This window comes from Dendrobates tinctorius, unplaced genomic scaffold, assembly GCF_039654945.1.
Source record: "Dendrobates tinctorius isolate UK_male_01 unplaced genomic scaffold, ASM3965494v1 ptg000160l, whole genome shotgun sequence".
Classification (NCBI taxonomy): domain Eukaryota; kingdom Metazoa; phylum Chordata; class Amphibia; order Anura; family Dendrobatidae; genus Dendrobates; species Dendrobates tinctorius.
The window spans coordinates 24,192,929-24,337,107 of NW_027361827.1; positions in this window are offsets into that span (position 1 = coordinate 24,192,929).

Here is a 144,179-nt window from a genome sequence, read left to right on the forward strand (position 1 = left end):
GTCTTTCCTATCCTGACTATGACCAACCATTTATAATTTACACTGATGCCAGCAACGTGGGATTAGGAGCTGTGCTGTCACAGTGATTGCCTATGCCAGCAAGAAGCTTCGTCCCACTGAAAGGAACCCCGACAACTACAGTTACTTTAAACTGGAGTTCCTCGCCATAGTCTGGGTGGTAACTGAACGCTTCAAGCACCACCTGGCTTCAGCGGTTTACCATCCACACGACAATAATCCGCTAACCCACCTTGAAACAGCAAAGTTGGGTGTACTGGATCAGCGATGGATGGCCCGGCTGTCCAATTACGAGTTTACCATCAAATACCAAGTGGGACAAAAGAATGCTAATGCTGATGCGCTGTCCAGGATGCCCAATTCACCAGACCGGGGAGAAGATCCAGAAAAACTCGAAGAAATAAAGTTACCAGCCTTCCACCATCCAGTTGCGGCGCAGCGCTCCCAAGGGGTGAAGAACAAATGCTACATCGTGCAAGAGGCCACGTTAAACCCATTGCCCCACCATGAGTGGGCAGAGATGCAAGATAGTGACCCAATCGTCCGCTTAGTAAAGGAGTTGCTGACACAAGCTGATTCACACCCTGGTCCAGGTGCTCCACATGCAGCACAGCAGTTGTGGAAGGAGAAAGACAAGCTGTTCATCTATGAGGGTAAGCTGTGTCAGAAGAATATCAACTTACGCACCCACAAACTGGTCTGGCAGGTGGTAGTCCCAAAGCGGGATGCGCCAATGGTCCTGGAGGCATACCATGATGGAGCAGGACATTTTCAGATGGAAGAAGTTGGAGGTCCTACTTCGTGAAAGATTTCACTAGGTTGGCATGAGGAGAGCCATTGAGAAATGGTGCCGAGAATGTGGTCCATGCAACCTGCGCAGGAAAGACCGCAACAGCCAAGGAGCCCCATTACAGCACATAGTCACCAAACAGCCGCCTGAACTGGTAACTTTGGATCATGTAAAGTTGACTCTGAGCAGGACTGACTATACCTACGCTCTGACCATCATTGACCATTACTTGAGGTTCTTGTTAGTCGTGCCTGTCAAAGACCAAACAGCGAAGACGGCAGCCAAAGGATTTCAAGAATACTTTTGTCAACTGCACAGTTACCCTGAACAAGTGCCCACTGACCAAGGCCTAGCCTTTGAGGCAGAGGTGTTCCAGGAGTTCTGTAACCTGTACGACTGCAAGAAGATCAGTATGACGCCGTACCATCCACAGAGAAATGGCATGTGCGAGAAGATGACCCAGGTGGTAATTGACCTATTGAAGAACTTACCCCTTGAAGAGTGAAATCTATGGCCAGAGAAGTTGCCAGGTCTGGTAGATCTATACAACTATATCCCAGTAAACTCCACCAACTGCACCCCAGCCTTCCTTATGAGAGCAAGACCTAGCAAGTTACCTATTGATTTGGAAATGGGAGTTTTAACACCTGAGACGACATCACAAGATGCAGACTGGAATACAGAGCGACAGCAGCAATACCGCAAAGTACAAGAGTGAGTGGAATGAAGTTTGTCCCAGGCAAGGCAGAGGCAGGAGAGAAATTACAACCAGCATACTCCTTCAGTTTCCTTGTCACCTGGAGAACAGGTCCTCAAAAGAAAGAAGAGGATGCACAAACTGGATGATCAGTGGGAGGCTGAACCATACACCGTCATGCATTCAGACTTTGATAATACCAAAGTATGCCTCCTCAGTGAGGATGGAGGAGAAACCTCAAGGGATCATCTAAAACCTGCCTTGACCCACTAAAGGAAAGGATTGAAGACCAAGACACTCCTCAGCCCGTGGAAGAGAAGATCCATACCTTTCTTGGAGACTTTCTCCGGTCTTGGACACAGGTAAATCAAGTCATCATTGTACCTGTCCTGGTCTTTCCCCAGCCTACTGCACCTGAAGCAGCAGAGATTCTAGACCCGTCGGCTCAAGCAGCAGATGTCACACCAGCGGCGGAGCAAGAAGGTTTAACCCCTGCCAATGATGAATCTGTCAGACCCATGGTGAGTCTAAGAAGTCACAGATGGCTGCCCAGTTTACCAGTAATATGCAGGCTTACTCACAGCACAGAGACTGGAGGGTCCCCAACATCAACAACAGACACACAAGGCCAAGTTAGATCATTAGAGATACCAATACTGCGCATATCCACCCGTAGTACGAGAAGTCAGATCACAGCCCGGTATTGAGACTAAAATGTAAATAAGTTAATAATATGTATGTTTGCAACCAACCGTTAAGCATGAGAGCCTACAGAAACTTACTGTATGAACTTTTAAGTATTCTTAATCACCTGTTGAAGGACAATTGGGCCACAGGACTATGTCATGGGCCATGCATGATATATCAGAATCTGGGCTATCATTTACAGCTTGAAATTTGGAAGAAATTAACAGGTGGTTAAAGGACAGGTGTAGGCCTGCTGTGCTGGGAGCCCTGCCAAATTCAGACCCAACTTGGAGTACAAACATTTAACAAAATTATTGCCACATACCACAAAAGTGTCATCAATTTCCCCAGAGTAGAAAAAGTATAATTGTGCATTTTTTTGGAAACTTCTGTTACAGTACAGCCTACTCAACTCCCATTCTTTGGCAGCCGCACAGCTGTATTATTATTATCGTTTATTGCTATAGTGCCATTTATTCCATGGCGCTTTACATGTGAAAAGGGGTATGCATAATGAAAACAAGGACAATAATCTTAAACAAAGCAAGTCACCGACTGATACTGAAGTAGAGAGGACCCTGCCCGTGAGGGCTCACAGTCTACAAGGGATGGGGGATAGGATATAGGAGGCTATGTACGGGCATTTACTGTATATACGAGGCTATATGGGGGCTCATATTGTATATAGAAGGCTATGTACAGGCCTATACTGTATATAGGAGGCTATATGGGAGCTCATACTGTATATAGGAGGCTATATGGGGGGCTCATACTGTATATAGGAGGCTATATGAGGGCTCATACTGTATATAGAAGGTTATATGGGGGCTTATACTGTATATACGAGGCTATATGGGGGCTCATATTGTATATAGAAGGCTATGTACAAGCCTATACTGTATATAGGAGGCTATATGGGAGCTCATACTGTATATAGGAGGCTATATGGAGGCTCATACTATGTATAGGAGGCTATATGGGGGGCTCATACTGTATATAGGAGGCTATATGGGGGGCTCATACTGTATATAGGAGGCTATATGGGGGGCTCATACTGTATATAGAGGGTTATATGGGGGCTTATACTGTATATATGAGGCTATGTGGGGGCTCATACTGCATATAGGCGGCTTTATGAGGGCCTGTACTGTTTATAAGAGGCTATTTTGGGGTTCAAACTGTATCTAGGGAGCTATGTGCGGTCTCATACTGTATATATCGAGCTATGTACTGGTTCATACTGTATATAGGAGGCTATATGGGGCTCATACTGTATATAGGAGGCTATATGGGAGCTCATACTGTATATAGGAGGCTATATGGGGGCTCATACTGTGTATAGGAGGCTATATGGGGGCTCATACTGTATATAGGAGGCTATATGGGGGCTCATACTATGTATAGGAGGCTATATGGGAGCTCATACTGTTTATAGGAGTCTATATGGGGGCTCATACTATGTATAGGAGGCTATATGGGGGGCTCATACTGTATATAGGAGGCTATATGGGGGCTCATACTGTATATAGATGGTTATATGGAGGCTTATACTGTATATAGGAGGCTATGTGCGGTCTCATACTGCATATAGTAGGCTATATGGGGGCTCATACGTATATAGAAGGTTATGTGGGGGCTTATACTGTATATAGAAGGTTATACGGAGGCTCATACTGTGTATAGGAGGCTATATGGAGGGCTCATACTGCATATAGGAGGCTATATGGGGGCTCATACTGAATATAGGAGGCAATATGGGGGCTCATACTGTATATAGAAGGTTATATGGGGGCTTATACTGTATATAGGAGGCTATGTGGGGGCTCATACTGCATATAGGAGGCTTTATGAGGGCCTGTACTGTTTATAAGAGGCTATTTTGGGGTTCAAACTGTATCTAGGGAGCTATGTGCGGTCTCATACTGTATATATCGAGCTATGTGCTGGTTCATACTGTATATAGGAGGCTATAAGGCTATATACTGTATTTAGGGGACTGTGTGCAGACTCACTGTTTGTACAGGTTTGTGTGTAGGCTCATACTGTATATAGGAGGCTATGTGGGTGCTCATACTGTAGGTAGGGGCAGATTGCGAGATGTTATCCTCATTGCAATATGGCTTATAGCCTCCTTTTCTTGTTCTAACTAAAGGAAATCGCTGATAAAACCCTGAATGACTAAAAGAGTGGGGAAACGACTCAGAAAAAGATGCCATTAAGCTATGTACACAACTGTTCAGGCCATGTAGGGTCTATATATATGTAGCTTATGTTCATAGAAACGCGACTGGAGGTATATGGGTTTTTAAATTAACTAAATAAAGAGAGAATTTTGTAAGTGTGTTTTTGTTATGGTTTATACAGTTGTGGCCAAAAGTATTGACACCCCTGCAATTCTGTCAGATAATACTCCGTTTCTTCGTGAAAATGATTGCAAACACAAATTCTTTGGTATTATTATCATTTAATTTGTCTTAAATGAAAAAACACAAAAGAAAATGAAGCAAAAAGCAAAACATTGATCATTTCACACAAAACTCCAAAAATGGGCCAGACAAAAGTATTGGCACCCTCAGCCTTATACTTGGTTGCACAACCTTTAGCCAAAATAACTGCGACCAACCACTTCCGGTAACCATCAATGAGTTTCTTACAATGCTCTGCTGGAATTTTAGACCATTCTTCTTTGGCAAACTGCTCCAGGTCCCTGATATTTGAAGGGTGCCTTCTCCAAACTGCCATTTTTAGATCTCTCCACAGGTGTTCTATGGGATTCAGGTCTGGACTCATTGCTGGCCACCTTAGAAGTTTCCAGTGCTTTCTCTCAAACCATTTTCTAGTGCTTTTTGAAGTGTGTTTTGGGTCATTGTCCTGCTGGAAGACCCATGACCTCTGAGGGAGACCCAGGTTTCTCACACTGGGCTCTACATTATGCTGCAAAATTTGTTGGTAGTCTTCAGACTTCATAATGCCATGCACACGGTCAAGCAGTCCAGTGCTAGAGGCAGCAAAGCAACCCCAAAACATCAGGGAACCTCCGCCATGTTTGACTGTGGGGACCGTGTTCTTTTCTTTGAATGCCTCTTTTTTTCTCCTGTAAACTCTATGTTGATGCCTTTGCCCAAAAAGCTCTACTTTTGTCTCATCTGACCAGTGAACATTCTTCCAAGACGTTTTAGGCTTTTTCAGGTAAGTTTTGGCAAACTCCAGCCTGGCTTTTTTATGTCTCGGGGTAAGAAGTGGGGTCTTCCTGGGTCTCCTACCATACAGTCCCTTTGCATTCAGACGCCAACAGATAGTACGGGTTGACAATGTTGTACCCTCGGACTGAAGGGCAGCTTGAACTTATTTGGATGTTAGTCGAGGTTCTTTATCCAACATCCGCACAATCTTGCGTTGAAATCTCTTGTCAATTTTTCTTTTCCGTCCACATCTAGGGAGGTTAGCCACAGTGCCATGGGCTTTAAACTTCTTGATGACACTGCGCACGGTAGACACAAGAACATTCTGGTCTTTGGAGATGGACTTGTAGCCTTGAGATTGCTCATGCTTCCTCACAATTTGGTTTCTCAAGTCCTCAGACAGTTCTTTGGTCTTCTTTCTTTTCTCCATGCTCAATGTGGTACACACAAGGACACAGGACAGAGGTTGAGTCAACTTTAATCCATGTCACCTGGCTGCAAGTGTGATTTAGTTATTGCCAACACCTGTTAGGTGCCACAGGTAAGTTACAGGTGCTGTTAATTACACAAATTAGAGAAGCATCACATGATTTTTCGAACAGTGCCAATACTTTTGTCCACCCTCTTTTTTATGTTTGGTGTGGAATTATATCCAATTTGGCTTTAGGACAATTCTTTTTGTGTTTTTTAATTTGAGACAAATTAAATGAAGATAATAATACCAAAGAATTTGTGTTTGCAATCATTTTCAGGAAGAAACTGAGTATTATCTGACAGAATTGCAGGGGTGTCAATACTTTTGGCCACAACTGTAAGCATAAGGGCCACATAGGTTGATCTCTTTGGTTGTTGATTGAGGGGGCTGTGTGGGGGCTAATAATGTATGTAGGGGGCTATGTGGGCATGCATACTGTATATAGATTGATGTTGGCATACTTAATTCTGTCTAGTATTAAATCATACAATTATTGTAAAAATAATTATAATTAAGATGTAAAAATTGAGCAAAATTAATTTCAGCCTATTGGTGCAGCGTACACAACAGTTATGGTCTCTCATTTGGCCCCTTGGGAAAAGTATTCTCCCACCCCTGCTCTCTATTATGTGTAGCGCTATGTTATGCATAATGCGGTACATAAGGAAAAACATTTGCATGGCAGATGTGCACCAGAGCACCTGTGTGTTACGCACATGACCCATCAATGGGGATCATGTGACATGATGCATATCGGGTACATGGGGGCGTCCTACACCTTCTAAACTGCCCAGGGCCCAGGCTATCCTAATCCGCCCCTGTCTACAATGGCTGGTTCACATACGTGTTACGGAATTCCATTTGGCTTTCCATGTTTAGGAAAAGACAAGTGAAATCACGTCTTCTTGCAACGTGACACAACTATGTCACATTGAAACACCCTTCACATGCCCGTGTTTCTAGTACGTGTTGTATCAGTTTTTCATCACGGATTCCACATGCACTCATTATAACCTATGGGGCTGCTCACATGTCCGTCTGTTTACAGAGACCGTGTGTCCGTGTGAACCACATGGAGACGTAAGTTTTTTCTGGCAGCACAGATGACAAAGGACAATACAAGTCTATGGTTTTATGAAAAAATATGTGTTTAAATGGAACCTGTCACCAGAAAAAACACTGTTAACATGCAGATATGGGGTTAATCTGCAGGAGAATAGCGTTACTAACCTGCCCAGCGCCTGCATTTAGTCGAACGCTGCGGGGTGAAAATAAACGTTATTCTCCCCGCAGCATTGGGTTTTTCTTCACGGGGGCGGGAGCAGCGCTGGTTCAGTCACCACCCTGAGTAACCACGCCTCTGGCCCTTACTGACATCCGGCCCCAATGCCGAGCCAGTGTCAGTCAGGGCAGGGCGCATGGCTACACAATACAGAGCAGTGAACGGACCTGCGCCAGCGCCACTTCCCTGACTGAAACACAAGGCTGCCAAGGGGAATAAAGTTAATTTTCTCCCTGCAGCGTTCGGGTACGTGCCGGCATCGGGCAGGTTAGTAACGCTATTAGCATGCTGATTATCCCCATATCTGCAGGTTAATAGCATTTTTTCGGGTGACAGCTTCCCTTTAACATTGGAAGTATAGGAGAAGCTTTGTAATGTCATTTTCTGTATCTGTACTGGAGAAACACAGATGACACACGTTTTTAAAAAAGTACACACAAATGGGTGATAGAAAATAAAAACGGATGGTCAAAATGGACTCTGGCCCACATATATGTTATTATATGGATTTGTGAAGGGGCCTAAGTGTGCACTTTCATGTAGCGGGTTCAGGAGGAGATATTGGCTGTTATACATTGAATCACAGAATGTTAGATTTGTGTGAATAGAACTTGGGAAAGAGAAGAGGACGAGAAAGGGAAGAGAGCGTTATCTAAGCATCGTGTAAGTAATGTCTTGTCAAGGTGATAGAAAATGTTTTTTCTCACCTGGTATGGCTGTGTAATTAGTCACAACACTTAACAGAGTTTGCAAACAAGGGCAATCTCTTCGCCGGTGTGCGGCCCATCTGACGAGCCATGGACGTGACATTTCCTTTCCCCAAAAAAATCCTCCACGTGGATGTAGTATAGATGAAAAGATTTTTCAAAGGCGCTTATAACAATAAAAACTGTTAAAACACAATGTGTTTCAGCTCTATTTACCTTCGTCGGGTGTCTAATAAAGTGAGTGTTTTGGACACTATTTCTATTCTATCCCATTAATAGTGGTTTAGTGGGTTCGGCTACACTGGCTAGGGAACCAATCACTGTAAGAGTTGTCGTTTCACAAATTTAAATGCATACACTGTTATCTTTATCATAACAAACTATGTATATACATTATTATTATTATGCATTTATATAGCGCCATTAATTCCATGGCGCTTTACATGTGAAAAGGGGAAATATAGACAAGTGTAATATATACAAGAGTAATAAACAAGTGTAAGACAAGGGTCTACAGGGATGGGTGAGGATACAGTAGGAAGGGGTAGAGCAGGTCGTGCGATGGTTCAGTAGACCGAGGATCATTGCAGGCTGTAGGCTTGTCGGAACAGGTGGGTCTTCAGGTTCTTCTTCAAGGTTTCCATTGATGGTGAGAGTCTGAAGTGTTGCGGTAGGGAATTCCAGAGTATGAGGGAATCACGGGAGAAGTCTTGTATGCGGTTGTGGGAAGAAGAGATAAGGGGGGAGTAGAGAAGGAGATCTTGGGACGATCGAAGGTTGCGTGCGTGTAGGTACCTAGAGACCATGTCACAGATGTATGGAGGAGACAGGTTGTGGATGGCTTTGTAGGTCATGGTTAGGGTTTTGAATTGGATCCTCTGGACAATAGGAAGCCAGTGAAGGGCCTGGCATAGGGAGGAGGCTGGGGAATAGCAAGGAGAAAGGTGGATTAGTCGGGCAGCAGAGTGTAGGATGGACTGGAGCGGTGCTAGAGTGCTAGAGGGGAGGCCAGAGAGTAGGAGGTTGCAGTAGTCGAGGCGGGAGATGATAAGAGCGTGCACTAGTGTTTTTGTGGTTTTGTGGTTGAGGAATGAGTGGATCCGGGAAATATTTTTGAGTTTGAGGCGGCAGGAGGAGGCGAGGGCTTGGATATGTGGTTTGAAAGAGAGCGCAGAGTCGAGGATCACCCCAAGGCACCGGGCATGCAGGACTGGGGAAAGAGAGCAGCCGTTGACATTGATGGATAGGTCTGGTGGAGGGGTAGAGTGAGATGGGGGAAATATGATGAATTCTGTTTTGTCCATGTTCAGTTTGAGAAAGCGAGCAGAGAAGAAGGCTGAGATAGCAGACAGACATTGTGGGATGTCAGTCAGTAAGGAGGCGAGGTCGGGTCCAGATAGGTAGATCTGCGTGTCATCGGCATAGAGGTGATACTGCAAACCATGGGATTCTATGAGCTATCCCAAGCCGAAGGTATAGATGGAGAATAGTAGGGGTCCTAGGACAGAGCCTTGGGGAACACCGACAGACAGGGGGCGAGGTGAGGAGGTGGTGTGTGAGAGGGAGACAGTGAATGTACAGTCCATTAGGTATGATGAGATCCAGGATAGGGCCAAGTCTGTGATGCCAAGAGATGAAAGAATCTGTAGCAGGAGGGAATGGTCTACAGTGTCGAAGGCAGAGGACAGGTCCAGGAGAAGGAGGACAGAGTAGTGTCGCTTGCTCTTGGCGGTTAGTAAATCGTTAGTGACTTTAGTTAGGGCAGTTTCAGTTGAGTGATAAAATATATATATATATATATCTTTCTACTCCCCTTGACACAAATAGTAGATTAATGTATCTATGAGATCCAAAATATATACAGTATATTGTCTCAATTTTGTTATAATAAATGGACATAGGGGAGAAAAGAAAAAGTTCATATCTGCTTTTCTGAGTTAGGTGTCCACAAGCTGAAGTACATGTATGCTCACACATAAATCACACATGAATCTACGGTAAAATGGATATAGAAATTCACTTATTCCCCCTGTGCTTTAAACTGCTTGAAATACTTACCTCTCCCTGTTTCTATGCAGCTCCAGTCTCCACGACTCTCTGACGTCTCAGGGCAGAGGGCGCAATGACGTCCGTAAAGCGTGCCCTCTGCTGAACACTTCAGAGAGTCATAAGACACTGAGGACAGAGGCATATCCAGGGGGGGCAGCCGGGGCTTGTGACCCGGACGCAGCCGGCAGGGGGGCGCAGTCGGGCCGCCTAATGCGGCGGTCTGCACTGTCTCCCCCCAACAGCTGCATTCTGCCGCCCCCTGGCCTGGGAGTCGGCGGTTCTGTGTCAGCTGTCAAGCTGACAGCTGGCGCAGAGAAGCTGTGTGCGCCAGCTCCCAGGGAGCAATAGTACTGGCGTCTATACAAACGCCAGTACAATTGAAGCTCTGACTGCCGGGTCAGAGCGACGTCAACAGCATGATCAGCTGATGTCACTCGCCGGCACCCAGGACACTGGTGGTAAGTGTGCTCCACTCTCTCTGGACCCGAAGAACCACCGAAGGGGGGGGCACTTTATGTGTGAGGGGAATTGGCATAGGGATGGGGGGGTTATTTCATGCATGGGGGGCACTTTATGTGTGTGGGGGATTTAGAGTGGGGATGGGGGGGCTATTTAATGTGTGAGGGGAATTGGTGTGGGGATGGGGGGTTACTTAATGGATGGGGCACTTAATGTGTGTGGGGGATTTAGAGTGGGGTGGGGGGTAACTTAATGTATGAGGGGAATTGATGTGGGGATGGGGGGTTATTTAATGTGTGGGAGCATTTAGGTTGGGGATGGGAGTTATTTAATGTATGGGGGGATTTAGAGTGGGGATGGGGGTACTTAATGTGTGGGGGGAATAGGCATGGGGATGGGGGTACTTAATGTGTGGGGAGAATTGGCATGGGGATGGGGTACTTAATGTGTATGGGGGGATTTAGAGTGGAGATGGGGCTACTTAGTGTGTGAGGGGAATTGGCATGGGGATTGGGGTACTTAATATGTGGGGAGATTTGGAGTGGGGATATGGGGATTTAATGTGTGGGGGGATTTAATGTGTGAGGGGATTTGGAGTGGGGATGCGAAGATTTAATGTGTGGGGGGGGATTTGGAGTGTGGGATGGGGAGATTTAATGTGTGTGGCAAGATTTGAGGACACAAAATGAAGAGTATGTATGAGGAAACAGTGTGGGGGTGAGTGGGGGGGATGGGTGCAGACAGTATGGGGAGCGAACGGGTAAATGTATGTGGACACACTATGAGTAGCGATGGGAAAAATGTATGTGGACACAGTATGGGGAGTGAGGGTGATGGGATGTGTGCAAACAGTATGGGGAGTCGGGTATGTGTGAGCAGACAGTATAGAGAGTGAGGGGGTAAATATATGATGAGATGTATGGTGAACAGGTGGGATGTTAGAGGAGACAGTATGAGGAGGGAGGGGAACAGTGTGAGGCAACAGTATATTGCAGATATTTTTTATTTAGGAGCATTATAATGACACTTCTATCTTTAAGGGGATCGTGTGGAGATTTGCTGCAGAAGACTGGAGAAGATGGAAGTCTGCAGAGACGAGATGTGGATGAGAAAACTCATCATGGGGTCTGGACAAGAAGAAGAAAAGTAGGACAATGACTCCAGAGACTACGTCATCTATAAGGTACCTGGATGTAAATACTATTTGGGATACTGACTACAGTGCCTTGCGAAAGTATTCGGCCCCCTGGAACTTTTCAACCTTTTCCCACATATCATGCTTCAAACATAAAGATACCAAATGTAATTTTTTGGTGAAGAATCAACAACAAGTGGAAGACAATTGTCAAGTTGAACGAAATGTATTGGTTATTTTAAATTTTTTTGGAAAATCAAAAACTGAAAAGTGGGGCGTGCAATATTATTCGGCCCCTTTAACTTAATACTTTGTTGCACCACCTTTTGCAGATGGCAAGGGAGATCAGGTTGTCAAAGGTAGTTAGTAGGTCTCGACTGGCTAGATCAATCCTTAATACCTCTGGAAAGCCCCTTTCAGAATGTTGCCAACAAAGCTTCATTATTACATCCAAATTCGGACGTCAAAGTGCGAAAGTGTACCAAATATTGCCCCACAAAAGAATTGGACTGACATAAATGGAAAAGAGCGGACACTTTGCGAAGTGCTTCTGTCACGTGCCCCGTCCTGTGTGACATGGCCAGCAAGCCGGTAACTAATACAACAGGACACGGCACGTGTAATTGTCAAGTGTGACGCGGCCCGCAATAATACAACCAGACAAAGGGGATAGGGAAAACCTGGGTAACAATAACAATGGTGGCCCTGCGATAGGGAACGGGAAAATGGAGACCTCATGCACTCCCCTGAGTCAGTGTCTCTACACTCCTAACGTTCCCTGGGCCGGTTCAGCACCGGGCGCCGATCAGGAACCTAAAAACCCTGACTCGCCCTGCACCTAAAGCCTCACTAGGGAAATGGTCGGTGCGGAAACTAATCCCACCACTGCACTAAACACACATAAGGAAAAGTGACAAAACAGGGGAACACCACTTAGCTTTGCTCTGTTTGCTCCCAGTAACAGAGCCCACCACCTGCGTGCATCTTTTCCTCCGACCAGATCCAACACCATAGTGCAGCCATGGAGCAAACAGAGTCCACCACCTGCGTGCAGCTGTCCAGAAACAGAGTCCAGCAAATGAGTCCAGCTTTTCTGCCAAAGAGTACAACATTTTGAGTCCAGCTTTCCAGCAACCGAGTCCAGTATCCTGAGTGCAGCTCTACACCATAGCCGCCACTCCACCAAGCAATGCCAGCCCTCCTTGCAGACACCATAGTGTTATGAATGAGTCACCGTAGGAGGCAAAAACAGAAATACTAGCTAAGTCCAGAAAACCAGAGAAGTTGGCAGCTATTGGATTGCAGACCCCTGAACCTAACAACAACAACTAGCAGTAGCCGTGGGGGGTTCCTACGGTGCCCTAGACCCCTCGATCACAGCTGGAGAACTACATAGCCTAAAGACAGAAAGGGAAATTTAAACTGCCCCAGAGCAGACCCCAAAGCAATAGGCAGCCCCCAACATATAATGACGGTGAAGCAAGATGAAAAAACACTAACACAGATAGAAAGATAGGCTGAGCAAATGATGGGGCCCAAGCTAACTAAATAGGACAGGACAGAAAAAGCTGCTTCTGCAATCCGCCAAAACCCTATAGAAACAAGAGCCAACCGACTGATAGGGAAAAAAGCCCTGAAGACGCTAGGCTCCAAAAAGACTATATCAGTACCCAGGTATTTTCTGAAGACAGAGCAAAAAGGAATTCATCTCACCCCAGCAGGGAATGGCAGAAATCCAGCAAAACAAGGCAAAACAAAGCCAAAACAAAAATGCAAGAAGCAGAGCAGAAAACTTAGCTTTTGAGGAGCAGGAATCAGACTGGTCTCCAAGAATCCCTCAGAGAAATCACGCGCAAGGCAGAAGGGCGTCGGCTGCCTTATATCCAGTCAGCAATTCCAATCACCCAGTCATCATCATTCTTCTCAGCTGTTTGGTAATCAGCCTCACTACCTTCCTTCACCAGAAGAGGGACTTCATCAGACCTCAATGGTGAAGGGGAAAATGAACTCACAACACCATAGCTGACACTCCATCAAGCCATGCCAGCCCTCATTGTAGACACCATAGCTGCTACTCCAGGACTCTCACTGAGCTGCCCGTGACTCTCATTCAGCTCCATTCTTCACCAAGGCTTGCTTGCAAATGAGGAACTATCACCAACAGTGATTGACACACCTGACACTTTTTTGTAGAGCAACCACACCTGTTACATAATGACGTGCACAAACTAAGGTAACCAGAGTGCAATGACCCTAATGGCCACCGGGGGGGAAAACTACAACTGAAACCACCACAGAACAATGACCCTAATGGCCACCGGGGGCAAAACCACCTTTGGCACATAGCCAAAGGAAAAAAAAAGGTTACTTTGTGCATTTAATCTGTCAGATCCAACCTGGATCATAACAGCTTCTAAGTGTCAGAGACACCGCACTGCACTTGCTCATAGAGCCAGTGCACGTGTCCTGAGTACAGAAGCAGTGCTAAAAGATACCTGTAGAGACGGGCAGCAGAGGTGACCATGCGTGCTTCAGGCTAATAGTGTCAGGGTCCAGTCAGCGCTGGAAAGTAAAGAGGCATAGGACCTGCGGACACTGAAACTGAATAGTCTGCACGGGACCTATGGTCATGTGACTGCAAGGGGGCGGGGCTTAGCGTCCTGTATTCAGATAGGACAGGACACCATACAACAACTCAGAGTCAGGCAAAACGGAGGTCACACACAGTACGGGCAAACGAGGTACAGGAGGGACAAACAGACGGGTAGTCAGACAAAGCCAAAGGTCATACACAAGAGGGTAACGCGGTACCAAGGGGACGAGCAGAGAGAAGTCGGGTCACAAGCAGAGAGTCATACACGAGAGGTAGCGCAGTACAAGAGGGGCAGGCAGAACTCGTAACAGGGACAGAACCAGATCACAACCGAACAAGCAAGCAAGATATCAGGCACAAGGCACACGTATACAAGAGGTCACTTAACTCAGCCGAGGGCAGGAGTATAACTGACACCGGACCCAGGTCCAGTGAGCACTAAATAGCCTCCTGCTGCCAGAGAGAGGCAGCACAATTAACCCATAGTCTAACCAGGACGGGTCAAAGCGAAATCCCGTCCTGGATCATGACACCAAGAATGCCGTCAATTTGGAGATGATCGGATCCTCTCTCTCTCATAATGGATTCACCATACCAGGGCCTCGCCTCCAAGGTGCGAAATAAGGAACGTCACTTTTGCTCGATCCAACGGGAAGTGGTGCGAGAGAAGTTCAAAATGTAGCCGACACTGATTAATGAACCAGAGGCAGAGCTTCGGATTGCCGTAGAAACAAAGTGTAGCTGTGAGTCCGGGACCTGGATCTCAAACTAATCAAACTGTCTAGGAAGTCTCTGGAGAAGACAAGGCTGCATCAACATGCCAACATGCTGGAACTCTGGAGGGTTGTTTAAGGCCTCCAACTTAGTGGTTAAAGACTGCAACTGTATGGACAGCTCTTCCTGTGCATCTTTCTGTCAGCAAAGCTCCTGGTACATGGTCCGAACGGGCATGATCCGGGGTCCAGTGGGAACCATGGCCTGAGCAAACTGTCACGGTCGTGGTTTGTGGAACCACTGGACGACGGACCGTGGAGAGCCTGCAGGAGCGTCACAAAGCGAACACCTGACTGTTTACTAAAGCCTCTGATGGTGAGGTTAGACTTGGCTCCCGATGAACGTCAGGTGCTACTCCAAGCCAGACCAAAGGATGTGCAGCAGCTGGACCCAGAGGACAGACTGGAGGGAGCAGCTGGCAGAGTTTGTATTAGAATGCAGCAACCAGAATTTGCATCAGAGTGCAGCAGACAGAGTTCGCACCAGAGTGCAGAAGACAGAGTTTGTATCAGAGTGCAGCAGGCAGTGTTTGCATAAGAGTGAAGAAGGCAGGATTTGTATCATATAGTGCAGCAGGCAGGATTTGTATCAGAGTGCAGCAGGCAAGGTCTGCATCAAAGTGCGGCAGGCAGGTTCTGCATCAGAGTGCAGCAGGCAGGATTTGTATCAGAGTGCAGCAGGGAGTGTTTGTATCAGAATGCAGCAGGCAGGATTTGTACCAGAGTGCAGCAGGCAGGATTTGCACCAGAGTGCAGCAGGCAGGATCTGCACCAGAGTGCAGCAGGCAGGATCTGCACCCGAGTACAGCAGGCAGGAGTTGCACCAGAGTGCAGCAGGCAGGAGTTGCACCAAAGTGCAGCAGGGACATGTATGTGACCTTACACAACATAGACTGCAAAGAGGAAGGTTGCTCAGGCAGCAGAGTGGGGAGGAAGCAATATATACATAATGTCCCACAGTCAACATTGGTGGGGAAGAAGTAGCAAGTGCATGCTCTGACCCTTTAAGAGGGCAGGAGTACATGTGCACATGCCCTAAAGACATGGCTAGAGGACCGGCTGGAAGCATGCAGAGCATGGGAAAGGGAAGAACTGTCCGCAGCATGGGTGAGTGAAGTGACACGCCGGAGACCCTGCTTGTCACAGCAGGGATCCGGCGTGGTGCTAACAATGGGGTCCAATCTGTATGGAGCAGTAGATGATGTTCATTCTGTTTCGAGCCTTATATGGGGCCCATTATTCTGTATAGAGCATTATATGAGGCCCATTATTCTGTATGGAGCCTTATATGAGTCCCATTATTCTGTAAGGAGCATTATATGGTGTCAATTATTCTGTATGGAGCACTATATGGGCCATTATATGGGGTCCATTATTCTTTATGGAGCAATATATTAAGCTCATTATACTGTATGGATCATTATATGGGTCTCATTATACTGTATTGGGCATTATATGGAGCTCATTATACTGTATGGAGCAAAATAGGGGGCTCATTATTCTGTATGGAACACTATATGGGGCTCATTATACTGTATGGAGGATTATATAGAGCCCATTATTCTGTATGGAGCATTAAATGGGGCAATTATACTGTATGGAGCACTATATGGGGCTCATTACACTGTATGGCTATCATTCCACTGTATGTAGCACTATAACGGGTTCAATATACTGTATTTAGCTCTATATGGGTCTCATTATACTGCATGGAGCAGTATATGAGGTCATTATACTGTATGAAGCACTATAAGGGGTTCATTATACTGTATCAAGCACTATATGGGGCTCATTATAGAGTATGGAGCATTATATGGACCTTTATACTGTATGGAGCACTATATGGGGCTCGATATACTGTATAGAGCAATATATGAGGCTCATTCTACTGAATGGAACAATATATTGGGTCAATTATATTGTATGGAAGAATATGTGATGCCCATAATAATATATGGAGGACTATGTGGTGCCTATAATACTGTATGGTGCACTATGTGGTGCCCATATTACTGTATGGAGCACTATGTGGTGCCCATAATACTGAATAGAGCATTATGTGATGCCCATAGTACTGTATGGAGCACTATGTGGCACCCATAATACTGTATGGAGCACTATGTGGTGCCCATAATACTGTATGGAGCACTATGTGGTGCCCATAATACTGCGTGTGGCACTATGTGGTACCCATAATACTGCATGGAGCACTATGTGGTGCCCATAATACTGTATGGAGCACTATGTGGTGCCCATAATACTGCGTGTGGCACTATGTGGTACCCATAATACTGCATGGAGCATTATGTGGTGCCCATAATACTGTATGGAGCACTATATGGTGCCCATATAACTGTATGGAGCACTTTGTGGTACCTATAATACTGTATGGAGCACTATGTGGTGCCCATAATACTATATGGAGCACTTTGTGGTACCCAAAATACTGTGTGGAGCACTTTGTGGTACCCATAATACTGTATGGTGCACTATGTGGTGGCCATAATACTGTGTGGAGCACTATGTGGTGCCCATAATACTATTTGGAGGACTATGGGGTGCCCATAATACTGTATGGAGCACTATGTGGTACCTATAATACTGTATGGAGCACTTTGTGGTACCCATAATACTGTATGGTGCACTATGTGGTGCCAATAACAATACTGTGTGAAGCACTATGTGGTGCCCATAATACTGAATGGAGCACTATGTGGTGCCCATAATATTGCATGGAGCATTATGTGGTGCCCATAATACTGTATGGAGCACTATGTGGTATCTATAATACTGTATGGATCACTATGTGGTACCTATAATACTGTATGGAGCACTTTGTGGTACCCATAATACTGTATGGTGCACTATGTGGTGCCCATAAAAATACTCTGTCGAGCACTATGTGGTGCCCAAAATACTATTTGGAGGACTATGGGGTGCCCATATTACTGTATGGAGCACTATGTGGTGCCCATAATACTGTATGGAGCACTATGTGGTGCCCATAATACTGTATGGAGCACTATGTGGTGCCAATAATACTGTATGGAACACTATGTGGTGCCCATAATACTGTATTGAGCACTATGTGGTGCCAATAATACTGTATGGAACCCTATGTGGTGCCCATAATACTGTATGGAGCACTATGTGGTGCCAATAATACTGTAAGGAACACTATGTGGTGCCCATAATACTGTATTGAGCACTATGTGTTGCCTATAATACTGTATAGAGCAGTGGTCCCCAACCTTTTTTGCACCAGGGACCGGCTTGAACCAAGACCATTCTTCCATGGCCCGGCAGGGCGGGGATGGAGGTGTGACAGGGGCGGGGCTTTGGTCATAAGGGGGCGGGGCTATGGACGCGGTTGTAGTTTAGCAGTGCATATTTATCATTTAATTATAACATTTTTAATGTGACTCAACTCACCATAGGTTTTGAATGAGTGGGAGCACCTGGCTTGTTTCTCTGTTTCAGTGGGAGCACTGGGCTACTTCTACTGATGACCGTCACTGCTAATGATGATTGGAACCTACAAGGAAATGGAGCATTGAGCACTTAAGAACAATTGTACTGGAGTACTGTACATGCTGATCATTTTCTAATCATCAGAAAATGTATGTGTGGTCCCCCCCGTCCAGCTCTGTGTGGCTCCCCCTGTTGTATGCATGGCTCCCCTGTCCCATCCTGTATACATGGCTCTGCTCCCACTCTCCCATCCTGTATACATGGCTCCGCTCCCATCCTCCCATCCTGTATGCATGGCTCTGCTCCCACTCTTCTATCCTGTATACATGGCTCCCCTGTCCCATCCTGTATGCATGGCTCCGCTCCCACTCTCCCGGCCTCCCTTGTATATATGGCTCCACTCCCACTCTCCCTCCCTTGTATATATGGCTCTGCTCACACTCTCCCTCCCTTGTATATATGGCTCCGTTCCCACTCTCCCTCCCTTGTATATATGGCTCGGCTTCCACTCTCCCTCCCTTGTATATATGGCTCCGCTCCCACTCTCCCTCCCTTGTATATATGGCTCCGCTCCCACTCTCCCTCCCTTGTATTTATGGCTCCGCTCCCACTCTCCCTCCCCTGTATATATGGCTCCGCTCCCACTCTCCCTCCCTTGTATATATGGCTCCGCTCCCACTCTCCCTCCCCTGTATATATGGCTCCGCTCCCACTCTCCCTCCCTTGTATTTATGGCTCCGCTTCCACTCTCCCTCCCCTGTATATAAGGCTCCGCTCCCACTCTCCCTCCCCTGTATATATGGCTCCGCTCCCATTCTCCCTCCCCTGTATATATGGCTCCGCTCCCACTCTCCCTCCCCTGTGTATATGGCTCCGCTCCCACTCTCCCTCCCCTGTGTATATGGCTCCGCTCCCACTCTCCCTCCCCTGTGTATATGGCTCCGCTTCCACTCTCCCTCCCCTGTGTATATGGCTCCGCTCCCACTCTCCCTCCCCTGTATATATGGCTCCGCTCCCACTCTCCCTCCCTTGTATATATGGCTCCGCTCCCACTCTCCCTCCCCTGTGTATATGGCTCCGCTCCCATTCTCCCTCCCTTATGGCTCTGCTCGGCTCCCCCATCCTCCCCATCATACTTACCCTCACGTCGCTGAACTTCGTTCCCGTCGCTGCACGTCCCTGCATCTCGCGGCGCTTCAGCTTCTTCCTGTGCGGAGCGGTCACGTGATACCGCTCATTAAGGTCCATGAATATGGACGCCACGCCTATGGGAGATGAGTGGCGTCCATATTCATGACCTTAAATGAGCGGTAGCACGTGACCGCTCAGCGCTGGATGAAGCCGCCGCGGGATGAAGCCGCCGCGGGATGCAGGGTGAGTATCAGCTGCTGCACCGCCCCCCGGCTCCCCTTGTGTCCGCGGACCGGCAAGGGCACTGCAACGGCCCGGTGCTGGGCCGCGGACCGGCGGTTGGGGACCCCTGGTATAGAGCACTATGTGGTACCAATTATACTGTATGGAGCATTATGTGGTGCCCATAATACTGTATGGAGTACTATGTGGTACCTATAATACTGTATGGATCACTATGTGGTGCCGATAATACTGTATAGAGCACTATGTGGTGCCCATAATACTGTATAGAGCACTATGTGGTGCCCATAATACTGTATGGAGCACTATATGGTGCCCATAATACTGTATAGAGGACTATACAGGAGGAAATTGAATATTGTGTATGGTACACTGCTGAGGACAGTTTCAACTGGTACCCTACATTTATCAATATACCACTTACCTCTAATACTACAGTTACTGAAACCTGTGGACCGTTGATTACCTGAATCCCCTTTGCTGTATGGTATTGTAGAAATTACAATAGATATCACTTAAGTAAAGTAAGTGAAATCTTTGGCATTGTACTATTCCTATATTTCTCTGTCGTATCTGTGCATCATGAATTGTTGTGCGTGTTAAAAGGGCCCACTGAGACTCTTTCGCCCAAGGCCTACGAAAACCTGTAGCCATCTCTTTTTGGTCTGTCTGTGCATGTGTGTATGCATGTGTGTGTGTGTATGTAAGTGTTTATGAATGTGTGTGTATAAGTGTGTGTATGTATAAGTGTGTGTTTATGCATGTGTATGTATGTATGTACATGTGTACAGTATGTGTGTAACTGTGTATATGAGTGTGTGTGTGTATGTGTGCGTGAGTGTGTGAACATACTTGTGTTTGGTTCATGGTACTGTAATTGTAAAGAATAGGATAATCAACCAGGCTCTTTAAAGGATTATTCACCAAATAATCAAGCAATCTCTGATCCATAGGATCCAACCACTGCCACCCTCCTCCCCCACGGAGATTCTGAGAACAGGGCTCTGCAGATTCCTCATTGATGGAGCAGAGTTGTACATACTTGGCCTCTGCTCTATTCATTATCTATAGAGCTCCTGAGCGCTGCGCTCGGCTGTTTCCATCAGCTCCATAGACAATGAGTAGAGCAGAAGACAAGCATGTGCCCCTCCAAGCCATTCATGACTCAGCTGCAGAGTCCTGTTCTCAGGATTGCTGGGGCTCCCATTGGTCAGTCCCCCAAAAGGTAGTATGCTATCCCTTTCCATGGGGATTGGGGATAACTTGATTTATATGGAGAATAATCCTTTGTCAGATACAAGATAGTATAGATATCAGACATATAAATTAATATAATATACATATGGTGTATACGTCCAAAGAGAAAGGTCGCACTCAACGAGCTGATGAAATAATAGCAGATTTATTGGCACATGAATAACATGCCGGCCGGGAAAGTGATATCGGGAGTGGAGAAAGAGCTGACACTGACCTATCACTAGGTTGGTTTTGTTTTTTGTAATATACTATTAGTTTATGTCGTCTTTGTAGCCCTCTATTGCAATAGGACTACTTTTATATATTTTTGTCAAATAAAAATATTCTTTTTATTGGTATTCAAGAGAGCTTATATCTGATATTCCCCTCGTTTCTCAGATTATCTGTATCGTTTTTTTCAAAACCTCCCTTGTTCTAGGTGCTGTCCGTTATATTTCTCTACATATACACTCACTGGCCACTTTATTAGGTACACCTGTCCAACTGTGTGTTAAGACTTAATTTCTAATCAGCCAATCACATGGCGGCAACTCAGTGCATTTAGGCATGTAGACATGGTCAAGACAATCTCCTGCAGTTCAAACCGAGCATCAGTATGGGGAAGAAAGGTGATTTGAGTGCCTTTGAACGTGGCATGATTGTTGGTGCCAGAAGGGCTGGTCTGAGAATTTCAGAAACTGCTGATCTACTGGGATTTTCACGCACAACCATCTCTAGGGTTTACAGAGAATGGTCCGAAAAAGAAAAAAAATCCAGTGAGCGGCAGTTCTGTGGCCGGAAATGCCATGTTGATGCCAGAGGTCAGAGGAGAATGGGCAGACTGGTTCGAGCTGATAGAAAGGCAACAGTGACTCAAATTGCCACCCGTTACAACCAAGGTAGGCAGAAGAGCATCTCTGAACGCACAGTGCGTCGAACTTTGAGGCAGATGGGCTACAGCAGCAGAAGACCACACTGGGTACCACTCCTCTCAGCTAAGAACAGGAAACTGAGGCTACAATTTGCACAAGCTCATCGAAATTGGACAGTAGAAGATTGGAAAAACGTTGCCTGGTCTGATGAGTCTCGATTTCTGCTGCGACATTCGGATGGTAGGGTCAGAATTTGGCGTAAACAACATGAAAGCATGGATCCATCCTGCCTTGTATCAACGGTTCAGGCTGGTGGTGGTGGTGTCATGGTGTGGGGAATTTTTTCTGGGCACTCTTTGGGCCCCTTGGTACCAATTGAGCATTGTTGCAACGCCACAGCCTACCTGAGTATTGTTGCTGACCATGTCCATCCCTTTATGACCACAATGTACCCAACATCTGATGGCTACTTTCAGCAGGATAATGCGCCATGTCATAAAGCTCGAATCATCTCAGATTGGTTTCTTGAACATGACAATGAGTTCACTGTACTCAAATGGCCTCCTCAGTCACCAGATCTCAATCCAATAGAGCATCTTTGGGATGTGGTGGAACGGGAGATTCGCATCAGGGATGTGCAGCCGACAAATCTGCGCCAACTGTGTGATGCCATCATGTCAATATGGTCCAAAATCTCTGAGGAATGCTTCCAGCACCTTGTTGAATCTCTGCCACGAAGAATTGAGGCAGTTCTGAAGGCAAAAGGGGGTCCAACCCCTTACTAGCATGGTGTACCTAATAAAGTGGCCAGTGAGTGTATTTACTCTATTGTATCAAAAAAAAAAAAATTTTTAAAAAAGGCCTTGGGTTTTCTTTATGGTGGTTCACCTGAGTATACCCATATATTAGCAAATGCTTTAGGTGTTCGAGCTGTAATACAGAGCTGCGAAACACTGACTCTACTTGGAAAAATCTCCCCTTTTTTTACTACCCAATGTACCATAGTTAGGCATAATTACCCTTTGGAAGCTCTTGATATCTGGGTATTTTGCACAAAATTTGATCACAAGTACATTTTCTTAGACCTTCCGCAGTAGAATTATGTGTTTTTAGTAAAATTAGCAGAAATATTTTTTTACTTATGTTCACTATATTTTCCTTTAAATTTTACACAAAAGAACTAGAACATGTATATAATCACTGCCCTATGCAAAATAACCTAACAGATAATAAACTAAAACAAATATAAAACTGCTGTAACTTATTCCTGGTGTCATTTATTCCACTGATTTCCAGCTTCAGGTCATTAAATATTACCCACTCAACAGACTCCATTATAGTCAATGGTGACTAAGCCCCGCCCCTTCCCGACACGTTCAGCAGTGATAGAACACCTGCCTACATCTGCTGATATCACAGTATTCTGCTGACATTACATTAAGTGTGATGTCACCTGCATAGGGAGTTATGGAAAGGTTATGCTGGCTACAGATAAGATACGGAAAGAAAGGGTGGCCCTGAAAATCATACAGAAGGAAAGTCTAATCTCCAACCCTGAAAGCCTCGTAGAACACCATGTCCTGAGGATTTCCCACAGCAGCAGATTCCTTACTCATTGCCATGCAGCATTCCATACTGAGCACCATGCCTATTTTGTCTCCGAGCTGGCCAGTGGAGGGGATCTGTATAACTATATATATAGCACCATTCCCCTGAAGGAGCCTGTAACATTTATTGCAGCGGAAATCATTTGTGGCCTACAATTCCTGCACACCAATGGCATCATTCACCGCGACCTGAAGCCAAATAACATCCTGCTGACTGGCGACGGACACACGAAAATTACAGATTTTGGATTATCTCTATATGAGTATGATGAGAGATTTAATGGCAGAAATTTTGGTGGAACACCTGGTTATGGCGCCCCAGAAATGATCATGGGAGACTTTTATGATGCAGGTGTAGACTGGTTCGCCTTCGGAGTTATATTATACAACATGATTCTCCAGGACTCACCATTTCCAGGAGGCACCACGGCAGAGATTGAGAGTAATGTACTGTACTCTGACCCATCATATGAAGCCATCACTGACCACGATGCTGTAGACATTATGTCCAGACTCCTCTGCAGAGACCAATCTGTCCGGCTAGGGGTAAATGGGAACATTCAAAAACACCCCTTCTTTTCAAATCTAAACTGGTCAGACCTAAAAACAGGAAAAGCACCATCTCCAGTAAGAATAAGAAAGAACATGGATGTCAGCCTGAGAAAGTGGATCCGAGCTCCGTGCAGTGAACACCTGAACGAGCCAATTCCTGCTGAAGAACAGGGGATATTTACTGGCTTTCCATTTGTGTCTCCAGCATGGAGCACAACTTACCATTAAGTGGTGAAATAGCAAAATACATCATACCATCTAATCCTCCTGTTCAATTTAAGGAGGACCTGTCGCCTTTACACATACTATGGTATATTAGAGTAAGGAGACTATTGGAATAAATAAGCATGAAATAAATTACTTTTGAATGAATAATGACTCATTATGTGAATTATGTTATTAGAAAATCAGTTTATGGGAGCCGAGAGAGAAAGAGAGATATATACACACACACAGATACATACACACACATATACACACACATACTGTATATAGACTGAAACAGTAATCAAAAAACACAATATATGTGATATGGCCAAGAGAATATTCGTATTAAGCTCTCCCAAACTATAATCAAAATCTTAATAAATAGGTGGAGTACTCCAAATATGATCTACAACAACAAAAAGAATATCAACAAACCACATAAAATAAATATACACATAATATTTATAAAACAAATCACCATAAAATCAGATTAGACATAATATGTATAGAGATTATATATGAAAATGGAGGAGACATGAAGGTAGGCAAGGAATAGCTTCGGAGTCAAAATTATAACCTGAGAAAGCTGGGTTAGTGAGTGTCACAAGTACATGCATTAAGTGAAGCCCTAAGCAGCTATATGACAAAATATACCTATTTGTAAGTGTCATCACAAGTCATAATACACATCCAGCTGCTTACTCATTATAGGTCCTGACCACTTCAGCCACCCATGCGGTCCCTATACACACTCATACACATATACTATATAAACACACACAAACGTATACATACATATATGGAGCACCCGCCATGGCTGTGGGGTACTCGGTACGGGCCGTTTCTTAAAGGGACAGTGACCCGGTCCGTGGCTTTGGGTGTCCAATAGAAGGGGAATATTTACAAGGGATGAGAAATAAAAGAGTTTTTTGTATAAAGTGTTCGTGACGCCACCTGTGGTATCCAGTCAGAGGCGACCAGCGCTGCAGTGCAGATCCTCTGGGACAGATAGTGTGATGCAGCAGAGATGGAATAGCTCTCCACAGGCAGAGCTGAGTCCCAGGGCAGATGAGAGATGTTGAGAGATGGTGATGTAGTGTGAAGCAAGAGATGTAGCAGTGCTGAGTAGGTGACGCAAGAAGAAGGCAGAAGACACAGCTGAATGCAGTTCCAAAGCTTTACTCACAGTTCTCAAAAGCCGGCGATGCCCACTTGGTGCTGCGTCCTCCAGGTCAGGGATCCAGCCAACCTCCAGGCAGATAGAGAACGCATTTCCAGAACTCCCTGTCAGTATATGCCTTCCCTGCCCATCTCACTGTACTGATATCCACTCCTTTTCCTTCCCAGCACCTCACAGTCAGTGTCCCAGGCCAGCAGCTTCGGATGCTGGCGGATAATGTGCCCATTGCGTTTCCTTGTTCCTTTCTGGCTGCCTTTCCGGAGAAGATAACTGTGCTTGTTGGATGTGGCCCCTAAAGTTGCCACAGCTGTTGGCTTGCTAGCTGAGCCTTGTTGTACACTGCACTAGGCTAAGGGGCCGAGACCCTTCTGCCACCAGGATTTCCCTCAACTGACATCTGTCAGTGTGGAACGAGCCCCACGGGTAGGACTTGCTCATCCCGTGCCTCTGGGAATCCGTTTCCCCTTCAGGGAGCTTCCTTTAGTCCTTCTGTCCATACCAGTACTTCTTCCAGGAGCCCCTGTTGACAGGGAGATGCTGCACACATCCACTCACTTCCGCCCCTAAGGGGAGACTGTCCTAACTTCCCTCTTTTCTCCTGCTCTGAACCCAAGCTCCACCCACCTTCTAACACTTTTTCCTAGCCAGCAGGAATAAAGGAGCACCTGCTGCTATAGTGTGTGGTGGATGCAGTGTTGTGTAAGAGCCAGGTTAGGTGTCTCCATCTAACCTGCAAGGTGGGATACCACACCTGTGGTTGAGGTGCAGTACTTCTGTGGCGACTGGACCTGCAGGGGTGCCACATATACATACACACAAATATATACGCACACATACATATTTATATACACACAGGGGCGGATATATTGCTGGTGCAGCCACTGCAGCTGCATCGGGGCCATAATGTGCAGTGGGACTCTTGCATAGTGGCTAATACTGCGGGCAATCTGGCATGTTTCTCGGATCCCGAGTCTCCGGAAGGCCTGTGGTCAAATTCCTCTCATGTGCATTGGGCAGGGAGCGATCCTTTGATCCGTTGCATATAGAGATGAGAGACTTTGCCTTTTTTCGGGTCAAGTCGGATTATCGTGAAAAGTAGAAGGCCGACTGAAACACGAAACCCAATGCAAGTCAATGGGGAAGAAAAGTCGGCAGTGAGTGGAGGACAGGAAACACACCTACAGTGCCCATTTTAATGCCAAAAACATCAATTCTTATTACTTAAGCTTGTCAACCTTAATTTACTTTATAATAATAGTTAGGCATTGAAAACTGGGGTTTATTTGGCTAAAGTTGTGGGGGGGTAGGGCTGGCTCCAGATTTTCGTGGGCCCAGGGCAAAGAGTGTTAATGGGTTCCTTTAACACATGCCACAATTCATGATCCTCTCATACGGCAGAGAAATAGCGGTATAGTACAATGAAAAATACTTCACTTCTTACATCACATGACTGATGTACATTTTAAAATCTCCAATAGCTCCAAAAACGGACAGTATATTACTCCATACAGTATTATGGCCACCGCATAGTGCGCTATACAGAGTAATGAGGCCCATATATTTCTCCATACAGAATCATTGGTCCCATATAATGATCGACACAGTGTATGATGGGCCCCATTTCTAATGCTCCAGTGTATAATGGACCCTGTAAATGCTGCTTCAGTGTCTGATGTCCACCTTTGGAATGCTCCAGTGTATGGTGGGCCCCATATATCATTCTCCAGAGTATAGTGCTCCCCAAAAATTGCACCCAACCTTTAAAACAATTAAATTAGTCTCCTCGCTAGGGAATCCCTGTACTAGTCTGGACTCCTCGTCGTCCCCATCTTCCATATCTCTGCACTTGGACTGTTTAGTCAGAGGGCGTACAGACGTGATATCATTGCGCTCTCTGACCAGAATGTCACAGTCAGGAAACGCGGAAGACATCATGGCGGTGGAGCAGGGAGAGGTAAGTATTTCAGCTTTGCAAGTGCTGTGATCCTGAGCAAGCAGGGGGGGCCCACTCGTTGGCGACGGCACTGGCATAGGGCCCCTCATAGTACGGCGGTGTGTCTGACGGCGGGTACTATGCGTACTATGAGGGGCCCTCTGCCAGTGCCATTGCCCATGAGTATGCCCCCACACCTGCTCAAGGAACCTGCACTTTCATCTGCACCTTCCTCTTTGTCACCGTGTAAGTGCCATTACCTTCCTCCTAGGGAGTGTGATGTCATGCTTGGGAGCAACGAAGGAACTCTCTAGCAGTTAAACCAACACACAACACGGTTCTCACTCCAGGCCAGCAGGGAGAGCTCTGAACCTGACTGCTGAGGAGTTGCTCTCTGTGGTCGGGAGAAGGGAAGTTAGGGCAGTCTGTGAAGGGAAGGGGAAGTGTGTGAACATGAGAAGGGGAGCTGGAGGATGAGCAGAGTTAAGGCTCACTCCTAGCTGGAGTGTATGGTCGGGATTCCGGTCTCCAAGTTTGTAGGGACACTGACAGTCCTGCAGCAGAAACTGGAGGAAGTAGTAGCTGTAAATGCTCTGTTCCAAACTAAGGCTCGGAGGCCCCAGCAGTGACTGGTGAGAGCCAGAAGGAAAAGGCTACGGCTGCCTGCCATACGAGAAAGTTTCAAAAGAGAGTCAACAGGGGGAACTTCAGTGAACTCAGTACTGCGAGTACCTCAGATAAGCGCTAGAACGGAAGCCACACTACCTATCTGCAGAGAGAGAATTCCTAATATGCTTCCAGGCTGACCAACTCCTTCTCCATCTGTACTCTGGGTCCTGGACGGCACTTACCAAGTACAGGTAAAGGAACTGCACGACTGTGCCTGTCATCTTTCTCCTGCGCCTGGCGCATGGCTCTGCTACATCCTGCACTGCACACCATCAACCAACTCTTTCATCTGCCCTGCGACTACGGCCCTACCTGTGCAGGGCTTCTACATCTTAGCTGCACCACAACATCTGTCCCAGAGAAGCGACACTGCAGCGCTGGTCAATCTGATCAGAAACCACAGGTAGTGTCACGTATCATTCACCTATAAATGTTATTCACCCCTTTGCATGGACGCCCAGGCCCACGGACCGAGTCACCACCACCGTGACACATCCCTCTGAGACACCGGTCCGGTACCGATTAACCCCACTGCCCTGGCTGGCCACCCACACTTCATGTCAGATTCATCTTGGACTGGGGAATTCACAATTTGACTTAATAACCCAGGCATGGTATGTAAGAAAGAGCTACATGGACTAATGTGAAGTGTGGCCTGCTGCATCATTCACTTTTGGTGGGGGTAAAGGACACAAGGAAAGGGGTTCTTCCTGACCAGGAGCCAGCACTTAACGACTCAATGCTTGCATTTTTTCAAACTTCAGAAGAGGAGGGCATATTTGCTGGAGTCTGTTTCGGCAATGTAAGCCAAAACCAGTTCCTGATGCTCTGGCTTTAAAAGCGGTTAACCTACTCCCAGAAAATGTTGCCTTCCAGGCGTTCCGGAGTCAGACCATGACGAAGGCTCAACACCTTCTGCCTTAGCTGCTATTGTGCTTTTGCTACTACCAGCAGATGCACCAACAGCATCAGTACCAGCTGCCCCCCCCACGTCCGTGGCCTCTTCAACCATACTTCCAAATTTTGGAGAAAATGTACCCAAAATAACATCAGATATATGGTACTGTATCAGAAGCGTACAGCTTTATACAGTCAAAGGATAATTGTCAATCTCCCTATATATTTCATGAGTCACACAGAGACGCTCACAGGCTCAGTATGGATTAGACAAGAATATAAAAAGTAGAAAAAGGGTACAGTATCATCAGATACCAGGTATATATAGTATAGTTTAAACATTCTAAATCTCCGTATATATTTCAGGAGGAAGACACAGACGCTCTCAGGCTCAGTATGGATTACAACACAATATAAAAAGCTGTAAAATGGTAATGGATCTGAAGCGTACAGCTGTACACGGTGTAGGGGTCATTGTCAATCTCAGTATTTATTTCCACAGTCAGAAACAGACTCTCACTTGGTCAGTTTGGATTAGACCAGAATATAAAAAGCAGTAAATGGGTAATGTATCACAAGCGTAGAGCTGTATACAGTGTTGGGGTCATTTTTAAATCTACATATAAATTGCAGGAGTAACCCACAGACTCTCACATGCTCAGGATGGATCACACCACAATATAAAAAGAAGATCCGCAAGAAATAATCACACATGTGGGCCAATGTTCCAGGTGTCAATGATACACTTAGAGTGGTGGGTGGAGGAGGACTTCCTGGCAGCAAGGGTACAGTATCACCAGATACCAGGTATATATAGCATAGTTTAAACATTAAAAATGTATGTCTATATATCAGGAGTAGTGTTAAGCCACCCCGCTAGTGTTTGAGTTCGGTTCGGTTCGTCGAACAGAAGGCAAGTTCGTCGAACGTTCGACGAACACCGTCGAACCCCATTGAAAACAATAGCAGGCAAACACAAACACATACAAACACATAGAAAACAATTACAAAACACCTTAAAAGGTGTCCCAAAGCAGACAAAATGCTCAGAAGACAAAAATAACATATGGAAAAGGGCAACTACATATAGAAAAGAGGTGGAGGAGTAAAAGGAGGAGGAGGAGACACAGATATAGGCATGTCATGCCCTTATAAAGTCAAGAAAGGCTGGAATAAAAATCTAAAATAAAAAAAAACTAAAATTCTAAAATCGAAGAAGATCAAGTGCCGTCGGACTTCCCACCATAAATTATGCCAACTGCCGATCGATCGGCGTTATTCCCATGACCCTCCGAACAGCGTCCATGAAGGCAAGGTGTTTGGTTTCCGGGGGCAGTATGGTTGCAAAGCTGAACCTTAAAGGAATGTCCAGAATGGCACCACCAGGAGTGGAGCCTGCGGCTTAATTGGACTCCACACGGGCAACCTCAACCATGCCAGCCACGGAAAAGATGGACAGATTGCAAGCTTTGTCGATTCTGTGGGTGGTGGTGCATGGCCGTTTCTAGTTGTGCTAGCGATTTGTCAGCTTTATTCCGTTAACGATCAAGACTCCGGCATGCCCCCGCGGTCCGCGTCCAGCTTACTAGAGGGACACGCGAGGCTCTGGGACGCGAGATCGAGCAATAACAGGTCTGTCATGCCCTTACATGTCCAGGGCTGCATGCGCGCTACACTGAAAGGACCAGCGTGTGTCGCTTACAGGTGCGGATAACACGCTGAACCCCGTTAGTGATGGGGATCTGGGATTCCAATTCTTCCCCGCGAACGAGGATTTCCCAGTAAGTGCAGGTCAACCGGAATTCCGGAATCAGGCCTAACTGGCATTCCAGAAAGAATGTGAAAAAATTAAGTGTCCAAACCACAGGTGCTGTAGCTTGCTTAGCAGCTGGGCTCCTCTGCTGAGTAGCACGCAGTTCTTACATAAACAGGCGGCATAGCTTGGCTCACGGGTGGCCAACTCTGCTGAGTAACAGGCAGTGCTTACATAAACAGGCGGCATAGCTAGGTTCACAGGTGGGCTCCTCTGATGAGTAGCAGACACAGTTACTAGGCCCAAAAGGATTTTCTGGACAAGATGCGGTAAAAAATTATTAGAAACACACACGGTGTAGCTCCTTGACAGGTGTACTACACCGCTGGCTACCAGACACCGCTACTATGCCATGAAGCTGTCTATTAACATTGAAAGCCATTTTTAATGTGAAAATAAAGTTACGCTTTTGGTGAACGAACCGTTCTCGAACGGAACCTCGAACAGCTGAATTTTAAGCAAAATGTTCGAGTTCTACGAACGTCTCGAACACCGCCCAAAACAGCTCGAATTTGAACGTGGCGAACAGGTCGACTCGAACACCACTCGTCTCTAATCAGGAGGCAGACTCAGACTGTCTCAGGCCCAGTATGGATTCGACAAGATTGTAGAAAGTTGAGAAAGGGTACAGTATCACCGGATACCAGGTATATATGCAGCATAGTTTACACATTAAAAATCTATGTCTATATATCAGAAGGCAGACTCAGATGGTCTCAGGCCCAGTATGGATTCGACAAGATTGTAGAAAGTTGAGAAAGGGTACAGTATCACCGGACACCAGGTATATATGTAGCTGAGTTTGCACATTAAATATCTATGCCTACATATCAGGAGGCAGACTCAGACGGTCTCAGGCCCAGTATGGATTCAACAAGACTGAAGAAAGTTGAGAAAGGGTACAGTATCACCGGATACCAGGTATATACTGTATGCAGCATAGGTTACACATTAAAAATCTATGTCTATATATCAGGAGGCAGACTCAGACGGTCTCAGGCCCAGTATGGATTCGACAAGATTGAAGAAAGTTGAGAAAGGGTACAGTATCACCGGGTAACAGGTATATATGTAGCATAGTTTACACATTAAAAATCTATGTCTATATATCAGGAGGCAGACTCAGATGGTCTCAGGCCCAGTATGGATTCAACAAGATTGTAGAAAGTTGAGAAAGGGTACAGTATCACCGGATGCCAGGTATATATGTAGCATAGTTTACACATTAAAAATCTATGCCTATATATCAGGAGGCAGACTCAGACGGTCTCAGGCCCAGTACGGATTCGACAAGATTGTAGAAAGTTGAGAAAGGGTACAGTATTACCGGATACCAGGTATATATGTAGCATAGTTTACACATTAAAAATCTATGTCTATATATCAGGAGGCAGACTCAGACAGTCTCAGGCCCAGTATGGATTCGACAAGATTGTGGAAAGTTGAGAAATAGTATAGTATCACTGGATATCAGGTATATATATAGCATAGTTTAAACATTAAAAATCTCCTTGTATATTTGCGGAGTCCGACTAAGACACTCACAGCCTCCGTATGGATTAGACAAGAATCTAAAAAGTAGAAAAATGGTAATGTATTCGAAGCGTACTGTTATGCGAGGCTTAGGTCGAAGGAGGCTGACAAAACCCGGGCCCCTGCGGAGTCCCTCAAACTAGGGAAAACCCTGTCTGACCCTCAACCCAGGGTTTTTGCTAAAGGTGCAAATGCCTGAGCCTTCAGCCTCTCCTTATCTCCTGCTCAGCCCTAAGCTGAACCCTCCACCCTCCACCCAGTGAGTTGTCAAACCACCAAAACCCACACAGTAATGACAGACAGGGAGAACTCAAACCACACCGCGCCGCAACCACACAGGACTATACTATAATGTGAACAGGGCAAAAATTTATGTCGTCTTTGTAGCCCTCTATTGCAATAGGACTACTTTTATAAATTTTTGTCAAACAAAAATATTCTTTTTATTGGTATTTAAGAGAGCTTATATCTGATATTCCCCTCGTTTCTCAGATTATCTGTATCGTTTTTTTCAAAACCTACCTTGTTCTAGGTGCTGTCAGTTATATTTCTCTACATATATTTACTCTATTGTATCAAAGAAAAAAAAAAATTTTTAAAAACGGCCTTGGGTTTTCTTTATGGTGGTTCACCTAAGTATACCCATATATTAGCAAATGCTTTAGGTGTTCGAGCTGTAATACAGAGCTGCGAAACACTGACTCTACTTGGAAAAATCTCCCCTTTTTTTACTACCCAATGTACCATAGTTAGGCATAATTACCCTTTGGAAGCTCTTGATATCTGGGTATTTTGCACAAAATTTGATCACAAGTACATTTTCTTAGACCTTCCGCAGTAGAATTATGTGTTTTTAGTAAAATTATATTTTTTTACTTATGTTTACTATATTTTCCTTTAAATTTTACACAAAAGAACTAGAACATGTATATAATCACTGCCCTATGCAAAATAACCTAACAGATAATAAACTAAAACAAATATAAAACTACTGTAACTTATTCCTGGTGTCATTTATTCCACTGATTTCCAGCTTCAGGTCATTAAATATTACCCACTCAACAGACTCCATTATAGTCAATGAAGACTAAGCCCCGCCCCTTCCCGACACATTCAGCAGTGATAGAACACCTGCCTACATCTGCTGATATCACAGTATTCTGCTGACATCACATTAAGTGTGATGTCACCTGCATAGTGACATCACAATCCACAAGAGTTCCATGAATCACTGACTGCAGCCATTGAGCTTCAGTTGTGGTTGATTTTGACTACGATATACTTGTGGATTGCATTTTTTGATAATTTTACATATATTTTTTGGATAATAGCCCAGTTGTTGCCTGACACAACATGGGCTTCAGAGAGAAAAGAAAAAAGAAAAAACGTCTGGCAAGGACACAGACAGCACCAGATGGACAAGACATGGCAAATAACCAGGAACGTCCACCAAAGGTTAAAAAGCAGAACCCCAAGAAATTTGGGCAGGTTGGTGAAATATTACCTGACAATGAGGGACCTGACAATAATTCCTTCTTAAGATCTGTAAAGAACAAATGTGGCAGGATTGTGATATGCATCAGAAATCAAGCTGATAACATACTGAAGAAAATGAGTACAAGAGAGAGGAAAAGCGTGACTGTGGGTCCGACCAGGATCATTAACATGAGAGGCAATGACAGTGTAGCCGAAGAGGAAGGAACTGGGAAAAAGAGGAAACAACAGCAAGATCCAGCCTCCATCCAAGATGACATCTCAGGGGAATGTAGCGGCCCCAGGAGCAAACAAATTAAGACCACTATCCCTCTCACCAGGGATAAGTTGACCTTCCACAGTATACTTGGAAAAGGGAGTTATGGAAAGGTTATGCTGGCTACAGATAAGATACGGAAAGAAAGGGTGGCCCTGAAAATCATACAGAAGGAAAGTCTAATCTCCAACCCTGAAAGCCTCGTAGAACACCATGTCCTGAGGATTTCCCACAGCAGCAGATTCCTTACTCATTGCCATGCAGCATTCCATACTGAGCACCATGCCTATTTTGTCACCGAGCTGGCCAGTGGAGGGGATCTGTATAACTATATATATAGCACCATTCCCCTGAAGGAGCCTGTAACATTTATTGCAGCGGAAATCATTTGTGGCCTACAATTCCTGCACACCAATGGCATCATTCACCGCGACCTGAAGCCAAATAACATCCTGCTGACTGGCGACGGACACACGAAAATTACAGATTTTGGATTATCTCTATATGAGTATGATGAGAGATTTAATGGCAGAAATTTTGGTGGAACACCTGGTTATGGCGCCCCAGAAATGATCATGGGAGACTTTTATGATGCAGGTGTAGACTGGTTCGCCTTCGGAGTTATATTATACAACATGATTCTCCAGGACTCACCATTTCCAGGAGGCACCACGGCAGAGATTGAGAGTAATGTACTGCACTCTGACCCATCATATGAAGCCATCACTGACCACGATGCTGTAGACATTATGTCCAGACTCCTCTGCAGAGACCAATCTGTCCGGCTAGGGGTAAATGGGAACATTCAAAAACACCCCTTCTTTTCAAATCTAAACTGGTCAGACCTAAAAACAGGAAAAGCACCATCTCCAGTAAGAATAAGAAAGAACATGGATGTCAGCCTGAGAAAGTGGATCCGAGCTCCGTGCAGTGAACACCTGAACGAGCCAATTCCTGCTGAAGAACAGGGGATATTTACTGGCTTTCCATTTGTGTCTCCAGCATGGAGCACAACTTACCATTAAGTGGTGAAATAGCAAAATACATCATACCATCTAATCCTCCTGTTCAATTTAAAGAGGACCTGTCGCCTTTACACATACTACGGTATATTAGAGTAAGGAGACTATTGGAATAAATAAGCATGAAATAAATTACTTTTGAATGAATAATGACTCATTATGTGAATTATGTTAGGAGAAAATCAGTTTATGGGAGCCAAAAGAGAAAGAGAGATATATACACATATACACACACATACTGTATATAGACTGAAACAGTAATCAAAAAACACAATATATGTGATATGGCCAAGAGAATATTCGTATTAAGCTCTCCCAAACTATAATCAAAATCTTAATAAATAGGTGGAGTACTCCAAATATGATCTACAACAACAAAAAGAATATCAACAAACCACACAAAATAAATATACACATAATATTTATAAAACAAATCACCATAAAATCAGATAAGACATAATATGTATAGAGATTATATATGATAATGCAGGAGACATGAAGGTAGGCAAGGAATAGCTTCGGAGTCAAAATTATAACCTGAGAAAGCTGGGTTAGTGAGTGTCACAAGTACATGCATTAAGTGAAGCCCTAAGCAGCTATATGACAAAATATACCTATTTGTAAGTGTCATCACAAGTCATAATACACATCCAGCTGCTTACTCATTATAGGTCCTGACCACTTCAGCCACCCATGCGGCCCCTATACACACTCATACACATATACTATATAAACACACACAAACGTATACATACATATATGGAACACCCGCCATGGCTGTGGGGTACTCGGTACGGGCCGTTTCTTAAAGGGACAGTGACCCGGTCCGTGGCTTTGGGTGTCCAATAGAAGGGGATTATTTACAAGGGATGAGAAATAAAAGAGTTTTTGTATAAAGTGTTCGTGACGCCACCTGTGGTATCCAGTCAGAGGCGACCAGCGCTGCAGTGCAGATCCTCTGGGACAGATAGTGTGATGCAGCAGAGATGGAATAGCTCTCCACAGGCAGAGCTGAGTCCCAGGGCAGATGAGAGATGTTGAGAGATGGTGATGTAGTGTGAAGCAAGAGATGTAGCAGTGCTGAGTAGGTGACGCAAGAAGAAGGCAGAAGACACAGCTGAATGCAGTTCCAAAGCTTTACTCACAGTTCTCAAAAGCCGGCGATGCCCACTTGGTGCTGCGTCCTCCAGGTCAGGGATCCAGCCAACCTCCAGGCAGATAGAGAACGCATTTCCAGAACTCCCTGTCAGTATATGCCTTCCCTGCCCATCTCACTGTACTGATATCCACTCCTTTTCCTTCCCAGCACCTCACAGTCAGTGTCCCAGGCCAGCAGCTTCGGATGCTGGCGGATAATGTGCCCATTGCGTTTCCTTGTTCCTTTCTGGCTGCCTTTCCGGAGAAGATAACTGTGCTTGTTGGATGTGGCCCCTAAAGTTGCCACAGCTGTTGGCTTGCTAGCTGAGCCTTGTTGTACACTGCACTAGGCTAAGGGGCCGAGACCCTTCTGCCACCAGGATTTCCCTCAACTGACATCTGTCAGTGTGGAACGAGCCCCACGGGTAGCACTTGCTCATCCCGTGCCTCTGGGAATCCGTTTCCCCTTCAGGGAGCTTCCTTTAGTCCTTCTGTCCATACCAGTACTTCTTCCAGGAGCCCCTGTTGACAGGGAGATGCTGCACACATCCCCTCACTTCCGCCCCTAAGGGGAGACTGTCCTAACTTCCCTCTTTTCTTCTGCTCTGAACCCAAGCTCCACCCACCTTCTAACACTTTTTCCTAGCCAGCAGGAATAAAGGAGCACCTGCTGCTATAGTGTGTGGTGGATGCAGTGTTGTGTAAGAGCCAGGTTAGGTGTCTCCATCTAACCTGCAAGGTGGGATACCACACCTCTGGTTGAGGTGCAGTACTTCTGTGGCGACTGGACCTGCAGGGGTGCCACATATACATACACACAAATATATACGCACACATACATATTTATATACACACAGGGGCGGATATATTGCTGGTGCAGCCACTGCAGCTGCATCGGGGCCAGAATGTGCAGGGGGACTCTTGCATAGTGGCTAATACTGCGGGCAATCTGGCATGTTTCTCGGATCCCGAGTCTCCGGAAGGCCTGTGGTCAAATTCCTCTCATGTGCATTGGGCAGGGAGCGATCCTTTGATCCGTTGCATATAGAGATGAGAGACTTTGCCTTTTTTCGGGTCAAGTCGGATTATCGTGAAAAGTAGAAGGCCGACTGAAACACGAAACCCAATGCAAGTCAATGGGGAAGAAAAGTCGGCAGTGAGTGGAGGACAGGAAACACACCTACAGTGCCCATTTTAATGCCAAAAACATCAATTCTTATTACTTAAGCTTGTCAACCTTAATTTACTTTATAATAATAGTTAGGCATTGAAAACTGGGGTTTATTTGGCTAAAGTTGTGGGGGGGGTAGGGCTGGCTCCAGATTTTCGTGGGCCCAGGGCAACGAGTGTTAATGGGCTCCTTTAACACATGCCACAATTCATGATCCTCTCATACGGCAGAGAAATAGCGGTATAGTACAATGAAAAATACTTCACTTCTTACATCACATGACTGATATACATTTTAAAATCTCCAATAGCTCCAAAAACGGACAGTATATTACTCCATACAGTATTATGGCCACCGCATAGTGCGCTATACAGAGTAATGAGGCCCATATATTTCTCCATACAGAATCATTGGTCCCATATAATGATCGACACAGTATATGATGAGCTCCACATAATGCTACAGTATATGTTGGTCCCCATGGATGAAGCTCCACTGTCTTATGGGCCCAAATTATGCTCCATATATAATGGGCCCCATTTCTAATGCTCCAGTGTATAATGGACCCTGTAAATGCTGCTTCAGTGTCTGATGTCCACCTTTGGAATGCTCCAGTGTATGGTGGGCCCCATATATCATTCTCCAGAGTATAGTGCTCCCCAAAAATTGCACCCAACCTTTAAAACAATTAAATTAGTCTCCTCGTTAGGGAATCCCTGTACTAGTCTGGACTCCTCGCCGTCCCCATCTTCCATATCTCTGCACTTGGACTGTTTAGTCAGAGGGCGTACAGACGTGATATCATTGCGCTCTCTGACCAGAATGTCACTGTCAGGAAACGCGGAAGACGTCATGGCGGTGGAGCAGGGAGAGGTAAGTATTTCAGCTTTGCAAGTGCTGTGATCCTGAGCAAGCAGGGGGGGGCCCACTCGTTGGCGACAGCACTGGCATAGGGCCCCTCATAGTACGGCGGTATGTCTGACGGCGGGTACTATGCGTACTATGAGGGGCCCTCTGCCAGTGCCATCGCCCATGAGTATGCCCCCACACCTGCTCAAGGAACCTGCACTTTCATCTGCACCTTCCTCTTTGTCACCGTGTAAGTGCCATTACCTTCCTCCTAGGGAGTGTGATGTCATGCTTGGGAGCAACAAAGGAACTCTCTAGCAGTTAAACCAACACACAACACGGTTCTCACTCCAGGCCAGCAGGGAGAGCTCTGAACCTGACTGCTGAGGAGCTGCTCTCTGTGGTCGGGAGAAGGGAAGTTAGGGCAGTCTGTGAAGGGAAGGGGAAGTGTGTGGACATGAGAAGGGGAGCTGGAGGATGAGCAGAGTTAAGGCTCACTCCTAGCTGGAGTGTATGGTCGGGATTCCGGTCTCCAAGTTTGTAGGGACACTGACAGTCCTGCAGCAGAAACTGGAGGAAGTAGTAGCTGTAAATGCTCTGTTCCCAACTAAGGCTCGGAGGCCCCAGCAGTGACTTGTGTGAGCCAGAAGGAAAAGGCTACGGCTGCCTGCCATACGAGAAAGTTTCAAAAGAGAGTCAACAGGGGGAACTTCAGTGAACTCAGTACTGCGAGTACCTCAGATAAGCGCTAGAACGGAGGTCACACTACCTATCTGCAGAGAGAGAATTCCTAATATGCTTCCAGGCTGACCAACTCCTTCTCCATCTGTACTCTGGGTCCTGGACGGCACTTACCAAGTACAGGTAAAGGAACTGCACGACTGTGCCTGTCATCTTTCTCCTGCGCCTGGCGCATGGCTCTGCTACATCCTGCACTGCACACCATCAACCAACTCTTTCATCTGCCCTGCGACTATGGCCCTACCTGTGCAGGGCTTCTACATCTTAGCTGCACCACAACATCTGTCCCAGAGAAGCGACACTGCAGCTCTGGTCAATCTGATCAGAAACCACAGGTGGTGTCACGTATCATTCACCTATAAACGTTATTCACCCCTTTGCATGGACGCCCAGGCTCACGGACCGAGTCACCACCACCATGACACATCCCTCTGAGACACCGGACCGGTACCGATTAACCCCACTGCCCTGGCTGGCCACCCACACTTCATGTCAGATTCATCTTGGACTGGGGAATTCACGATTTGACTTAATAACCCAGGCATGGTATGTAAGAAAGAGCTACATGGACTAATGTGAAGTGTGGCCTGCTGCATCATTCACTTTTGGTGGGGGTAAAGGACACAAGGAAAGGGGTTCTTCCTGACCAGGAGCCAGCACTTAATGACTCAATGCTTGCATTTTTTGAAACTTCAGAAGAGGAGGGCATATTTGCTGGAGTCTGTTTCGGCAATGTAAGCCAAAACCAGTTCCTGATGCTCTGGCTTTAAAAGCGGTTAACCTACTCCCAGAAAATGTTGCCTTCCAGGCGTTCCGGAGTCAGACCATGACGAAGGCTCAACACCTTCTGCCTTAGCTGCTATTGTGCTTTTGCTACTACCAGCAGATGCACCAACAGCATCAGTACCAGCTGCCCCCCCCCCACGTCCGTGACCTCTTCCACCATACTTCCAAATTTTGGAGAAAATGTACCCAAAATAACATCAGATATATGGTACTGTATCTGAAGCGTACAGCTTTATACAGTCAAAGGATAATTGTCAATCTCCCTATATATTTCATGAGTCACACAGAGACGCTCACAGGCTCAGTATGGATTAGACAAGAATATAAAAAGTAGAAAAAGGGTACAATATCATCAGATACCAGGTATATATAGTATAGTTTAAACATTCTAAATCTCCGTATATATTTCAGGAGGAAGACACAGACGCTCTCAGGCTCAGTATGGATTACAACACAATATAAAAAGCTGTAAAATGGTAATGGATCTGAAGCGTACAGCTGTACACGGTGTAGGGGTCATTGTCAATCTCAGTATTTATTTCCACAGTCAGAAACAGACTCTCACTTGGTCAGTTTGGATTAGACCAGAATATAAAAAGCAGTAAATGGGTAATGTATCACAAGCGTAGAGCTGTATACAGTGTTGCGGTCATTTTTAAATCTACATATAAATTGCAGGAGTAACCCACAGACTCTCACATGCTCAGGATGGATCACACCACAATATAAAAAGAAGATCCACAAGAAATAATCACACATGTGGGCCAATGTTCCAGGTGTCAATGATACACTTAGAGTGGTGGGTGGAGGAGGACTTCCTGGCAGCAAGGGTACAGTATCACCAGATACCAGGTATATATAGCATAGTTTAAACATTAAAAATGTATGTCTATATATCAGGAGTAGTGTTAAGCCACCCCGCTAGTGTTTGAGTTCGGTTCGGTTCGTCGAACAGAAGGCAAGTTCGTCGAACGTTCGACGAACACCGTCGAACCCCATTGAAAACAATGGCAGGCAAACACAAACACATACAAACACATAGAAAACAATTACAAAACACCTTAAAAGGTGTCCCAAAGCAGACAAAATGCTCAGAAGACAAAAATAACATATGGAAAAGGGCAACTACATATAGAAAAGAGGTGGAGGAGTAAAAGGAGGAGGAGGAGACACAGATATAGGCATGTCATGCCCTTATAAAGTCAAGAAAGGCTGGAATAAAAATCTAAAATAAAAAAAAATCTAAAATTCTAAAATCGAAGAAGATCAAATGCCGTCGGACTTCCCACCATAAATTATGCCAACTGCCGATCGATCGGCGTTATTTCCATGACCCTACGAACAGCGTCCATGAAGGCAAGGTGTTTGGTTTCCGGGGGCAGTATGGTTGCAAAGCTGAACCTTAAAGGAATGTCCAGAATGGCACCACCAGGAGTGGAGCCTGCGGCTTAATTGGACTCCACACGGGCAACCTCAACCATGCCAGCCACGGAAAAGATGGACAGATTGCAAGCTTTGTCGATTCTGTGGGTGGTGGTGCATGGCCGTTTTTAGTTGTGCTAGCGATTTGTCAGCTTTATTCCGTTAACGAACAAGACTCCGGCATGCCCCCGCGGTCCGCATCCAGCTTACTAGAGGGACACGCGAGGCTCTGGGACACGAGATCGAGCAATAACAGGTCTGTCATGCCCTTACATGTCCGGGGCTGCATGCGCGCTACACTGAAAGGACCAGCGTGTGTCGCTTACAGGTGCGGATAACACGCTGAACCCCGTTAGTGATGGGGATCTGGGATTCCAATTCTTCCCCGTCAACGAGGATTTCCCAGTAAGTGCAGGTCAACCGGAATTCCGGAATTAGGCCTAACTGGCATTCCAGAAAGAATGTGAAAAAATTAAGTGTCTAAACCACAGGTGCTGTAGCTTGCTTAGCAGCTGGGCTCCTCTGCTGAGTAGCACGCAGTTCTTACATAAACAGGCGGCATAGCTTGGTTCACGGGTGGGCAACTCTGCTGAGTAGCAGGCAGTGCTTACATAAACAGGCGGCATAGCTAGGTTCACAGGTGGGCTCCTCTGATGAGTAGCAGACACAGTTACTAGGCCCAAAAGGATTTTCTGGACAAGATGCGGTAAAAAATTATTAGAAACACACACGGTGTAGCTCCTTGACAGGTGTACTACACCGCTGGCTACCAGACACCGCTACTATGCCATGAAGCTGTCTATTAACATTGAAAGCCATTTTTAATGTGAAAATAAAGTTACGCTTTTGGTGAACGAACCATTCTCGAACGGAACCTCGAACAGCTGAATTTTAAGCAAAATGTTCGAGTTCTACGAACGTCTCGAACACCGCCCAAAACAGCTCGAATTTGAACGTGGCGAACAGGTCGACTCGAACACCACTCGTCTCTTATCAGGAGGCAGACTCACACTGTCTCAGGCCCAGTATGGATTCGACAAGATTGTAGAAAGTTGAGAAAGGGTACAGTATCACCGGATACCAGGTATACTGTATATGTAGCTGAGCTTGCACATTAAATATCTATGCCTATATATCAGGAGGCAGACTCAGACGGTCTCAGGCCCAGTATGGATTCAACAAGACTGAAGAAAGTTGAGAGAGGGTACATTATCACCGGATACCAGGTATATATGCAGCATAGGTTACACATTAAAAATCTATGTCTATATATCAGGAGGCAGACTCAGACGGTCTCAGGCCCAGTATGGATTCGACAAGATTGAAGAAAGTTGAGAAAGGGTACAGTATCACCGGGTAACAGGTATATATGTAGCATAGTTTACACATTAAAAATCTATGTCTATATATCAGGAGGCAGACTCAGATGGTCTCAGGCCCAGTATGGATTCAACAAGATTGTAGAAAGTTGAGAAAGGGTACAGTATCACCGGATGCCAGGTATATATGTAGCATAGTTTACACATTAAAAATCTATGCCTATATATCAGGAGGCAGACTCAGACAGTCTCAGGCCCAGTATGGATTCGACAAGATTGTAGAAAGTTGAGAAAGGGTACAGTATCACCGGATACCAGGTATATATGTAGCATAGTTTACACATTAAAAATCTATGTCTATATATCAGGAAGCAGACTCAGACAGTCTCAGGCCCAGTATGGATTCGACAAGATTGTGGAAAGTTGAGAAATAGTATAGTATCACTGGATATCAGGTATATATATAGCATAGTTTAAACATTAAAAATCTCCTTGTATATTTCCGGAGTCCGACTAAGACACTCACAGCCTCCGTATGGATTAGACAAGAATCTAAAAAGTAGAAAAATGGTAATGTATTCGAAGCGTACTGTTATGCGAGGCTTAGGTCGAAGGAGGCTGACAAAACCCGGGCCCCTGCGGAGTCCCTCAAACTAGGGAAACCCTGTCTGACCCTCAACCCAGGGTTTTTGCTAAAGGTGCAAATGCCTGAGCCTCCAGCCTCTCCTTATCTCCTGCTCAGCCCTAAGCTGAACCCTCCACCCTCCACCCAGTGAGTTGTCAAACCACCAAAACCCACACAGTAATGACAGACAGGGAGAACTCAAACCACACCGCGCCGCAACCACACAGGACAATACTATAATGTGAACAGGGAAAAAATTTATGTCGTCTTTGTAGCCCTCTATTGCAATAGGACTACTTTTATAAATTTTTGTCAAACAAAAATATTCTTTTTATTGGTATTTAAGAGAGCTTATATCTGATATTCCCCTCCTTTCTCAGATTATCTGTATCGTTTTTTCAAAACCTACCTTGTTCTAGGTGCTGTCAGTTATATTTCTCTACATATTTTTACTCTATTGTATCAAAGAAAAAAAAAAAATTTTAAAAACGGCCTTGGGTTTTCTTTATGGTGGTTCACCTGAGTATACCCATATATTAGCAAATGCTTTAGGTGTTCGAGCTGTAATACAGAGCTGCGAAACACTGACTCTACTTGGAAAAATCTCCCCTTTTTTTTACTACCCAATGTACCATAGTTAGGCATAATTACCCTTTGGAAGCTCTTGATATCTGGGTATTTTGCACAAAATTTGATCACAAGTACATTTTCTTAGACCTTCCGCAGTAGAATTATGTGTTTTTAGTAAAATTAGCAGAAATATTTTTTTACTTATGTTTACTATATTTTCCTTTAAATTTTACACAAAAGAACTAGAACATGTATATAATCACTGCCCTATGCAAAATAACCTAACAGATAATAAACTAAAACAAATATAAAACTACTGTAACTTATTCCTGGTGTCATTTATTCCACTGATTTCCAGCTTCAGGTCATTAAATATTACCCACTCAACAGACTCCATTATAGTCAATGGTGACTAAGCCCCGCCCCTTCCCGACACTTTCAGCAGTGATAGAACACCTGCCTACATCTGCTGATATCACAGTATTCTGCTGACATCACATTAAGTGTGATGTCACCTGCATAGTGACATCACAATCCACAAGAGTTCCATGAATCACTGACTGCAGCAATTGAGCTTCAGTTGTGGTTGATTTGGACTACGATATACTTGTGGATTGCGTTTTTTGATAATCTTACATATATTTTTTGGATAATAGCCCAGTTGTTGCCTGACACAACATGGGCTTCAGAGAGAAAAGAAAAAAGAAAAAACGTCTGGCAAGGACACAGACAGCACCAGATGGACAAGACATGGCAAATAACCAGGAACGTCCACCAAAGGTTAAAAAGAAGAACCCCAAGAAATTTGGGCAGGTTGGTGAAATATTACCTGACAATGAGGGACCTGACAATAATTCCTTCTTAAGATCTGTAAAGAACAAATGTGGCAGGATTGTGATATGCATCAGAAATCAAGCTGATAACATACTGAAGAAAATGAGTTCAAGAGAGAGGAAAAGCGTGACTGTGGGTCCGACCAGGATCACTAACATGAGAGGCAATGAAAGTGTAGCCGAAGAGGAAGGAACTGGGAAAAAGAGGAAACAACAGCCAGATCCAGCCTCCATCCAAGATGACATCTCAGGGGAATGTAGCGGCCCCAGGAGCAAACAAATTAAGACCACTGTCCCTCTCACCAGGGATAAGTTTACCTTCCACAGTATACTTGGAAAAGGGAGTTATGGAAAGGTTATGCTGGCTACAGATAAGATACATAAAGAAAGGGTGGCCCTGAAAATCATACAGAAGGAAAGTCTAATCTCCAACCCTGAAAGCCTCGTAGAACACCATGTCCTGAGGATTTCCCACAGCAGCAGATTCCTTACTCATTGCCATGCAGCATTCCATACTGAGCACCATGCCTATTTTGTCACCGAGCTGGCCAGTGGAGGGGATCTGTATAACTATATATATAGCACCATTCCCCTGAAGGAGCCTGTAACATTTATTGCAGCGGAAATCATTTGTGGCCTACAATTCCTGCACACCAATGGCATCATTCACCGCGACCTGAAGCCAAATAACATCCTGCTGACTGGCGACGGACACACGAAAATTACAGATTTTGGATTATCTCTATATGAGTATGATGAGAGATTTAATGGCAGAAATTTTGGTGGAACACCTGGTTATGGCGCCCCAGAAATGATCATGGGAGACTTTTATGATGCAGGTGTAGACTGGTTCGCCTTCGGAGTTATATTATACAACATGATTCTCCAGGACTCACCATTTCCAGGAGGCACCACGGCAGAGATTGAGAGTAATGTACTGCACTCTGACCCATCATATGAAGCCATCACTGACCACGATGCTGTAGACATTATGTCCAGACTCCTCTGCAGAGACCAATCTGTCCGGCTAGGGGTAAATGGGAACATTCAAAAACACCCCTTCTTTTCAAATCTAAACTGGTCAGACCTAAAAACAGGAAACGCACCATCTCCAGTAAGAATAAGAAAGAACATGGATGTCAGCCTGAGAAAGTGGATCCGAGCTCCGTGCAGTGAACACCTGAACGAGCCAATTCCTGCTGAAGAACAGGGGATATTTACTGGCTTTCCATTTGTGTCTCCAGCATGGAACACAACTTACCATTAAGTGGTGAAATAGCAAAATACATCATACCATCTAATCCTCCTGTTCAATTTAAAGAGGACCTGTCGCCTTTACACATACTACGGTATATTAGAGTAAGGAGACTATTGGAATAAATAAGCATGAAATAAATTACTTTTGAATGAATAATGACTCATTATGTGAATTATGTTAGGAGAAAATCAGTTTATGGGAGCCAAAAGAGAAAGAGAGATATATACACATATACACACACATACTGTATATAGACTGAAACAGTAATCAAAAAACACAATATATGTGATATGGCCAAGAGAATATTCGTATTAAGCTCTCCCAAACTATAATCAAAATCTTAATAAATAGGTGGAGTACTCCAAATATGATCTACAACAACAAAAAGAATATCAACAAACCACACAAAATAAATATACACATAATATTTATAAAACAAATCACCATAAAATCAGATAAGACATAATATGTATAGAGATTATATATGATAATGCAGGAGACATGAAGGTAGGCAAGGAATAGCTTCGGAGTCAAAATTATAACCTGAGAAAGCTGGGTTAGTGAGTGTCACAAGTACATGCATTAAGTGAAGCCCTAAGCAGCTATATGACAAAATATACCTATTTGTAAGTGTCATCACAAGTCATAATACACATCCAGCTGCTTACTCATTATAGGTCCTGACCACTTCAGCCACCCATGCGGCCCCTATACACACTCATACACATATACTATATAAACACACACAAACGTATACATACATATATGGAACACCCGCCATGGCTGTGGGGTACTCGGTACGGGCCGTTTCTTAAAGGGACAGTGACCCGGTCCGTGGCTTTGGGTGTCCAATAGAAGGGGATTATTTACAAGGGATGAGAAATAAAAGAGTTTTTGTATAAAGTGTTCGTGACGCCACCTGTGGTATCCAGTCAGAGGCGACCAGCGCTGCAGTGCAGATCCTCTGGGACAGATAGTGTGATGCAGCAGAGATGGAATAGCTCTCCACAGGCAGAGCTGAGTCCCAGGGCAGATGAGAGATGTTGAGAGATGGTGATGTAGTGTGAAGCAAGAGATGTAGCAGTGCTGAGTAGGTGACGCAAGAAGAAGGCAGAAGACACAGCTGAATGCAGTTCCAAAGCTTTACTCACAGTTCTCAAAAGCCGGCGATGCCCACTTGGTGCTGCGTCCTCCAGGTCAGGGATCCAGCCAACCTCCAGGCAGATAGAGAACGCATTTCCAGAACTCCCTGTCAGTATATGCCTTCCCTGCCCATCTCACTGTACTGATATCCACTCCTTTTCCTTCCCAGCACCTCACAGTCAGTGTCCCAGGCCAGCAGCTTCGGATGCTGGCGGATAATGTGCCCATTGCGTTTCCTTGTTCCTTTCTGGCTGCCTTTCCGGAGAAGATAACTGTGCTTGTTGGATGTGGCCCCTAAAGTTGCCACAGCTGTTGGCTTGCTAGCTGAGCCTTGTTGTACACTGCACTAGGCTAAGGGGCCGAGACCCTTCTGCCACCAGGATTTCCCTCAACTGACATCTGTCAGTGTGGAACGAGCCCCACGGGTAGCACTTGCTCATCCCGTGCCTCTGGGAATCCGTTTCCCCTTCAGGGAGCTTCCTTTAGTCCTTCTGTCCATACCAGTACTTCTTCCAGGAGCCCCTGTTGACAGGGAGATGCTGCACACATCCCCTCACTTCCGCCCCTAAGGGGAGACTGTCCTAACTTCCCTCTTTTCTCCTGCTCTGAACCCAAGCTCCACCCACCTTCTAACACTTTTTCCTAGCCAGCAGGAATAAAGGAGCACCTGCTGCTATAGTGTGTGGTGGATGCAGTGTTGTGTAAGAGCCAGGTTAGGTGTCTCCATCTAACCTGCAAGGTGGGATACCACACCTCTGGTTGAGGTGCAGTACTTCTGTGGCGACTGGACCTGCAGGGGTGCCACATATACATACACACAAATATATACGCACACATACATATTTATATACACACAGGGGCGGATATATTGCTGGTGCAGCCACTGCAGCTGCATCGGGGCCAGAATGTGCAGGGGGACTCTTGCATAGTGGCTAATACTGCGGGCAATCTGGCATGTTTCTCGGATCCCGAGTCTCCGGAAGGCCTGTGGTCAAATTCCTCTCATGTGCATTGGGCAGGGAGCGATCCTTTGATCCGTTGCATATAGAGATGAGAGACTTTGCCTTTTTTCGGGTCAAGTCGGATTATCGTGAAAAGTAGAAGGCCGACTGAAACACGAAACCCAATGCAAGTCAATGGGGAAGAAAAGTCGGCAGTGAGTGGAGGACAGGAAACACACCTACAGTGCCCATTTTAATGCCAAAAACATCAATTCTTATTACTTAAGCTTGTCAACCTTAATTTACTTTATAATAATAGTTAGGCATTGAAAACTGGGGTTTATTTGGCTAAAGTTGTGGGGGGGGTAGGGCTGGCTCCAGATTTTCGTGGGCCCAGGGCAACGAGTGTTAATGGGCTCCTTTAACACATGCCACAATTCATGATCCTCTCATACGGCAGAGAAATAGCGGTATAGTACAATGAAAAATACTTCACTTCTTACATCACATGACTGATATACATTTTAAAATCTCCAATAGCTCCAAAAACGGACAGTATATTACTCCATACAGTATTATGGCCACCGCATAGTGCGCTATACAGAGTAATGAGGCCCATATATTTCTCCATACAGAATCATTGGTCCCATATAATGATCGACACAGTATATGATGAGCTCCACATAATGCTACAGTATATGTTGGTCCCCATGGATGAAGCTCCACTGTCTTATGGGCCCAAATTATGCTCCATATATAATGGGCCCCATTTCTAATGCTCCAGTGTATAATGGACCCTGTAAATGCTGCTTCAGTGTCTGATGTCCACCTTTGGAATGCTCCAGTGTATGGTGGGCCCCATATATCATTCTCCAGAGTATAGTGCTCCCCAAAAATTGCACCCAACCTTTAAAACAATTAAATTAGTCTCCTCGCTAGGGAATCCCTGTACTAGTCTGGACTCCTCGCCGTCCCCATCTTCCATATCTCTGCACTTGGACTGTTTAGTCAGAGGGCGTACAGACGTGATATCATTGCGCTCTCTGACCAGAATGTCACTGTCAGGAAAAGCGGAAGACGTCATGGCGGTGGAGCAGGGAGAGGTAAGTATTTCAGCTTTGCAAGTGCTGTGATCCTGAGCAAGCAGGGGGGGGCCCACTCGTTGGCGACAGCACTGGCATAGGGCCCCTCATAGTACGGCGGTATGTCTGACGGCGGGTACTATGCGTACTATGAGGGGCCCTCTGCCAGTGCCATCGCCCATGAGTATGCCCCCACACCTGCTCAAGGAACCTGCACTTTCATCTGCACCTTCCTCTTTGTCACCGTGTAAGTGCCATTACCTTCCTCCTAGGGAGTGTGATGTCATGCTTGGGAGCAACAAAGGAACTCTCTAGCAGTTAAACCAACACACAACACGGTTCTCACTCCAGGCCAGCAGGGAGAGCTCTGAACCTGACTGCTGAGGAGCTGCTCTCTGTGGTCGGGAGAAGGGAAGTTAGGGCAGTCTGTGAAGGGAAGGGGAAGTGTGTGGACATGAGAAGGGGAGCTGGAGGATGAGCAGAGTTAAGGCTCACTCCTAGCTGGAGTGTATGGTCGGGATTCCGGTCTCCAAGTTTGTAGGGACACTGACAGTCCTGCAGCAGAAACTGGAGGAAGTAGTAGCTGTAAATGCTCTGTTCCCAACTAAGGCTCGGAGGCCCCAGCAGTGACTTGTGTGAGCCAGAAGGAAAAGGCTACGGCTGCCTGCCATACGAGAAAGTTTCAAAAGAGAGTCAACAGGGGGAACTTCAGTGAACTCAGTACTGCGAGTACCTCAGATAAGCGCTAGAACGGAGGTCACACTACCTATCTGCAGAGAGAGAATTCCTAATATGCTTCCAGGCTGACCAACTCCTTCTCCATCTGTACTCTGGGTCCTGGACGGCACTTACCAAGTACAGGTAAAGGAACTGCACGACTGTGCCTGTCATCTTTCTCCTGCGCCTGGCGCATGGCTCTGCTACATCCTGCACTGCACACCATCAACCAACTCTTTCATCTGCCCTGCGACTATGGCCCTACCTGTGCAGGGCTTCTACATCTTAGCTGCACCACAACATCTGTCCCAGAGAAGCGACACTGCAGCTCTGGTCAATCTGATCAGAAACCACAGGTGGTGTCACGTATCATTCACCTATAAACGTTATTCACCCCTTTGCATGGACGCCCAGGCTCACGGACCGAGTCACCACCACCATGACACATCCCTCTGAGACACCGGACCGGTACCGATTAACCCCACTGCCCTGGCTGGCCACCCACACTTCATGTCAGATTCATCTTGGACTGGGGAATTCACGATTTGACTTAATAACCCAGGCATGGTATGTAAGAAAGAGCTACATGGACTAATGTGAAGTGTGGCCTGCTGCATCATTCACTTTTGGTGGGGGTAAAGGACACAAGGAAAGGGGTTCTTCCTGACCAGGAGCCAGCACTTAATGACTCAATGCTTGCATTTTTTGAAACTTCAGAAGAGGAGGGCATATTTGCTGGAGTCTGTTTCGGCAATGTAAGCCAAAACCAGTTCCTGATGCTCTGGCTTTAAAAGCGGTTAACCTACTCCCAGAAAATGTTGCCTTCCAGGCGTTCCGGAGTCAGACCATGACGAAGGCTCAACACCTTCTGCCTTAGCTGCTATTGTGCTTTTGCTACTACCAGCAGATGCACCAACAGCATCAGTACCAGCTGCCCCCCCCCCCCACGTCCGTGACCTCTTCCACCATACTTCCAAATTTTGGAGAAAATGTACCCAAAATAACATCAGATATATGGTACTGTATCTGAAGCGTACAGCTTTATACAGTCAAAGGATAATTGTCAATCTCCCTATATATTTCATGAGTCACACAGAGACGCTCACAGGCTCAGTATGGATTAGACAAGAATATAAAAAGTAGAAAAAGGGTACAATATCATCAGATACCAGGTATATATAGTATAGTTTAAACATTCTAAATCTCCGTATATATTTCAGGAGGAAGACACAGACGCTCTCAGGCTCAGTATGGATTACAACACAATATAAAAAGCTGTAAAATGGTAATGGATCTGAAGCGTACAGCTGTACACGGTGTAGGGGTCATTGTCAATCTCAGTATTTATTTCCACAGTCAGAAACAGACTCTCACTTGGTCAGTTTGGATTAGACCAGAATATAAAAAGCAGTAAATGGGTAATGTATCACAAGCGTAGAGCTGTATACAGTGTTGCGGTCATTTTTAAATCTACATATAAATTGCAGGAGTAACCCACAGACTCTCACATGCTCAGGATGGATCACACCACAATATAAAAAGAAGATCCACAAGAAATAATCACACATGTGGGCCAATGTTCCAGGTGTCAATGATACACTTAGAGTGGTGGGTGGAGGAGGACTTCCTGGCAGCAAGGGTACAGTATCACCAGATACCAGGTATATATAGCATAGTTTAAACATTAAAAATGTATGTCTATATATCAGGAGTAGTGTTAAGCCACCCCGCTAGTGTTTGAGTTCGGTTCGGTTCGTCGAACAGAAGGCAAGTTCGTCGAACGTTCGACGAACACCGTCGAACCCCATTGAAAACAATGGCAGGCAAACACAAACACATACAAACACATAGAAAACAATTACAAAACACCTTAAAAGGTGTCCCAAAGCAGACAAAATGCTCAGAAGACAAAAATAACATATGGAAAAGGGCAACTACATATAGAAAAGAGGTGGAGGAGTAAAAGGAGGAGGAGGAGACACAGATATAGGCATGTCATGCCCTTATAAAGTCAAGAAAGGCTGGAATAAAAATCTAAAATAAAAAAAAATCTAAAATTCTAAAATCGAAGAAGATCAAATGCCGTCGGACTTCCCACCATAAATTATGCCAACTGCCGATCGATCGGCGTTATTTCCATGACCCTACGAACAGCGTCCATGAAGGCAAGGTGTTTGGTTTCCGGGGGCAGTATGGTTGCAAAGTTGAACCTTAAAGGAATGTCCAGAATGGCACCACCAGGAGTGGAGCCTGCGGCTTAATTGGACTCCACACGGGCAACCTCAACCATGCCAGCCACGGAAAAGATGGACAGATTGCAAGCTTTGTCGATTCTGTGGGTGGTGGTGCATGGCCGTTTTTAGTTGTGCTAGTGATTTGTCAGCTTTATTCCGTTAACGAACAAGACTCCGGCATGCCCCCGCGGTCCGCATCCAGCTTACTAGAGGGACACGCGAGGCTCTGGGACACGAGATCGAGCAATAACAGGTCTGTCATGCCCTTACATGTCCGGGGCTGCATGCGCGCTACACTGAAAGGACCAGCGTGTGTCGCTTACAGGTGCGGATAACACGCTGAACCCCGTTAGTGATGGGGATCTGGGATTCCAATTCTTCCCCGTCAACGAGGATTTCCCAGTAAGTGCAGGTCAACCGGAATTCCGGAATTAGGCCTAACTGGCATTCCAGAAAGAATGTGAAAAAATTAAGTGTCTAAACCACAGGTGCTGTAGCTTGCTTAGCAGCTGGGCTCCTCTGCTGAGTAGCACGCAGTTCTTACATAAACAGGCGGCATAGCTTGGTTCACGGGTGGGCAACTCTGCTGAGTAGCAGGCAGTGCTTACATAAACAGGCGGCATAGCTAGGTTCACAGGTGGGCTCCTCTGATGAGTAGCAGACACAGTTACTAGGCCCAAAAGGATTTTCTGGACAAGATGCGGTAAAAAATTATTAGAAACACACACGGTGTAGCTCCTTGACAGGTGTACTACACCGCTGGCTACCAGACACCGCTACTATGCCATGAAGCTGTCTATTAACATTGAAAGCCATTTTTAATGTGAAAATAAAGTTACGCTTTTGGTGAACGAACCATTCTCGAACGGAACCTCGAACAGCTGAATTTTAAGCAAAATGTTCGAGTTCTACGAACGTCTCGAACACCGCCCAAAACAGCTCGAATTTGAACGTGGCGAACAGGTCGACTCGAACACCACTCGTCTCTTATCAGGAGGCAGACTCACACTGTCTCAGGCCCAGTATGGATTCGACAAGATTGTAGAAAGTTGAGAAAGGGTACAGTATCACCGGATACCAGGTATACTGTATATGTAGCTGAGCTTGCACATTAAATATCTATGCCTATATATCAGGAGGCAGACTCAGACGGTCTCAGGCCCAGTATGGATTCAACAAGACTGAAGAAAGTTGAGAGAGGGTACATTATCACCGGATACCAGGTATATATGCAGCATAGGTTACACATTAAAAATCTATGTCTATATATCAGGAGGCAGACTCAGACGGTCTCAGGCCCAGTATGGATTCGACAAGATTGAAGAAAGTTGAGAAAGGGTACAGTATCACCGGGTAACAGGTATATATGTAGCATAGTTTACACATTAAAAATCTATGTCTATATATCAGGAGGCAGACTCAGATGGTCTCAGGCCCAGTATGGATTCAACAAGATTGTAGAAAGTTGAGAAAGGGTACAGTATCACCGGATGCCAGGTATATATGTAGCATAGTTTACACATTAAAAATCTATGCCTATATATCAGGAGGCAGACTCAGACAGTCTCAGGCCCAGTATGGATTCGACAAGATTGTAGAAAGTTGAGAAAGGGTACAGTATCACCGGATACCAGGTATATATGTAGCATAGTTTACACATTAAAAATCTATGTCTATATATCAGGAAGCAGACTCAGACAGTCTCAGGCCCAGTATGGATTCGACAAGATTGTGGAAAGTTGAGAAATAGTATAGTATCACTGGATATCAGGTATATATATAGCATAGTTTAAACATTAAAAATCTCCTTGTATATTTCCGGAGTCCGACTAAGACACTCACAGCCTCCGTATGGATTAGACAAGAATCTAAAAAGTAGAAAAATGGTAATGTATTCGAAGCGTACTGTTATGCGAGGCTTAGGTCGAAGGAGGCTGACAAAACCCGGGCCCCTGCGGAGTCCCTCAAACTAGGGAAACCCTGTCTGACCCTCAACCCAGGGTTTTTGCTAAAGGTGCAAATGCCTGAGCCTCCAGCCTCTCCTTATCTCCTGCTCAGCCCTAAGCTGAACCCTCCACCCAGTGAGTTGTCAAACCACCAAAACCCACACAGTAATGACAGACAGGGAGAACTCAAACCACACCGCGCCGCAACCACACAGGACAATACTATAATGTGAACAGGGAAAAAATTTATGTCGTCTTTGTAGCCCTCTATTGCAATAGGACTACTTTTATAAATTTTTGTCAAACAAAAATATTCTTTTTATTGGTATTTAAGAGAGCTTATATCTGATATTCCCCTCCTTTCTCAGATTATCTGTATCGTTTTTTCAAAACCTACCTTGTTCTAGGTGCTGTCAGTTATATTTCTCTACATATTTTTACTCTATTGTATCAAAGAAAAAAAAAAAATTTTAAAAACGGCCTTGGGTTTTCTTTATGGTGGTTCACCTGAGTATACCCATATATTAGCAAATGCTTTAGGTGTTCGAGCTGTAATACAGAGCTGCGAAACACTGACTCTACTTGGAAAAATCTCCCCTTTTTTTTACTACCCAATGTACCATAGTTAGGCATAATTACCCTTTGGAAGCTCTTGATATCTGGGTATTTTGCACAAAATTTGATCACAAGTACATTTTCTTAGACCTTCCGCAGTAGAATTATGTGTTTTTAGTAAAATTAGCAGAAATATTTTTTTACTTATGTTTACTATATTTTCCTTTAAATTTTACACAAAAGAACTAGAACATGTATATAATCACTGCCCTATGCAAAATAACCTAACAGATAATAAACTAAAACAAATATAAAACTACTGTAACTTATTCCTGGTGTCATTTATTCCACTGATTTCCAGCTTCAGGTCATTAAATATTACCCACTCAACAGACTCCATTATAGTCAATGGTGACTAAGCCCCGCCCCTTCCCGACACTTTCAGCAGTGATAGAACACCTGCCTACATCTGCTGATATCACAGTATTCTGCTGACATCACATTAAGTGTGATGTCACCTGCATAGTGACATCACAATCCACAAGAGTTCCATGAATCACTGACTGCAGCAATTGAGCTTCAGTTGTGGTTGATTTGGACTACGATATACTTGTGGATTGCGTTTTTTGATAATCTTACATATATTTTTTGGATAATAGCCCAGTTGTTGCCTGACACAACATGGGCTTCAGAGAGAAAAGAAAAAAGAAAAAACGTCTGGCAAGGACACAGACAGCACCAGATGGACAAGACATGGCAAATAACCAGGAACGTCCACCAAAGGTTAAAAAGAAGAACCCCAAGAAATTTGGGCAGGTTGGTGAAATATTACCTGACAATGAGGGACCTGACAATAATTCCTTCTTAAGATCTGTAAAGAACAAATGTGGCAGGATTGTGATATGCATCAGAAATCAAGCTGATAACATACTGAAGAAAATGAGTTCAAGAGAGAGGAAAAGCGTGACTGTGGGTCCGACCAGGATCATTAACATGAGAGGCAATGAAAGTGTAGCCGAAGAGGAAGGAACTGGGAAAAAGAGGAAACAACAGCCAGATCCAGCCTCCATCCAAGATGACATCTCAGGGGAATGTAGCGGCCCCAGGAGCAAACAAATTAAGACCACTATCCCTCTCACCAGGGATAAGTTGACCTTCCACAGTATACTTGGAAAAGGGAGTTATGGAAAGGTTATGCTGGCTACAGATAAGATACGGAAAGAAAGGGTGGCCCTGAAAATCATACAGAAGGAAAGTCTAATCTCCAACCCTGAAAGCCTCGTAGAACACCATGTCCTGAGGATTTCCCACAGCAGCAGATTCCTTACTCATTGCCATGCAGCATTCCATACTGAGCACCATGCCTATTTTGTCACCGAGCTGGCCAGTGGAGGGGATCTGTATAACTATATATATAGCACCATTCCCCTGAAGGAGCCTGTAACATTTATTGCAGGGGAAATCATTTGTGGCCTACAATTCCTGCACACCAATGGCATCATTCACCGCGACCTGAAGCCAAATAACATCCTGCTGACTGGCGACGGACACACGAAAATTACAGATTTTGGATTATCTCTATATGAGTATGATGAGAGATTTAATGGCAGAAATTTTGGTGGAACACCTGGTTATGGCGCCCCAGAAATGATCATGGGAGACTTTTATGATGCAGGTGTAGACTGGTTCGCCTTCGGAGTTATATTATACAACATGATTCTCCAGGACTCACCATTTCCAGGAGGCACCACGGCAGAGATTGAGAGTAATGTACTGCACTCTGACCCATCATATGAAGCCATCACTGACCACGATGCTGTAGACATTATGTCCAGACTCCTCTGCAGAGACCAATCTGTCCGGCTAGGGGTAAATGGGAACATTCAAAAACACCCCTTCTTTTCAAATCTAAACTGGTCAGACATAAAAACAGGAAACGCACCATCTCCAGTAAGAATAAGAAAGAACATGGATGTCAGCCTGAGAAAGTGGATCCGAGCTCCGTGCAGTGAACACCTGAACGAGCCAATTCCTGCTGAAGAACAGGGGATATTTACTGGCTTTCCATTTGTGTCTCCAGCATGGAGCACAACTTACCATTAAGTGGTGAAATAGCAAAATACATCATACCATCTAATCCTCCTGTTCAATTTAAAGAGGACCTGTCGCCTTTACACATACTACGGTATATTAGAGTAAGGAGACTATTGGAATAAATAAGCATGAAATAAATTACTATTGAATGAATAATGACTCATTATGTGAATTATGTTAGGAGAAAATCAGTTTATGGGAGCCAAAAGAGAAAGAGAGATATATACACATATACACACACATACTGTATATAGACTGAAACAGTAATCAAAAAACACAATATATGTGATATGGCCAAGAGAATATTCGTATTAAGCTCTCCCAAACTATAATCAAAATCTTAATAAATAGGTGGAGTACTCCAAATATGATCTACAACAACAAAAAGAATATCAACAAACCACACAAAATAAATATACACATAATATTTATAAAACAAATCACCATAAAATCAGATAAGACATAATATGTATAGAGATTATATATGATAATGCAGGAGACATGAAGGTAGGCAAGGAATAGCTTCGGAGTCAAAATTATAACCTGAGAAAGCTGGGTTAGTGAGTGTCACAAGTACATGCATTAAGTGAAGCCCTAAGCAGCTATATGACAAAATATACCTATTTGTAAGTGTCATCACAAGTCATAATACACATCCAGCTGCTTACTCATTATAGGTCCTGACCACTTCAGCCACCCATGCGGCCCCTATACACACTCATACACATATACTATATAAACACACACAAACGTATACATACATATATGGAACACCCGCCATGGCTGTGGGGTACTCGGTACGGGCCGTTTCTTAAAGGGACAGTGACCCGGTCCGTGGCTTTGGGTGTCCAATAGAAGGGGATTATTTACAAGGGATGAGAAATAAAAGAGTTTTTGTATAAAGTGTTCGTGACGCCACCTGTGGTATCCAGTCAGAGGCGACCAGCGCTGCAGTGCAGATCCTCTGGGACAGATAGTGTGATGCAGCAGAGATGGAATAGCTCTCCACAGGCAGAGCTGAGTCCCAGGGCAGATGAGAGATGTTGAGAGATGGTGATGTAGTGTGAAGCAAGAGATGTAGCAGTGCTGAGTAGGTGACGCAAGAAGAAGGCAGAAGACACAGCTGAATGCAGTTCCAAAGCTTTACTCACAGTTCTCAAAAGCCGGCGATGCCCACTTGGTGCTGCGTCCTCCAGGTCAGGGATCCAGCCAACCTCCAGGCAGATAGAGAACGCATTTCCAGAACTCCCTGTCAGTATATGCCTTCCCTGCCCATCTCACTGTACTGATATTCACTCCTTTTCCTTCCCAGCACCTCACAGTCAGTGTCCCAGGCCAGCAGCTTCGGATGCTGGCGGATAATGTGCCCATTGCGTTTCCTTGTTCCTTTCTGGCTGCCTTTCCGGAGAAGATAACTGTGCTTGTTGGATGTGGCCCCTAAAGTTGCCACAGCTGTTGGCTTGCTAGCTGAGCCTTGTTGTACACTGCACTAGGCTAAGGGGCCGAGACCCTTCTGCCACCAGGATTTCCCTCAACTGACATCTGTCAGTGTGGAACGAGCCCCACGGGTAGCACTTGCTCATCCCGTGCCTCTGGGAATCCGTTTCCCCTTCAGGGAGCTTCCTTTAGTCCTTCTGTCCATACCAGTACTTCTTCCAGGAGCCCCTGTTGACAGGGAGATGCTGCACACATCCCCTCACTTCCGCCCCTAAGGGGAGACTGTCCTAACTTCCCTCTTTTCTCCTGCTCTGAACCCAAGCTCCACCCACCTTCTAACACTTTTTCCTAGCCAGCAGGAATAAAGGAGCACCTGCTGCTATAGTGTGTGGTGGATGCAGTGTTGTGTAAGAGCCAGGTTAGGTGTCTCCATCTAACCTGCAAGGTGGGATACCACACCTCTGGTTGAGGTGCAGTACTTCTGTGGCGACTGGACCTGCAGGGGTGCCACATATACATACACACAAATATATACGCACACATACATATTTATATACACACAGGGGCGGATATATTGCTGGTGCAGCCACTGCAGCTGCATCGGGGCCAGAATGTGCAGGGGGACTCTTGCATAGTGGCTAATACTGCGGGCAATCTGGCATGTTTCTCGGATCCCGAGTCTCCGGAAGGCCTGTGGTCAAATTCCTCTCATGTGCATTGGGCAGGGAGCGATCCTTTGATCCGTTGCATATAGAGATGAGAGACTTTGCCTTTTTTCGGGTCAAGTCGGATTATCGTGAAAAGTAGAAGGCCGACTGAAACACGAAACCCAATGCAAGTCAATGGGGAAGAAAAGTCGGCAGTGAGTGGAGGACAGGAAACACACCTACAGTGCCCATTTTAATGCCAAAAACATCAATTCTTATTACTTAAGCTTGTCAACCTTAATTTACTTTATAATAATAGTTAGGCATTGAAAACTGGGGTTTATTTGGCTAAAGTTGTGGGGGGGGTAGGGCTGGCTCCAGATTTTCGTGGGCCCAGGGCAACGAGTGTTAATGGGCTCCTTTAACACATGCCACAATTCATGATCCTCTCATACGGCAGAGAAATAGCGGTATAGTACAATGAAAAATACTTCACTTCTTACATCACATGACTGATATACATTTTAAAATCTCCAATAGCTCCAAAAACGGACAGTATATTACTCCATACAGTATTATGGCCACCGCATAGTGCGCTATACAGAGTAATGAGGCCCATATATTTCTCCATACAGAATCATTGGTCCCATATAATGATCGACACAGTATATGATGAGCTCCACATAATGCTACAGTATATGTTGGTCCCCATGGATGAAGCTCCACTGTCTTATGGGCCCAAATTATGCTCCATATATAATGGGCCCCATTTCTAATGCTCCAGTGTATAATGGACCCTGTAAATGCTGCTTCAGTGTCTGATGTCCACCTTTGGAATGCTCCAGTGTATGGTGGGCCCCATATATCATTCTCCAGAGTATAGTGCTCCCCAAAAATTGCACCCAACCTTTAAAACAATTAAATTAGTCTCCTCGCTAGGGAATCCCTGTACTAGTCTGGACTCCTCGCCGTCCCCATCTTCCATATCTCTGCACTTGGACTGTTTAGTCAGAGGGCGTACAGACGTGATATCATTGCGCTCTCTGACCAGAATGTCACTGTCAGGAAACGCGGAAGACGTCATGGCGGTGGAGCAGGGAGAGGTAAGTATTTCAGCTTTGCAAGTGCTGTGATCCTGAGCAAGCAGGGGGGGGCCCACTCGTTGGCGACAGCACTGGCATAGGGCCCCTCATAGTACGGCGGTATGTCTGACGGCGGGTACTATGCGTACTATGAGGGGCCCTCTGCCAGTGCCATCGCCCATGAGTATGCCCCCACACCTGCTCAAGGAACCTGCACTTTCATCTGCACCTTCCTCTTTGTCACCGTGTAAGTGCCATTACCTTCCTCCTAGGGAGTGTGATGTCATGCTTGGGAGCAACAAAGGAACTCTCTAGCAGTTAAACCAACACACAACACGGTTCTCACTCCAGGCCAGCAGGGAGAGCTCTGAACCTGACTGCTGAGGAGCTGCTCTCTGTGGTCGGGAGAAGGGAAGTTAGGGCAGTCTGTGAAGGGAAGGGGAAGTGTGTGGACATGAGAAGGGGAGCTGGAGGATGAGCAGAGTTAAGGCTCACTCCTAGCTGGAGTGTATGGTCGGGATTCCGGTCTCCAAGTTTGTAGGGACACTGACAGTCCTGCAGCAGAAACTGGAGGAAGTAGTAGCTGTAAATGCTCTGTTCCCAACTAAGGCTCGGAGGCCCCAGCAGTGACTTGTGTGAGCCAGAAGGAAAAGGCTACGGCTGCCTGCCATACGAGAAAGTTTCAAAAGAGAGTCAACAGGGGGAACTTCAGTGAACTCAGTACTGCGAGTACCTCAGATAAGCGCTAGAACGGAGGTCACACTACCTATCTGCAGAGAGAGAATTCCTAATATGCTTCCAGGCTGACCAACTCCTTCTCCATCTGTACTCTGGGTCCTGGACGGCACTTACCAAGTACAGGTAAAGGAACTGCACGACTGTGCCTGTCATCTTTCTCCTGCGCCTGGCGCATGGCTCTGCTACATCCTGCACTGCACACCATCAACCAACTCTTTCATCTGCCCTGCGACTATGGCCCTACCTGTGCAGGGCTTCTACATCTTAGCTGCACCACAACATCTGTCCCAGAGAAGCGACACTGCAGCTCTGGTCAATCTGATCAGAAACCACAGGTGGTGTCACGTATCATTCACCTATAAACGTTATTCACCCCTTTGCATGGACGCCCAGGCTCACGGACCGAGTCACCACCACCGTGACACATCCCTCTGAGACACCGGACCGGTACCGATTAACCCCACTGCCCTGGCTGGCCACCCACACTTCATGTCAGATTCATCTTGGACTGGGGAATTCACGATTTGACTTAATAACCCAGGCATGGTATGTAAGAAAGAGCTACATGGACTAATGTGAAGTGTGGCCTGCTGCATCATTCACTTTTGGTGGGGGTAAAGGACACAAGGAAAGGGGTTCTTCCTGACCAGGAGCCAGCACTTAATGACTCAATGCTTGCATTTTTTGAAACTTCAGAAGAGGAGGGCATATTTGCTGGAGTCTGTTTCGGCAATGTAAGCCAAAACCAGTTCCTGATGCTCTGGCTTTAAAAGCGGTTAACCTACTCCCAGAAAATGTTGCCTTCCAGGCGTTCCGGAGTCAGACCATGACGAAGGCTCAACACCTTCTGCCTTAGCTGCTATTGTGCTTTTGCTACTACCAGCAGATGCACCAACAGCATCAGTACCAGCTGCCCCCCCCCCACGTCCGTGACCTCTTCCACCATACTTCCAAATTTTGGAGAAAATGTACCCAAAATAACATCAGATATATGGTACTGTATCTGAAGCGTACAGCTTTATACAGTCAAAGGATAATTGTCAATCTCCCTATATATTTCATGAGTCACACAGAGACGCTCACAGGCTCAGTATGGATTAGACAAGAATATAAAAAGTAGAAAAAGGGTACAATATCATCAGATACCAGGTATATATAGTATAGTTTAAACATTCTAAATCTCCGTATATATTTCAGGAGGAAGACACAGACGCTCTCAGGCTCAGTATGGATTACAACACAATATAAAAAGCTGTAAAATGGTAATGGATCTGAAGCGTACAGCTGTACACGGTGTAGGGGTCATTGTCAATCTCAGTATTTATTTCCACAGTCAGAAACAGACTCTCACTTGGTCAGTTTGGATTAGACCAGAATATAAAAAGCAGTAAATGGGTAATGTATCACAAGCGTAGAGCTGTATACAGTGTTGCGGTCATTTTTAAATCTACATATAAATTGCAGGAGTAACCCACAGACTCTCACATGCTCAGGATGGATCACACCACAATATAAAAAGAAGATCCACAAGAAATAATCACACATGTGGGCCAATGTTCCAGGTGTCAATGATACACTTAGAGTGGTGGGTGGAGGAGGACTTCCTGGCAGCAAGGGTACAGTATCACCAGATACCAGGTATATATAGCATAGTTTAAACATTAAAAATGTATGTCTATATATCAGGAGTAGTGTTAAGCCACCCCGCTAGTGTTTGAGTTCGGTTCGGTTCGTCGAACAGAAGGCAAGTTCGTCGAACGTTCGACGAACACCGTCGAACCCCATTGAAAACAATGGCAGGCAAACACAAACACATACAAACACATAGAAAACAATTACAAAACACCTTAAAAGGTGTCCCAAAGCAGACAAAATGCTCAGAAGACAAAAATAACATATGGAAAAGGGCAACTACATATAGAAAAGAGGTGGAGGAGTAAAAGGAGGAGGAGGAGACACAGATATAGGCATGTCATGCCCTTATAAAGTCAAGAAAGGCTGGAATAAAAATCTAAAATAAAAAAAAATCTAAAATTCTAAAATCGAAGAAGATCAAATGCCGTCGGACTTCCCACCATAAATTATGCCAACTGCCGATCGATCGGCGTTATTTCCATGACCCTACGAACAGCGTCCATGAAGGCAAGGTGTTTGGTTTCCGGGGGCAGTATGGTTGCAAAGCTGAACCTTAAAGGAATGTCCAGAATGGCACCACCAGGAGTGGAGCCTGCGGCTTAATTGGACTCCACACGGGCAACCTCAACCATGCCAGCCACGGAAAAGATGGACAGATTGCAAGCTTTGTCGATTCTGTGGGTGGTGGTGCATGGCCGTTTTTAGTTGTGCTAGCGATTTGTCAGCTTTATTCCGTTAACGAACAAGACTCCGGAATGCCCCCGCGGTCCGCATCCAGCTTACTAGAGGGACACGCGAGGCTCTGGGACACGAGATCGAGCAATAACAGGTCTGTCATGCCCTTACATGTCCGGGGCTGCATGCGCGCTACACTGAAAGGACCAGCGTGTGTCGCTTACAGGTGCGGATAACACGCTGAACCCCGTTAGTGATGGGGATCTGGGATTCCAATTCTTCCCCGTCAACGAGGATTTCCCAGTAAGTGCAGGTCAACCGGAATTCCGGAATTAGGCCTAACTGGCATTCCAGAAAGAATGTGAAAAAATTAAGTGTCTAAACCACAGGTGCTGTAGCTTGCTTAGCAGCTGGGCTCCTCTGCTGAGTAGCACGCAGTTCTTACATAAGCAGGCGGCATAGCTTGGTTCACGGGTGGGCAACTCTGCTGAGTAGCAGGCAGTGCTTACATAAACAGGCGGCATAGCTAGGTTCACAGGTGGGCTCCTCTGATGAGTAGCAGACACAGTTACTAGGCCCAAAAGGATTTTCTGGACAAGATGCGGTAAAAAATTATTAGAAACACACACGGTGTAGCTCCTTGACAGGTGTACTACACCGCTGGCTACCAGACACCGCTACTATGCCATGAAGCTGTCTATTAACATTGAAAGCCATTTTTAATGTGAAAATAAAGTTACGCTTTTGGTGAACGAACCATTCTCGAACGGAACCTCGAACAGCTGAATTTTAAGCAAAATGTTCGAGTTCTACGAACGTCTCGAACACCGCCCAAAACAGCTCGAATTTGAACGTGGCGAACAGGTCGACTCGAACACCACTCGTCTCTTATCAGGAGGCAGACTCACACTGTCTCAGGCCCAGTATGGATTCGACAAGATTGTAGAAAGTTGAGAAAGGGTACAGTATCACCGGATACCAGGTATACTGTATATGTAGCTGAGCTTGCACATTAAATATCTATGCCTATATATCAGGAGGCAGACTCAGACGGTCTCAGGCCCAGTATGGATTCAACAAGACTGAAGAAAGTTGAGAGAGGGTACATTATCACCGGATACCAGGTATATATGCAGCATAGGTTACACATTAAAAATCTATGTCTATATATCAGGAGGCAGACTCAGACGGTCTCAGGCCCAGTATGGATTCGACAAGATTGAAGAAAGTTGAGAAAGGGTACAGTATCACCGGGTAACAGGTATATATGTAGCATAGTTTACACATTAAAAATCTATGTCTATATATCAGGAGGCAGACTCAGATGGTCTCAGGCCCAGTATGGATTCAACAAGATTGTAGAAAGTTGAGAAAGGGTACAGTATCACCGGATGCCAGGTATATATGTAGCATAGTTTACACATTAAAAATCTATGCCTATATATCAGGAGGCAGACTCAGACAGTCTCAGGCCCAGTATGGATTCGACAAGATTGTAGAAAGTTGAGAAAGGGTACAGTATCACCGGATACCAGGTATATATGTAGCATAGTTTACACATTAAAAATCTATGTCTATATATCAGGAAGCAGACTCAGACAGTCTCAGGCCCAGTATGGATTCGACAAGATTGTGGAAAGTTGAGAAATAGTATAGTATCACTGGATATCAGGTATATATATAGCATAGTTTAAACATTAAAAATCTCCTTGTATATTTCCGGAGTCCGACTAAGACACTCACAGCCTCCGTATGGATTAGACAAGAATCTAAAAAGTAGAAAAATGGTAATGTATTCGAAGCGTACTGTTATGCGAGGCTTAGGTCGAAGGAGGCTGACAAAACCCGGGCCCCTGCGGAGTCCCTCAAACTAGGGAAACCTTGTCTGACCCTCAACCCAGGGTTTTTGCTAAAGGTGCAAATGCCTGAGCCTCCAGCCTCTCCTTATCTCCTGCTCAGCCCTAAGCTGAACCCTCCACCCTCCACCCAGTGAGTTGTCAAACCACCAAAACCCACACAGTAATGACAGACAGGGAGAACTCAAACCACACCGCGCCGCAACCACACAGGACAATACTATAATGTGAACAGGGAAAAAATTTATGTCGTCTTTGTAGCCCTCTATTGCAATAGGACTACTTTTATAAATTTTTGTCAAACAAAAATATTCTTTTTATTGGTATTTAAGAGAGCTTATATCTGATATTCCCCTCCTTTCTCAGATTATCTGTATCGTTTTTTCAAAACCTACCTTGTTCTAGGTGCTGTCAGTTATATTTCTCTACATATTTTTACTCTATTGTATCAAAGAAAAAAAAAAAATTTTAAAAACGGCCTTGGGTTTTCTTTATGGTGGTTCACCTGAGTATACCCATATATTAGCAAATGCTTTAGGTGTTCGAGCTGTAATACAGAGCTGCGAAACACTGACTCTACTTGGAAAAATCTCCCCTTTTTTTTACTACCCAATGTACCATAGTTAGGCATAATTACCCTTTGGAAGCTCTTGATATCTGGGTATTTTGCACAAAATTTGATCACAAGTACATTTTCTTAGACCTTCCGCAGTAGAATTATGTGTTTTTAGTAAAATTAGCAGAAATATTTTTTTACTTATGTTTACTATATTTTCCTTTAAATTTTACACAAAAGAACTAGAACATGTATATAATCACTGCCCTATGCAAAATAACCTAACAGATAATAAACTAAAACAAATATAAAACTACTGTAACTTATTCCTGGTGTCATTTATTCCACTGATTTCCAGCTTCAGGTCATTAAATATTACCCACTCAACAGACTCCATTATAGTCAATGGTGACTAAGCCCCGCCCCTTCCCGACACTTTCAGCAGTGATAGAACACCTGCCTACATCTGCTGATATCACAGTATTCTGCTGACATCACATTAAGTGTGATGTCACCTGCATAGTGACATCACAATCCACAAGAGTTCCATGAATCACTGACTGCAGCAATTGAGCTTCAGTTGTGGTTGATTTGGACTACGATATACTTGTGGATTGCGTTTTTTGATAATCTTACATATATTTTTTGGATAATAGCCCAGTTGTTGCCTGACACAACATGGGCTTCAGAGAGAAAAGAAAAAAGAAAAAACGTCTGGCAAGGACACAGACAGCACCAGATGGACAAGACATGGCAAATAACCAGGAACGTCCACCAAAGGTTAAAAAGAAGAACCCCAAGAAATTTGGGCAGGTTGGTGAAATATTACCTGACAATGAGGGACCTGACAATAATTCCTTCTTAAGATCTGTAAAGAACAAATGTGGCAGGATTGTGATATGCATCAGAAATCAAGCTGATAACATACTGAAGAAAATGAGTTCAAGAGAGAGGAAAAGCGTGACTGTGGGTCCGACCAGGATCACTAACATGAGAGGCAATGAAAGTGTAGCCGAAGAGGAAGGAACTGGGAAAAAGAGGAAACAACAGCAAGATCCAGCCGCCATCCAAGATGACATCTCAGGGGAATGTAGCGGCCCCAGGAGCAAACAAATTAAGACCACTGTCCCTCTCACCAGGGATAAGTTTACCTTCCACAGTATACTTGGAATAGGGAGTTATGGAAAGGTTATGCTGGCTACAGATAAGATACGGTAAGAAAGGGTGGCCCTTAAAATCATTCAGAAGGAAAGTCTAATCTCCAACCCTGAAAGCCTCGTAGAACACCATGTCCTGAGGATTTCCCACAGCAGCAGATTCCTTACTCATTGCCATGCAGCATTCCATACTGAGCACCATGCCTATTTTGTCACCGAGCTGGCCAGTGGAGGGGATCTGTATAACTATATATATAGCACCATTCCCCTGAAGGAGCCTGTAACATTTATTGCAGCGGAAATCATTTGTGGCCTACAATTCCTGCACACCAATGGCATCATTCACCGCGACCTGAAGCCAAATAACATCCTGCTGACTGGCGACGGACACACGAAAATTACAGATTTTGGATTATCTCTATATGAGTATGATGAGAGATTTAATGGCAGAAATTTTGGTGGAACACCTGGTTATGGTGCCCCAGAAATGATCATGGGAGACTTGTATGATGCAGGTGTAGACTGGTTCGCCTTCGGAGTTATATTATACAACATGATTCTCCAGGACTCACCATTTCCAGGAGACACCACGGCAGAGATTGAGAGTAATGTACTGTACTCTGACCCATCATATGAAGCCATCACTGACCACGATGCTGTTGACATTATGTCCAGACTCCTCTGCAGAGACCAATCTGTCCGGCTAGGGGTAAATGGGAACATTCAAAAACACCCCTTCTTTTCAAATCTAAACTGGTCAGACATAAAAACAGGAAACGCACCATCTCCAGTAAGAATAAGAAAGAACATGGATGTCAGCCTGAGAAAGTGGATCCGAGCTCCGTGCAGTGAACACCTGAACGAGCCAATTCCTGCTGAAGAACAGGGGATATTTACTGGCTTTCCATTTGTGTCTCCAGCATGGAGCACAACTTACCATTAAGTGGTGAAATAGCAAAATACATCATACCATCTAATCCTCCTGTTCAATTTAAAGAGGACCTGTCGCCTTTACACATACTACGGTATATTAGAGTAAGGAGACTATTGGAATAAATAAGCATGAAATAAATTACTTTTGAATGAATAATGACTCATTATGTGAATTATGTTATTAGAAAATCAGTTTATGGGAGCCGAGAGAGAAAGAGAGATATATACACACACACAGATATATACACACACATATACACACACATACTGTATATAGACTGAAACAGTAATCAAAAAACACAATATATGTGAATATATATGAGAATATTCATATTAAGCTCTCCCAAACTATAATCAAAATCTTAATAAATAGGTGGAGTACTCCAAATATGATCTACAACAACAAAAAGAATAGCAACAAACCACACAAAATAAATATACACATAATATTTATAAAACAAATCACCATAAAATCAGATTAGACATAATATGTATAGAGATTATATATGATAATGCAGGAGACATGAAGGTAGGCAAGGAATAGCTTCGGAGTCAAAATTATAACCTGAGAAAGCTGGGTTAGTGAGTGTCACAAGTACATGCATTAAGTGAAGCCCTAAGCAGCTATATGACAAAATATACCTATTTGTAAGTGTCATCACAAGTCATAATACACATCCAGCTGCTTACTCATTATAGGTCCTGACCACTTCAGCCACCCTTGCGGCCCCTATACACACTCATACACATATACTATATAAACACACACAAACGTATACATACATATATGGAGCACCCGCCATGGCTGTGGGGTACTCGGTACGGGCCGTTTCTTAAAGGGACAGTGACCCGGTCCGTGGCTTTGGGTGTCCAATAGAAGGGGAATATTTACAAGGGATGAGAAATAAAAGAGTTTTTGTATAAAGTGTTCGTGACGCCACCTGTGGTATCCAGTCAGAGGCGACCAGCGCTGCAGTGCAGATCCTCTGGGACAGATAGTGTGATGCAGCAGAGATGGAATAGCTCTCCACAGGCAGAGCTGAGTCCCAGGGCAGATGAGAGATGTTGAGAGATGGTGATGTAGTGTGAAGCAAGAGATGTAGCAGTGCTGAGTAGGTGACGCAAGAAGAAGGCAGAAGACACAGCTGAATGCAGTTCCAAAGCTTTACTCACAGTTCTCAAAAGCCGGCGATGCCCACTTGGTGCTGCGTCCTCCAGGTCAGGGATCCAGCCAACCTCCAGGCAGATAGAGAACGCATTTCCAGAACTCCCTGTCTGTGTATGCCTTCCCTGGCCATCTCACTGTACTGATATCCACTCCTTTTCCTTCCCAGCACCTCACAGTCAGTGTCCCAGGCCAGCAGCTTCGGATGCTGGCGGATAATGTGCCCATTGCGTTTCCTTGTTCCTTTCTGGCTGCCTTTCCGGAGAAGATAACTGTGCTTGTTGGATGTGGCCCCTAAAGTTGCCACAGCTGTTGGCTTGCTAGCTGAGCCTTGTTGTACACTGCACTAGGCTAAGGGGCCGAGACCCTTCTGCCACCAGGATTTCCCTCAACTGACATCTGTCAGTGTGGAACGAGCCCCACGGGTAGCACTTGCTCATCCCGTGCCTCTGGGAATCCATTTCCCCTTCAGGGAGCTTCCTTTAGTCCTTCTGTCCATACCAGTACTTCTTCCAGGAGCCCCTGTTGACAGGGAGATGCTGCACACATCCCCTCACTTCCGCCCCTAAGGGGAGACTGTCCTAACTTCCCTCTTTTCTCCTGCTCTGAACCCAAGCTCCACCCACCTTCTAACACTTTTTCCTAGCCAGCAGGAATAAAGGAGCACCTGCTGCTATAGTGTGTGGTGGATGCAGTGTTGTGTAAGAGCCAGGTTAGGTGTCTCCATCTAACCTGCAAGGTGGGATACCACACTTCTGGTTGAGGTGCAGTACTTCTGTGGCGACTGGACCTGCAGGGGTGCCACATATACATACACACAAATATATACGCACACATACATATTTATATACACACAGGGGCGGATATATTGCTGGTGCAGCCACTGCAGCTGCATCGGGGCCAGAATGTGCAGGGGGACTCTTGCATAGTGGCTAATACTGCGGGCAATCTGGCATGTTTCTCGGATCCCGAGTCTCCGGAAGGCCTGTGGTCAAATTCCTCTCATGTGCATTGGGCAGGGAGCGATCCTTTGATCCGTTGCATATAGAGATGAGAGACTTTGCCTTTTTTCGGGTCAAGTCGGATTATCGTGAAAAGTAGAAGGCCGACTGAAACACGAAACCCAATGCAAGTCAATGGGGAAGAAAAGTCGGCAGTGAGTGGAGGACAGGAAACACACCTACAGTGCCCATTTTAATGCCAAAAACATCAATTCTTATTACTTAAGCTTGTCAACCTTAATTTACTTTATAATAATAGTTAGGCATTGAAAACTGGGGTTTATTTGGCTAAAGTTGTGGGGGGGGTAGGGCTGGCTCCAGATTTTCGTGGGCCCAGGGCAACGAGTGTTAATGGGCTCCTTTAACACATGCCACAATTCATGATCCTCTCATACGGCAGAGAAATAGCGGTATAGTACAATGAAAAATACTTCACTTCTTACATCACATGACTGATATACATTTTAAAATCTCCAATAGCTCCAAAAACGGACAGTATATTACTCCATACAGTATTATGGCCACCGCATAGTGCGCTATACAGAGTAATGAGGCCCATATATTTCTCCATACAGAATCATTGGTCCTATATAATGATCGACACAGCATATGATGAGCTCCACATAATGCTACAGTATATGTTGGTCCCCATGGATGAAGCTCCACTGTCTTATGGGCCCAAATTATGCTCCATATATAATGGGCCCCATTTCTAATGCTCCAGTGTATAATGGACCCTGTAAATGCTGCTTCAGTGTCTGATGTCCACCTTTGGAATGCTCCAGTGTATGGTGGGCCCCATATATCATTCTCCAGAGTATAGTGCTCCCCAAAAATTGCACCCAACCTTTAAAACAATTAAATTAGTCTCCTCACTAGGGAATCCCTGTACTAGTCTGGACTCCTCGTCGTCCCCATCTTCCATATCTCTACACTTGGACTGTTTAGTCAGAGGGCGTACAGACGTGATATCATTGCGCTCTCTGACCAGAATGTCACTGTCAGGAAACGCGGAAGACGTCATGGCGGTGGAGCAGGGAGAGGTAAGTATTTCAGCTTTGCAAGTGCTGTGATCCTGAGCAAGCAGGGGGGGGCCCACTCGTTGGCGACGGCACTGGCATAGGGCCCCTCATAGTACGGCGGTGTGTCTGATGGCGGGTACTATGCGTACTATGAGAGGCCCTCTGCCAGTGCCATCGCCCATGAGTATGCCCCCACACCTGCTCAAGGAACCTGCACTTTCATCTGCACCTTCCTCTTTGTCACCGTGTAAGTGCCATTACCTTCCTCCTAGGGAGTGTGATGTCATGCTTGGGAGCAACAAAGGAACTCTCTAGCAGTTAAACCAACACACAACACGGTTCTCACTCCAGGCCAGCAGGGAGAGCTCTGAACCTGACTGCTGAGGAGCTGCTCTCTGTGGTCGGGAGAAGGGAAGTTAGGGCAGTCTGTGAAGGGAAGGGGAAGTGTGTGGACATGAGAAGGGGAGCTGGAGGATGAGCAGAGTTAAGGCTCACTCCTAACTGGAGTGTATGGTCGGGATTCCGGTCTCCAAGTTTGTAGGGACACTGACAGTCCTGCAGCAGAAACTGGAGGAAGTAGTAGCTGTAAATGCTCTGTTCCCAACTAAGGCTCGGAGGCCCCAGCAGTGACTTGTGTGAGCCAGAAGGAAAAGGCTACGGCTGCCTGCCATACGAGAAAGTTTCAAAAGAGAGTCAACAGGGGGAACTTCAGTGAACTCAGTACTGCGAGTACCTCAGATAAGCGCTAGAACGGAGGCCACACTACCTATCTGCAGAGAGAGAATTCCTAATATGCTTCCAGGCTGACCAACTCCTTCTCCATCTGTACTCTGGGTCCTGGACGACACTTACCAAGTACAGGTAAAGGAACTGTACGACTGTGCCTGTCATCTTTCTCCTGCGCCTGGCGCATGGCTCTGCTACATCCTGCACTGCACACCATCAACCAACTCTTTCATCTGCCCTGCGACTACGGCCCTACCTGTGCAGGGCTTCTACATCTTAGCTGCACCACAACATCTGTCCCAGAGAAGCGACACTGCAGCGCTGGTCAATCTGATCAGAAACCACAGGTGGTGTCACGTATCATTCACCTATAAACGTTATTCACCCCTTTGCATGGACGCCCAGGCCCACGGACCGAGTCACCACCACCGTGACACATCCCTCTGAGACACCGGTCCGGTACCGATTAACCCCACTGCCCTGGCTGGCCACCCACACTTCATGTCAGATTCATCTTGGACTGGGGAATTCACGATTTGACTTAATAACCCAGGCATGGTATGTAAGAAAGAGCTACATGGACTAATGTGAAGTGTGGCCTGCTACATCATTCACTTTTGGTGGGGGTAAAGGACACAAGGAAAGGGGTTCTTCCTGACCAGGAGCCAGCATTTAACGACTCAATGCTTGCATTTTTTGAAACTTCAGAAGAGGAGGTCATATTTGCTGGAGTCTGTTTCGGCAATGTAAGCCAAAACCAGTTCCTGATGCTCTGGCTTTAAAAGCGGTTAACCTACTCCCAGAAAATGTTGCCTTCCAGGCGTTCCGGAGTCAGACAATGACGAAGGCTCAACACCTTCTGCCTTAGCTGCTATTGTGCTTTTGCTACTACCAGCAGATGCACCAACAGCATCAGTACCAGCTGCCCCCCCCCACGTCCGTGGCCTCTTCCACCATACTTCCAAATTTTGGAGAAAATGTACCCAAAATAACATCAGATATATGGTAGTGTATCAGAAGCGTACAGCTTTATACAGTCAAAGGATAATTGTCAATCTCCCTATATATTTCATGAGTCACACAGAGACGCTCACAGGCTCAGTATGGATTAGACAAGAATATAAAAAGTAGAAAAAGGGTACAGTATCATCAGATACCAGGTATATATAGTATAGTTTAAACATTCTAAATCTCCGTATATATTTCAGGAGGAAGACACAGACGCTCTCAGGCTCAGTATGGATTACAACACAATATAAAAAGCTTATATATGAAAAATACTCCAAAAGAACATCCTTATTTCATTTTAAGTAAAATACCTTAATAATGCCTCATAAAGTCAAATATAATGGAGACGATTCTCAATATCATGAGGAAAAGGAGGACATAGAATCCAAATCCATTGCAAGCATGTATGAATTTATTTATCAGAAAGAAAGACACATATCAGAGATACAGGATATTACAAAAATCCAATAAAATGGGTAATCACATAAGGCCCGATGCTAGAAAAAACAAGTGGGCAGCCTGTGATGGGTGTAGTTACCCAAAGCCAATACCACAGGAAATGTAAGATGCAAACAAAAGTACACCATTGGTTGTGAGATGGCATAAAATGTAGTCATTATACCAACCAAAAGGTATATAATAGGATATATTATTCAAAGGTCACCAATGTGGGATTTCACTAGGGCAATATTATGTCATATATAATGCCCAGATAAATAATACTGGTGATACCAATAGTTGCTGCACTGGATGTAAACCAGCTAATACATCCTAACGCTGAGTCTATGCAAAGCTCAGCTATATACCATGTAAATGAGAAATGATGTAGCATATAAATAAAGAAAAATGTGGGAAAGGACGAAGTATGCTTAAATAAGCTAGATGAACATACCCATCATGTCCTGATGTGTGGCAGGCGCCGACTTGTGTACCCCTACGCGCGTTTCGCGGTTTGCAAGACCGCTTCCTCGGGGGGCGTGGCTATTACTGTGAACATCCCAGTTAAATGACTGGCTAGGGGCAGTCATCTGATTGCTGTGAACCTATCAATAGAGTGAACCTCACACATGCGTACATAATGCCTGTGGCGCTACTTATCAGTCAGCTGGCATCATCCAAAAGCGGCCAGCACCTGACCGCTGCCTAGGTAACCGCCAGGACAAGCGGTCATAGTAAACAGACGCCACGTGAGGGCGGCCGGCGCTAGACCGCCACACAGGCAGCGTCTGCCCTATGTATTGTGTGCATGTATAATGTATAACGCACGTGACCTCAGTCATAACAGGGTCACAGCACAACAGATGACTTAAACCCGTGTAAATAAGAAAAGAGGAGGGGAGAAAGGAAGGGAGGGAAAATGGGAAGGGAAGGGTAGGGGAGGAGGAAAGGAATATGTAAATGAGTGAGAGGAGATGTTAAACTGATTGACTCTACGTGTGCTGCATGTGAATGGTGTCCACTAGGAAAAACCAAAACAAGATGGGACATGCTAATTATGCAAATTGTCTCTTCAGAGAGGAAGAGGACTAGAACTCTAGTGCCACCTATTGGAGGTAGCAATCCTAAAAGTCAATGTTGACCCTTTAATGAGCCTAGTTACATTTATCCTAAGTCATGTAACTAGGCTCATTAAAGGGTCAACATTGACTTTTAGGATTGCTACCTCCAATAGGTGGCACTAGAGTTCTAGTCCTCTTCCTCTCTGAAGAGACAATTTGCATAATTAGCATATTTCCCAGAGGAGCATTGCGACTTTAAGTCTCCTCACCTCGACATGCTTAGCATGTCATTCTCCGCAAGGAGAAATGATACTTCTTGAAGATGGCACATATGACAATACAACCAATGAATATATATACATCCATCAGAGCAAAAAAGATACAATAAGAGGCAAATCAGGAGCAAATAAGATATCACCATAAAACGTATTCTTCCATTCGCACCAAGTCCTCTATTTTTGTACTTTCTGCAGATGATGTGCCGAAACATAATCATATGTTGTTGTGAATTCAGTGGTAATTTTGCCACGTAGATCACCATATCGCGTGCTGGTTGCATCGTAGTAAAACTCTCAACTCAAGACATCAAAGGAAGGATTGTATTATCTATAGCCAGACAAATGACAAATAAAAATGAGTGCAAAAATCCAAAAAGCACTCATAACATAAAAACAACATATAATGAATTAAAAAGAGGGAGAGAGAGAGAGATACCTATCTAGGGATGGCAGGCAGAAATAATTAGATAGATCACAAAAATGGCGCAAAGCTAAGTGTTTCATTTAACCCTTGTGGTGTCATAGTCCCAAGGACCATGATCCATCTACATTCCTTCTGTGCAAGAAGGCGTTTAATGTCGCTGCCTCTGATACCACTTTTCACGTGTTCAATGCCTCTCACTAAAAAAGATTTGGGATCACTATTATGTACAAGTTTGTAATGTTTGGGTATCGTTTTGAGCTGTGTCAAGTCAGTTGTCGTTTTTGACGCCAGGATGTCACGGACATGTTCACGAACGCGTAGTTTGAATTGGCGACTCGTGAGACCTACATACACTTTCGGGCACCCACACGTAGCATAGTAGATGACCTGAGCAGTATTACAAGTTATATGTTGTCTAATTGAGTAAGTTCTTGTTCCATCTGCAGATTGAAAAGACGATGTCCGTACGACATTTTTACATGCGACACAATCACCGCAAGGATAACATCCCAGAGGGGGACCACGAGAATCAAAAGAGTTTTTAATGTACGGGACATAATGTGAACGTACCAACATGTCCCCTAAGTTGGGGCTTCTACGGTATGTCATGAGCGGATGCTCAGAGATTATATTCGTCAATGAGACCTCCGTCTTTAAAATATTCCAATGTTTGGAAAGTATGTCCTTCATTTGGTTCCATCCCCCATTAAAGGTTGAGATAAATCTGACATTACCCTGCTCTTGTTTTTTCTTACTGATATTTGGTTGTAGAAGGGCCAACCGATTTGTTTTTCTTGCTCTGTCAAAGCCCTTCTTGACACAGCGTCGACTGTAACCCCGTTTAAGGAAACGATCTCTAAGTTCCCCAGCTTGATCCAAAAATGTTTCCTCTGAAGAGCAGATGCGCCTGATGCGCAAAAATTGACCAACCGGGATGGCCCTGATGGTTGCCCATGGGTGGCAGGATCCAGCATGGAGAAGTGAATTCACTGAGGTGGGTTTCCTGTAAACATCAGTCTGCAAGTTGGACGTTGTGTCCACCCGAATCTTGATGTCCAGGAAATCCACCTCAGAATTACTGCAAGTATAAGTCAATTTAATGTTGTAACCATTATTATTTAGACTCTCCATGAATTCTTGAAGATCTCGTTTTGAACCCTGCCACACCATGAGCAAATCATCAATGTAGCGCAGCCAGCACTGCACATGTTCAACGGCCTGCCCCCCCCTCCCCCGCAAAAACCTCCCGCTCCCAGTACCCCAGGAAGAGGCCAGCGAAAGAGGGGGCACAGGCCGCGCCCATGGCAGTGCCGCACTGCTGCAAATAGAAGACGTCTCTAAAGACGAAAAAATTGTGTGTAAGGACGTATTCAAGTAACTCTAGGACTAGATCGCATATGGGGCCATCCCAATTACTGCTTCTCAGAAAAAACCGGCAAGCATCTATGCCATCTTGATGGCGAATACATGTGTATAGCGACTCAATGTTTGCAGTGACGAGAAACATATCTGATTCCAAGGACATCCCATCGATCCGTGCCAGGACGTCCGTCGTGTCTCTGACATAGGAAGGAAGTGCCTCAACAAGTGGTTTCAAGTAGTGATCTATAAATTGACATATAGGTTCACATAACCCTCCTATGCCCGACACGATAGGACGTCCCGGCGGATCGAGGGGGTCCTTGTGGATCTTGGGCACAAAATATATGGTAGGGATCCTTGGGAATTTGGTCAAAAGGCCCTCAAAAGTTTGTTTGGGGATAATACCCTGTTCAAGGGCCCTAAAGAGAATCTCCTCCAAGGTATCCGAGAAAACTTTCAAGGGACTGCGATCCAATTTACGGTACGTCACTCTGTCTCGAAGTTGTTTATTGGCCTCCTTTTCATACATTTCCTGAGGCCAAACCACTATGTTCCCTCCCTTGTCCGCAGGTTTTATAACTACATCTGAAAAAGACTTTAATTCCTCAATGGCCACACGTTGCTGTGCCGTGAGGTTATCGGGGTTACGTCTCGTAGAGATCCTGCCAAAATCCTCAATAACCAACTTTGTAAAGATCTCTACTGCTGGACATAGGGAAAAGGGAGGGAACCTGGTGGATTTTGGACGTATGGTCTGAGGAAACATACCTGTAGGATTAGGCTGTTGTTCCCCCAATAGCTCCTCCAATATAGAGAGGGCCTCCTCCTCCAACTGACTATTTGTCGGTGGATACTGTTTCTTGCTGTTATGAAATTTTTTGAGAATCAATTTTCGGGAAAACAGGTACAAGGCTTTTACAGCTGTAAACAGATCAAAAGAATTTGTGGGAGAAAAAGTTAAACCTTTAGATAATAATTCAACTTGAATTGGAGTCAACACATGATTGGACAAGTTAATTACCTGAAGCGTCTGACTTTTGGATTTATCAGTTTTCTTAGATGGAAGAGATTTTATTTTGTTAACTTGTGCTTCCCGGTTGGTACCTAAACGTATTTCCAACGATTTTGAGTTGGATTTAACTGATCCTTCGCTGGAAGCATATGAAGTAACTGAAAATGATCTCCCCCGTTTGGAATTCCTTGATGATTTAAATCTACGATTCCATCTGTACACTGTTTCGGATTGATAGTCACTAGTATCCCTTGAGAATTTCTTTGTTTTTATCTCACAAATTTCCTTCTCCCATTTGGTAAAGTCAAGATCCAACGCACGGTTAAATGAAACCAATTCATCACTGGACATATCTTTTTTGATTAAATTTTGTAACTCCTCAAACTCCTGATCAAGGTCAGCTATGGTTTTTTCATTCAGTTGGATGAGGAGTTCCATAAATCCCCTGGAACATACACTGGCCAAATCCTCCCATTTCCCCTTAATTTCTAAATCATCAATAGGAAAAGAAGGGAACACCTGAACCCTAAGTCCACGTGGGATGAGGCCCTTTTCAATGTATTTCTGAAGGAATGCACGATTCCACCAAGTCTTGGTTCGCCGATTTAACAGTGATCTGATTTTTCTGCCTGCCTCCCTGAGGTCTCTACTACTCGTAGCCACAATAGTACCGGGTTTGTCATTAAAAACCTCATCGATTTGATTTAACCAAGCCTGTTCTCGTGCCTTATAGTCCATATGAGGCTTGGAGCGTGTTGCTGTGAAAAACACAGAAAAAACATATATATGAAAAATACTCCAAAAGAACATCCTTATTTCATTTTAAGTAAAATACCTTAATAATGCCTCATAAAGTCAAATATAATGGAGACGATTCTCAATATCATGAGAAAAAGGAGGACATAGAATCCAAATCCATTGCAAGCATGTATGAATTTATTTATCAGAAAGAAAGACACATATCAGAGATACAGGATATTACAAAAATCCAATAAAATGGGTAATCACATAAGGCCCGATGCTAGAAAAAACAAGTGGGCAGCCTGTGATGGGTGTAGTTACCCAAAGCCAATACCACAGGAAATGTAAGATGCAAACAAAAGTACACCATTGGTTGTGAGATGGCATAAAATGTAGTCATTATACCAACCAAAAGGTATATAATAGGATATATTATTCAAAGGTCACCAATGTGGGATTTCACTTGGGCAATATTATGTCATATATAATGCCCAGATAAATAATACTGGTGATACCAATAGTTGCTGCACTGGATGTAAACCGGCTAATACATCCTAACGCTGAGTCTATGCAAAGCTCAGCTATATACCATGTAAATGAGAAATGATGTAGCATATAAATAAAGAAAAATGTGGGAAAGGACGAAGTATGCTTAAATAAGCTAGATGAACATACCCATCATGTCCTGATGTGTGGCAGGCGCCGACTTGTGTACCCCTACGCGCGTTTCGCGGTATGCAAGACCACTTCCTCGGGGGCGTGGCTATTACTGTGAACATCCCAGTTAAATGACTGGCTAGGGGCAGTCATCTGATTGCTGTGAACCTATCAATAGAGTGAACCTCACACATGCGTACATAATGCCTGTGGCGCTACTTATCAGTCAGCTGGCGTCATCCAAAAGCGGCCAGCACCTGACCGCTGCCTAGGTAACCGCCAGGACAAGCGGTCATAGTAAACAGACGCCACGTGAGGGCGGCCGGCGCTAGACCGCCACACAGGCAGCATCTGCCCTATGTATTGTGTGCATGTATAATGTATAACGCACGTGACCTCAGTCATAACAGGGTCACAGCACAACAGATGACTTAAACCTGTGTAAATAAGAAAAGAGGAGGGGAGAAAGGAAGGGAGGGAAAATGGGAAGGGAAGGGTAGGGGAGGAGGAAAGGAATATGTAAATGAGTGAGAGGAGATGTTAAACTGATTGACTATACGTGTGCTGCATGTGAATGGTGTCCACTAGGAAAAACCAAAACAAGATGGCACATATGACAATACAACCAATGAATATATATACATCCATCAGAGCAAAAAAGATACAATAAGAGGCAAATCAGGAGCAAATAAGATATCACCATAAAACGTATTCTTCCATTCGCACCAAGTCCTCTATTTTTGTACTTTCTGCAGATAATGTGCCGAAACATAATCATATGTTGTTGTGAATTCAGTGGTAATTTTGCCACGTAGATCACCATATCGCGTGCTGGTTGCATCGTAGTAAAACTCTCAACTCAAGACATCAAAGGAAGGATTGTATTATCTATAGTCAGACAAATGACAAATAAAAATGAGTGCAAAAATCCAAAAAGCACTCATAACATAAAAACAACATATAATGAATTAAAAAGAGGGAGAGAGAGAGAGATACCTATCTAGGGATGGCAGGCAGAAATAATTAGGTAGATCACAAAAATGGCGCAAAGCTAAGTGTTTCATTTAACCCTTTTGGTGTCATAGTCCCAAGGACCATGATCCATCTACATTCCTTCTGTGCAAGAAGGCGTTTAATGTCGCCGCCTCTGATACCACTTTTCACGTGTTGAATGCCTCTCACTAAAAAAGATTTGGGATCACTATTATGTACAAGTTTGTAATGTTTGGGTATCGTTTTGAGCTGTGTCAAGTCAGTTGTCGTTTTTGACGCCAGGATGTCACGGACATGTTCACGAACGCGTAGTTTGAATTGGCGACTCGTGAGACCTACATACACTTTCGGGCACCCACACGTAGCATAGTAGATGACCTGAGCAGTATTACAAGTTATATGTTGTCTAATTGAGTAAGTTCTTGTTCCATCTGCAGATTGAAAAGACGATGTCCGTACGACATTTTTACATGCGACACAATCACCGCAAGGATAACATCCCAGAGGGGGACCACAAGAATCAAATGAGTTCAAGAGGGAGGAAAAGCGTGACTGTGGGTCCGACCAGGATCATTAACATGAGAGGCAATGAAAGTGTAGCCGAAGAGGAAGGAACTGGGAAAAAGAGGAAACAACAGCAAGATCCAGCCGCCATCCAAGATGACATCTCAGGGGAATGTAGCGGCCCCAGGAGCAAACAAATTAAGACCACTGTCCCTCTCACCAGGGATAAGTTTACCTTCCACAGTATACTTGGAAAAGGGAGTTATGGAAAGGTTATGCTGGCTACAGATAAGATACGGAAAGAAAGGGTGGCCCTTAAAATCATACAGAAGGAAAGTCTAATCTCCAACCCTGAAAGCCTCGTAGAACACCATGTCCTGAGGATTTCCCACAGCAGCAGATTCCTTACTCATTGCCATGCAGCATTCCATACCGAGCACCATGCCTATTTTGTCACCGAGCTGGCCAGTGGAGGGGATCTGTATAACTATATATATAGCACCATTCCCCTGAAGGAGCCTGTAACATTTATTGCAGCGGAAATCATTTGTGGCCTACAATTCCTGCACACCAATGGCATCATTCACCGCGACCTGAAGCCAAATAACATCCTGCTGACTGGCGACGGACACACGAAAATTACAGATTTTGGATTATCTCTATATGAGTATGATGAGAGATTTAATGGCAGAAATTTTGGTGGAACACCTGGTTACGGCACTCCAGAAATGATCATGGGAGACTTTTATGATGCAGGTGTAGACTGGTTCGCCTTCGGAGTTACAACATGATTCTCCAGGACTCACCATTTCCAGGAGACACCACGGCAGAGATTGAGAGTAATGTACTGTACTCTGACCCATCATATGAAGCCATCACAGACCACGATGCTGTAGACATTATGTCCAGACTCCTCTGCAGAGACCAATCTGTCCGGCTAGGGGTAAATGGGAACATTCAAAAACACCCCTTCTTTTCAAATCTAAACTGGTCAGACATAAAAACAGGAAACGCACCATCTCCAGTAAGAATAAGAAAGAACATGGATGTCAAACTGAGAAAGTGGATCCGAGCTCCGTGCAGTGAACACCTGAACGAGCCAATTCCTGCTGAAGAACAGGGGATATTTACTGGCTTTCCATTTGTGTCTCCAGCATGGAACACAACTTACCATTAAGTGGTGAAATAGCAAAATACATCATACCATCTAATCCTCCTGTTCAATTTAAGGAGGACCTGTCGCCTTTACACATACTATGGTATATTAGAGTAAGGAGACTATTGGAATAAATAAGCATGAAATAAATTACTTTTGAATGAATAATGACTCATTATGTGAATTATGTTAGGAGAAAATCAGTTTATGGGAGCCGAAAGAGAAAGAGAGATATATACACACACATATACACACACATAATGTATATAGACTGAAACAGTAATCAAAAAACACAATATATGTGATATGGCCAAGAGAATATTCATATTAAGCTCTCCCAAACTATAATCAAAATCTTAATAAATAGGTGGAGTACTCCAAATATGATCTACAACAACAAAAAGAATAACAACAAACCACACAAAATAAATATACACATAATATTTATAAAACAAATCACCATAAAATCAGATTAGACATAATATGTATAGAGATTATATATGAAAATGGAGGAGACATGAAGGTAGGCAAGGAATAGCTTCGGAGTCAAAATTATAACCTGAGAAAGCTGGGTTAGTGAGTGTCACAAGTACATGCATTAAGTGAAGCCCTAAGCAGCTATATGACAAAATATACCTATTTGTAAGTGTCATCACAAGTCATAATACACATCCAGCTGCTTACTCATTATAGGTCCTGACCACTTCAGCCACCCTTGCGGCCCCTATACACACTCATACACATATACTATATAAACACACACAAACGTATACATACATATATGGAGCACCCGCCATGGCTGTGGGGTACTCGGTACGGGCCGTTTCTTAAAGGGACAGTGACCCGGTCCGTGGCTTTGGGTGTCCAATAGAAGGGGAATATTTACAAGGGATGAGAAATAAAAGAGTTTTTGTATAAAGTGTTCGTGACGCCACCTGTGGTATCCAGTCAGAGGCGACCAGCGCTGCAGTGCAGATCCTCTGGGACAGATAGTGTGATGCAGCAGAGATGGAATAGCTCTCCACAGGCAGAGCTGAGTCCCAGGGCAGATGAGAGATGTTGAGAGATGGTGATGTAGTGTGAAGCAAGAGATGTAGCAGTGCTGAGTAGGTGATGCAAGAAGAAGGCAGAAGACACAGCTGAATGCAGTTCCAAAGCTTTACTCACAGTTCTCAAAAGCCGGCGATGCCCACTTGGTGCTGCGTCCTCCAGGTCAGGGATCCAGCCAACCTCCAGGCAGATAGAGAACGCATTTCCAGAACTCCCTGTCAGTATATGCCTTCCCTGGCCATCTCACTGTACTGATATCCACTCCTTTTCCTTCCCAGCACCTCACAGTCAGTGTCCCAGGCCAGCAGCTTCGGATGCTGGCGGATAATGTGCCCATTGCGTTTCCTTGTTCCTTTCTGGCTGCCTTTCCGGAGAAGATAACTGTGCTTGTTGGATGTGGCCCCTAAAGTTGCCACAGCTGTTGGCTTGCTAGCTGAGCCTTGTTGTACACTGCACTAGGCTAAGGGGCTGAGACCCTTCTGCCACCAGGATTTCCCTTAACTGACATCTGTCAGTGTGGAACGAGCCCCACGGGTAGCACTTGCTCATCCCGTGCCTCTGGGAATCCGTTTCCCCTTCAGGGAGCTTCCTTTAGTCCTTCTGTCCATACCAGTACTTCTTCCAGGAGCCCCTGTTGACAGGGAGATGCTGCACACATCCCCTCACTTCCGCCCCTAAGGGGAGACTGTCCTAACTTCCCTCTTTTCTCCTGCTCTGAACCCAAGCTCCACCCACCTTCTAACACTTTTTCCTAGCCAGCAGGAATAAAGGAGCACCTGCTGCTATAGTGTGTGGTGGATGCCGTGTTGTGTAAGAGCCAGGTTAGGTGTCTCCATCTAACCTGCAAGGTGGGATACCACACCTCTGGTTGAGGTGCAGTACTTCTGTGGCGACTGGACCTGCAGGGGTGCCACATATACATACACACAAATATATATGCACACATACATATTTATATACACACAGGGGCGGATATATTGCTGGTGCAGCCACTGCAGCTGCATCGGGGCCAGAATGTGCAGGGGGACTCTTGCATAGTGGCTAATACTGCGGGCAATCTGGCATGTTTCTCGGATCCCGAGTCTCCGGAAGGCCTGTGGTCAAATTCCTCTCATGTGCATTGGGCAGGGAGCGATCCTTTGATCCGTTGCATATAGAGATGAGAGACTTTGCCTTTTTTCGGGTCAAGTCGGATTATCGTGAAAAGTAGAAGGCCGACTGAAACACGAAACCCAATGCAAGTCAATGGGGAAGAAAAGTCGGCAGTGAGTGGAGGACAGGAAACACACCTACAGTGCCCATTTTAATGCCAAAAACATCAATTCTTATTACTTAAGCTTGTAAACCTTAATTTACTTTATAATAATAGTTAGGCATTGAAAACTGGGGTTTATTTGGCTAAAGTTGTGGGGGGGGTAGGGCTGGCTCCAGATTTTCGTGGGCCCAGGGCAAAGAGTGTTAATGGGCTCCTTTAACACATGCCACAATTCATGATCCTCTCATACGGCAGAGAAATAGCGGTATAGTACAATGAAAAATACTTCACTTCTTACATCACATGACTGATATACATTTTAAAATCTCCAATAGCTCCAAAAACGGACAGTATATTACTCCATACAGTATTATGGCCACCGCATAGTGCGCTATACAGAGTAATGAGGCCCATATATTTCTCCATACAGAATCATTGGTCCCATATAATGATCAACACAGTATATGATGAGCTCCACATAATGCTACAGTATATGTTGGTCCCCATGGATGAAGCTCCACTGTCTTATGGGCCCAAATTATGCTCCATATATAATGGGCCCCATTTCTAATGCTCCAGTGTATAATGGACCCTGTAAATGCTGCTTCAGTGTCTGATGTCCACCTTTGGAATGCTCCAGTGTATGGTGGGCCCCATATATCATTCTCCAGAGTATAGTGCTCCCCAAAAATTGCACCCAACCTTTAAAACAATTAAATTAGTCTCCTCGCTAGGGAATCCCTGTACTAGTCTGGACTCCTCGTCATCCCCATCTTCCATATCTCTGCACTTGGACTGTTTAGTCAGAGGGCGTACAGACGTGATATCATTGCGCTCTCTGACCAGAATGTCACTGTCAGGAAACGCGGAAGACGTCATGGCGGTGGAGCAGGGAGAGGTAAGTATTTCAGCTTTGCAAGTGCTGTGATCCTGAGCAAGCAGGGGGGGGCCACTCGTTGGCGACGGCACTGGCATAGGGCCCCTCATAGTACGGCGGTGTGTCTGACGGCGAGTACTATGCGTACTATGAGGGGCCCTCTGCCAGTGCCATCGCCCATGAGTATGCCCCCACACCTGCTCAAGGAACCTGCACTTTCATCTGCACCTTCCTCTTTGTCACCGTGTAAGTGCCATTACCTTCCTCCTAGGGAGTGTGATGTCATGCTTGGGAGCAACGAAGGCACTCTCTAGCAGTTAAACCAACACACAACACGGTTCTCACTCCAGGCCAGCAGGGAGAGCTCTGAACCTGACTGCTGAGGAGCTGCTCTCTGTGGTCGGGAGAAGGGAAGTTAGGGCAGTCTGTGAAGGGAAGGGGAAGTGTGTGGACATGAGAAGGGGAGCTGGAGGATGAGCAGAGTTAAGGCTCACTCCTAGCTGGAGTGTATGGTCGGGATTCCGGTCTCCAAGTTTGTAGGGACACTGACAGTCCTGCAGCAGAAACTGGAGGAAGTAATAGCTGTAAATGCTCTGTTCCCAACTAAGGCTCGGAGGCCCCAGCAGTGACTTGTGTGAGCCAGAAGGAAAAGGCTACGGCTGCCTGCCATACGAGAAAGTTTCAAAAGAGAGTCAACAGGGGGAACTTCAGTGAACTCAGTACTGCGAGTACCTCAGATAAGCGCTAGAACGGAGGCCACACTACCTATCTGCAGAGAGAGAATTCCTAATATGCTTCCAGGCTGACCAACTCCTTCTCCATCTGTACTCTGGGTCCTGGACGGCACTTACCAAGTACAGGTAAAGGAACTGCACGACTGTGCCTGTCATCTTTCTCCTGCGCCTGGCGCATGGCTCTGCTACATCCTGCACTGCACACCATCAACCAACTCTTTCATCTGCCCTGCGACTACGGCCCTACCTGTGCAGGGCTTCTACATCTTAGCTGCACCACAACATCTGTCCCAGAGAAGCGACACTGCAGCGCTGGTCAATCTGATCAGAAACCACAGGTGGTGTCACGTATCATTCACCTATAAACGTTATTCACCCCTTTGCATGGACGCCCAGGCCCACGGACCGAGTCACCACCACCGTGACACATCCCTCTGAGACACCGGTCCGGTACCGATTAACCCCACTGCCCTGGCTGGCCACCCACACTTCATGTCAGATTCATCTTGGACTGGGGAATTCACGATTTGACTTAATAACCCAGGCATGGTATGTAAGAAAGAGCTACATGGACTAATGTGAAGTGTGGCCTGCTGCATCATTCACTTTTGGTGGGGGTAAAGGACACAAGGAAAGGGGTTCTTCCTGACCAGGAGCCAGCATTTAACGACTCAATGCTTGCATTTTTTGAAACTTCAGAAGAGGAGGTCATATTTGCTGGAGTCTGTTTCGGCAATGTAAGCCAAAACCAGTTCCTGATGCTCTGGCTTTAAAAGCGGTTAACCTACTCCCAGAAAATGTTGCCTTCCAGGCGTTCCGGAGTCAGACCATGACGAAGGCTCAACACCTTCTGCCTTAGCTGCTATTGTGCTTTTGCTACTACCAGCAGATGCACGAACAGCATAAGTACCAGCTGCCCCCCCCACATCCGTGGCCTCTTCCACCATACTTCCAAATTTTGTAGAAAATGTACCCAAAATAACATCAGATATATGGTACTGTATCTGGATCACACCACAATATAAAAAGAAGATCCGCAAGAAATAATCACACATGTGGGCCAATGTTCCAGGTGTCAATGATACACTTAGAGTGGTGGGTGGAGGAGGACTTCCTGGCAGCAAGGGTACAGTATCACCAGATAATTGTCAATCTCCCTATATATTTCATGAGTCACACAGAGACGCTCACAGGCTCAGTATGGATTAGACAAGAATCTAAAAAGTAGAAAAAGGGTACAGTATCATCAGATACCAGGTATATATAGTATAGTTTAAACATTCTAAATCTCCGTATATATTTCAGGAGGATGACAAAGACGCTCTCAGGCTCAGTATGGATTACAACACAATATAAAAAGCTGTAAAATGGTAATGGATCTGAAGCGTACAGCTGTACACAGTGTAGGGGTCATTGTCAATCTCAGTATTTATTTCCACAGTCAGAAACAGACTCTCACTTGGTCAGTTTGGATTAGACCAGAATATAAAAAGCAGTAAATGGGTAATGTATCACAAGCGTAGAGCGGTATACAGTGTTGGGGTCATTTTTAAATCTACATATAAATTGCAGGAGTAACCTACAGACTCTCACATGCTCAGGATGGATCACACCACAATATAAAAAGAAGATCCGCAAGAAATAATCACACATGTGGGCCAATGTTCCAGGTGTCAATGATACACTTAGAGTGGTGGGTGGAGGAGGACTTCCTGGCAGCAAGGGTACAGTATCACCAGATACCAGGTATATATAGCATAGTTTAAACATTAAAAATGTATGTCTATATATCAGGAGTAGTGTTAAGCCACCCCGCTAGTGTTTGAGTTCGGTTCGGTTCGTCGAACAGAAGGCAAGTTCGTCGAACGTTCGACGAACACCGTCGAACCCCATTGAAAACAATGGCAGGCAAACACAAACACATACAAACACATAGAAAACAATTACAAAACACCTTAAAAGGTGTCCCAAAGCAGACAAAATGCTCAGAAGACAAAAATAACATATGGAAAAGGGCAACTACATATAGAAAAGAGGTGGAGGAGTAAAAGGAGGAGGAGGAGACACAGATATAGGCATGTCATGCCCTTATAAAGTCAAGAAAGGCTGGAATAAAAATCTAAAATAAAAAAAAAATCTAAAATTCTAAAATCGAAGAAGATCAAATGCCGTCGGACTTCCCACCATAAATTATGCCAACTGCCGATTGATCGGCGTTATTCCCATGACCCTCCGAACAGCGTCCATGAAGGCAAGGTGTTTGGTTTCCGGGGGCAGTATGGTTGCAAAGCTGAACCTTAAAGGAATGTCCAGAATGGCACCACCAGGAGTGGAGCCTGCGGCTTAATTGGACTCCACACGGGCAACCTCAACCATGCCAGCCACGGAAAAGATGGACAGATTGCAGGCTTTGTCGATTCTGTGGGTGGTGGTGCATGGCCGTTTTTAGTTGTGCTAGCGATTTGTCAGCTTTATTCCGTTAACGAACAAGACTCCGGCATGCCCCCGCGGTCCGCGTCCAGCTTACTAGAGGGACACGCGAGGCTCTGGGATGCGAGATCGAGCAATAACAGGTCTGTCATGCCCTTACTTGTCCGGGGCTGCATGCGCGCTACACTGAAAGGACCAGCGTGTGTCGCTTACAGGTGCGGATAACACGCTGAACCCCATTAGTGATGGGGATCTGGGATTCCAATTCTTCCCCGTGAACGAGGATTTCCCAGTAAGTGCAGGTCAACCGGAATTCCGGAATTAGGCCTAACTGGCATTCCAGAAAGAATGTGAAAAAATTAAGTGTCCAAACCACAGGTGCTGTAGCTTGCTTAGCAGCTGGGCTCCTCTGCTGAGTAGCACGCAGTTCTTACATAAACAGGCGGCATAGCTTGGTTCACGGGTGGGCAACTCTGCTGAGTAGCAGGCAGTGCTTACATAAACAGGCGGCATAGCTAGGTTCACAGGTGGGCTCCTCTGATGAGTAGCAGACACAGTAACTAGGCCCAAAAGGTTTTTCTGGACAAGATGCGGTAAAATATTATTAGAAACACACACGGTGTAGCTCCTTGACAGGTGTACTACACCGCTGGCTACCAGACACCGCTACTATGCCATGAAGCTGTCTATTAACATTGAAAGCCATTTTTAATGTGAAAATAAAGTTACGCTTTTGGTGAACGAACCGTTCTCGAACGGAACCTCGAACAGCTGAATTTTAAGCAAAATGTTCGAGTTCTATGAACGTCTCGAACACCGCCCAAAACAGTTCGAATTTGAACGTGGCGAACAGGTCGACTCGAACACCACTCGTCTCTAATCAGGAGGCAGACTCAGACTGTCTCAGGCCCAGTATGGATTCGACAAGATTGTAGAAAGTTGAGAAAGGGTACAGTATCACCGGATACCAGGTATATATGCAGCATAGTTTACACATTAAAAATCTATGTCTATATATCAGAAGGCAGACTCAGATGGTCTCAGGCCCAGTATGGATTCGACAAGATTGTAGAAAGTTGAGAAAGGGTACAGTATCACCGGATACCAGGTATATATGTAGCTGAGTTTGCACATTAAATATCTATGCCTATATATCAGGAGGCAGACTCAGACGGTCTCAGGCCCAGTATGGATTCAACAAGACTGAAGAAAGTTGAGAAAGGGTACAGTATCACCGGATACCAGGTATATATGCAGCATAGTTTACACATTAAAAATCTATGTCTATATATCAGAAGGCAGACTCAGATGGTCTCAGGCCCAGTATGGATTCGACAAGATTGTAGAAAGTTGAGAAAGGGTACAGTATCACCGGATACCAGGTATATATGTAGCTGAGTTTGCACATTAAATATCTATGCCTATATATCAGGAGGCAGACTCAGACGGTCTCAGGCCCAGTATGGATTCAACAAGACTGAAGAAAGTTGAGAAAGGGTACAGTATCACCGGATACCAGGTATATATGCAGCATAGGTTACACATTAAAAATCTATGTCTATATATCAGGAGGCAGACTCAGACGGTCTCAGGCCCAGTATGGATTCGACAAGATTGAAGAAAGTTGAGAAAGGGAACAGTATCACCGGGTAACAGGTATATATGTAGCATAGTTTACACATTAAAAATCTATGTCTATATATCAGGAGGTAGACTCAGATGGTCTCAGGCCCAGTATGGATTCAACAAGATTGTAGAAAGTTGAGAAAGGGTACAGTATCACCGGATGCCAGGTATATATGTAGCATAGTTTACACATTAAAAATCTATGCCTATATATCAGGAGGCAGACTCAGACGGTCTCAGGCCCAGTATGGATTCGACAAGATTGTAGAAAGTTGAGAAAGGGTACAGTATCACCGGATACCAGGTATATATGTAGCATAGTTTACACATTAAAAATCTATGTCTATATATCAGGAGGCAGACTCAGATGGTCTCAGGCCCAGTATGGATTCAACAAGATTGTAGAAAGTTGAGAAAGGGTACAGTATCACCGGATGCCAGGTATATATGTAGCATAGTTTACACATTAAAAATCTATGCCTATATATCAGGAGGCAGACTCAGACGGTCTCAGGCCCAGTATGGATTCGACAAGATTGTAGAAAGTTGAGAAAGGGTACAGTATCACCGGATACCAGGTATATATGTAGCATAGTTTACACATTAAAAATCTATGTCTATATATCAGGAGTCAGACTCAGATGGTCTCAGGCCCAGTATGGATTCAACAAGATTGTAGAAAGTTGAGAAAGGGTACAGTATCACCGGATGCCAGGTATATATGTAGCATAGTTTACACATTAAAAATCTATGCCTATATATCAGGAGGCAGACTCAGACGGTCTCAGGCCCAGTATGGATTCGACAAGATTGTAGAAAGTTGAGAAAGGGTACAGTATCACCGGATACCAGGTATATATGTAGCATAGTTTACACATTAAAAATCTATGTCTATATATCAGGAGGCAGACTCAGACAGTCTCAGGCCCAGTATGGATTCGACAAGATTGTGGAAAGTTGAGAAATAGTATAGTATCACTGGATATCAGGTATATATATATATAGCATAGTTTAAACATTAAAAATCTCCTTGTATATTTCCGGAGTCCGACTAAGACACTCACAGCCTCCGTATGGATTAGACAAGAATCTAAAAAGTAGAAAAATGGTAATGTATTCGAAGCGTACTGTTATGCGAGGCTTAGGTCGAAGGAGGCTGACAAAACCCGGGCCCCTGCGGAGTCCCTCAAACTAGGGAAAACCCTGTCTGACCCTCAACCCAGGGTTTTTGCTAAAGGTGCAAATGCCTGAGCCTCCAGCCTCTCCTTATCTCCTGCTCAGCCCTAAGCTGAACCCTCCACCCTCCACCCAGTGAGTTGTCAAACCACCAAAACCCACACAGTAATGACAGACAGGGAGAACTCAAACCACACCGCGCCGCAACCACACAGGACAATACTATAATGTGAACAGGGCAAAACAAAGCACAAATATAGGAAGGCGAAAAGGTAACAACGGATCATACGACACCAGATATGAATTTCTCTCTCCAACACCTCCACTCCAGACAGGAACCACTTGGCACAAAACACAAGCTATAATCGGCGACGCTCACAGGCCAGCACGACTATTTAAAGACCGTGGACGTGACCAAACATCCCACCTGATTTCCAGCTAGATTAACCCCAGATAACCTGAGTAAAATCAAGCCGGCGCCACTGAGGCTATAGTGGACGGAGATGGAACTACCGCTGCCTGCCGGACGCTGTGGTGTGAACAGCGTCCGACATGACAGTACCCCGTCTTCTACGAGGGACCCCAGGGCCCTCAAGACTCATAGGACCCGGCTTGTCCGGATGACGGCGGTGAAAGGAACTGACCAGCCGATCCGCATGTATGTCCGAGGCTGGTACCCAAGACCTCTCCTCCGGACCATACCCCCGCCAGTGCACCAAATACTGAAGAGTACGGCACAGTACTCGAGAGTCCACCACCTTGGAGACTTCAAACTCTAAATCGCCATCCACCATGACTGGAGGTGGCATCGGCGTCGTGTCCACAGAGCCTACCACCTTTTTCAATAAAGACCTGTGAAACACGTTGTGTATCTTGTATACCGCAGGAAGCTCCAACCGATAAGCAACCGGGTTTATGATGGCAGCAATCTTAAAAGGGCCAATAAACCTTGGACCCAATTTCAATGATGGAATTTTGAGTTTTATGTTTTTAGTAGCTAACCACACCCAATCACCCACACACAGGTCCGGACCTGGCACGCGTCTAGAGTCAGCCACACGTTTGTATCTTGCACTCATGCTCAGCAATCGCTGTTTCACACTCCTCCAGACCGATGATAGTTGTACTCCTAACCGGTCCTCCTCTGGGACGCCCCCAGAGCCCCCCTGATGCAAGGTACAAAATTGAGGATGGTGCCCATAAACACAAAAGAACGGAGACTCTCCCGATGATTCTTGGCGGTGATTATTTAATGCGAACTCGGCCAAGGGAAGGAACGTCGACCACTCCTCTTGGTTGTCAGACACAAAACATCGCAAATACTGCTCCAGATTTTGGTTCATGCGCTCAGTTTGACCATTTGACTGCGGATGAAACGCCGACGAATGAGACAACTTGATCCCGAATCGTGAGCAAAAAGCTTTCCAAAACTTCGCCACAAACTGGGTACCCCTATCAGACACTATGTCCGACGGAACTCCGTGCAGTCTGACCACCTCCTGCACAAAGACCTGAGCCAACGTCTTCGCGTTGGGCAAGGAAGGCAACGACACAAAATGCGCCATCTTCGAAAATCGATCAACCACCACCAGGATGACCGTGTTCCCCGCCGAGGCAGGCAAGTCTGTGATAAAGTCCATGGAGATTTCTGTCCATGGCCTACTAGGTATCCCCAGAGGCTGTAGAGTGCCAGCAGGACGGGTTCTGGGCGACTTGGCCCTGGCGCACGTGATGCAAGCTGTCACGTAGGAAATCACATCCTGCCGGATTTTTGGCCACCAGAAGCGGCGCGATACCAGTTCCAAGGTGCCCCTAACCCCTGGATGACCGGCCAGGACCGAGTCGTGGTGTTCCCCCAACACTTTAAGACGAAGATGAAGGGGTACGAACGACTTATTAGCGGGAAGTCCTGGTGGTACCTCCTCCTGGGCCTCGGCAATCTCCGCCTCTACCTCAGTCGTGAGAGCCGAAACCACTACACCTTCCTGGTGGATGGGTACCGGCTCTTCCCGAGGTTCTCCCCCCGGAAAACACCTGGACAAGGCATCCGCCTCGGTGTTTTTCGCCCCAGGACGGTAAGTCACCAGAAAGTTAAAACGTGTAAAAAACAATGCCCAGCGAGCCTGCCTGGGAGACAGACGCTTGGCCGACTCCAGATAGAGCAGGTTTTTATGGTCGGTGATGACTGTGACCTGGTGGGCCGCCCCCTCCAAGAAGTGTCGCCATTCCTCAAAAGCCAATTTGATGGCCAATAACTCCCCTGTTGCCGATGTCGTAATTCCGTTCGGCCGGCGACAGCTTCTTGGAGAAGTAGGCGCATGGACGCAAATTGCTCAAGGACGAGCCCTGTGACAGTACTGCCCCCACTCCCACCTCAGATGCATCGACCTCCACCGTAAAAGGTTTAGATACGTCCGGTTGCACCAGAATGGGGGCTGAAGCAAAACGGTTCTTCAGAAGCTCAAATGCACGCACCGCATCCTCAGACCAGATAGCGAGATTGGTACCTTTTTTCGTCATGTCCGTGAGCGGTTTGGCTATAGTAGAGAAATTCTTAATAAACTTCCTATAATAGTTGGCAAACCCAAGGAACCGCTGGAGCGCTTTTAGATTACCAGGCCGTTCCCATCGCAGCACCGCTTGCACCTTCGCGGCATCCATTTTAAACCCTGCGGCGGACACAATATATCCCAAAAAAGGCAACTCTTGAACAAAAAACACGCTATAATCGGCGACGCCCACAGGCCAGCACGACTATTTAAAGACCGTGGGCGTGACCAAACATCCCACCTGATTTCCAGCTAGATTAACCCCAGATAACCTGAGTAAAATCAAGCCGGCGCCACTGAGGCTATAGTGAACGGAGATGGAACTACCGCTGCCTGCCGGACGCTGTGGTGTGAGCAGCGTCCGACATGACACGTACACCAGTATACACTGTTGGGGTATTTTTCAATCTTGATATATATTTCAGTCTCAGTAAGACAGTCCAGACTCTCCGCAAGAGGAAACGAGATGGATGCAAGTACAGACGGAAAGTCGAGTGATTGCAGAAATTTTGGAATTACTAATCACGGGAAAAACTCCCGGGAGAATTATCAGAGGTGATGCTGACCCTCAATTACTTTGTCTGTGGAGACAGCGAAAACAGTTCTTGTGAATAAAGGTTTGCTGTATCGCAGTACCATGGATCCCATCACCGTTACTCATCTCCACCAAATTGTGATCACAGGGTGAGATGTAGACATTTTCCTCACTGCCTATCATGATCTGTCAGGTAACTTTGGAGTGCAAAAGACAGAAGCCACAGGCCGTAGGCGATTCTATTGGATTGGCATGAGAGGACACATTTAAAAATGTGGGCAGGAATGTCACACGTCTGTGAGTAGGAAAACCGTGAAAGCTGATGATAAACCATCACTGCATCTCATTGTGAGTCGACGTCCATAACAAATGGAAGCCATTGATCATCTAAAGATAGAGCCCAGCAGGACAGGGCATAGCTATGTCTTAACCATCATCTATCAGTTCACCAAATTTGTATTGGCAGTCCCAGTGAAGGATTTAACAGCCCATACTACACAGCGGTGGAGCAGGGAGAGGTAAGTATTGCAAGTGCTGGGGCCCTGAGCAAGCAGGGTGGGTCCACTCGTGGGCGGCGGTACTGGCACAGGGCCCCTCATAGTACGCCAGTGTGTCTGACGGCGGGTGTGCACCCCCACCGTTAGAGGCACTTGATTGTACTATGGGGGACCCTGTGCCAGTGCTGTCGTCCAAGAGTGGGCCCACCCACCTGTCCAGGGCAACGGCACTCGCACGGGTGCGTGCGCCAGGTGGTGACCCCGGCCCTGGGGGGGAGGCAGCCCAGTTAGGGAGGTTGAAAAAATGGCATATGTTGATGTTGGACATTCAGCAGCTGCAAATGGAGGAATTGGAGAAGTCCGAGGAAGAGGAGGACAAAAGCCAGCCATTTTTCTGGCAACCTACGTGTCAGCAGGGGAAGGTGGGACAAAATCCTTTGAAACCCATGCATGGTTCATTTTAATGAAGGTTAGATCATCAACATTTTGGGTCGACAGACGGGTCCTTTTTTCTGTCAGGATTGATCCAGCAGCACTGAAGACTCTTTCGGATAGCACACTAGCAGCAGGGCAAGCGAGCTCCTGTAAGGCATATTGTGCCAATTCAGGCAAGGTGTCCAGTTTACAGGCCCAATAGTCAAAGGGGATTTACCTGTGAGGGAGAACATCGATATGGTAGAAGGAGTTTGTAACCATCGTTGACAACTGCTGTCTCCTGTCACTTTCAATCGATGCAGTATTACCAGTCGTGTGAGCGATACTTGAAAAATCAGCCCACAACATTGTCATGAAACCCCTGTGTACAACGCCACTTCGACTGTGTGCACCACGAACACCTCTTCCATGTTGCTCCCTACGGCTCATGGGAGAACCATCACCGCCACTGTGTGCTGGGAATGCCTCAAACAAACGGTTTACTAGAGTTGCTTGTTTGTTAGCCAATATTAGCTCTAGGTTCTCCTGTGGCATGATGTTTTGGAATTTGCCTTTATAGCGTGTATCCAGGATGCTGGCGACCCAGTAGTCGTCATCGTTCATCATTTTGGCAATGCGGGGGTCCCTTTTTAGGATCTGCAAGGCATAATCACACATGTGGGCCAATGTTCCAGGTGTCAATGATGCACTGCGAGTGATGGGTGGAGGAGCACTTTCTGGCAAGTCAACATCCCTCCAGTCACGAACAAACCCGGTACCGGACCTTGCCACGCCAACATTTTCTCTTGCCCACTGAGAAGCATCCTGCTCACCAAAATAATCATCCCCATCATCCTCCTCCTCCTCTTCCTTCACCTCGTCCAGGAGAGTTCCCTGAGCAGACAATGGCTGACTGTCATCAAGGCTTCCCTCCTCCTCTTCCTCCTCGGCTGCAGACGCATGCTCCTTAATGTGCATCAAAGTTTGCATGAGCAGACGCATAAGTGGGATGCTGATGCTTATGATGGCGTCGTCTGCGCTTACCAGCCGTGTGCATTCCTCAAAACTCTGAAGGACTTTACAGAGGTCTTTCAGCTTCGACCACTGAACACCAGACAACTCCATGTCTGCCCTCAAACTGCCTGCCCGTGTATCCTCCCACAAATGCATTACAGCCTGCCTCTGTTTGCACAGCCTCTAAACCATGTGCAGGGTGGAGTTCCACCTTGTTGCAGCGTCGATAATTAGGCGGTGCTTGGGAAGGTGGAGCAATCGCTGCAGCTTCTGCATACGACTGGAGTGTACGGGTGACGGGCGGATGGGCGAGCACAGTCTTCGCACCTTATGGAGCAGGGCTGTTAACTCCGGATAATTATTGAGGAAGCACTGCGCCACCAAGTTCAAGGTGTGAGCCAGGCAAGGTATGTGTCTGAGTTTTGAAAGGGCTATGGCTGCCACAAAATTCCGGCCGTTATCACTAACTAACTTGCCTGCCTCAAGATGTAGACTGCCCAGCCATGACTCAGTTTGTCGCTGCAAGTAGTCAGCCAGTACCTCCGCGGTGTGTCTGTTGTCGCCCAAACACTTCATCTTCAACACAGCCTGCTGACGCTTACCACTAGCTGTTCAGTAGTGGGACACCTCGTGTGCAACACTGGCAGCTGTGGATGGAGTGCTCGTGTGACTGCGCTCTGTGGATGAGCTTTCGCTTCTGGAGGAGGAGGAGGGTCGAACGCCAACAGCCAACTGTTTCCTATACCGTGGGCTAGGCAGCACTGTCCCACCGCCGCTGTCCCCTATGGACCCTGCATCCACCACATTAACCCAATGCGCAGTGATGGACACGTAACGGTCCTGGCCATGCCTACTGGACCATGCATCTATTGTGAGGTGCACCTTTCCACTCACTGATTGCTTGAGTGCATGGACAATGCGGTCTTTCACATGCAGGTGGAGGGCTGGGATTGCTTTTCGAGAAAAGAAGAGCTGACTGGGTAGGTCATAGCGTGGTACTGCGTAGGCCATGAGCTCACGGAAAGCTTGGCTTTCAACCAACCGGTAGGGCATCATCTCTAACGAGATTAGTTTGTCAATGTGGGCGTTCAAACACTGTGTACGTGCATGAGAGGATGAGTACTTTCTTGTCCTACTGAGAGTCTCTGATAGGGTGAGCTGGACTTGAGAGCTGTATATGGTGAAACTAGCGGTGGACATGGCGGACTGAGAGAGGATTGGTGATGGTGTAGGTGGTCTTGCTGATGGCCTAGATTCAGTCTTTCGTAGCAAAAACATTGTGATTCCCTGACTGCTTTGGCCTTGTGACAACACCTCAACATTTGCTGCTGGTGGTGTGCTAACCGGTGGGCTTACAGTGGGGGAAGCGATGTAGCATTGCTGACTACCTTCATTCGGAGCAGGTGCACATGTGGTACGTGAGATTTGGTAGTCCGTCCACGCTGGCAAGTGCATGGTGGTTAAATGTCTAAGCATGCAACTGGTATTCAAATTTTTCAGATTTTTCCCTCGGCTAAAGGTCTTTGCGCACTTCTTACAGATAACCTTTGCCTGATCATTAGGATTTTGTTCCAAAAAGTGCCACACTGTACTCTTCCTACTATGGAAGACATTTTGAGGCCTTGCACGCCATGCTAATTTGACCGTCTGGCCAAGCTGTCCAGCAACTCTTTGGGTTTTTGTAAACCGTTTTTGGACTGCTACGGACCTGCCAGATAACAGCTGTTGCGATGTCGATGCCTGCTGCGGATCCTCCTCCTCCTCTTCTGAGCTATTGGCAGTGGCACCCTCTTCCCCCAATGGATGCCAATCTGGGTCAACAACTGGGTCATCCATCAACTCCTCTTCAATTTCGTGTGCACCTTCCTCTGTGTCACCGTGTAAGGTGGTATAGTTTGTGGGAATCATAGAATCATAGAATCGTAGAGTTGGAAGGGACCTCCTGGACCATCTGGTCCAACCCCCTGCTCAAAGAAGGATTCGCTAAATCATCCCAGTCAGATGTCTGACCAGCCTCTGTTTGAAGTCTTCCATTGAAGGAGAACTCACCACTTCTCATGGCAGCTTGTTCCACTCATTGATCACTCTAACTGTCAAAAAGTTTTTTCATCATGGTCAGATTCTGGCTCAGTACACTGCGAGGACAATGTAGTGCTATGAGTGAATGTACCAGCAGAAAAATCTAGCAGTGGCTGTGCATCAGTGCACGCCATGTCCGATTCATCTTGGACTGGTGAATTCACGATTTGACTTGATAACCCAAGCATGGTATGTGAAAAGAGCTCCATGGAGTAATCTGTAGTGTGGCCTGCCGCATCCTTCACTTTTGGTAGGGGTGAAGGACACAAGGAAAGGTGTTGTTCCTGACCAGGAGCCTCCACTGATGACTCAGTGCTTTTATTTTTTGAAACTTCAGAAGAGGAGGCGATAGAGCTGGAGGCTGAGTCAGCAATGTAAGACAAAACTTGTTCCTGAAGCGCCGGCTTTAAAAGCGGTTTACCTACTCCCAGAAAAGGGAGCCTTCGAGGCCTTGTGGAGCCAGATGATGACGCAGGCTCAACACCTCCTGCCTTAGGTGCTATTGTGTTTTTGCCACTACCAGCAGATGCACCCCCACCACCACCACCATCAGTACCACTGGCAACCGCCGCCCACTTCCACGGCCTCTTCCACCACACTTCCTCATTTTTTGAAAAATGTACCCAAAATACCACCAGCTATATGGTACTGTAAAACAAGGTACAAGGTGTATATTGTATTGGGGAGAATTGGAAGCTCCCTAGAGATTTTAGGAGGCTGAACGATTATCTCAGGCCCACTATAGATTACACCTCAATTTAATAGGCTGAAATAGGCAGGTGTATGACCAGGCACAAGTTGTGTATATAGTATTGGGGAGAATTGGAAGCTCCCTAGAGATTTTAGGAGGCTGAACTATTATCTCAGGCCCACTATAGATTACATCTCAATTTAACAGGCTGAAATAGGCAGGTGTATGACCAGGCACAAGGTGTGTATATAGTATTGGGGAGAATTGGAAGCTCCCTAGAGATTTTAGGAGGCTGAACTATTATCTCAGGCCCACTATAGATTACATCTCAATTTAACAGGCTGAAATAGGCAGGTGTATGACCAGGCACAAGGTGTGTATATAGTATTGGGGAGAATTGGAAGCTCCCTAGAGATTTTAGGAGGCTGAACTATTATGTCAGGCCCACTATAGATTACACCTCAATTTAACAGGCTGAAATAGGCAGGTGTATGACCAGGCACAAGGTATGTATATAGTATTGGGGAGAATTGGAAGCTCCCTAGAGATTTTAGGAGGCTGACAATGATTATCTTACTCCAAGTATGGCAGCAGGCAGCCTAATAAGCAGGACTGCTGCACACAAAAGTGTGGAAAAATGAACGCTTGGTAACTGTGCAGAAAAGAGGAAGAAAAGTATTTTTGCTTTTAAAAAAGCAGTTTGCACAGCAGTGTGCAAACAGAAATGCAGCTATCAGGGAGCCTTATAAGGCAGCCTAATAACCAACAGAGCTGATGCACAAAAATATATCCTCCCCTGTCACTGCACACAAACTGTTGTGTTGAAAGTGGAAATCGCTAACAGCAGAAGCAGTTTTTTTGTTCTTCTTCCCTGCCTAACTCTCTCCCTTATTCAGAATCAGCAGCTGCAACCTCTCCCTAAGGCCGGGATAACACACAGCGAGATACGGCCGAGTCTCGCAGGATAAAACCAAGCTCTGGCGCCGGCACTCTGGAACGGAGCGTGCAGCCGCACAGCAATACATGGAGCTGCACGCTCCGCTCCGGAGTGCTGGTGCCAGAGCTTGGTTTTAACCTGCGAGACTCGGCTGTATCTCGCTGTAGTGTGACTCCGGCCTCATGCTATTATCGGCAGAAGTAAGATGGCGGTCGGCGTGCACGCCCTTTTATAGCCCCTGTGACACCACACAAAGCAAGTCAATCACTTGCATGCCCTTCTCAAAGATGGTAGTGACCGATGCCCATGTCATCGCGTTGCCCACAGTGTGCGTCCTCCATCATTGGCTGAAAAAGGGCGCTGGAAGCATCATTTGAAATGTGACTTTGGCACTCTGGTCGCCGACCTCGTGGCCGACCTCACGCTATGGTCGGGTTTCGTTTCCTGAAACCCGACTTCAGCGAAAGTCGGCGACTTATGAATTTGACCGACCCGTTTCGCTCAACTCTAGTTGCCTACATAAGAAAATGGCAGCAGAGTGGAGCTGCAGGGATCCATCCTCTGTTTCCTGCCTGGCCCTTCTGATGTAGACACACTAGGCTTGATAACGTTAGCAAGCTGTGCACGCCTGTGTCAGAGAGAAAGCTTCTGGTGATGACGATGTTGCTTAGGAACGAACGAAGAGGATAATAGTGGTGTGTGTTTGTTTTTTGTTTATTGTTTTTAAAGCAATACACTGGGGAGAAGACACCGAAAGGTGGTGGGGGAAACAATGATGAGGGTGGAAGGAACAATGATGAGGGTGGGAGATAACAATGATGGGGTTGGTGAAGAGGACACTAAGTTGTGCTGGGGGAGAACAATGAGGAGGGTGGGGAAGAACTATGATGGGGCTGGTAGAGAACATTGAGGTGTGGTTTGGGAGAGGACACAGTTGTGGTGGGGGAGAAAAATGATGGGGTGGTGGGGTAGAGGACAGGTGTGGTGGGGAGAACAATGATGGGCTGGTGAAGAGGCCACAGGTGTGGTGTTGGAGAATAATGATGGATGTGGGGGAGAAGACAATGATGGATATGGGCGAGAAGAAAACGAGGGGGTGGGGAATTCGGATGTGAGTAAGCGGGACTTATAATGGACTTATGTTCAGGGGGAGGGTGAGGAGGATGTTAAATATGGATGAAAGATGAATTGGGTGGTGAAAGAGGGTGCTAGCGTCCTCCCCCATCTTACAATTCATTGTGATACGATACTATCAGGGACTTAAAATTTATTGGGGAATGGGATAGGAGGGGGAAAGGTGCATAGAGCACTTTATATTGAATTGAAAGGTGGGACACTATCCGTGACTTGTAATGAATTGGGAGATGGTGGACGATGTTAGACACCTGAAAATGCCTATTTCAACCCCTAAATTAGTTATGACACTATCAAGTACTTATAATGGAGGGACAAAGGACAGGGACAAAGGCTATGTGCACACATTAAGGATTTGCGGGAGAAAATTCTGGTGCATATCATAATGTTTTGGCAAGATGAACGCTGTGTAAAATATGGGTCGCCCTCCCAGGGCTGTGAGGGTACTCGGAGCCGGGCCCGATGGTTTCAAGGGGAGATGTCACGGCAGCTGTGACCCGGTCCATGGCCCTGGGTGCCCATTGTAACAGGAGTTGAGTGATGGAATAAAGTTTATGAGTGAATGATTTGTGACGCCACCTGTGGTGTTCGGCAATGAAGGGGTTAAGCCGACGCTGCAGACAGATCCTCCGGGACAGATGGTGTGGTGCAGCAATGATGGTGTAGCCCTCCACAGGTAGGGCTGTAGTCCCAGGGCAGTGTAGATGGAGAGGTAGTGAGGAGACGTAGATGATGCAGTGTTAGGCACAAAGATGTAGCAGTGCTGGGTGTGTTGACGCAGGAATAAGCGGAGGACACCAGGGCATGTAGTTCCAAAGCTTTACTTGGTCCCTAAAAAATAGTTTTGTAAATTTATTTGTAAACATGAGAAATCGCTGGTCAACTTTTAACCCTTTTAATTTCCTGACAAAAAATTATGTTTCAAAAATTGTGCTGCCGTAAAGTAGACATGTGGTAAAAGTTATTTATTTATTTTGTGTGATATGACTCTCTGGTTTAAGTGCATAAAATATAAAAGTTTGAAAATTGCAATTTTTTCCACAAATTTTACCACTAACATGAAGTACAATATGTCTCAAAGACATAGTCTCAGAATCAGCAGGATCCGTTGATGCGTTCCAGAGTTATTACCTCATAAAGTGACAGTGGTCAAAATTGTAAAATTGACCTGGTCATTAATGTGCAAACAGTTTTGGATGGTAAAGCGGTTAAGAGCCGGACCATATCTCACCGTCTTTCCCCATTGCCGATGACTCCAGTAGATGACATAGTAGCGGGAGAAATAAAACTACACCCATTGGTAATCACCGTTAAATGTAATTTTAACAATTTACTACCTTATCTGGGCATGTGGTGTATGTGATATTGTCAAACACATCCTGTTTCATTTTGAAGAAGGGACTGTGAAACTCATAAAGCCTATGCTTACAATTCAAGAACTGCCAAAAATTAGAAGTGAGAGGAATTCTGATACACCCTGTACTAGACATAAAAGATGGTCTCATACACATTCTGTTAAAATTGTTAGGCAGTGGGACTACTAGACTCATAAAGCCTATGCACTAAGTGAAAGGGTTGTCAAAAGAAGAAGGCACTGCAATACACCCTGGAGGAAACGTAGAGGAGGGACTTTGTTCCATTTTTAAGGAGTAGGACTCTTTGACTGGTAAAGCCTATGCACTAAGTGCAAGGACTGAAAAACATTTACTCCTTACATCTATGAGTAATGGCCGATATATTTGATCGATATACGTACAGTATGTGTTTGCCAACCTTCACTAGATTGTTAATTGTGGTAACTATATGTCTTGGCTAACATTGCTCCATCTCCTTCAGTGCAGACCTTGATGTGGGCATGCAGCAATATTTGAATTCACATTGACATCAACACCATACACTGCTGAAGTTCACTTTGATTGCCGCATTTGAATGACATACAGTGGGGCAAAAAAGTATTTAGTCAGTCAGCAATAGTGCAAGTTCCACCACTTAAAAAGATGAGAGGCGTCTGTAATTTACATCATAGGTAGACCTCAACTATGGGAGACAAACTGAGAAAAAAAAATCCAGAAAATCACATTGTCTGTTTTTTTTTCATTTTATTTGCATATTATGGTGGAAAATAAGTATTTGGTCAGAAACAAGCAATCAAGATTTCTGGCTCTCACAGACCTGTAACTTCTTCTTTAAGAGTCTCCTCTTTCCTCCACTCATTACCTGTAGTAATGGCACCTGTTTAAACTTGTTATCAGTATAAAAAGACACCTGTGCACACCCTCAAACAGTCTGACTCCAAACTCCACTATGGTGAAGACCAAAGAGCTGTCAAAGGACACCAGAAACAAAATTGTAGTCCTGCACCAGGCTGGGAAGACTGAATCTGCAATAGCCAACCAGCTTGGAGTGAAGAAATCAACTGTGGGAGCAATAATTAGAAAATGGAAGACATACAAGACCACTGATAATCTCCCTCGATCTGGTGCTCCACGCAAAATCCCACCCCGTGGGGTCAGAATGATCACAAGAACGGTGAGCAAAAATCCCAGAACCATGCGGGGGGACCTAGTGAATGAACTGCAGAGAGCTGGGACCAATGTAACAAGGCCTACCATAAGTAGCACACTACGCCACCATGGACTCAGATCCTGCAGTGCCAGACGTGTCCCACTGCTTAAGCCTGTACATGTCCGGGCCCGTCTGAAGTTTGCTAGAGAGCATTTGGATGATCCAGAGGAGTTTTGGGAGAATGTCCTATGGTCTGATGAAACCAAACTGGAACTGTTTGGTAGAAACACAACTTGTCGTGTTTGGAGGAAAAAGAATACTGAGTTGCATCCATCAAACACCATACCTACTGTAAAGCATGGTGGTGGAAACATCATGCTTTGGGGCTGTTTCTCTGCAAAGGGGCCAGGACGACTGATCCGGGTACATGAAAGAATGAATGGGGCCATGTATCGTGAGATTTTGAGTGCAAACCTCCTTCCATCAGCAAGGGCATTGAAGATGAAACGTGGCTGGGTCTTTCAACATGACAATGATCCAAAGCACACCGCCAGGGCAACGAAGGAGTGGCTTCGTAAGAAGCATTTCAAGGTCCTGGAGTGGCCTAGCCAGTCTCCAGATCTCAACCCTATAGAAAACCTTTGGAGGGAGTTGAAAGTCCGTGTTGCCAAGCGAAAAGCCAAAAACATCACTGCTCTAGAGGAGATCTGCATGGAGGAATGGGCCAACATACCAACAACAGTGTGTGGCAACCTTGTGAAGACTTACAGAAAACGTTTGACCTCTGTCATTGCCAACAAAGGATATATCACAAAGTATTGAGATGAAATTTTGTTTCTGACCAAATACTTATTTTCCACCATAATATGCAAATAAAATGAAAAAAAAACAGACAATGTGATTTTCTGGATTTTTTTTTCTCAGTTTGTCTCCCATAGTTGAGGTCTACCTATGATGTAAATTACAGACGCCTCTCATCTTTTTAAGTGGTGGAACTTGCACTATTGCTGACTGACTAAATACTTTTTTGCCCCACTGTATGTATAAATATTTTACTATGGGCATTGTCACCTTGATTAATTGAGAGATGGCTATAATATTTTGATTAGTTTGTGGACACTAACCCAAGGGCTATTTGTACACATAGCACTCCATGCCCTACCTACTTTGGTTCCAGTGTCACTGGTCTCACCTTTGTTACTTTTTTGCTCAATTTTGTCTATGTATTTGTATGTGAATAACTTTGCTTTTAGCATTTTTCTAATAAAATGTAAAGGATTTTTAATGCTATAGCATTGACTCATGTTTCTCCTTATATTTGATATTTGACTGAGTTGCTATCAAATTTAAAGGGAATCTGTCACCCCATTTTTGGCCTATGAGCTGTGGCCACCGCCATCAGGGGCTTATCTACAGCATTCTGAAATGCTGTAGATAAGCCCCCAATGTAACCTGAAGGATAAGAAAAACAAGTTAGATTATACTTACCGGGGGGCGCGGTCGGGTGTGGTGGGTGTCGCGGTCCGGTTCGGCGCCTCCCATCTTCTAGCGATAATGTCCTCCTCCTTACTTCTGCCGCGGCTCCTGCTCCGGTGTACTTTATCTGCCCTGTTGAGGGCAGAGTAACGTACTGCAGTGCGCAGGCATCGGGAAAGGTCAGAGAGGTCCGGTGCCTGCGCACTGCAGTCCTTTACTCTGCCCTCAACAGGGCACATAAAGTACGCCGACACAGGAGCCCCGGAAGAAGTAAGAAGGAGGATGTCATCGCTAGAAGATGGGAGGCGCCGGACCGGACCTCGACACCCTTCGGACCGGACCAGACCCCCGGGTGAGTATAATATAACTCGTTTTTCTTATCTTTCAGGATACATCTAGGGTTATCTATAGCATTACAGAATGCTGTAGATAAGCCCCTGATGGCGGTGGCCGCATCTTATAGGCCAAAAATGAGGTGACAGATTCCCTTTAACATATGGGTATCTGTTGCATAGATATGCATAAACCATTATGATGCTGATTAGGAGTTTTTTCTTTATATATTACTATTTATTTGCCCTCTTCTTTCCATAGTATAAGAATTTGTCATGTAATTTGAGAACAATTTTGATTACTCCAAATCGTTATAGTGGTAATCATGATACAAAGCAATGTGCTACAAGAGTGGACATCACAATAAATGTGCAATCCTTGACCAGTACTCTGGATTGACCCACATTCCATGTATTTTTTCTATAGAAAGAGAAGTTTCCTATATAAGCTTGTCTTCACTTGTCTCTATGTGCAGTACTTGACTTTTCTAAACATCCTTTTATGTTGACTAATCATACATTTGTATACAAAGAAGTTTCTCTGTTTTATTGAGCGCTTCCTTAGTAATACCAGCCTTTTGTGTTGATGAGAGTTATAAAGTTCACTGATTGTTGATAGGATAAAAGATATAAATCGCTCGCAGGAAATATATTTACAGCATACCACAATTATTATATTGGGTTTATTTAAAGTATAAAGAGTACAACCTATTTCTTTGATTGTGAACAAAGACAACTGTGGAGGGGAAGACATGTTACCTACATGAACTTAAATCTGACTTTCCCAGTTGGAGGAGTTTTTCCTTTATGTGACATTTCTAAGAATACAATACTCAGAATAATCCTCTACTATACTAAAGAGAGATCCATAGTTAAAGAGCTTTTGCTTCCCATGGCTGCATGAATGCGGCTGATAAATCTGAGTAACTGTTGTTAAGCCAATGGATACCTTGTAACACTGTGATTTGCTTGGAAATAGGCACTGCTAGATGTCAAAATGATATGGGTGGAGTGCATCCAATCCAACCTAAATTCTTCTCTTACAAATAGACCTATTGAGGAACAAGCTAGGTGAGATATAGGCTGAAAGGGCAAAAGTTCAATTCCTGCATTACTAGTTTCTCCATTTTGAGATAGTTTTAGTAGATGTGGCGTCACCCTCTGAATAGAATTTTTGTGTTGCTGTAGGCTATACTCAATTGCTAATAAGTGTATGAGAGTTGTTGCTATGTACTCATCTGCTAATTAGTGAACACATTATAATTAAAGCTAAGTTGGTGGTAAATTAAGTTGTTGTAAATGCACCATATGGACAAAAGTATTTGGAACACCTACACATTACACCTGTAAGAGCTTTTATAACATCCCATTCAAATTCTATAGAGAGTAATAGGATGTTGGCCCTTCCTTTGTAGCTAAAACAGTTTTTCTTCTTGCGGAAAGTCTTTCTATAAGATTTTGTTGTGTATCTATGGATTTTTTTTGCATTTAAGAGGTCAAACTCTGATGTTGGATGAGAGTGCCTGGCTCACAATTTTCTTTCTGTTCATCCCAAAGATCTTCCATGGGTTTTAGGTTAAGTGCTTTGGAAGGCCAGTCAAGTTCTTTCAGACCAAATTCACAGAACCATGTCTTTCTGGACCTTGCATTTTGAAATGCGGCACAGGCATACTGAAACAGAAATGGGTCTTCCAACTGTTCCAACAAAGTTGGAAGCATACAGTGGCCTAATGTACAGTCATGGCCAAAAGTTTTGAGAATGACCCAAATATTATATTTTCACATGATCTGCTGGCCTCTGGTTTTTATGTGTGTTTGTCAGATGTTTTTATCACATACAGAAATATAATTGCAATCATATTATGAGTAACAAAAGGTTATATTGACAGTTAGAATGAGTTAATGCAGCAAGTCAATATTTGCAGTGTTGACCCTTCTTCTTCAGGACCTCAGCAATTCTCCCTGGCATGCTCTCAATCAACTTCTGGATCAAATCCTGACTGATAGCAGTCCATTCTTGCAAAATCAATGCTTTTATTTTGTCTGAATTTGAAGGTTTTTGTTTGTCCACCCGTCTCTTGATGATTGACCACAAGTTCTCAATGGGATTAAGATCTGAGGAGTTTCCAGGCCATGGTCCCAAAATCTCTATGTTTTGCTCCCTGAGCCATTTAGTTATCACCTTTGCTTTATGGCAAGGTGCTCCATCATGTTGAAAAAGGCATTGTTGATCGCCAAACTGCTCTTGGACGGTTGGGAGAATTTGCTCTTGGAGGACATTCTGGTACCATTCTTTATTCATGACTGTGTTTTTAGGCAAGACTGAGAGAGAGCCCATTCCCTTGGCTGAGAAGCAACCCCACACATGAATGGTTTCAGGATGCTTGACAGTTGGCATGAGACAAGACTGGTGGTAGCGCTCACCTGGTCTTCTCCGAATATGCCATTTTCCAGATGTCCCAATCGAAAAGGGGATTCATCAGAGAAAATGACTTTACCCCAGTCCTCAGCAGTCCACTCCCTGTACCTCTTGCAGAATATCAGTCTGTCCATGATGTTTTTCCTGGAGAGAACTGGTTTCTTTGCTGCCCTCCTTGAGACCAGGCCTTGCTCCAAGAGTCTCCGCCTCACAGCGCGTGCAGATGCACTCACACCTGCCTGCTGCCATTCCTGAGCAAGCTCTGCACTGCTGGTAGCCCGATCCCGCAGCTGAAACACTTTTAAGAGACGGTCCTGGCACTTGCTGGTCTTTCTTGGGCGCCCTGGAGCCTTTTTGGCAACAAGGGAACCTCTCTCCTTGAAGTTCTTGATGATGCAATAGATTGTTGACTGAGGTGCAATCTTTCTAGCTGCGATACTCTTCCCTGTTAGGCCATTTTTGTGCAGTGCAATGATGACTGCACGTATTTCTTTAGAGATAACCATTTTTAACAGAAGAGAAACAATGATGCCAAGCACCAGCCTCCTTTTAAAGTGTCCAGTGGTGTCATTCTTACTTAATCATGACAAATTGATCTCCAGCCCTGTCCTCATCAACACCCACACCTGTGTTAATGGAGCAATCACTGAAACGATGTTAGCTGGTCCTTTTAAGGCAGGGCTGCAGTGATGTTGAAATGTGTTTTGGGGGATAAAGTTTATTTTCTAGGCAAATATTGACTTTGCAAGTAATTGCTGTTAAGCTGATCACTCTTTATAACATTCTGGAGTATATGCAAATTGCCATTAGAAAAAATGAAGCAGTAGACTTTGTAAAAATTAATATTTGTGTCATTCTCAAAACTTTTGGCCATGACTGTATTGGTATACTGAACCAATAAGTTCTTCCATCACTGAAACTAAGGGGCTTAGGCCATCACTTGAAAAAACAATTCCATGGCATCATCACTACTACATCCAACTTTACAGTTAGCGCATTACAGTTCTACTTCACCAAACCCTGACTAGTGCATCAGACGATCAAAAAATTGTGATTCGTCACTCCATAGAATATCTTTCCACCACTTTGAAGTGGTGTGCTTTACACCGCAACATTTGGCACTTGACATTGTGCTTGATGATGTAAGGCTTGCTCAGTCATGGAAATCCATGCCATGAGGATCCTGGAACACAGCAGTTTGTGCTGATGTTAATGCCAGAGGAAGTTTGGAATTGTCAGCAGATATATGGTGACTTTTAAGGCATTTTTAATGGTCTACCGCTTTGTGGCTGAGTTACTGTGGTTCCTAAAGGCTACTATTTTTCAATAGTTCCAGTAAGAGTTGATTGTAGAATATTTAGAAGGGAAGAAATTTCACACACTTGTTATAACAGTGACATCCTATTACATTACCACAGTCAAATTCAGTGAGCTCATTGGAGTGACCAATTCTTTCTCAATTAGTTAAGGCAGATTGCATGACTGTGTGCTTGATTAGCTAGGATTAAAAGAGGTTGTCTGGCCTTACACTTCAAGTATTCACAAGGATCAGCAAACTTGTGAATCCTCACATCGCGTCCACTGTGCATTATGAGTATTCTGTAGTGCTGGCGCCAGTTGGTCATGTGACTGCAAATATGCAATTTGCATACTTCTGACCAAATTCCGTGTCTGGCCTTGTTCAGTACATGTGAGAGTACATTGAGAGACGTTGAGCACATCTAGTCATGCCAGTGCCTAGATGGGCCCATGGATGCTCACCTAGGTGCAGATTTCTTTTTATTCTACAAAATTACCTGTTTGCTTATCTAGATGTTTAGAGCTATCCATTCAGCTTAAGACCTTTATTGATAGAATTTCCGGAGCCAAATTTTTTTTATAGCAGATGGCAAATGATGTTAAAATTACGTTTTCTTATGAAAGTTAATGTTGTTGAAGATATGCCTCTCACTGAAGGTGTGACAAGCTATATTACTAAGGGCTGATTTATATGTCAGTTTTTCTCATATGAGTGCCATCCGAGTTTCTGACGGACAGCACTGGTACCTATGATAATCTATGGCGTAGTTCACATGTCCTCACAAAAGCACAAAGATATGTCCAATATTGTTCCAAGTGTTGGATAAAACTTGCCAATGGAAATCAATGGATCTGTGAAAAAATTGGACAGTACTCAGATGCCAACCATGTGCTGTCCATTTTTCTCATACCACTTCATTGATGAAGCTTGAGAAACCTCCATCAGAGTTTTTTTTCAGCCGAGAAAAACTGATGGCAAAAACTGACACAGAAAATTCAGACCGTTTCATGCATAGCAGAAACATTACTGATTGTGGAATGATTCCTGAGGAAGTGTAGCACATTGTTGATGCCTTACATTTTGAATCTGACATTTTGTGTCCTTAAAAACCTGTTGATAGCTGTGGTCTTGGGCATGGCTTTGTTACATAAATACAACCCGGTAATTGACTGACACAAGGGTGATATTGCACGCTGGAGCCATGAGTGTCAGAACAAGTGTGTGTCTTTATCTGTAACTGCAGTATTTAAAAATTTTGCTGATGCATTTTCTGTGTCCATATCTGAAAAATTACCCCACACAGTGATTATGAGGATTATAGTTGATTTGACACCAAACTCCTGCCTCCCCAAGGGTAAAACACTTAATCTTTCTGGACCAGAACATCAGGCCATTAAAGATTTTTGTTATAGAAGACAATCTACAATAAGGGTTCATCAGATTGTCCATGACACCGTTTGGGCACGCTTCTTTTTTGTTGATAAAAAAGATGATGGTCTATGGCCATGTATCTACTATCAAGAACATAACAAAATTAATTTTCAGGATCAGTATCCTCTGCCCTTATCCCTGAACTCTACAAATGATTGCTGGGAGCCTACTAACTCACCAAACTTGATTTCAAGGCAGGATATAACCTGATCCATATAAATAAAGGAGATGAGTTGAAGACTCGACTTTTTTCAAATAACATTTTCAGAGTCAAGTGGTCAATATGTGATTAACTGTCTGGATGTTATCTTGGTTGATTGGATGGTTTATTCACCTTATATTCAGTCACACATCTGATATATATGTGCTATACTTGAAAGACTGAGAAATAATTCTTTATTTTTGAAATTTGAAAAATGTCTTTTTCTGGTGCAGGAAGTAATATTTCTGGGATATAGCTTGTCCACTAAAAGTTAACAAGAAAACCCATAGTCCAAGCTATTAAGAAGTGGATATAATACCTGAATGCCTTGCAGCATTTTCATGGGTTTGCAAACTACTATTGCAAATGTATATAAAATTTTTCTAAGATTGCCAAACCACTCACTGACTTGTGAGCAGGTTGAGGGATGCAGTGACGGACAAGAGTCAGAGCAAAGGTTAACATATTTTACTTTAACAAGTTTGTACTCCACACAGAGAGATAAAGAGTTAAACAGGGATAATGCAGGTAGTGGGCAATAAAGGGGTATGTGGTTTGGGAAAATGCAGGGGAAAATGAAGGTAGCAGTTATTAAGATATAACTTATCTGATCTGACAACTTCCAGACTGTAGAGTCCACGAAACAAGCATTGGCGCCAACAACGGTCAGCATGGGGTTAATCCGGTGTAGTCCTGAAGACAGCGACGAGCCAAGTCCTCCTGGCAGCGTTGAGTCTCTGATGCCTTCTGCGGGATCCTAAGTCCAGCAGGTGCTGTGGAGGGTAAGGCACAGGCCAGAGCAATGTCGGAGCCCAACGTGGCCCGACAAATATACACTGGGTGGTCAGGGTTCAGTTCACGGTCACACACCCGGTCATACTTAGGCACGAGCCCGGAGCGTTTGGCACCTTGCTTTGCGAGAGCCAACAGGCACACAGCATGTCTCTGTTCACAGTCTCTGCGGGTGACAGTGGGGATGCTGGAGCACGGGCCTGCGCTACTACAGTGCTCGAGGGACAGAGCACTCATCTTCGCCTGCTGCGCGTCGTCAGTTCCCACCAAGTCTGACTGTTTCCATGCGCGCGTTTACTTTTTAGGCTCAGACACGCCCCCCCCTGCTGCCAAGTGCAAAGGTTGGTCCAGTTCTTTAAGCTTTCCCCTGGATAACAGAGGAGACAGACCCGACAGTACCGGACCCAGCGCAAGAAAGGTACCCCTAGCCCAGTCCTTCTGCTTACACTCAACCTCCTCTTTTGCTCACCATTCCACGGGCAAGAGTTCGTACAGTAACCGCTGACATTCTTCCATTTCCTGGGTGATTCATTGCCAAATAAATTGATCTTGATTGTATCTGTTGGTGGGTATTCCAGCTGTTGATCGTTCAGTGCGGCGATGTCAGATTGAGTAGTAGCATTGGGCTGGGTAGTGGAGTTGGGTAGAGTGGACAAGCACAATAAACATGTGCAAGACAAGGGACACACAAGTACAGAAGGAGAGAGGACCCTGCCCACGAGGGCTCACAGTCTACAGGGATGGGTGAGGATACACTAGGAGAGGGTACAGCTGGTTGTGCGGTGGTTCAGTAGACTGAGGATCATTGCAGGCTGTAGGCTTGTCGGAACAGGTGGGTCTTCAGGAATGAAGGAGATAGTTTTGAAGTCCCCATTATTACTCAATATAATGTCAATACAAATATATTGAGAAAAACAGTGAAGAAACACTGGCATATTCTGTGGGACAATAAAATTGTGGGTGAAAAAATACCCCACAAACCCAGGTTTATATTCAAGAAAGCAAATAACCTGGGTCTCCTTATTGCTCCATCTATCAAAGATCCACCTTTGTTGAAGCCATCGGCCCTTTATAATGAAAACCTAAAAGGTTTTTTTCCCTGCAAAAAATGTAAGGTCTGTAAAACCCTAAAACTAAAGAAAAAAAACGCAATAAACAAAGGAGACAAAGACTATTCAATCACGGACTTTATTACATGTAAATCAAAGGGTGTGATATATTTCATTAAATGTCTGTGCAACAAACTATATATAGGGAGAACAAAAAGACCTCTATATGTAAGAATAAATGAACATCTGCGGAATATTTAGAAAAAATTCGATGATCATCCCCTTTCAAAGCATTTTGCTAAAGTACATGGGGGTTCAGTGAACGGTATAGACGTAACAGGGAATCAAATAGTTAAACAGCATTGGCGAAATGGTGACTATATTAAGAAAATGACCAAGGCTGAAAGTAGGTGGATTTTTGAACTTGATACATTAAAACCTAGGGGACTTAATAATGAAATAGAACTGTTTGCTTTTCAATAAACTTTGGATGCTATAAAAAGGCTGCTTCATGAGACCAGAACCATCCCTGATGAAGGAAAACGTTAATTTTCCGAAACGCATAGGAAATGGTTCTTGTCTTTCTCCGTTGTGAATTAGTGTGCACACTCTGAACACGAAATAATCACATGCTGAAGACGTCACTCAAACTCCACAGGTCCTGCACTCGGTAAACGCGCTGACTCGCACTCCTCTCAGTACCGCAGGATACTATTAATCAGCGGTGTCACCGGCCGGGACATCGCGGCTACGATACCCATGAATGGGCAGGACTGACAGTTTTACAACCAGGTTTATGTTCTAATTGGGAAGCCTTTTTCCGCAAGGATTGGATTACATTAACAAGTCTACAGGACCTTAAGGGTGTGTGCACACGCTGCGGTTCCGCAGCGGATTTGGCCGCTGCGGATCCGCAGCAGCTTTTGCTGCAGTGTACAGTACCATTATTACCTATGGGAATTAAAAACCGCAGTGCAGACGGTGCGGATTTTTCCGCGCGGTTTTTCTGCAGTTTTGAAACCGCAGAAAGAATTGACATTGAGGAGATGAAAAACCGCAGGGCAAACCCGCAGAGCAATCCGCAGGTAAAACCGCAGGTCTTTTGACCTGCAGATTTACCTGCGGATTTTACAAAATCCGCACGGCCAAATCCGCACTGTAATCCGCATCGTGTGCACACAGCCTAACACCACAGAACTGCAATAAGGTAATGGAACTTTGCATTGACTAGAATAACGGATTATCACCTAGGATCAGGACATAACATTGTTTTATTCAGTAAGTGTATCTAGAATCTGCACAGAACTATTTGAATATATATATTTACTAGACTGATTTTAATAAAACTTGGGAATTAGTTTTTAATAAATTATAACAATTCATTTTAGTGTGAAAATTAGCTCGGATTTGCAGGATCTTCACTGTGCAATGTTACATTAAGGTAACGGTTTTCCTCATTGACTAGAGTAATACATTATGGCCTCCTATAAATCTTCACTTTTTAAATAGAATCTGTAAATTACTCATACAGTATATTTAAACCTGAAAATCAGCACAATACAATTTATTTTATTAGTGGAATTGTGCTCACCTGGCACAAAGTCTCAAGGGGAGCACACTTAATTTATGTGGATCTCGTTCACCCTATGTGTGCTCCTTTATTTGTTTTGTTTTTGCCTTTGTCTGCTGATGTTGTTCCCGTGTCTGACATGCTACCTTTTGAATGTTGAGTAAGTTGTTTGGTAATCACATTGTGCGTCTACAAGAGATTTCAGAAAATATTATTTCCAATTGAAGGACTCAGAATTTTTCTAAATTCTGAAGGACATTCTGCAATAACATAAATATTGAGTTGTACTTTTTATCAGTTTATGATCCAGAGACCAAAGGTCATTCTGTACATGCCAATCAAACATACGAACAATAGCTTCAATGTCACATCTCTGATCACCAGTCGGACTGAGTAGAACACTTGCTGATAGTTGAGGCTATCATTAAAAATCAATATAAAAAATCCATTAAGATCTCTCCATTCTTTTGCAATCTTGAGTATAATGCACATTCCTGTTCCCTTTTAGCCTATGAATTTATTTGATGCTCCAGAGGCTGGTAAATCTCTACTTAAGTTGGTGCTTATCTTGTCAGTGGTAAAAGAAAATCTGTAAAGGGCAAACAGTAAACTTACCTTTTCCGCTAATAAGAGGCATTTGACTGGGATAAGCTTTGCTATTGGGACAAGTTGTGGCTATCAACTTGAAATATCAAACTGGAGGTCCTCTTCATTAAGCTAGATCCCAAATCCATTGGTGCTTTTGACAGATCTGAGGTTGTCAGACCTCTCTTCCATTTCTTGGTTACATCGTTTCCGAAACCGGTCTGAAGATGGATCCCAAGAAGGTATCCACCACCCTGCAATGGCCTCGCCAAGACAGTCTTAAGGCTATCCAGCGGTTTTTCAGGTTCACAAATTATCGCCAATTTATTCCTCATTTTTCCTCCAGGACTGCTCCCATCACTTGTCCTGACACGCAACAGGCCAATCCTAAGGAATGGACTCCAGAGACAGAAGACGCCGTTTTATCTCTCAAACATGCATTCAACTAGGCCCCTGTGCTGCATCATCCAAACCATAACAAGCAGTTCTTCCTGGATGTGGATGCATTTTCCTCTGGGGCCGGTGCCATTCGTACTCAGAAGTCTTCATCCAGTTGCAATACTTCCTGGAAGGAACGTTGCACCCTGAAGCTATATGCACCGATCACAAGAATCTTGCTTATCTGCAATCTGCACAGCGGCTTAACCCTCGATAATCTAGTTGGTCTTTGTTCTTAACTCGTTTCAACTTCACTCTCCATTTTCGGCAGGCTGATAAAAGGTGGACGCTCTCTCCAGGTCCTTCCAGGAGCTTAAACTCATCATTGAGCACCCCAAAATAATCACGGTCTCTCCAAAGAACTTGTCTCATCTTCCCTCCAGTAAGACTTACGTGGCCGAACCTGATAAGAAGCAGGTTCTTCTCTGGGGCCATTCATCTAAGGTAGCGGGCCATGCCGAAGAGAAGAAGACAGCTCTTATCTTTCGGCACTATTGGTGTCCGATCCTGCGCAAAGATATTGCGAATTTCCTCTCTGCCTGTCCTTCGTGTGCCCAAAATAAGACTCCCAAACAGCTTCCGACAGGTTGGTTGCTTCACTTGCCTGTCTCACCTGCCCCTTGGCAGCATATTTCCATGGATTTTAACATGGGTCTGCCAGTATTGGCCGGGAGTACTGTCATCTGGATGGTTGTGGATCGTTTCTCCAAGATGGCCCACTTGAGCCTGCTATCCAATCTTCCATCTGCGCTAGTACTGGCAAAAAAATGTATTCTTCATATTTTTCACCTCCATGGCCTACTGCTTCACATAGAGGTGTTCAGCTTACCTCTCATTTCTGGAGGGTCACCTGTAAGCTACTGGATGTTACTTTGGAGCTCTCATCATCCTACCATCCTCAGTCCAATGGCCAAGTGGAATGAGTCAATCAGATCCTAAATAATTTCCTCTGGCACTTTGTTAATGCTCTCAACAGTGCATGGGCTGAACTCTTGCCTTGGGTCGAATTGTCATACAATAACCACGTGAGCGAGTCTTCTGCCAAATGTCTGTTTTTTTTTATCTATGGTCAACACTCCAAAGTCCCGTTTGCTGTGGCTATCAACTCCGATAATCCTGCTGCCTATTCCCTCATCATGACATTTTCAGAAGTCAGGGAGGATACCAAGGCATCCTTAGTAAAATCCTCCAAGTGGATGAAAAGACACGCGGACAAGAGACATATGGATTTGCCTCTGTTTCATCCCCGAGATAAGGTCTGGCTTTCATCTAAGTATGTCCATCTCAAGATATCATCTTATAAACTGGGTTGTCCCTTAATCGGTCCCTTCGAGGTGTTGAAAAAATTTAATCCAGTACCTTACAAACTCGCTGCTCCTTGCGAATCACCAATTCCATCCATGTGTCTCTTCTCAAACCCGTTGCCCTCAGTTCTTTCTTCAAGGTTCCTCGTACCACGCCAGCTCCTGTCAGCACTGAGGGTGTTTTCAAGGTAGAGAACATTCTGGTCGCCAAGAGGGTAAGAGGAAAGACCTTTCTTTTGTGGATTGGAAGGAGTTTGGTCCTGAGGAGATGTCTTTGGAGAACATACAAACACTATTTGGAAAGAACACGACTAACCCGGCTGAGGCCGGTTACTATGGGGCCACGGTATGGCCGTCTACGGGTCCTTATACTCTATAATGTCTTGTCCGTCCTGACGTCCCTTGGCATCTCTGTGGAAGCTGCGTTGTTGATGAAGCTACTTTGGCGTCTTTGATAAGGCTGCTTTGGCGTCTTTGATGAGGCTGCTCTGGCATCTTTGATGAGGCTAACGTGGCGTCTTTGAAGAGGCTGCTGTGACGTCTTTGATGAGCCTGCCTTGGCGTCGCAGCCACTGGGCCCAGCTGCTGAAGATTTGGAGTAGTCTTTGGGTGCCCCAGCGCCCAGGAGGAGTTGGGGCACAACAGGCCCTGATGGAGTCCTGAGACGAAGTAAAACCCTGTTGTAACAGCGGGATTGCGCTTGTTAGCGAGTTCAAGGGGACTCCTGTCCCCAAGCAGGGTTGTGTCGCAGTGCTCAAGAGTGGCGGTTTACTGGCTGCGCGCACAGCCTGGGGCTGTGTGCAGAGTGTCTCTGTTGATGAGGAACAGGCCCCAACTGCCGACTGCAGCGGGGTGAAGGTGGCTGTGAGCAGTGATACACAGGCCGCAACCATGGGCTGACGTGAACTGGCAGCGTCCACGGGTGGCAGCGGGCAAGCCGCAACCGCGGGCTGAAGGGGGATGGCAGCAGCTGGGAGAGGGAGCGGACAGGCCACGGAGGGTTCGAGCTCAGCGGTAACGGCCGAGGATGACCGGGGGCAGATAGTAACCCGGGATTGGGGTGAAGAGACAGTGCCCTGTCGGTAAGCTCGGCGCCGCCTTCCTGAGGGCCACTGCGTATCTACCCTCTGCTGCTGGTCTCTTCTCTGAACTGTCAGTGTCCTTCCCGCTCTCTCACGCCCCCTCCGTCTCCTGCTCCGTGTCTGACGTATCACCAACTGACTCCTCTGTGCGCTCCCTGCCCCTTTTATACTCGCCCCTCCCCTTGCTGTCCTGTCACTCTCAGCAGTCCACTCTCCTCCTCTGTTCACCGGGTACTGTTTCCTTAGGAACTCAGATGGTGGTCCCCTTGGTTCCGGCCCGGACACTCTGTGGGGGTCCTCCTCCCTACAGAGGTACAAATATTTTGTTGACAAAAAGAGAGCCCCGGGACACATGTTTCAGGTGTGGGAGAAGGTTTGGCTTTCCACACGTAACATCAACTTGAAGGTACCATCAGTTAAATTGGGACCAAAGTTCATTGGTCCATACGAGATTATGGAGATAGTCAACCCAGTGGCATATAGGTTGCGTCTCCCCGCCTCCTTAAAAATATCCAATGTGTTCCATAAATCTCTGTTGAAACCCGTGGGGTCTGTAAAGGAGGACTCCGAGTCTGTTGTTCCTCCAGTGTTGGTGGAGGGTCACTTGGAATATGAGGTCGGACACATTGTGGACTCTCGGCGGGTGCACCGCTCCTTGCAGTACCTGGTCCACTGGAGGGGATATGGACCAGAGGAGAGCTCATGGGTCCCTGCTCACTCTGTACACGCAGATTGCCTGGTTCGGGCTTTCCATGCCAAATACCTGGGGAAGCCTGGGGGTCCAGAGGCCCCCTGTTGAGAGGGGGATACTGTCATGATCCCAGTGCAGGTTTTGACCTGCACATCATGGGTTAATGTCTTGAGCCCAGTGCAGGTGTTGACCTGCACACCTGGGGTTAATTATTGTGGCCTCTCTTTGGTTCAGGGAGAGCTTCTTATAGCCCTGGGAAACTCCATTCCCCGTCAGTTATACTTTTGCCTTTGGCCAAGTGTGTTGACCTCTGTGTGCCTGTGCCTGTTTGTTGTCTTCTAGCTTGCTTATATGGTTCTGACCCGGTTCTGTCCCCCGTTGTGAGTTTGTCTGTTGATTCTGTACTGTATATCTGTTTCTCTGGTTTCTGACTTCTTGGCTACGCCCTGACTATCCGTTCTGTCTAATCCTTTGGTATTGCCGTGCTAGCTCATGCTGTGGCCCCAGCCTGATCCGTTTAAGTCCCTGTCTATGCCCCTTGGTAACTTTGTCCTGTAGTTACCCTGCTAGGAGTTTTCCTTCAGCTCCTAGCTCTGTGGAGTTTAGGTCACGCCCCCAGCAGTCACGTGCTTCAGGTTCTGCTGGTCTGAAGCACGCATCTTCTCTGCTGCTGCCCGCTCCACAGGTATCTTAGAGCACAGTTTGTCTTACTCAGGACATGCACACTGGCTCCGTGAGAAAGTGAAGTGCAGTGTTCCTGATACAAACCATGTGGCAGATGATTTCAAGTCTGGGGCGAAACAGACAGAAGGAATTGTCATCATGACGAGGTTAGGTCAGGAAGAAGCTGGAAAGCAGTCTAAGATGGTCCGGGCACGTGCCGTATAGAAGCGCCAGCAAAGTAGGGAAAGCTGAGGAAGCAAGTAGAGATGGATGTGTTATCAATGATGTGCCAACTGTGGATATATTGTGTGAAGTTGTCATTAAAGAAACCGCTCAAGTTAACCTGGACTGTGACTCAATTACTGGGTGTCACCTCGGAGAGGGGCCTTCGCCACTTGGGAAGTACCCAGGAGGACCCGAACCTGGAGACGCAGGTACGCCGTACAGTAAATTGTATCTTTCTGTGAGGGAAGGCCTAGACACTGATGCTTTAGTATCTCTGGCCACGACTATAGTCCTGGTCGACCCTTACACACCTAGCAACCAATATAGTATTCATGGCCAAGACATTTTGTGGGGAAAATGGGGAGATGGGGTCTAGTAGGAAAAAATTGTGTTTAAAATGTAAATAATTTTATTTAAAACTTATACACACAGTTTCATTTTTGAATACCCATTTTAGTAGTCCAGTTTGACAGCCATCAAGTATAGGATAATTTTCTCTACTTGAATGTGTCTGGCATTCTTCATTACTTGCATATTGGACTGCTACATAGAGCTACATCTGTATATACCAGTACTTTTATATGTATCTGTATTCTAGAGGTTAAATAAAAGTTAGTAAAAGTAAGGTGAATATGATTTTGAATTTTTTTAAGCCTGCTTCATTTTTGGTTCTTCTTGTTTGTTTGTTTTTCTCTAATTAGGGGTGGAGATCCTTCTTAAAATTTTCTCTTTTAAGAAAAGTGAAGCTAAAATGAATATCAATAAAAGATTAACAAGAAAACTAAAAGAGAAACAGTTTGGCTAGTGGAAAAACATAAGGTTTACCGTAATTATGCCACATTCACACATCCATTTGTCACAGTCCGAGTGTGGACTGTGACGTAAGGACTATATACAGTGGGGAAAAAAAGTATTTAGTCAGTCAGCAATAGTGCAAGTTCCACCACTTAAAAAGATGAGAGGCGTCTGTAATTTACATCATAGGTAGACCTCAACTATGGGAGACAAACTGAGAAAAAAAAAATCCAGAAAATCACATTGTCTGTTTTTTTTTCATTTTATTTGCATATTATGGTGGAAAATAAGTATTTGGTCAGAAACAAAATTTCATCTCAATACTTTGTGATATATCCTTTGTTGGCAATGACAGAGGTCAAACGTTTTCTGTAAGTCTTCACAAGGTTGCCACACACTGTTGTTGGTATGTTGGCCCATTCCTCCATGCAGATCTCCTCTAGAGCAGTGATGTTTTTGGCTTTTCGCTTGGCAACACGGACTTTCAACTCCCTCCAAAGGTTTTCTATAGGGTTGAGATCTGGAGACTGGCTAGGCCACTCCGGGACCTTGAAATGCTTCTTACGAAGCCACTCCTTCGTTGCCCTGGTGGTGTGCTTTGGATCATTGTCATGTTGAAAGACCCAGCCATGTTTCATCTTCAATGCCCTTGCTGATGGAAGGAGGTTTGCACTCAAAATCTCACGATACATGGCCCCATTCATTCTTTCATGTACCCGGATCAGTCGTCCTGGCCCCTTTGCAGAGAAACAGCCCCAAAGCATGATGTTTCCACCACCATGCTTTACAGTAGGTATGGTGTTTGATGGATGCAACTCAGTATTCTTTTTCCTCCAAACACGACAAGTTGTGTTTCTACCAAACAGTTCCAGTTTGGTTTCATCAGACCATAGGACATTCTCCCAAAACTCCTCTGGATCATCCAAATGCTCTCTAGCAAACTTCAGACGGGCCCGGACATGTACAGGCTTAAGCAGTGGGACACGTCTGGCACTGCAGGATCTGAGTCCATGGTGGCGTAGTGTGTTACTTATGGTAGGCCTTGTTACATTGGTCCCAGCTCTCTGCAGTTCATTCACTAGGTCCCCCCGCATGGTTCTGGGATTTTTGCTCACCGTTCTTGTGATCATTCTGACCCCACGGGGTGGGATTTTGCGTGGAGCACCAGATCGAGGGAGATTATCAGTGGTCTTGTATGTCTTCCATTTTCTAATTATTGCTCCCACAGTTGATTTCTTCACTCCAAGCTGGTTGGCTATTGCAGATTCAGTCTTCCCAGCCTGGTGCAGGGCTACAATTTTGTTTCTGGTGTCCTTTGACAGCTCTTTGGTCTTCACCATAGTGGAGTTTGGAGTCAGACTGTTTGAGGGTGTGCACAGGTGTCTTTTTATACTGATAACAAGTTTAAACAGGTGCCATTACTACAGGTAATGAGTGGAGGAAAGAGGAGACTCTTAAAGAAGTTGTTACAGGTCTGTGAGAGCCAGAAATCTTGATTGCTTGTTTCTGACCAAATACTTATTTTCCACCATAATATGCAAATAAAATGAAAAAAAAAACAGACAATGTGATTTTCTGGATTTTTTTTTCTCAGTTTGTCTCCCATAGTTGAGGTCTACCTATGATGTAAATTACAGACGCCTCTCATCTTTTTAAGTGGTGGAACTTGCACTATTGCTGACTGACTTTTTTTCCCCACTGTACAAGTTGCCTGACCCAAGCTTCATCACAACCTCATAGGCATATGTGAAGCTGTCAAGTTCGTGTCAAGGGACCAGAGGACAGTCCATGCATCACGATCCAAACTCAGGCCATTAGACATGGATTTGTGAATGCGGCATAAGGTATCCACAGCACAGAGAGGACAAATAACAATTTGCTAGTGTCTGCCCAAAGGTATTCCTGCATGTTGGGAATTAATTTCACATATATATCTTTAATTTTAGTTAATTCTCAATTCATTATAAACTACTTTTTAAACTATTGTTCCATATGAATTAAAAGAGACTTACTGTAAAGCTTCAATAAGGTATCCTTGGCTTTGGGAAAATTTTCAGAGTGGGTTGAGCATGCAGATTAACCTGAAATTGAATGTGTGATGCAGCTGCAATCTCATCAAGGTATTGTGATTGATATAAAGCAGAAAACACTTCTGGCATGATAAAAAATATTACTAGTTGGTAACATTTTCTTACTGCATGTAAGGTTACACTTAGAAATACTTTAAGCAAATCAATTCAATGTGAATCGAATTTGTACTGAATTTTAGGAAAATTCTCCTGGTCGGGCAAATTCAAATAATCTGCAATTTTCATCGCTGCTACTGGTGTCTTATATTGTCTGCAGCTCTAACGTCAAATCTACAGAGTTATAGCCAAAGGGCTTGCTTGCACAAAACATCGTATGAGAAAACAATCACAGCATGCTGTGAGTACATCTGAGAATCAGATCGCATGCACCCCTACAAGAATCTGGGTACATGTGAAGCATTGGATTGCACTTGGATGTCACTGAGGGCTTTTTGATTACCTCGGATGCTGTCAATGGAGGAGATGGAGAACCTATTTTCCCCATCTTCTTGCGCACCTATGCTAGGAGTTCTCTCACGCACGAGGATCGGAGCAAAGAGCATTGACTCTCGGTTCTCGCTCGCAACAAAGCATCCAGTGCTCTTGCATGTGATGTCAAATCCTAGTGTGACTCCAGCCAAATAGTGAGCTCATCGGCCCTGAACGGCTTATGCTATCTACTTGGGCAAAGCCACTGAGCTCACTGATTGACTGCGGTGCTGTCAACATGACTTCAGTGCTGCAGACAATAAAAGACACTAGGAGCAGCAGCTAAGGGTCCCGTTTCACTTAGTGACGCACCAGCGATCCTGACAATGATACGACCTGGAAAGGATCGCTGGTGCGTCGCTAAATGGTCGCTAGTAATGCCAAACAGGCAGATCTCTTCAACGATGCAGCAATGATCCGGCGATCCTCTCTGGTTGATGGTACCTTGTCACACAGCAGCTTTTCAAACGATTACTGTCTGCGTCCCTGTGTTCTGCGTCGTCAAGGAGGTCGTCGGCGTTAAACACAGAGATGCGCGTTGGCCAGCGGGATGCCGATGACGAAAAAATGGCACAGGACATTTGAGCACGGTCAGCGATATCCAGCGGGGAGGCCGGTCGCTGCTGCGTGTCACATGTAGCGAGATCGCTGTTGCATCACAAAATCGATGACGCTTCAGCGATCTCGCTAGCGATCTCGCTATGTGAGAAGGAGTCTTAAGACACCGCACTAGATAGGGGGAGAGTGAGCACAGGAGGTTTAAAAAGAAAAATTACGCCTGTGGACGGGGTTTTCTGAAAACCTCTTTAAGTTCCAGTACTAATGTATAATACTTCAGAGCCACAATGCCTAGAAATCTAAAGCAGCCAACTCGTAGAGTAGCAGAGAAACATCGCCTAGCTGTAGAACGAGTGGCCATGTTAAGTAAAATAAACAAAGACCAGAAAACAAAAGATCTGTTTGAAAAGAGCTTCTTTGTGTATTTATCATCTGAAACATTGAACCACTTTGGAAAAACACTACATGGGTACTAAAGAGGTTTATTAACATATGTAAAGCAAATGTGCAAAGGCACTACAAATTTGTTTTTATAAATGTTTTCAAAGGAAGACAGATATTGGCAGCGGATATCTATTCAAATAAGTGAGGGTTCCATCACCTTGTGTTGATTTAGCTGTAAACACTTCAACATAAGTGATGATGAAATAATATTTAAGCCTACACGCAATGCATACAGATGACTATAAGGGGGATGATAAGAAGCCAAATATAGTTTAGAATACAAATGATGTTTTTATAAGAATTATTTCTGGATTTCCTCAAATGTCACTTCAATATAGGATTCAAAGATGGATAGTTCTAATTGTATAACTTTAAAGGGATGGTCCAGTAATTTATATATACAGTATGATCTATACTTAGTTTAGATTACCAATATTAGATTGGTTTGAGTATGACACCCACCACCCCTGCTGATCAATAATGATGAGCGAACGTGCTCGCCACTACTCGTTACCCACCCGAGTAACAATGGCAGGGGAAATATTTACATGGGAGATAAGAGTTTGTAATAAAGTGTTCATGACCCCACCTGTGGTTTCTGGTCAGAGGTGACCAGCACTGCAGTGCAGATCCTCTGGGACTGATGGTGTGATGCAGCAAAGTTGAAATAGCTCTCCACAGGCAGAGATTTTGGTCCCAGGGCAGTTGTGAGGGAAGAGATGTTTTATTTGGTAGTGGTAGATGTATCAGTGCTGAGTAGGTGTTGCAGAAAGAATTCAGAGGACACAGCTGAGTGCAGTTCCAAAGCTTTACTCACAGTTCTCAAGAGCCGGCCATGCCCGCTTGATGCTGCGTCCTCCAGGTGAGGGGTCCAGCGATCTTCCAGGCAGATGGAAAACACCTTTCCTGAATTCCTTTCAGTGTGTTCCTTTCCTGGCCATCTCCCTGTGCTGCTTATCTCCCACCTGTCCAGCACCATCACAAACAGTGTCCCAAGCCAGCAGACTTGGATCTTGGTGGGAAAAACCTCTAGTTCCCTGGATCCTATGTGTCTACCTTTTCAGCGATGTATTTGTGGATTTGGCTGCAGCACTTGCAATGCTTGGAGCCTCTGGTTTATCTAGCTGAGTCCGTTGTCCACTCCACTAGTTTTAGGGCCAGTCCCTATAATGTACTGTGACCTGATCCCTCCACCCAACATCAGCTGGAGTGGAACGAGCCCCACTGACAGTATGGTCACTGTACCATGCCTCTAGGATCCCTTCCCTCTTCAGGGAGCCTCCTTCAGTCTTTCCCTTTCCAGCAGCTCCTCTGACCAGGAGCTGCTTCACATTCGTCCTTCCACTTCCTCCCTTCGGGAAGATTCCTGACTAAACTCTCTTCTCCCGCTCTCATCCTACTAGCTCCACCCACCTCCCAACACCCTTTACCACCCAGACAGGGTTGAGATCATCCTCCCGTAGGGTACATCCAGATGCCCTGCTGCTACAAGATGTGTGTTGGGTGCAGGTGTAAGAGTACTGTCAGGTGCCTCCCCTCCACCTTACCTGGGAAATGGGATACCACACCTCTGGGTAAGGTGCAGTACCTCTGTGGCGACTGAACCCTCAGGGGCACCACATACCCCCCGTTAAACGCAGCACATCCGCGGGCTGGAACAGAGTAAAATGATGTTACAGGAACATATAAAACATTTTTGAACACATGTGTCAGCAGATAAAACATATTCAAACACAAGTTCCCTTTAGGGAGGCACTTTCTCTTTAACGTTACATAACAATAAATTACAAACAATTACTCCTATTATACTATACTACTTATCATTTCCCATTTTTACATTAAGTGCTTTCAAGTTCGTCATTAACTAAAAAGATTGCCACCACCTTAGAAAACACTATTCCTATAAAATACTTATTATGTATTTTTCCTATAAGTCATTAGCAATAATTATCACTAGCTAACTAAACATTCTATATTACAGTACAAGATATTTTTTACCATAATATGAAGTATACGAGGTAGTTCTTGCAATCCCCATCCGGGGTGTTGTCTTATGTCCTAAGTGCAAAAAGTGGAGGACCCGCACCAAACCTCCAACATGAGCTTCAAGGCATAGCTGGTCTTCTTGGACCACCTATTCAGCAACACCAAACAGGTTTTTGTTCAGTGGTTACTTTAGAACAAACAAACCTTTGTTTATAAAGGTTATATGTAAAACCAAGAGGAAACACCTAAAGAGGTGCTAAACTATATACAAGGAAAGTTTTTGGATTATTCATCGTTTATGATCACATAGTCTTTTTTTACCTAAAAACCTGTGAAAAATGGAAAAACCCTACCGTGATCTCTTCCCAGGAGAGCGCGTCTCTTTTACCAGGCATTATGGTGAGATAGGTTGCTACGCTCTTCACATGTTCCGGATCCCAGCAGAGCTGAAAGCCCTCAAAGAAGACCAGGGGGCCGTAGTAGTTGTGGTACTACCATCTACCACTTCAGCAGCAACAGTAAAAGCTTCACCAGCAGAACACATCCAGGCTGCAACCGCAACCAAGTCACCAGTTGTGCCGCAGAACAAGGTGTCTCTTCCCAGTCAGGAAGACAGACCATCCAGCAAGAGTAAATGCAGGGAAATAACAGAGACATGTTACTGTTAATAGTTTAAAGTTAAAGTTAACCTGGTCTGGATGTCCCCTGATGAGATGGGACTCCACATCCCGACAGTTAACAAAGAGATCTGGTGCTTTGTCTGAATCCTTGATGAACCCCAAACCTCTGTACAGGTCGAAGCTCACCACAGTTCCCTAACTCATCGGGTTCTGGCCTTCCATGCGGACCCTGCAGACCTGAGTTTTAGCCTGCAGGTTTCTCTCCTCCAATGCCTCCCGCTGGGCCTGTCGCTCCCTCTCCTCCTTTTCTAGTGTCGGGACCTGCTGGCGGCAGAACTCCTACTCTGTCATGGGGAACCCCATCAGGTCTGACCCCTTGTACTTCCATGGGATCACCTCCAGTCTGCGGTGCACCACTGGAAGCGGGTGTTCAGGCTTCACGGGTTCCAGCAGCCCACTCCTGGGTTCTACCATCCGATCCCAGGTGACATATACCATCATCTTGCTGGATTTGGGGGTTGGCGGTGGTCCTATGGGCCCTAGCAGGGCGTCCCATTTCCCAGAGGTAGCACCCGTACCTGTTTCTCCAGTGCTGTTGTCATCCGCCACAGTTTCCGGTGAAGGGGGTACCGATGGCATGGGTACCTGGGACCCGGCGGCTTTCTCCAAGGCAATCTGCTTCTACTTGGTGATGGCAGCCAGTTGAGTGCACAGGAACTAGTGTGTTAGCTCCTCCACCTCTCCTTCCAGGAACGCCAGGTCAGTCCCAGATGGACTGCTGAAGCCTTGATCTTCTGCTTCCACCCCACGCCCTACAGGCCTCCATCCTGCGCTCGCCATGATGTCCTCCTGGTGCTCTGCCTTCTCTTCCACTCTGTTTCCCGCCGCTGGGTCTTTCCCCGTCCCCATCTGGGGTCGGTGCCTTTTTCCTTTGCCGCCATACCTAGCCAGGAGGCAGACCCCTCTGGCTTTCAGTCATGATGCAGTAGCATAGAAGTACAGGCATGGGAGGTTCATGGTGTTTCGCGCCCTTGTCTGGGTACCGCCCACGACAGCACACCTCACTGAACACAGCGTGGAACTACAATGGCGGACATCTTTACAGTCCAATTTACAGTCCAATAAATTCACTCCTTTGCACATTCTGTTAGGTGCACGGGACCCTTGTGAAAGGGTTGGTTCATCCTGTTTTTGATGCCAAAATTGAAGCGCCCCGTAGGGCCATGGGGATTACTCGATACCGGGCCAGTGTCTTGAAGGGGATGTGTCACAGGGACAGTGACCCGGTCCATGACCCTGGGTGTCCAATGGCAGGGAAAATATTTTACAAGGGAGATAAGAGTTTGTAATAAAGTGTTCATGACGCCACCTGTGGTTTCTGGTCAGAGGTGACCAGCACTGCAGTGCAGATCCTCTGGGACTGATGGTGTGATGCAACAGAGTTGGAATAGCTCTCCACAGGCAGAGCTTTTGGTCCCAGGGCAGTTGTGAGGGAAAAGATATTGTATTTGGTAGTGGTAGATGTAGCAGTGCTGAGTAGGTGTTGCAGAAAGAATTCAGAGGACACAACTGAGTGCAGTTCCAAAGATTTACTCACAGTTCTCAAGAGCCGGCGATGCCCGCTTGATGCTGCGTCCTCCAGGTGAGGGATCCAGCAAACTTCCAGGCAGATGTAGAACACCTTTCCAGAACTCCCTTCAGTGTGTTCCTTTCCTGGCCATCTCCTTGTGCTGCTTTCCTCCCTCCTGTCTAGCACCTTCACAAACAGTGTCCCAAGCCAGCAGTCTCGGATCTTGGTGGGAATAACCTCTAGGTCCCTGGATCCTATGTGCCTGCCTTTTCAGTGATGTGTTTGTGGATTTGACTGCAGCACTTGCAATGCTCGGAGCCTCTGGTTTATCTAGCTGAGTCCATTGTCCACTCCACTAGTTTTAGGGCCAGTCTCTATACTGTGACCTGATCCCTCCACCCGATGTCATTCGGCGTGGAACGAGCCCCACAGACAGTATGGTCACTGTACCGTGCCTCTGGGATCCCTTCCCTCTTCAGGGAGCCTCCTTCAGTCTTTCCCTTCCCAGCAGCTCCTCTGACCAGGAGCTGCTTCACATGCATCCTTCCACTTCCTCCCTCCGAGAAGACTCCTGACTTAGCTTCCGCTCTCATCCAACTAGCTCCACTCACCTCCCAACACTCTTTACCACCCAGACAGGGTTGAGATCATCCTTTCGTAGGGTACATCCAGATGCCCTGCTGCTATAGGGTGTGTGTTGGGTGCAGGTGTAAGAGTACTGTCAAGTGCCTCCACCTTACCTGGGAAGTGGGTATCCCAATACCACACCTCTTGGTGAGGTGCAGTACCTCTGTGGGTACCACACAATCACGATACAGGGATTGTCTGCCAGGCAATGAAACGCAGCAGCCATCTTTGTTCTGGTTGTGCAGTGATTGGCTGGCCGCACAGCATCATCAGGTGTATAAGAGACCGGACGCCGCCCTGCTCAGCGCATTCAGCTCCGGATTGAGATAGTGTAGGGAGAGTGGCTGCCGATATAGGGTCAGAATTGGGGATTTATTAGTTAGTGTGGGGGTCTACCATCCTAAACTTTTCAATTCCATCTAAACCAACAGTCCTTCTAAGGACTAATTCCGGAGTATATAGGTTCCAGTGTTAGGTAGGCAGGGTAGTGTACATCGCTCTATACACATCAGTGTTAGGAACGGCAGAACGCACTAAATAAAATAATAATAAAGTGCGTTCGCCGCTCGGGGTCCACCGTGCAGTAGGTGGTATAACTGCTGCTAAGTGGTGGCAGACAAGCAATATGGCGGTATGATGCACACGGGTTCAACTTCACCCAGAGTGTGCAGAGCGGCCTCTGTTCATACACAAAGGTGCCGCAACAAAAAACATACAAAACGCTGAACCTGTTAGTGACACAGGCTTCAGGTAGATGCACACACGGTATCTGGTCACAGGAGCAGGACCCAAGACAGAGGAGCTGCGTCCCTCTAGACCTACCGTGTGTGTGGCGCCACTTCTGCGGACGCCAAGGAGGGCTGCAACTGCAGCGTGCCGTAGGTCACTGCCGCTCAACGACAAAGCCAGAAAGCAAGCGCGATGTCGGACGCTAGCGTAGCGGTGCGGTGAGCACAGTGGTTTAAGGCTTGCCACTGACTGGCGCTGACTACTAAACTAATTCCCTATCCACATGCGTATTATCAGAGGGAAGGGGTTTCAAATGAGTCAGTCACCAGAATCATGCATTTGTCACCATTCACACATAGCAAGTATAGTCTATACTAGCACATGCGTGCTTTTTATAGCCGTGTGGGACCTTCCAGATCTCGGAGATGGACCAATGAGATCTGGAACAGGACCTGGGCAAATGACTCTCGATCTCCAATGGGAGATCGTCTCGTGAGCATGCCCAGAAGGAGCACAGAGGAACTTAGTCTCTGGAGCGGTCTGCTGCAAAGTAATCTTCTCTGCAGTAGATGGGCAGCAGGAGACCGCAGAATGTGAGGCTCTGGATTCCTGCAGAGCAGATGCAGAAACCAGACGCCTAACATTACCCCCCCTCCTAGGGCCCTCTCCCCTCTGAGCCTTCCAATCCACCACCCTGTGCCCATCAGAGGCATAGATCTCAGACTCGTCCGAAGGCAAGTTTGGTGTCCCGGTAGATGACACAGAAAACCGGGACACGTGGAAGGTATCCGAGGCGGCAAGATCGCCAGGTTTAAGAAGGGACACGTGGGAGACAACGGGAGCAGCAAAACCACCCGGAGCATAGGTTGAAGTGGAACGCCGCGGTGTATCGGTAGACGTTTCCATTCTCTGTTAAATAGGCTATCCCGAGCCCGAATATATTTTTTAGTGTCCCGAGCCCTGTGCGGCCACCAATACGAACCTGCCAGGAGTTTTGTGGTCTTCATGTAGCCACAGTGACCACCCGCCCTGGACGCATGCGCCCACGCGAGAGCCTTCGGCCGAAGGTGAGGGGGGACAAAGGTCTTGCCCGGCGGCACAGAGTTTGGCCATCGCGGGACCCCGTTATCCTGGGGGACAGTGTTGACAATGACAACCGCAGATGGAGTTTTGTGCCGGACACGCCTCAAGAACGGCGCGAGACACCTCCATGGGCTCTGGGAGTGAAGTCTCTGGCTGGGGTGGTTCCAGAGGCTCAAAAAAGTTGGGAGCCGAGGTAACCTTCCGTTTGGATTGAGCATGCTCCAGGCCGCGCTCCGAAAAACGGAGATCAATGCGGGTGGAAATAGCAATCAGCTCTTCCAAACTTGCAGGAACCTCTCTGGTAGAGAGAGCATCCTTAACATGCTCCGCCAAACCTCTCCAAAACACAGGGATGAGGGCTTTGTCAGACCACTCCAGCTCGGAAGCCAGTGTCCGGAAACGAACAGCATACTGACTAACCGAGAGGGATCTCTGAGTCAAAGCAATTAGCTGCAGAGAGGTGTCGTGTGTGACCCGTGGTCCTTGGAAGACCTGCTTAATAGCTGTTAGAAAGTGAGCAGCGGTCCGAACCTCAGGGTCACCACACTCCCATAATGGCATAGCCCACTCCAACGCCTTGCCCGACAGAAGGGAAACAATAAACCCCACCTTGGCCCGTTCCGTAGGGAATCGCGCAGCCAGTAACTCCAGCTGGATAGAGCCCTGGCTGACGCAACACCTACAGGAGGTGCCATCGCCAGAAAATTTATTGGGCAACGGGAGGCGGGTAACTGTCGGCGCGTGGGAGGACGTGGACATACGGGAAACCACCCGGGCGATCGCCTGTACAGCAGCCTCCGAAGACTTCGCCGCTGTGATGACACTCTCAAGAGTAGCCAACCGGCCCTCTAGCTGGCGAATGCACTGAAGGAGTTGCTGCTGATCTGCTATCACTAGCCAGACCCTGGCGCTACTATAATGTTAGGAACGGCGGAACACACTAAATAAAATAATAATAAAGTGCGTTCGCCACTCGGGGTCCACCGTGCAGTAGGTGGTATAACTGCTGCTAAGTGGTGGCAGACAAGCAATATGGCGGTATGATGCACACGGGTTAAACTTCACCCGGAGTGCGCAGAGTGGCCTCTGTTCACACACAGAGGTGCCGCAACAAAAAACATACAAAACGCTGAACCTGTTAGTGACACAGGCTTCAGGTAGATGCACACACGGTATCTGGTCACAGGAGCAGGACCTAAGACAGAGGAGCTGCGTCGTAAATGGCTGCACATCCAGTTGGAAGAATGTCTCAAGTGGGGTACCACAGGGCTCTGTCCTGGGCCCTGTATTGTTCAACATCTTTATCAATGATTTAGATGAAGGAATTGAGGGTAAACTGATTAAATTTGCTGATGACACAAAGCTAGGAGGGATAGCTAATACTAGAGAAGAGAGAGAGAGGATTCAAAAAGATTTAAATAAACTGGAGAAGTGGGCAGCAACTAACAGAATGGTTTTTAACAGGGAGAAATGCAAAGTACTACATCTGGGCAATAAAAATGAAAAAAGCATATATAGAATGGGAGGAATAGGGCTAAGTGACAGCACATGTGAAAAAGACTTGGGTATACTAATAGATCGCAGACTGAATATGAGTCAACAGTGTGATGCAGCAGCAAAAAAGGCAAATGCAATTCTAGGATGTATTAACAGAAGCATACAGTCTAGATCACGTGAAGTAATTATTTCCCTCTACTCCTCTTTGGTCAGACCTCATCTGGAATATTGTGTCCAATTTTGGGCACCACATTTTAAAAAAGACATCAACAAACTGGAGCAAGTTCAGAAAAGAGCGACCAGAATGGTGACCGGTCTGCAAACCCTGTCTTATGAGGAAAGGTTGCAGGATTTGGGAATGTTTAGTTTGCAAAAGAGAAGACTGAGAGGAGACTTAATAGCTGTCTACAAATATCTAAAGGGCTGTCACATTGTAGAAGGATCAACTTTATTCTCATTTGCACAAGGAAAGACTAGAAGCAATGGGATGAAGCTGAATGGGAGGAGACACAGATTAGATATTAGAAAAAACTTTTTGACAGTTAGAGTGATCAATGAGTGGAACAGGCTGCCACGAGAAGTGGTGAGTTCTCCTTCAATGGAAGTCTTCAAACAGAGGCTGGACAGACATCTAACTGGGATGATTTAGCGAATCCTGCTTTGAGCAGGGAGTTGAACCAGATGGCCCAGGAGGTCCCTTCCAACTCTACGATTCTATGATTCTCTATACCTACCGTGTGTGTGGCGCCACTTTTGCGGACACCAAGGAGTACTGCAACTGCAGCGCGGCGTAGGACACTGCCGCTCAACGACAAAGCCAAAAAGTAAGCGTGATGTCGGACGCTAGCGTAGCGGTGCGGTGAGCACAGTGGCTTAAGGCTTGCCACTGACTGGCGCTGACTACTAAACTAATTCCCTATCCACATGCATATTATCAGAGGGAAGGGGTTTCAAATGAGTCACTCACCAGAATCATCCATCCATCACCATTCACACATAGCAAGTATAGTCTATACTAGCGCATGGCGGAACAGCCATGCGCGCTTTTTATAGCTTGCGGGACCTTCCAGATTTCCAAGATGGACCAATGAGATCTGGAACAGGACCTGAGAACATGACTCCCGATCTCCAAAGGGAGATCATCTCGTGAGCATGCCCAGAAGAAGCACAGAGGAACAGGAGTCTCTGGAGCGGTCTGCTGCAAAGTAATCTTCTCTGCAGTAGATGGGCAGCAGGAGACCGCAGTATGTGAGGCTCTGGATTCCTGCAGAGCAGATGCAGAAACCAGACACCTAACAATCAGTGCAAGGCCTGCAAGGCACTGTATGTGTATATATAGATCATTGCATACATCAAGAGGTCCATTCTCTTCCTGTGTTCTGGTGCTGCTGCGCTGCTTCCTGTAGGAAATATTGGCCGTATATAAGTAGCCCCGGGTGTAATTGGATTACAGGCCACACATTTTTTGGCAATGTATTTCCGTGCCAGCTCATATCTGTGTACTCATGACACTGTACTTATATACAGCAGTATTTAGCAAAAAAATAAAAAAAATACAGGCCACACATTTTTCGGTGTGGTATCTCCGTAGCATGCTCAAAGTTTGGCCAGTTTAGGCCGGTTTTCCATTTTTTGTCCTGAGTGTCACAGTACTGATATACAGCACTAGTTAGCCCCCCCCCCCAAAAAAAAAAACTGGGCAGACATTTGTCGTAGTGGTTTCGCCGTGCCAGTTGATATCTGTGCATGCTCAAAGTTTGGCCAGTTTAGGCCAAAACATTGTATTTTTTTGTAGTCTGTTAACTTAATTATTAAATCTGATAAGGCCAAAAATATTTTTACCTAAAGTCCAGATAGGTAAAAGTGTGGTTTTCAAGCACACGTATCACATACAAGTTGCCTCCCAAATCACCCTTTTGTAGTGAACGTGTATAATATTCTAGTCCATTTACAATGGGCAAGGTGCGTGGCAAGGGACGGGGAAGTGGACGTTATGGTGCAGGCCGAGGCCGTGGGCAAGCTGAAATTGGCCCACCGAAAACACCCACATCTTCTCACTGGATCTTACTGTCCGAAGTCCTAGGGAACTGCAGCAAGATAGCACTATTGAAGCCCGAGCAGTGTCAAAAGGTTGTTGGTTGGATAGCGGATAATACTTCCAGTTACTTATCCACCACCACCACCAGCAACTTGTCTTCAACACGGTCAAGTCACAGTAGCCGTGAATCTGGACCGCATATTCCTTATTCTGATCCTCCTTCCTCCCACCATGATGAGTGCCTTGAGACAACTGATCCCACAGTCTGACACTTCGAAGAGCTGTTCAGTTTTCCATTTGGAGATTTGTGCCTCTTGCCCGGTCCACTTGAAGCGGGGCAAGATGATATTCCATGCAGCGATGCACAAATCTTTGAGCAGCCACGGTCACAAGAGGTGGATGATGATGAGGCACAATTGCTGGAAAGTCAGGGGGAGGACCAGGGTGGGAAAGTGGAAGATAAGGTGTTGGATGATGTAGTAACAGACCCAACCTGGCAGGAGAATATGCAGAGCGAGGACAGCAGCACACAGGGGGAGGTAGGCATCACACTACTTCAGGCAGGAAGAAGCAGTGTGGTGGCTGCAGACAGAAGGAGTGCAACCATTCCCCGTAACAACAACCTGACGGAAGTTGCCAGTCCAACTGTTAGGTTATCCCGAGTCTGGTTATTTTTTAAAGACTCTGCCGATAACCCCAAACAGGCCATTTGCAACACCTGTCATGCCAGCATCAGCAGGGGTAGCAAAACTACTAGCCTTACCATAATCAGCATGATCAGGCACATGGCAGCAAAGCACCCGACTTTGTGGGCCCAACTTCAGGCTTCAAAAACAGTGTCTGCGGGTGACAACACTGCTTCTTCCACTGTTGCGCATGCAAGCCAATCCCCTGTCCACGGTGCATGCGAAGATGCCTTCTGCCCTGCACCTGCCGTTGCCCACACACAAATAGCAGCATCATCAAGCATGTCCTCGTCCTTGTCCCAGTGCAGCCTTCAGATGTCCATAAGCCAGTCATTGGAACGTAAGCGGAAATATGCAGCCAACACCCCACAGGCGACAGTACTCAATTCTCATATTTCTAGTCTGCTTGCGCTCGAAATGTTGCCTTTTATGCTCGTGGAGACGGAAGCTTTCCGCAACCTGATGGCGGCGGCCGTCCCAAGGTACTCTGTCCTCAGCCGCCACTATTTCTCCTGCTGTGCTGTCCCAGCATTACACAAGCACGTGTCCCACAACATTACCCGTGCCCTCAACAATGCAGTTACTGGGAAAGTACACCTAACTACGGACACATGGACAAGTGTTGTGAACTCCCTTGCTCGGATTTCTGAGCCGAAGCTCCCTCTGCTACCTCTGGTGGTTACTGAGAGTAGTGGAACTGGCCAGGTGGATGGAGGTTCTCCACCTGACGATGATAATTGGGAATCTGGGATTGCTGGCTGGGAGCATATAATGGAGCTGGCTGCTCTTGAAGATTGCTGGTGATTTTTTCCTCAGTGTGCATTTGGAGCTCTTTGTCCCCTGCCTGATCTGCATGTTCAGCTAAGTTATTCTTTTGCTAATCCTTTGCATCTAATCTGGTTGTGTCTTTTTTTTGCTTTCTGTTTTGCTGCTAGGGTTCAGCATGCTCCCTGCTGGGGGCAGCGCTGGGCCCTGCTTCATATGTTGCAACTTGTTCAGTCCCCTATTATGGTAGTATCTTTTTGCTTGCTACCAGTTTATACCAGAGTGCTGATCTAGCGGGGGTGAAATTGTGTGATCTCAGGTTTTTTGTATATCAGAAGTGTTGAACTTTTTCAGGGTTTTGTGTGTGATTGCAGACAGTATCTTTTTCTGTCCTGTCCTGTCTAGACAACTTGGGCCCCACCGATTGCTCAGTCTGTACTCTGCCTGTGATTGTGTCTCATCTTGTCTCACCAACAATATATGTTTGGGGGCTGTCTATTCCTTTGGGGATCTGCTCCGGGGCAGTTTAGATTTCATCTTTCTGTCTTTAGGCTTAATTCAGGATCAGCTTTGAATCTGATGGATCTTGACTTTGCCAAGCGTTGTGGTTTCCCCATGTTGCCCCTGAGAACCCCTATTCCCTTGAGGGGGATTGATGCTACCCCTTTGGTTGGAGAATAAACCCCAGTTTTGGACCCAGGTGGTAATGCGAGTCACCCCGGACCATCAAGAGAATTGTACATTTTTGGTGTTGTACAATTTACATGATACTATTGTACTGAGTTTTCCTTGGTTGCAAACCCATAATCCTGTTTTAGATTGGAAATCTCTGTCTGTGGTGAGTTGGGGTTGTCAATGTGTTCTTAGTGACACTCCTGTTTTCTCCACCTCTCCCCAGTCTCAAGACGTTTCTGACTTTTTGGCTGATTTTTTTGCTGTATTTAGTGAGAGTAAGTCTGCGTCTTTGCCTCCTCATAGGAGTTATGACTGTGGAATTGAGTTTATGCCCGGTTGTAAATTTCCCAAGGGTCGGCTTTTCAACTTATCTGTACCTGAACATGATGCTATGCGATCTTATCTCAAGGAATCATTGGAGAAGGGTTATATCAGACCATCCTCTTCGCCTTTGGGTGCTGGTTTTTTCTTTGTGACCAAAAAAGATGGCTCATTAAGGCCATGTATTGACTATCGTTCCCTTAACAAGATCACTGTTAAATATCAGTACCCGTTACCCCTGATTTCTGATTTATTTTCCAGAGTTAAAAGTGCTTGTTGATTTACCAAACTTGACCTCAGGGAGGCGTATAATCTTATTCGCATCAAGCACAGGGATGAATGGAAGACGGCGTTAAATACTCCAGAGGGACATTTTGAGTAACTGGTGATGCCTTTTGGGCTCATTAATGCCCCTTCCGTCTTCCAATCTTTTAAGAATGATATTTTCTGGGACCTTGTGGATAAGTTTTTGATCATTTATCTGGGTGATATTTTGATTTTTTCCAGTGATTGGGATTCTCATGTGGAACATGTCCAGACTGTGATCCGGATTTTGAGGGAAAATACTCTGTATGTTAAGGGATCGAAATGTCTTTTTGGTGTACAGAAGATTTCGTTTTTGGGATTCATTTTGTCCCCGTCTTCTATTGAAATGGACCCGGCCAAGGTACAGGCCATTTATGATTGAGTTCAGCCCACTTCTCTGAAGGCTCTTCAGAAGTTTTTGGGTTTTGCTAATTTCTACCGTAAATTTATAAGTAATTTTTCTGGTTTTGTTAAACTTTTGACGGATTTGACCAAAAAGGGCGCTGATGTGGTGAATTGGTCTCCAGAGGCAGTCTCGGCATTTCAGGAGCTTAAGCAGAAATTCACTTCTGCTCCGGTTCTACGGCAACCTGATGTTTCACTCCGTTTTCAGGTGGAGATAGATGCTTCTGAGATTGGTGCAGGAGCCGTTTTGTCTCAAGAGATCCGGTAACCTCTAAGATGAATCCACTTAGCTACCAACCTCTGTGGTCTTCTGGTGGCTTAGCCTGTTCCTGCCATCCTCCTCAGTGACCCATTCATAACAGACAAGTGCTTGTGGCCAGGGATGGTACATCTCGCTGACGGCACACTGGGTTAACATAGTGGATGCCGGGACCCAGTCAGACCTTGGGATGGAACACATCCTCCCGACGCCAAGGAATGCGGGCCCTACGTCAATCAGGGTTGCCCCCACTGTGTACAGCTCCTGCACCTCCTCCTCTTCAGCCTCCATGTCAGAAATGAGCACATCAGTCAAAGGCTGGAAGCACTGCCAAAGCAAATCGGCAACAGGCTGTGCTGAAGACTTGTTGACAGCTCTGAAAGAGCAGGCAGATGTGTGGTTGACACCGCTAAATCTCCAGCCAGGCATGGTTGTGTGTGACAATGGCAGGAACCTGGTGGCGGCTTTGAGGCAAGGCAAACTGACACACGTACCATGCCTGGCCCATGTGCTGAACCTCGTTGTTCTAAGTTTTCTAAAAAGCTATCCGGAGCTGTCGGATCTGCTGGTTAAAGTATGCCACCACTGTGCACATTTTAGAAAGCCAGCTACAGCTTCAGCCACCCTTGCCGTGCTTCAGCAGCGATTGCAGATTCCGGCTCACAGACTGGTGTGTGATGTCCCCACGCGTTGGAACTCTACACTGCATATATTAGAAAGGAATTGTGAGCAGAAGCGGGCAGTTGTTGAATACCAGCATCAACAAGGCTGTCGTTTTTCAGGTTTGACTCCACACATAAAACCTCAGGAGTGAACATGGATGTCAGACATATGTAGAATCCTCCAATACTTTGAGGAGTCCACCAAGATGGTGAGCGGTGATGACGCCATAATTAGCGTCATCATCCCGCTCATCTGCATTCTGAAAAGCTCTCTGCTCACAATGAAATAGGAGGCATTGCAAGCGGAGCATGAGGACATGGATCAAGGAACCATACAGGGTGATTACGCACAACCCAGCCTCGTGTCATCACAACATGGAATGGTTGACAATGAGGAAGAGGAGGAGTAAGAACAGGAGCTACTTTCATGCGCTATAGATGGGACTACAACCACAACTGTCATGCCGTCTGTTTAGCGTGGATGGCCTGAGGACAGGGAAGAAGAGGAAGAGGAGGAGGACTCCTTGGTCAGTCTTCCTGTTGGTGAGGACACAGAAAGCTTGCCTGTTATCAAGTTTTGCACGCATGGCTGACTTTATGTTGCACTGCCTTTCCATTGACCCTCTAATTGTCAAAATATTGGGTACCAGTCATTACTGGCTAGTGACACTTTTAGACCTACGGTACAAGGATAACTTTCAATCTCTTGTTCCAGAGGCAGACAGGTGTGACAAAATGGTGCAGTACCATAGGGCCATTGTTGCGGAATTATTAAAAAAATTCCCATCTCAAAACGCTAGCGGCAGAGATAACAGTACGTTGGCCAACCAAGCAGGACATGCGAGACAGACACAAGTCCACTCCAGCAGAGGCAGGGGAACAATGGCAAAGTTCTGGGACAGTTTTCTAAGACCCTCCCATCGCCCATGCACTGAGGCGTGGGGTAATCTCACAAGGAATGCAATCTTCTCTAAGATGCTGAGGCAGTACCTTGCTGACTGTACCAACGTCCTCCGTGATTCCTCTGTGCCTTTTAATTATTGGGTATCCAAGCTGGACACGTGGCATGAGCTGGCTCTTTACACCTTGGAAGTTCTGACCTGCCCTGCCGCTAGCATTTTGTCTGAGCGGGTGTTTAATGCTGCTGGTAGCATTATCACAGATAAGTGCATTCGGATTTCTACGGAAAATGCAGACAGGCTGACTCTTCTAAAGATGAACAAGGGATGGATTGGGCCTGAATTCTCGACAACACCAAATGATGACAGCGAAGCATAAACTCCAATTTAGTGTTTTTTGGGAGGTGTATTACCATGCTCCTCTTCACAACCAAGCATGCATATATGCTTCCTGATTTTGACTATTTGATGTCCTCCTCCTCATTCTCCTCATCCTCACCGTCCACCATCACTTCAACACCAGTCATGCTCCAGCCACTCTTTGTTTTGGCAAGGGTGTTATGATGCCCATCACCAAAATACAAAAAATATGTACACCCCCACAGGGGAAATGTTTGCCTGCCCATACGCAAAGTGTATGGACATTCCAAGTCTAGGAGTCCCACTCCTAGAAATTGGGCCTATTTTTAAATCAGGCCTTCCTCTACGTCTGATCATCCACCACCACTAGGTCAAAAGGGTTTACTTGTTCCGTGCAGCTACAGCCAGTGTCGAATTATTACGAAGGGTGGGTGGTTAGGCTTTGCGTAAAAGACTTGTTCTAAAAAGGTTGAGGTGTACCCCATAGGGGAAATGTTTGCCAGCCCATACACTAAGTGTATGGGAATTCCAAGTCTATGAGACCCGCTCCTTTTTAATGGGATATTTTTTGTTAAGAGGCCCTCCTCCCTGTTTCTTCTAAGGGGGGATTGGAGTTATTGGCGTGCATATGACTTGGCAGCAGGGCAGGCCTTGCAGTCAATGCATAAGAAAACAGAATGGGAGTACAAAATGAATAATGTGAAATGGATTTTCCTGGACCCATCCAGTACCTGGGTTCTAAGGCATATTGGGGTGCATATGACTTGGTAGCAGGGCAGGCCTTGCATTCAATGCAACAATTTTTATGGAAGCCCTACTGGACATCTTGTGAAAGGGGTATTGGAGTGTGACATAATTCTTGGCAGCCCATCCACTCACTGCATAGGCTATAACAGTTTCGGAGACCCACTGTTTAATAATGGCCCTTTAAGCAGATTAATGCTGCCTGATTCTCCTGTAAAAATAGGCTCTGTGACTTTAATAGTCCCTCCTTCATAAATGAAACAAGATATGTCTGCTTATATGTCACACACCACATGACCAGCTAGGGTTGGTAAATGTTACAATGGCATTTCCCAGTCAATGCTTTTGTTTTAGTCGAAAGCAATGTTAAAGTTGAAAAATGCTTCAAAAACGCTGCGCCTGAATATAGCACAAGTAGTAGAGGAACATTTTGGTCTGAGGTTATTTATTTTGACTTATGTACAAGTCATTAACCTGGAAAGTGTGTACCTTAACATATTTCCCAGCAAAATCCATTTTGGTATGTTTTTTGGTGCATCGGTAAAAATGGCATGAAACTCTGACAACATTATTTAAAGCTGTGAACTAGGAGTCAGGAATGCTTCCAGGGGCGATCCCCATGATGTTCCCGTGTCATTTGAGCAGTGTTTCCATCATTTTCAGATGTTTTTAGACCTTAAAGGGACCCCTGGGGGGATTGGGGTAAAAATGATCGGGTTTCCCATAGATTTACATTGGGCTCACTCGTTGTTCTGTCCGAGTACCTAAGTATTACAATTTGCTTGATCTGAGCAACGAGTACCCGAGCATTTTAGTGCTCGCCCATCACTACTGATAAACTGTTCTTGATGGTGCGTGCATCCCAGTTGTAGACATCCAACCCTGGGAACGTCAACTTGTCATTGCCAAAACATTAGCAGCAACAGCAGAGTAAGTGGCATAAGCAATTTCTATGAGTCGTTTAACACATTTTTAAGACCAGCCTGTCATGATCTATTTTTGGTTCTGTGGCAGATCGTTTTCTCAGATTAAAACTTTTTTCCTTTCAGGCCATCGGGGGTTAATGTCAGTTTTTTCCCCTGCTGGCCTGCTGGTGTATTTGCATTGCTGCTGGGTCAGTTGATGTGGGTGGTGTCCACTCCCACATCCTTTAAAAGGTCACCTGATGCATCAGCTTGATTGACCTAGCTGTGTGGCATGGCGCATTGTCCTGTTGGAAAAAAAACAGAGTTGAGGAACATTGCCTGAACAGAAGGAATTAATTGTTTTTCCAGGATAACCTTGTATGTGGCTTGATTCATACATCCATCGCAAAGATTAACCTGCCCAATTCCAGCCTTGCTGAAGCATCCCCAGATCATCACCAATCTTCCACCAAATTTCACAGTGGGTGCAAGACACTGTGGCTTGTACACCTCTCCAGGTCTTTGTCTAACCATTAGATGACCAAGTGTTGGGCAAAGCTGAAAATTAGACTCATCAGAGAAGATTACCTTACTCCAGTCCTCTATGGTTCAATCCTTATGGTCTTTGGCAAACTTCATCCTGGCTCTCCTTTGCTTCTCATTGATGAAAGGCTTTTTTCTACATTTACATGACTTGAGCCCTGCCTCTAGGAGCCTGTTATGAACTGTTCTTGCTGTGCACTTCACCCCAGCTGCCATTCATTTTGTAGGTCACTTGATGTTATCCTGCGGTTGCTGAGTGACATTCGAATAAGAGGACAGTCAGTGGAGAGTCATTTTCACCCTCTGTCAGTTTGTAGCTTTGCTGTCCCCAGTGTCTGCTGCTTGACCTTGTTGTAATGGACTGCCGTCTTAGAAACTTTAAGGTTGAAGGCAACATGACGCTCACTGTATCCCTCTGCTAGTGAAGCCAGAATTGAGCCCATCTTTTCCTCAATCAAGACTTTTCTTTTCAACTCCTTTGGCATAGTTAAAAGTTATGTTTTCATTCTTTTACTTTTGGGATATTACTGGCACATGTTTTGCCATCCAGCTTGTCCTATTGCAAGAGGATTTTGAACACCACAGCAGGGTTTTTTATACTTTCCTTCATTAAATAAGATTTGGTTCAGGTGATCACCTAATCAGAAGCACATTAAGTAGAATGAGGTGTACTCTGGTTGGAATTCAACTGACACTGGAATGGAATGGCTGTCAGTAGGGGTGTAACTACCGCAGTCGCAGCGGTTGCAACTGTGACAGGGCCCGGAGTGCTTAGGGGCCCGCTTGCCCACCCATCCAGTCTAGCAAAGATAAAGAAAAAAGAGAAACAGGGAGTGCAATAGTGAAGGACCCTACCACGTGACCTGGAGGGAGGCGTCAGTGGGCGTGCGTCACCTCAGGTCCTTCAGCCACACCGAAGGGAAAGACGAAGAAAGCTCCCGTTGGGTGAGTGTGAGTGCTGAGGCCGGCCAAATGTAAAGTGAGAAGCTGGCGACATGCCCCTCTCTCTCTTCCCCTCTTCTCATCGTTCAGAGAGCTCAGCTCATGGTCCTGCTCACCTTCTCCTGGACTGAGGTAATTTCTGCAGCCAAAGCAAGAACAGTGACCTCCAACAGCAGCAGTTCCTGTGTGCTCCGTTGTGGCTGCTCTCTGATGCCCCGTGTACCAACATATCATGACAGTCAGTCACAGCAGTGAAGAAGCAGGCACACACAAGGACACAGCAGCCAGAAAGGAGCACATACAGGAGCTGCTGATACTGCTGGGGTGACTATGAGGAGAAGACACAATTGTCTCCTCTTTTGCAGGCACAGCATTGTACCAGAGACTTCTGTGTACCAGAAACTAAGAGGCTGAAGTTGGTTTCTTATTCGTCAGTTTCTTATTCGTCAATTTTTTCTTTTCTGCTTTATTATAGGTTTAACAGCAAAAAATAATCACAATAATAACATACAATGCAGCAAGGTGCCCTGATGTGAATACACTTAACAGCTACAAAAACTATAAAACTGGCACAAAAATGGGCATCAAAGTGGGCACCGAAGGGCGTTAATGAAAGGGTTAAATTACTTTGGACCACTGATATCACATTGCAGACATATAGAACAGAGAGCCCGACATCAAACCCAGGTCCCTCCAGCCTGGCCCAAATGGGTTCTGGGCATCAGAACTGGCTACAAAGTGGGCAAACAGTCGATTTTGGCCATTTGAATAAGTAACTGATGTTTTTAAGGGGTTAAATGACTTTGGGCCACTGATATCACATTGTAAACATATATAACAGGAAGGCCCACATCAAACCCAGGTCTCTCCAGCCTGGCACAAATGGGTTCTGGCCATCAGAACTGGCATCAAAGTGGGCAGATAATAGATTTTGGCCATTTGAATAAGTAACTGGTGTTTTTTAGGGGTTAAATGACTTTGGGCCACTGATGTCACACTAAGATTACACAGATAATGATGACACACATAAAAGACATGTCCCTCCAGCCTGGCCCAAATGGGTTATGGGCATCAGAATTGGCATCAAAGTGCGCAAACAGCCGATTTTCACAGATTTGAATAAGTAACCAATGTAATGTTTTTTAAGGGGCTAAATGACTTTAGGCCACTGATATCACACTGCAACCATTTAGAACATGGAGCCTTACATCAAACCCAGGACTCTCCAGCCTGGCCCAAATCGGTTCTGGGCATCAGAACTGGCATCAAAGTGGGCATGCAGACCGTTTTCACAGATTTGAATAAGTAACTGATATTTTTAAAGGGTTAAATGACTTTAGGCCACTGATCTCACACTAAGAATACATAGATAATGATGCCCTACATCAAACCCAGGTCCCTCCAGCCTGGCCCAAATGGGTTCTGGGAATCAGAAATGACATCAAAGTGGACAAACAGCCAATTTTCACAGATTTGAATAAGTAACATGTTTTTAAGGGGTTGTTGCGGGGCATCACTATCTGTGTATTCTTAGTGAGAGATCAGTGGCCTAAAGTCATTTAACCCTTTAAAAACATCACTTATTCAAATCTGTGAAAATGGTCTGTTAGCACACTTTGATGCCAGTTCTGATGCCCAAAACCCATTTAGGCCAGGCTGGAGAGACCTGGTTTTGATGTGGGGCTCCCTGTTCTATATGTGTACAGTGTGATATCAGTGGCCCAAATTCATTTAACCCTTTCATTAACATCATTAACGCTCTTTGGTGCCCATTTTTGTGCCGGTTTTATAATTTTTGTTGCTGTTTTTAAGTGTATTCACATCAAGGCACCTCGCTGCATTGTATGTTATTATTGTCATGCTTATTTTTTGTTGTTAAACCTAAAAAAACAGAAAAGTAAAAATTGCTGAAAAGGAAACTGACGAATAAGAAACCAACTTCAGCCTCGTCCAGAGACTGCTGTGTACTAGAGACTGCTATGCACCAGAGCATCTGACATGTCAGATGTGTGCACTGGCCATGACACACTTCCCACTTTTCTCCCAGGTGCCGGCTGTCATGTGCAAATGGTTTCTTTCAGTATGGCCGCCTTCCTTCCTAGTAGTCAGCAAAACAGGGTACTTAACATGGTACACAATATTCACCCTCTCGCCCACTGCAAAATTACCCATGTCTATAGAGGCAATGCTGGCAATGAACCTTGTGCTGCCATACAGCTCTTGAAAAGTAATCCTGGAGGTCACCTGTGGTACTGCAGTTGTAGAAATAAAAGGATAATGGAGGTTCTAGAGGTTGTCACCTCCCCTCCCCCACATATCACTGATAAATAATGGAGATTCTAATTGAATTTGGGTCGCAAATATTTTGGCATGGGGGGGTCCCATTTGAAAGTTTGCACCGGTGCCCACAACTTTGTAGTTACGCCACTGCCTGTCAGACATGTAAAGAAGCTGATCTTTAGAAAACTGTGTAGTGGTCTCTTAATTTTTGCCAGAACTGTGTGTATATATATATATATATATATATATATATATATATATATTTGGCCTAAAATACAAAGGAAATGTGTCATCTTTAACTTTAGAACTTTTAAAGATCATGTCATCTTCAACTTGCTTAACTGTTCACAATAACAGTAATTTTGACCAGGGGTGCTCAAACATTTACATGTCACTGTATATATGCTATCCTCAGTGCCTCATATGTAATGTATGTACATCAGCACAGTATCTCCTATGTGATGAATATACAGCAGAGCCTCAGTGTATCCTGTGTGATGTATATTGGTGTCTAATATATGATGTTAGCAGCAGTATCAGTGTCTCCTATGTGATGTTTGCATGCAAGCCTCAGTGTCTCCTATGTCATGTATATACACTAGCTTCAGTGTCTCCTATGTTATCTATATAGACCAGACCCAGTGTCTCTTATGTGATGCATATACTATCCTTTATCCTATGTGATATATACAACAGTCTCAATGTCTATGTGATATATACAGCAGTTTCTGTGTCTCCTATATGATGTAAACAAGAGTCTCATTGTCTCTTATGTGATGTATACAGCTGTCTCTGTGTCTCCTATGTTATATATGCAGCAGAGTCTTGCAGTCTCCTAGGTGAGGCATACAGCAGTCTCAATGTATGGTATGCGATGTGTACAGCAGAGTCTCAGTGTTTCCTATGTTATGTTTATACAGCAGTCTCAATTTATCTTATATGATCTATATACAACAATCTCAGTGTGTACTGTGTAATGTATTCAGCAGTCTCAGTGTATCCTATGTTATATATAAAACAGTCTCAGTGCATTTTTGTAATGCATATACTACAGTCTCTGTGCCCTCTATGTTATATATACTGCAGACGTCCCACTGCTTGAGTTCTATAAATGAGAACTGTGATGAATTTCCCTCTTTGAGGAGACCTGCTGTCACGATCCATTTTTGGATTTGTAGCAGCTCTGGCTCCTCTAAGTTAAAACTTTTTT